The following is a 144179-nucleotide window of genomic DNA, read 5'->3' on the forward strand; positions in this document are numbered from 1 at the left end:
TATATATATTCGGAAAATATCCGATTTTACCCAGTCAAAATCTCTCGCCCCGAGTGGCGCAGTGGTATAGATTCTCGTCTTTCACTATGAAGGTTACCATCAAGGTCCATGGGTTCGAATCCGGGCATAGAACATTTCAAGCAAGTTCTTTACCTACCGAGCCTAGAGCGACCACCGATGGATGGAGCCTTCATTTCCCACCCAACTCTACTGGTCGGAAATTGCCGTATGGCGATATGTGACCGGAGTTGGTGTGCGGTGTAGTAGTAGTAAAAATCTATCGTGTACGATTCTTTTTTAATTATATTCTGCATGAGAAATTATTCATATTTGAAAAGGTGATTGGAAATCTTATCAAGTAGCTCTTACCAGCGTCTTCAGGGGTCATCCTCGTTGCCATCGTCGTCACTGAGCACAGGAGACAAAGGACAAGGATTGTCGTCTTCGTGATCATCTTTTATTTTTGAATAATGAAAAAAGAATATGTATTATGCATAGGGGGGGAAATGTGTGGGTTATCATTCAATATGAAATAAGAAGAAATATTTTTGAATGCGTAAGTCGTTCCTCTTGTGTCCACTACAAGCAGTCACGATAACGAAATGACCAACCATTCGGCGGGTAAGCCAAAAGATAACCAGCAAAAACGGAAGGAATCTTCAAAGGCATCATAAGTGCAAAGTAATAATAATCATGTTTAAACATACAAGGAGGGACGTAAGCCTTGTGCGTCTGTATAGAAGTAACAAATTCCCCCTACGCAATTTCTCGTCTAGAAGGTACACAAGCCTACGAGGCATTGCTATAGGGTATGCACGCATTTCTAGGGATGCCCAAGCCTTTTACGTATTTCAATGGGTACGCAAGGCCATCTTAACAGCTCCACAGGCCCCCAGGAAAATTTTCTTGGGTCCCGGTCCGGCTAAGCTCGAAAAGTATCAGTTTATCAATTTCTCTTTATTTATTTCCTCACTGCTTACTCTCGAAAATCATCGAACTAGATCTCATTGTCACGAGGCTTCCAGATGCACTCAACGCCCCTTCCCACTCCCGTAAGCTGCCTGACTGGGCCCCCATGTGCTCATGCCTTTTATCATTTCTAAAGGTTGGTTGGCAAATTTTCTAAACCTCCTCGATGGATATGAGCGCTTTTAAGCCATTTCTGGAGGTACACATTTTTTTTATTGGACAAATAAGTGTCCAATGCATCTCTAGGTGTCAGCAGTTTTTGTAAGCAATATAGGGAAACACAATCTTTCCCAATGCAAATTTAGCATTTTGCAAAAAATCAAACACCCCTTCAAATGACTTTTCTTGAAGCACTGAAATTAAATATTTCTATATCATTATTTTAAAATCTGCGAAGGGATCGGATAAAACCTCTGAACGGGCCGCAGTTTGCCCACACTAGTCTATTTCATGGAATCGATCCATTGCCGATTCAAAGTTACGAAACCTTTGCTATATATGGCTCATAATGGATTTGTCGATTAATTCTCAATCTCTTGATCGTCTTCATGAAAGGTATCACTTCAGTTTCAGAAGCAGTCGCCTTGATTAGTCCATCCTCGGTCGATTTCTGAAGTGCTACTGATTCAATTCTCCAACTTCTTTTAAGCTTTACATCAGTGAACACTTCTCCATTACAAATCCAGGTGTTTTCGTAATCCAAGCTTTTTTTTTTCCATTGGTCATACAAAACCCTGCGAGATGACTTATTCTTTTCATCAATACCTCGTGGATTTGCAGATTCAATAATGACGGCTGTAGTGTGACAGTTATGCAATACACAACTTGCATACCTTTTTTATTGCAACCACAGAAAAACAGCTCTTAGCAGATTAGGGACATGTATGCTATATAGTAGCAGGTGTAGATACAGCAGCGGCTGATCGAATTTTACGATCCTATTTCTATGCAAGGATGACGTCACTCTCCGCTATCATACGAAGGTTTTTAACAACTGGATGTTGCGAAGATATATTTTGGAAAGAGAGAAAATTCGACTGCCTCTGCGGGGAATCGAACCCACGTCCTTTCATTTTCCGGGTGAACGCCCTAGACCCCCTAGACTGCAGAGGCACCGAATCTCTCAATCTTTCCTTGGAGCTCGTGTACACTGAGAGATTCGGTGCCTCTGTAGTCTAGTGGTCTAGGGCGGTCACCCGAGAAAGTGAAAGGGCGTGGGTTCGATTCCCCGCGGGGGACAGTTGAATTTTCTCTCTTTCCGAAATATATCTTCGCAACATCCAGTTGTTAAAAACCTGCCTATTCCTATGCATGCCTACTATATAGACTCCCATTGATGCCGTAACAACGGAAAACCGCAGCTATTTCAAAAAATTGTGAATTTTTCCTCTCAAGTTTTTTCACTTTTAGAAATATTTAAACAATCGTCTTGTACAAATATTTTCCGCACTAGAAAAGCCTTTAGGAGATTTTTTTTTTTAAGCATTTATATTTTTAACACGTGCGCGCGCAACTCGTATTTTGTTCCGATACGAGAATTATAACCTCAACAGTGTTTTCCGAAGAAACAGACCGCGATTACGAAAACAACGAACATATGACATCCACTAATACCGAGTGGATGAGTCAAGTTCTAAATATTTGAAAAGGGAATCGATCTCCTTTATCCACGTGAAGGAAGCCGGAAAAATAATAAGCCTAGTCTAAAGCGGATTTTCAACCTTGGAGAAAGTGCGGGCCAAAAAAAATTTCCACGCAGCCCCATGTCCGATAAGTCATACTCTGTGATATCTATTCATACATTGGCATCTAAATGGGTAGGCACAACGGACGCCCTAGGGTATCGAGTTGAATGGGAAGACTTACATTATTGAAGAATTTTGTTTATTCTGACATCATTTTTTTCCATTAAATATGAATTTTCCTCAATTATGAAAGTATTTTCATTAAGTAAAGATCTAATCATTACTGCCATTAATATATATATATCACTTTATTTCCCAATCAAACATTCTGAAATTTCTTTCATTAAATATGAATTTTGATCAGTTCCTTAAATGTTCATGAATTCTGATCTCTCCCACTGAGAAGTAAAATTCCATCCGTTTGGAAATCATATTGTCTCCCCAGTGGAGCGTGGAACCTACGTTGGGAATCAGGGATCTAGTAGATTCAGTTCCATCTTAAAATTCTACTGCAGGTTAACTTACTAAATCAGCCTCGTGAAAATATTTTTAAATTTAGCCCGCAGTATCTGAAAGGTTAAATACTCTTTTATTTCGTGGAATTCATTTTAATCCACTGCAATTTGCAGTAACACTTCGTTTCCCCGCCATTGGGATTTTTCCGTAATTTCAGCCATATTTGGCAACTCTGTACACTTTTGGCGTTGTTCTTGACGATATTTGGCAATGTCCCGTATTTTCCCGTATTTGGAAATTCCAATGTCCCGTATTTCTCTCAAGGAAATATGGTCAGCCTAGAATAAACTCTTTTCGTATAATCCTTTGCGCGGTAAATTGAAACGGGCGACCCACATGACGTCTGATGACATCTGAAAAGTGGGGTTAAAGTAGCGGTCCATGTAAACGGTTTTTTATGAAAATCCTTATTAAACCTGCTTTTCCCATTTCCCATGTAAACGCGGCTTTTTACTAAGGCAGCCTCATGTATATATTTTTTAAATTTCGCCCGCAATATCCGATTCTATAACAAACCCCTAACCGCAATTTAATAATATAAAAATATTCGCAGAGAATTCACATATATATTACGGGTATATATTTACCTTTCCGAATGGTCTTCAGTTCCAAATTTGTCCCCTGAATTGCACTGAACTGTGGGAAAAGTATCGTATTTATAGTCTGATTCCGTCTGTGGTATTCAATTTTCTCGAACGCAGATGTGCCGCAATCATCGGTGTGACATTACAGTCAGCCGATATCTCGGAATCGAACGCATCTCACCAACAGCAGGAGAGATAAATTGAATATTTAGTAACTTGTCAGATGTTAAAATAATTGTCGACTTCAAATTGTCATATAATGTCAAAAACTCTGGCAATCATCGATGTGCAGGTGCTCAAGAGATGTCAAAATGACAAAATACGGTCACCCAAAGGAATGGTTCAAGTTTTTTTTCATTCATATTTACTCTTATAGTTTACTTCGTGAAAACATGTTGTCGCACCTTTGATATATCAAGTGAGTCAATGTAAATTAAATTGAACACTGAGGTGCTCAACCTCATCGAAAGTGGGAGATCACTATATCAGTATGAAAATAAGTCGCAGAACATTCGGAATAGTGCCACAGCAGGTCACTTAAGTGATCTGTAAATGTGCCACGGGCCACTTGAGTGATCTGAAAATGTGTCTCGGGTTACTCGAGTGATCTGGAAATGTTCCGCGGGCTTTTTGAGGGATCTTGAACAGGGCCACGAGCCACTTTACTGATCAAGGAATGTTCCGCTGGGTGCTTGAGTGCTCTGGAACTGAGCCACTACTCAAGTGATGTGTAAATGTGTCACACGGGCCAATTGAGTGATCTGAAAATTTGTCTTGGGTAACTCTATTGATCTGGAAATGTGCCGTGAGCTACTCGAGTTATCTGGAAATGTTTCGGGAGCCACTACAGTGATCAGAAAATGCGCCGAAGTTCTTTTGAGGGATCTGGAAATGGGGAGTCAATTCACTCTGATCTAGGAATGTACCACTGGGAGCTTGAGTGCTCTAGAACTGAGCCACCGTTAACTTAAGTGATCTGTAAATGTATCACGAGCCACTCGAGTGATCGAGAAATGAGTCTTGTGTTATTCTAGTGATCCGTTAATGTGTCGCTGACTGCACGAGTGATCTGGAACTGGGCCATAGGTCACTTACGTGATCTGCAACGGGTCGAAGTGCCGTCCTCCCCCGTGAAATATATTTTAATCCACCGTGATTTTGCAGTAATGTCATAAGCGGAGATTGACTTGGAAGTCTGGGGGGGGGGGGGGGCACGATGATGATGATGTCAATTCATGTATATATGTATATATATATACATATATACATTAGATCAGTCGACTCCACCGTTGACGCTGGGCCCCCCCCCCACCCCCTCCCCCGTATCTCCGCCCACGAGTAACGGTCCATTTTCCACCATCGTCAATATTTCAGCGATCTTGGTGATAACTGGTAACAGCAGATAGAGCGCCAGGATAGAGCGCCCTTGGGCGCTGGGGGATAATCTGCGGATTATCCGCTCTAAAGTGGATTCCCCCGATTGATTCCTGAGAGACGTATGTTTCTTTTTTTCTAGGAAATGGAGTCTCTTACCCAGACTCGAAAAGTCTTATGAGTTAAGAATACCAATACCCAAACCAGGAGTGGATTCAGAGGGACGTAATCGCCTTTCCAAGAAGAGCCGAATAATATGAGAACATTTGTGTCCCGTAAAGTACGTACGGGACGATCCAACGAACCTACGCAACAAGTCACCCCTCCCTAAAAGACATTAAAAAAATTATTAAAGAAATAGCGTATAATTTGCACACAAAAAACCCTCATAATTGTTCAGAATTTTTTTCAAAAAATATCGAAACGTCGCTAACTCGTTGTTAGTGACAATTAGCGACATCCCCATATTTTCCTCGAAGAAATATGGTCACGATGATTGATTTTTTTGTGAGAATTTATCTCGTAAGTCTAGGGTGAACATATTTCCTCGAGAGAAATACGGGAAATTGGGATTCTAAATACGGGAAAATACGGGACATCGCCAATTATTGATAAAAATGACGCCAAAATCGAACAAAGTCGCCAAATATTGTTGAAACAACGGAAAAAATCACAATGGCGGTTAATGCAGCATTACCTCTAATTGCAGTGGATTAAAATGAATTCCACGGGAAAAAAAACGTTCACTAAGACAAATGTGGGAGATTAATATACTCATTTATAGTTGTAATTATCACAATATAATTTATGAGTTGAAAAATAATTTCAATCTTTGACTTCAATAAAGAATAAAAATTCGAGTAGGCTTCGTGCAAAATACGGGAAAAACCGGGACACTTTTCCCAAAAAGTCGGGACAGCCAAAAAAAACAGAAAATACCGGGACTGTCCCAGGAAATACGTGACGTATGGTCACCCTACGTACGTCGAGCTAAACACTGTTTTATTATATACCACTGCGATAAAGACATTACAATAAAGAACTTTATTCCCCCGTGTCTATTCATTTCAAAAGCCCGATGGGATATTTTATCAGCTGTCTTATATTATGATCGTCTCAGCTCTTTGACAGCAGTAGAAAGCTTAACGGTAATAAAAAAACGTCAGTAATAACTGTGGTTCCGTGGTGTAATGGTTAGCATACTGGACTTTGAATCCAGCGATCTGAGTTCAAATCTCGGCGGAACCTTAACTTTTTTTTTTCTTTATTTCACCGTACTACTCACGATTCACTTAAAAGAGTGCCATCTCTCGAATATTTCGTCTTTTAGCGCTAAAAATTTACAATTAATTTCTTACTAATTTCTATATATTTTTGCAAATGATTTCCCCTTTTTTGAACTTCAATATCAATTTCATTTAATTTAGTATAAAGAATTTCGTACTTATTTTCTTATAATTGTATCGCTCGATTTTATAAGTACTTTAAATTTGCATAATATAGAATTCACGATTATGGTGCTTCTCAGTTGCCCCTAAGGGTTTCACCGCTCTTTAAGCCGACGATAGTGCCCTTTGTTGCACAGATAAGGACCCTGGCAAGGCCCTTTCAAACTTGCAAGAAATGGTAAGATTGGTCGAGCGCTGGTGTGTGCGAACCCGTGTTGAACTGAATGCAGATAAAACCAAATTCATGTGGTTCACTAACAAGTCCTCATTACCACAACAAGCACACATAGAGGTAGAAGGAGTTATAATCAACCCAGTCATTCACAATAAATATTTGGGGGTGATAATGGACAAGAGATTCAGTTTCTCCCGGCAGTGTGTTGATGTCATCCGTAGGGCGACCGTGGCCTCGGTCATGCTCAACAGACTAAGCCACAGGCACTCAAGTCTTTCAATTCGAAATAAAATTATTCTGTATAAGATGACAGTTAGACCGATTCTTCTGTATGCTGCGCCTGTCTGGTTGTTCTCGAAGAAAATGAATATCATCGCTCTGGAGAGATTTCAGAACAAGACTCTGAGGAGATACACCGGACTAGCTTGGTACGTTAGAAACGTTAATATCAGACGTGATTCCGGAGTGGCTGATGTAACGTCATATGCAAAGAAACTGGCAAAGAACTTATTTGATAAATTGAACGATTCTGAATTTCCACACCTTGCGGAGATTTCATCATACGACAGTAGACACAAAGCACGATTAAAGAGACCAAAAAATTTTCTACACATGACTCGACCTGTGGTGCCAGGTCTATGAACATTTGAAAACTACGAAATTATAGCTCGGCTCTACACCTACGTCTTCACCCACCTTATTAGAATCTAACTATCATTGCAAAGCGCACTACTGCACAGGAATTGGCAGAGTCGTGATGAAGGGGGTTTGATGGATTATAACTATCCATTGTAACCCCGTTTCACCAATTACGGTTTTCGGTTATCTTTGGTGCTGTTTTCAGGTTAACTTAAGTTTTCACCCACCTCACTAGAAATTAAAATTTTCATTTGCAAAGCTCACTAATGCACCAGGAATTGGCAGAGTCATGACGAAGGGGCTTTGATGGGTTATGAGTACCCATTGGAACCCTGTTTCACCAATTATGGTTCACGGTATCTTTGGTGCGACAAAGTAACCTGTCTCTACTTAGGACGTAGACTCCAATGTCACCCTTACTTATTTTTCATTATTTTAGCTCTTTCAAAGGGCTCCGAGATGGCACGCTACTGTCCTGGCCTCCATCCTACTAGTGTAGCTATCTATCACAGTGGTTGCCCACCCTGTGGTGATAAGCTGAAAAAATAAGTGAAGTTATAGAAGGTGCTAAATATATATATTTATATTTGTAATGCTTCAATATTCAAGATGTGTTATTCCAACGCATCTTGTCCAACGCATTTGCGGCGTACGGAAGAATTCACACGTTTCAAGGGGTACGCTTAGTCTAGTACATGTTCTATTAGGAGCAGGGCCGCAATTAGAAATGAAAATTCACTTCATCGTCCGAGGCCAGTATACCTTTTAGTGCACCCCCCCCCCCATGGTTTTGAACGAAAAAATACTAAACTGTACCATACCCCAGTTTCGTCTTAAGTTTCGTCTTATTTTTGTTCAAACAAAAATGAATTATCGTTCAATAAACTATAATTCGAATTTCAGTGAATGATAACTATAATTCGAATTTCAGCGAATGATAACTATAATTCGAATTTCAGCGAATGATAACTATAATTCGAATTTCAGTGAATGATAACTATAATTCGAATTTCAGTGAATGATAACTATAATTCGAATTTCAGCGAATGATAACTATAATTCAAATTTCAGCGAATGATAACTATAATTCGAATTTCAGTGAATGATGACTATAATTCGAATTTCAGTGAATGATGACTATAATTCGAATTTCAGTGAATGATAACCAATAAAAACGTTTCAGAGAAATAAATTTATTTCCTTAATCATAATTTTCCAAATAGTTACCATTATCATGGAGTCTGGCAACCGTAGAATTCATTCACCATATCGATGGCTCCTTGGCTCAGGTCTTTACATTCTGGAGAAATAAACGTTTGAGACCGGCTATACATAGCACAGATTCCATAGCCTTCACGCCAGGTCCGTTGGCCAAAATTGTAAGAACCGCGTACAGCACAATTTAATAACAGTAATATAGAATAACATTTTAGGGCACAATCTACAGCATGAGAGTAATCGTTGCAACCGCCATGGGGACCAAGATATCGGATAGGTGAGTCCGTTATTTCAATGAGCTCTCGTCTTTGCCATGGGGCAGGGGTTCATATCCAGAGGCTCTTAGAGAGATTTCGCTTGGGGGGGAAAGGTCCACGAGGCTTGGAGGAGAAAACAATTAGCTTTTGTTTTTACATTGTTGTGTGCTGAATAGTATTCCGCGGTCCGTGGGCTCATGCGTGGATCCAGGGGTGCGGTACTCCCCCCCCCCTCCCTCCCCGACTCCAACAGCCGAAATAAGGTCTGGGCACACATATCCGCACAGTGCCCGACACGTGTGTCGGCCGAGGGTAGGTCATCACACGGTCAAAGAATAATTCTTTGCTAAGCAATGCAGCCGTTCACACATCTCCGAGCACCGTCCGAGCACCGCGTCCACACCGTCACCGAGTTAGTTCATTTTATATTTCTACGGTGACGGTGCGGTCTCGGGAGAGAGAGAGAGAAGATATATTTTTTATATAAAAGAGCTCATTTATTTTATTTCGCTTCTCAATATTCATCAATTCTGGAATTGTTATTTTCATTAATTCTGAATTTTCAATAATTCCGAAATTATTTCTTTTGTTAATTCTAAAATTTTTCATTGGTACTGAAATAATTTCTTTCAATTATTTTTAATCCATCGATTCTAAAGTTTTCATTAATTTTGGAAACGGTTTCTCACATCAGTTTAAAATTACCTCCATTAATTTTTGTGTTAATTCACATTTGTGTAGTTGGTTTTTTTTTTGTATGGGGGTATTTCTTAGCGTTCGTGTATATTCATGACGCCGATTCCCCCTTCTCCACAAAATATATGAAATCTTGTTAAAGGGAGGGGGTGTGTCCTAAACATTTTCCGTGCCCCGAAATTGTTCAGGCGCACCTAGCCCCCGGTTCTGTGGCACTAGCGTAATATGTAGAAAACATATGGATAAACATTTTCACAACTTTGATGGGAAAACAAAGTTTAAAATTATGTTTCACATAGCATATAACGAAATTTTGCCGGGGAGATTTTTGTTAAAATAATAATGTAAACTTGGAAAACTAACTGGGTTTAATTTCCGATGCTCTAATTAATAAATTAACCATTGTTTTGGTTTGAACATAAATTGAATAGAAAACGGTTTGAAAAGTTTTGGGTTTTTTCTTATGTGAAAATATGAGACATTTTAAATTTTGTACTCACATCAGATGCAACATGTTAAGCCATAAATGCTCAACCCATATCCTGTTCTCCAAATGTGGCCCTCGGAAGCATTTGATGTGGCCCGTGACAACAAAAAACAAAACAAACCTCTCAAGTTGTCTCAAGCACATTTCAAAATCACTTGAGCGACTAGCGGCACACCTCCAGTTCACTTAAGTGGATCGTGATACATTTGCAGATTATCCTATTGAGTGGTTAGTGGCACATTTCCAGATCTCTCTAGTGGCCCGCGGCACGCTTGCAGATCACTTAAGCGGCACGTGACACTTCATTTTAGATAATTTTGGAGGATCGAGGCTCATTTCTGGATAACTCAAGAAGCCCACGAAAATATTTCAAAACAATGACGTGGCCCACACCTTCCAAAAAATTCAGCACCTTTGTGCTAAATATCTGACAAAGGTGTTTCAGCGACTGGGACTTTGGCAATTAGTGCTTTAAATTATTATCGAATACCGATGAGGCATTATCATTGTGAATCAAGCCCGGCAGACTAAACACCCCGATTGTTGTTGATTTTGATATCCATTTGCCACCTGCAGAGGAGCCAATTTTTAGTTTAGAAGATTCCACGTATACACACACACAGAGTACAAGATATGCCGCGATCTATCGTACAATATGCTCCAACTGAGCTGAGATACACTTCTCCGAGGTGTTATCGGAATTTGACACCATCTGCGCCCCTACAGATGATTATATTCATGATGGCCGTTGACTCTGAATAAAAACGAGTGTGTACGTGAGGAAGAGAGTACCGTTCTCTCCCCCACAGATTGTTTCATAATTTCTGTATAATGGCTTTTTTTTCTTCTTTCCTCTTCTCTCTTTTATTACTCCGTAAATAATCTTCTCTCTCCAAACTATAAGGGGTCGTTCAAGTATTACTTAAGCAAAGTCTTAGCCATTTTTGGCCCCCTTCTTCCCCCCCCCCCACCTTGTCAGCAAAATTTCGTCATCAGCTCTGCACCTCTGAATTCTAACGCATATTGGTGGAATCAGAGATGTACACGGGGTGGGAGGGGGGCCATGGGGGGGGGGGCTCGTGCCCCTTCCCACGATCAAAAATTTATATGCAAAAATAATATATATTATTTGTAAATTTGAAATTTTTGAAGAAAATACTTTTATATGTTGTAATCGATTTCTGTTAATTTCAACTATGAACTCAAAATTTATATCGTTAAATTTATATCCTCATTGTGACCCCACCCTCTAAGCCATATAATGATAAATCGCATAAAGGCCCTTGGCCCGTGAACCAAATATGGCCCTGGGGGTTGTCTGATGCGGCCTGCCCTCGTCAAACCTAATTTTGTAAAAATGAACTGAGCGGCACATTTACAGATCACTTAAGTGTCCCGTGGTACAATTCCAGAGCATTTAAGCGACCCGTACCACAATTCCACAGCATTTAAGCGGCCCGTGGCACGTTTTCAGATCACTTAAATAACCCGGGACACAGTTCCAGAACACTTAAGCGATCCATGACGCATTCAGAGATCCCTTGAGTGACATGTGACGTAGTTTTAGAGCACTTAAGTGGCGCCCAGTGTGGTTCTACATCACTCAAGTTACCCGCGGCACATTCTCAGATTATTTAAGTGATCCGCGGCATAATGGGGGAGAATGTTACTTCAAGTGCCCGCAAACTATCGAAAGGTTTTTCTCGTTTTTGGCGCACCGAGTAAGATGCCATTAAAATTATTTAACATTTTCATGAACGGTGGTTGATCACGTAAGCATCTTTCAACCCCCCCCTCCCCCCTTGTCATCAAAAGTAAGCAAATTGGAAACCCCCTCCCCCCCCCCCCATCGATGATGCGTAATACTTGAACGGCCCCTAAACAAGAATTTATATAGTCAAACTAAGCAAATGGCCGTCTTTTTATTTTCACAGCTGCATTTAAAGATCCTATCCTTTTCTGCGGGTTTATACAAATACAAATACAAAAACAACGCCACAGCAGGCAAAATACCCAACGTTTTGATTACACCGAACCGGCTGCGTTAAAGCCTTGAAGCAATCGGCACAGCTTCGTTTTAAGCTACTAGTCAACATACGGCAGCGACACGGACAACACACGGAAAGATGTGGTCTGAAGAGGAACGACCCGAGCCACGGCCAAATGACGCCGAAGCTACGGTCCTGGCACGGTGCGGATATGTGTGTCCAGACCTTATATGGGGAAAATTTGTCTGTCCGCAAAAATTGAGGTGATGCGCTACACAAAAGGCTAGGTACACACTGGACCGATATCTATTCGCAGCTAAAGATGGTGTGGATCCGGGGGGGGGGGGGGGAATGGGAACGAGAGATCCATCCCTTCTCATGTCCCTTTTCTTGTCCACAAGTCTTCTCCACACTTCTTTCGAAATCCCAGACTGCGGTCTCCGGGCCTTATGTGCCACTGGGCGCACTTGCAGTTTTTCTCCGTAGTCATTGGATTCAGTCACCCATTTTTGTCAAATGGCTTGTACGTTGCACCGAGTTGATGGCTGTGTTCATGGGGAGAACAGACGCGAGTGATTCGATACTGGCGAGCACGGGGCAAGGGTAGCCACCACTTTGAATCTTTGCCAACTTTTCCGACACAACTCTGCCTCTTTTGAGGTAACGGAAGTAAGGGGCTTTGCATCAGTCCGGTGTTGTGAGTGGTTCTATCTTTCTATCTATCATGTCCCTTCCCAAGAACTAAATAAAATGGAGAATTTTGTCTATCCCGTAAATATACCGGACGATCAAACGAGCTTGTACATTTCGCCCCTCCCGTCACATCGTCCTTCACCCGCGACTGCGTGGTGTTGATCTTATGGGTGCAGGGGCTCCATCTTATTGCCACACGATCACCGTAGGCTTCATTTATTGGCAAACGGGCTCTCAGGGGGTTCATCTTATTGGCACTGGATCTATGTGGCTTTCGCCTTATTGAATCCAGAAGTCCTTGGAACACAAAACGTTCACAAAGGTTGGTTAAGAAATTTTTGTGTTACCTTAAACCTTACTATATCCACGGGTAAGTAGTCACCCCGTTCGTAATAATTATTATTGCAATAATCATTGCATAATTATTACTTTATCACCTAAAGTAATAATTTTGCTCTTATTGGCGCCTGCAGGCATTTAGTTCCACATCTCGACATGGCAGTCTGAGAGCAGCATCATGGGCAAATTGATTTTTTTAGCCCTCTCCACCTGACTTCCGATTCACATGATAAATCTTGAAAATTTTAAGCAGATCTCATTATTCTGAGGCCACTGTAACAGTGTGAACAGTATATAAGATAGTATCGCACCAAACGGGACAAATTCAGTTCACATTTTTCTCAATGAGGGGCAGCACCACTAACAGTACTTGATTGTAACTAATTTATTTTTTTTCACTTCGAAATTGTGAATTGGATTTCAGTAAAAATAACTATAATTCGAATTTCAATAAATGATAACCAACAAAAATGCTTCAGAAAAAAACTCCTGTTTATTTAATTGGTTATTTCCCAATAGTTATCATTATCAGTCATCCATCACGGAGTCTGGCAACCGTAGAAATCATTCACCATATCAATGTCTCCTTGGCTCAGGCCTTTATATTCCGGAGAAATGAATGTTTTACCAGCGATAGCAGTTTCCATTGCCTTCACGCCGGGCCTGTTAGCGCCATTGTACGGACCGTACAGCATAATCGAGTCATAATCGAATGGGTTGAGTAAAATGTTTTGGGATGGATCGAGTTTCTTGAAATTTTTATTGTTTCTTCCTATACGGAAAAATTTATAAAAATTAGCAAGATGTAGACTCTGTGAATACTTATTATGAATAATAGGGGTTTGTTTTTTTTTCAGCCTCACCTTTATCGATATTTTGGTAATTGACTTTTATGTAGAAGTCTCTATCGGACCGCATGTGTTCGTGGAGGAAGCCTGCTGCGTGTAGGATTTCGTGTATTACTGGTCCTGTCCTGTTGCACCAATCAGCGAGACGCAGAGGCTGGACGACACCGGTGTAGCCAACGTAAGAATCGCAACTTCAAAAACCATGTCAGTGATTATTACACGATATGCATCATACCATGAAAGCAGCTTCAAGATTGTTCAACATGTAAACACAGTATATGAAGAGGAAATTCGAATGTACAGGGTGTTCCAAAAATTCGTAAATGGTTCAAAAATCTACGAAAAAGTTATTCTCACGGAAAGTGATTTTTGTCAACATGGGTGCATGAAAGTCCGGCAGGAGTGATTAGACCCGAACCTTTCTTCAATCTCTTCATTAATTTTCAGTAATGTTTTTCTCAGTAATTTTCAGTTATTTTTTTGTCTCATTAATTTTCAGTTATTTTTTGTCTCATTAATTTTCAGTTATTTTTTGTCTCATTAATTTTTAATTATTTTTTGTCTCATTAATTTTTAATTATTTCTTTTTATCAATTATTCTAAGTTATTTCTTTCTCTCATTAATTTTGAGTCGTCAATTCTCATTCTCTCTCTTATTAATTTTGAGTCATCAATTCTCATTCTCTCTTATTAATTTTGAGTCGTCAATGCTCATTCTCTCTCTTATTAATTTTGGGTCATCAATTGTCCTTCTTTCTCTTATTAATCTTGAGTCATCAATTCTCATTCTTTCTCTTATTAATTTTGAGTCATCAATTCTCATTCTTCCTCTTATTAGTTTTGAGTCATCAATCCTCATTCTTCCTCTTATTAGTTTTGGGTCATCAATCCTCGATCTTCCTCTTATTAATTTTGGGTCATCAATTCTCATTCTTTCTCTTATTAATTTTGAGTCATCAATTCTCATTCTTTCTCTTATTAATTTTGAGTCATCAATTCTCACTCTTCCTCTAATTAATTTATGAGTCATCAATTCTCATTCTTCCTCTTATTAATTTTGGGTCATCAATTCTCATTCTTTCTCTTATTAATTTTGAGTCATCAATTCTCAGTCTTTCTCTTATTAATTTTTGGTCACCAATTCTCATTCTTCCTCTTATTAATTTGTGAGTCATCAATTCTCATTCTTCCTCTTATTAGTTTTGAGTCATCAATTCTCATTCTTTCTCTTATTAGTTTTGAGCCATCAATTCTCATTCTTTCTCTTATTAATTTTGGGTCATCAATTCTCATTCTTTCTCTTATTAATTTTGGGTCATCAATTCTCATTCTTTCTCTTATTAATTTTGAGTCATCAATTCTCATTCTTCCTCTTATTAGTTTTGAGTCATCAATCCTCATTCTTCCTCTTATTAGTTTTGGGTCATCAATCCTCGATCTTCCTCTTATTAATTTTGGGTCATCAATTCTCATTCTTTCTCTTATTAATTTTGAGTCATCAATTCTCATTCTTTCTCTTATTAATTTTGAGTCATCAATTCTCACTCTTCCTCTAATTAATTTATGAGTCATCAATTCTCATTCTTCCTCTTATTAGTTTTGAGTCATCAATTCTCATTCTTCCTCTTATTAATTTTGGGTCATCAATTCTCATTCTTTCTCTTATTAATTTTGAGTCATCAATTCTCATTCTTTCTCTTATTAATTTTTGGTCATCAATTCTCATTCTTTCTCTTATTAATTTTGAGTCATCAATTCTCATTCTTCCTCTTATTAATTTATGAGTCACCAATTCTCATTCTTCCTCTTATTAATTTGTGAGTCATCAATTCTCATTCTTCCTCTTATTAGTTTTGAGTCATCAATTCTCATTCTTTCTCTTATTAGTTTTGAGCCATCAATTCTCATTCTTTCTCTTATTAATTTTGGGTCATCAATTCTCATTCTTTCTCTTATTAATTTTGAGTCATCAATTCTCATTCTTTCTCTTATTAATTTTGGGTCATCAATTCTCATTCTTTCTCTTATTAATTTTGAGTCATCAATTCTCATTCTTCCTCTAATTAATTTATGAGTCATCAATTCCCATTCTTCCTCTTATTAGTTTTGAGTCATCAATTCTCATTCTTCCTCTTATTAATTTTGGGTCATCAATTCTCATTCTTTCTCTTATTAATTTTGAGTCATCAATTCTCATTCTTTCTCTTATTAATTTTGGGTCATCAATTCTCATTCTTTCTCTTATTAATTTTGAGTCCTCAATTCTCATTCTTCCTCTAATTAATTTATGAGTCATCAATTCTCATTCTTCCTCTTATTAGTTTTGGGTCATCAATCCTCATTCTTCCTCTTATTAATTTTGGGTCATCAATTCTCATTCTTTCTCTTATTAATTTTGAGTCATCAATTCTCATTCTTTCTCTTATAAATTTTGAGTCATCAATTCTCATTCTTCCTCTAATTAATTTATGAGTCATCAATTCTCATTCTTCCTCTTATTAGTTTTGGGTCATCAATTCTAATTCTTCCTCTAATTAATTTATGAGTCATCAATTCTCATTCTTCCTCTTATTAATTTTGAGTCATCAATTCTCATTCTCTCTTATTAATTTTGGGTCATCAATTCTCATTCTTTCTCTTATTAATTTTGGGTCATCAATTCTCATTCTTTCTCTTATTAATTTTGAGTCATCAATTCTCATTCTTCCTCTTATTAATTTATGAGTCATCAATTCTCATTCTTCCTCTTATTAGTTTTGAGTCATCAATTCTCATTCTTTCTCTTATTAGTTTTGAGTCATCAATTCTCATTCTTTCTCTTATTAATTTTGGGTCATCAATTCTCATTCTTTCTCTTATTAGTTTTGAGCCATCAATTCTCATTCTTTCTCTTATTAATTTTGGGTCATCAATTCTCATTCTTTCTCTTATTAATTTTGGGTCATCAATTCTCATTCTTTCTCTTATTAATTTTGAGTCATCAATTCTCATTCTTTCTCTTATTAATTTTGAGTCATCAATTCTCATTCTTCCTCTAATTAATTTATGAGTCATCAATTCCCATTCTTCCTCTTATTAGTTTTGAGTCATCAATTCTCATTCTTCCTCTTATTAGTTTTGAGTCATCAATTCTCATTCTTTCTCTTATTAGTTTTGAGCCATCAATTCTCATTCTTTCTCTTATTAATTTTGGGTCATCAATTCTCATTCTTTCTCTTATTAATTTTGGGTCATCAATTCTCATTCTTTCTCTTATTAATTTTGAGTCATCAATTCTCATTCTTTCTCTTATTAATTTTGAGTCATCAATTCTCATTCTTCCTCTAATTAATTTATGAGTCATCAATTCCCATTCTTCCTCTTATTAGTTTTGAGTCATCAATTCTCATTCTTCCTCTTATTAATTTTGGGTCATCAATTCTCATTCTTTCTCTTATTAATTTTGAGTCATCAATTCTCATTCTTTCTCTTATTAATTTTGGGTCATCAATTCTCATTCTTTCTCTTATTAATTTTGAGTCCTCAATTCTCATTCTTCCTCTAATTAATTTATGAGTCATCAATTCTCATTCTTCCTCTTATTAGTTTTGGGTCATCAATCCTCATTCTTCCTCTTATTAATTTTGGGTCATCAATTCTCATTCTTTCTCTTATTAATTTTGAGTCATCAATTCTCATTCTTTCTCTTATAAATTTTGAGTCATCAATTCTCATTCTTCCTCTAATTAATTTATGAGTCATCAATTCTCATTCTTCCTCTTATTAGTTTTGGGTCATCAATTCTAATTCTTCCTCTAATTAATTTATGAGTCATCAATTCTCATTCTTCCTCTTATTAATTTTGAGTCATCAATTCTCATTCTCTCTTATTAATTTTGGGTCATCAATTCTCATTCTTTCTCTTATTAATTTTGGGTCATCAATTCTCATTCTTTCTCTTATTAATTTTGAGTCATCAATTCTCATTCTTCCTCTTATTAATTTATGAGTCATCAATTCTCATTCTTCCTCTTATTAGTTTTGAGTCATCAATTCTCATTCTTTCTCTTATTAGTTTTGAGTCATCAATTCTCATTCTTTCTCTTATTAATTTTGGGTCATCAATTCTCATTCTTTCTCTTATTAATTTTGGGTCATCAATTCTCATTCTTTCTCTTATTAATTTTGAGTCATCAATTCTCATTCTTTCTCTTATTAATTTTGAGTCATCAATTCTCATTCTTTCTCTTATTAATTTTGGGTCATCAATTCTCATTCTTTCTCTTATTAATTTTGAGTCATCAATTCTCATTCTTCCTCTTATTAGTTTTGGGTCATCAATTCTAATTCTTCCTCTAATTAATTTATGAGTCATCAATTCTCATTCTTCCTCTTATTAATTTTGAGTCATCAATTCTCATTCTTCCTCTTATTAGTTTTGGGTCATCAATCCTCATTCTTCCTCTTATTAATTTTGGGTCATCAATTCTCATTCTTTCTCTTATTAATTTTGAGTCATCAATTCTCATTCTTTCTCTTATAAATTTTGAGTCATCAATTCTCATTCTTCCTCTAATTAATTTATGAGTCATCAATTCTCATTCTTCCTCTTATTAGTTTTGGGTCATCAATTCTAATTCTTCCTCTAATTAATTTATGAGTCATCAATTCTCATTCTTCCTCTTATTAATTTTGAGTCATCAATTCTCATTCTCTCTTATTAATTTTGGGTCATCAATTCTCATTCTTTCTCTTATTAATTTTGGGTCATCAATTCTCATTCTTTCTCTTATTAATTTTGAGTCATCAATTCTCATTCTTCCTCTTATTAATTTATGAGTCATCAATTCTCATTCTTCCTCTTATTAGTTTTGAGTCATCAATTCTCATTCTTTCTCTTATTAGTTTTGAGTCATCAATTCTCATTCTTTCTCTTATTAATTTTGGGTCATCAATTCTCATTCTTTCTCTTATTAGTTTTGAGCCATCAATTCTCATTCTTTCTCTTATTAATTTTGGGTCATCAATTCTCATTCTTTCTCTTATTAATTTTGGGTCATCAATTCTCATTCTTTCTCTTATTAATTTTGAGTCATCAATTCTCATTCTTTCTCTTATTAATTTTGAGTCATCAATTCTCATTCTTCCTCTAATTAATTTATGAGTCATCAATTCCCATTCTTCCTCTTATTAGTTTTGAGTCATCAATTCTCATTCTTCCTCTTATTAGTTTTGAGTCATCAATTCTCATTCTTTCTCTTATTAGTTTTGAGCCATCAATTCTCATTCTTTCTCTTATTAATTTTGGGTCATCAATTCTCATTCTTTCTCTTATTAATTTTGGGTCATCAATTCTCATTCTTTCTCTTATTAATTTTGAGTCATCAATTCTCATTCTTTCTCTTATTAATTTTGAGTCATCAATTCTCATTCTTCCTCTAATTAATTTATGAGTCATCAATTCCCATTCTTCCTCTTATTAGTTTTGAGTCATCAATTCTCATTCTTCCTCTTATTAATTTTGGGTCATCAATTCTCATTCTTTCTCTTATTAATTTTGAGTCATCAATTCTCATTCTTTCTCTTATTAATTTTGGGTCATCAATTCTCATTCTTTCTCTTATTAATTTTGAGTCCTCAATTCTCATTCTTCCTCTAATTAATTTATGAGTCATCAATTCTCATTCTTCCTCTTATTAGTTTTGGGTCATCAATCCTCATTCTTCCTCTTATTAATTTTGGGTCATCAATTCTCATTCTTTCTCTTATTAATTTTGAGTCATCAATTCTCATTCTTTCTCTTATAAATTTTGAGTCATCAATTCTCATTCTTCCTCTAATTAATTTATGAGTCATCAATTCTCATTCTTCCTCTTATTAGTTTTGGGTCATCAATTCTAATTCTTCCTCTAATTAATTTATGAGTCATCAATTCTCATTCTTCCTCTTATTAATTTTGAGTCATCAATTCTCATTCTCTCTTATTAATTTTGGGTCATCAATTCTCATTCTTTCTCTTATTAATTTTGGGTCATCAATTCTCATTCTTTCTCTTATTAATTTTGAGTCATCAATTCTCATTCTTCCTCTTATTAATTTATGAGTCATCAATTCTCATTCTTCCTCTTATTAGTTTTGAGTCATCAATTCTCATTCTTTCTCTTATTAGTTTTGAGTCATCAATTCTCATTCTTTCTCTTATTAATTTTGGGTCATCAATTCTCATTCTTTCTCTTATTAATTTTGGGTCATCAATTCTCATTCTTTCTCTTATTAATTTTGAGTCATCAATTCTCATTCTTTCTCTTATTAATTTTGAGTCATCAATTCTCATTCTTTCTCTTATTAATTTTGGGTCATCAATTCTCATTCTTTCTCTTATTAATTTTGAGTCATCAATTCTCATTCTTCCTCTTATTAGTTTTGGGTCATCAATTCTAATTCTTCCTCTAATTAATTTATGAGTCATCAATTCTCATTCTTCCTCTTATTAATTTTGAGTCATCAATTCTCATTCTTCCTCTTATTAATTTTGAGTCATCAATTCTCATTCTCTCTTATTAATTTTGGGTCATCAATTCTCATTCTTTCTCTTATTAATTTTGAGTCATCAATTCTCATTCTTTCTCTTATTAATTTTGGGTCATCAATTCTCATTCTTTCTCTTATTAATTTTGAGTCATCAATTCTCATTCTTCCTCTTATTAATTTATGAGTCATCAATTCTCATTCTTCCTCTTATTAGTTTTGAGTCATCAATTCTCATTCTTTCTCTTATTAGTTTTGGGTCATCAATTCTCATTCTTTCTCTTATTAATTTTGAGTCATCAATTCTCATTCTTTCTCTTATTAATTTTGAGTCATCAATTCTCATTCTTTCTCATTAGTTTTAGCTCTTTTGTTTTTCTTTCATTAATTTTCAGTTATTTCTTTAATTAATTTCAAATTTTCATAAAACATATGGATGATTTGCTCTTAAAAAATACGTCAAAAATTACAGTAGCGAAAATTCGACGCCAAGACAGTTAATATTAAAAGAAATCCGTTTAATGAAAGAAATAATTTTAGAAGTATTACCAAAATATTTCTGATATAATTTCTGTTCAGAATCATTGAAAGAAATAGTTTTATTATTACTTTCACAGAAATTATCTCAGAATTATAGAGGAAAAAAAATTGCTTCATGATTGCTTTTATAATTGTTGATTTTAAAATTATTTCAGAATTGTTGGAAGAAATAATCGCACTATTACGGTAAGAAACAATTCCAGAATTGTTGAAAAAAATTATTATATTATTGATGAAAATATGTTATTAAAATGAAATAATTAATTTCATAATTACTTTTAGCAATAATTTCATACTTGATTATGAAGTTATTTCTTTCACTAATTACTGGCATTATTTATTTTGATAATTCTTGAGATTATTCCTATTTCTTTCCTAGCTCTGAAATTATTTATCTCTTCCTCTCTTTTCCAGTAATTCTTGAAAAATTTTTATGGAAATTATTTTCCTTAGTTTCATTATTCTTGAAATTACTATTTTCTCCAATTCTTGAAATTACTGTTTTCTCTAATTCTTGAAATTACTATTTTCTCTAATTCTTGAAATTACTATTTTCTCTAATTCTTGAAATTACTATTTTCTCTAATTCTTGAAATTACTATTTTCTCTAATTCTCGAAATTACTATTTTCTCTTATTCTCGAAATTACTATTTTCTCTTATTCTTGAAATTACTGTTTTCTCTAATTCTCGAAATTACTATTTTCTCTTATTCTCGAAATTACTATTTTCTCTTATTCTTGAAATTACTGTTTTCTCTAATTCTTGAAGAAATTACTATTTTCTCTAATTCTTGAAATTACTATTTTCTCTAATTCTTGAAATTACTATTTTCTCTAATTCTTGAAATTACTGTTTTCTCTTATTCTCGAAATTACTATTTTCTCTTATTCTTGAAATTACTATTTTCTCTAATTCTCGAAATTACTATTTTCTCTTATTCTTGAAATTACTGTTTTCTCTAATTCTTGAAATTACTATTTTCTCTAATTCTTGAAATTACTATTTTCTCTAATTCTCGAAATTACTATTTTCTCTTATTCTCGAAATTACTATTTTCTCTTATTCTTGAAATTACTATTTTCTCTAATTCTCGAAATTACTATTTTCTCTTATTCTTGAAATTACTGTTTTCTCTAATTCTTGAAATTACTATTTTCTCTAATTCTTGAAATTACTATTTTCTCTAATTCTCGAAATTACTATTTTCTCTTATTCTCGAAATTACTATTTTCTCTTATTCTTGAAATTACTATTTTCTCTAATTCTCGAAATTACTATTTTCTCTTATTCTCGAAATTACTATTTTCTCTTATTCTTGAAATTACTGTTTTCTCTAATTCTTGAAGAAATTACTATTTTCTCTAATTCTTGAAATTACTATTTTCTCTAATTCTTGAAATTACTATTTTCTCTAATTCTTGAAATTACTGTTTTCTCTAATTCTCGAAATTACTATTTTCTCTTATTCTTGATATTACTGTTTTCTCTAATTCTTGAAATTACTTTTTTCTCTAATTCTTGAAATTACTATTTTCTCTAATTCTTGAAATTACTATTTTCTCTAATTCTCGAAATTACTATTTTCTCTTATTCTCGAAATTACTATTTTCTCTTATTCTTGAAATTACTGTTTTCTCTAATTCTTGAAGAAATTACTATTTTCTCTAATTCTTGAAATTACTATTTTCTCTAATTCTTGAAATTACTATTTTCTCTAATTCTTGAAATTACTATTTTCTCTAATTCTTGAAATTACTATTTTCTCTAATTCTTGAAATTACTATTTTCTCTTATTCTTGATATTACTGTTTTCTCTAATTCTTGAAATTACTATTTTCTCTTATTCTTGAAATTACTATTTTCTCTAATTCTTGAAATTACTGTTTTCTCTAATTCTCGAAATTACTTTTTTCTCTAATTCTTGAAATTACTATTTTCTCTTATTCTTGAAATTACTATTTTCTCTAATTCTTGAAATTACTGTTTCCTCTAATTCTCGAAATTACTATTTTCTCTTATTCTTGATATTACTGTTTTCTCTAATTCTTGAAATTACTTTTTTCTCTAATTCTTGAAATTACAATTTTCTCTTATTCTTGAAATACTATTTTCTCTAATTCTCGAAATTACTATTTTCTCTTATTCTTGAAATTACTATTTTCTCTAATTCTTGAAATTACTGTTTTCTCTAATTCTCGAAATTACTTTTTTCTCTAATTCTTGAAATTACTATTTTCTCTTATTCTTGAAATTACTATTTTCTCTAATTCTTGAAATTACTGTTTCCTCTAATTCTCGAAATTACTATTTTCTCTTATTCTTGATATTACTGTTTTCTCTAATTCTTGAAATTACTTTTTTCTCTAATTCTTGAAATTACAATTTTCTCTTATTCTTGAAATACTATTTTCTCTAATTCTCGAAATTACTATTTTCTCTTATTCTTGATATTACTATTTTCTCTAATTCTTGAAATTACTGTTTTCTCTAATTCTTGAAATTACTATTTTCTCTAATTCTTGACCAATTCTGAAATTATTTCCTTCTTTGACCAATTCTGAAATTATTTTCTTCACTTATTCTAAAATATTTTTTTTTTCATTTCTTACACTAATATAATATTGAAATTATTTTCCTTTCTTTCATTATTCGTAAAATTACGTGTTTCACTGATTCTTAAAATCCTTTCTATCCCTAATTCTGAAATTATTTTTTTTGCTCTTATTCTTAAAATCGAAATGTTTCAAGGAGAAAAGGTTGGTCAAGTCTTACTAGTCAGAATGGTGAATCATTTTAACTCGTTGCGGCCTCGTTTGACTCTCCACGAACTGGAGGCAGGTTTTATTCTGCAATGTCCAAATCGATTGCTCAATGGTGCTTCTCAAGCCATCTGCAAGAAACATTTTCCACACATCACTTATAAGCACACTTTCATGATACCAATGAGCATTAGATGTACAAAAAAGAAGTTGAGGTTCCAACCACAAAAATAATAAACACATGCTGGGTGTTTCGAGACACTGGCTCAACTTTAACCCTTAGATTCATAGCTATTCCATTATGTGCAAAGGCTTCTTTAACCGTTCATTACTGCGGCCAGTTTCGAAGAGAAAAACTCAGAATCGCCTTTTCACGTAAGGTGAGGTGCTATTCTTTCCATTTTATATTTTGAACGTGTCGGTAGATGTCCGAAGACATTAAAGACAACAACTCTTTGTTTGTTGCAGCGCATGCGTGGCTGTGATTTCGCCGATTTGTTGATATTGTTTGTTTGTATTTTTTCTTTTTACCTTGAAGTTTGCGACCTGAATTTCTTTCTTACTAAAATTTACGAATTTCTATCTCACTTTTGTTCGCATCGCAGAAAAGATAGTTATAAAGGGTGGTTATACACTCAATTACCCTTGCCGCATTTTACTGGTGAACCGTTGATCCTAGAGACCTACTTCCAATTTGAATAAGTATCCAAATAACGTGTTGACCTCATACGCCAGGGGTTGCACAGTTATTAAAATAAAATAAAGAACTCCCTTTTTTATACCGTATATAAATACCGTTTATATTTGGGAAGTAATATTACTTGAATACATTTATTTTGCATATGATTTTTGAGGCTCGGCACGTACTCTTTGAGGCCCTTGTAGAAACAGTTATGATTTGATATAGATGTATTTCAATGGTTTTTCCAGATTTCTGCACGTGTCAGTTAGTAACTGTGGAAAAAATTATCAGCTGCAAAAAGAAAAATCAGGCATTCATGGGTAAAGATATGTAGAACACGTCACGAAAAATTTTCCGTCATTTGTTGTGGGGTCGGAATCGAAAGGTGAAGGCGCTAGGTGGCGCAGCAAGCGGTGAATTTTTTTTTTTTTTTTCTCGTTAGCGAAACGTATACTTGATGCTCCCTCTAGCACTTTGGGTCAGACAAACAAATTATTGTCTTCACATGTATTTGACTACGTTTTTACGTATGGCTCATCATTTTTGAGATGCCCTGTAGAAAAATGAACGCATGTTAATTTTCATACCTAAGGAACTATCGATGTTGTAGTAGATCATATTATTTCTCCACTTGGCGAATCTTCTCGTCGTCGCAGCCAATCGTTCCTGTCGAGGTTGTACAATGAAATATATATTAATACAACGTTTTGGTTCTTTTTAGCATCGAAAAAAATTGTATGAAATAACTAACCGAAGTCGGCAAAACTCTGATATCTCCCTCGACGACATTTTCATTCTCCCAGAGTAATTTCTGCAGCTCTGAAAAAAAATGGCATGTAATAGAATACACTTGGTTTAAAGCAGGAGCTCCTAATCTTTTGTGTTCCACGGATCCTTCGTGTCAATAGAAGAGTCCACAGACCCAGAGGTGAATTTATGCAATGGTTTTGCCTCCCTTCACCCATTCTTGTCCAATTATCTTGGCCACGCATTCCTCAAATCGGCCACCCTGGGCTATATCCAGTCAGCTCCCTCCCCCTTCGTAATTGCCCCTGTCTCGAAGTCACTCTTTTGGTCGCTCACATGCTTTCTCCTTCTATAGCAGCGGTTCTCAACCGGCGCTCCGTATGCACTTCCCAGGGGCTCCGCGGCGAATCGAGGAAAACAAAATAAATCAGTAAATTTGATAGATAAATAAAAAAAAAAAAAGAGGCCTACGGTGTTCAGCCATAAAAATTTTATACAAAAAAGAGCTCCTCAATTCAAACAGTGCTCCGCCATAGAAATTACGTACTTAAAAGGGCTCCGCGGGTCAAAAAAGGTTGAGCACCGCTGTTCTACGGCATTCTTTTGTTTAACGCTGTCTGGGTCCTCGTTTAGCCACTGTGGGGGGTCCAGTGATCATGGTGACGAACTCTCATCATGAAGTCCCAGGTTCGAACCCTCACTGGCTCCACAGTCGGCTGAAGTTGGTTTTCTGTGGTTCAAAACTTCGAACCGCGAATGCGAGCCGATCTCTCCGCTAAAAAGTCTCGCCGCAGAGAGCAACAGGCCTACAAACGGTACAAATATTCAATCATTATACTTCACTTCTGAAATATAGATGGTAGCACTGAAAAATCCAGCATAACACTTGGATACACACTCTCAGACTGTTAGGTACACACACTTACACTTCTGGCACAACTCACTAGATATTAAATTATCCAAGGCGCGACAGACCTGAGTTGTGCTCGATTTGAAAGAAAGAAAGAAAGGTCATTTGTTTGGTCACTCCCATGATTACACACTCCCGAAATCACTCTTTCGGACATGTAAATAAGGCTATGCAATCAATCATGGCTGTGCAAATAAGTAAAGGGGAAATAGGGGTCCTAGAAAATTTTCCTTGTGGGCAGGGGGGAGGGGGTCTCTGGCGCTTTTAGGGTGGCCATGCGTACCCAATGAAATACGCTAGAAATTGGTGCGTAACCCTCGAAAATGCTACAGCGGCTTGTGTACCTCTGGTGGGTATAGCCTAGGGTCGCCGACAATAATGGGTGAAGGGCGGCAAAACCATGAACCCACCTCTGGGTCTGTGGACTGTCTTACTGTTTTCCTATGCAAGCTTACAAACTTCAAATCTCCTCAAGGACCCCATGAAATCGCTGCTTTATTTCCGCACGAACAATTATTAACATTGAAAAAAGTGCTGAATTCTTAATGAGAATCGCTCTTACCAGTGTCTTCAGGGGTCATCCTCGTGGCCATCGTCACTGAGCACAGAAAACAAAAGAAAACGGCAGTCGTCTTCATCATCCTTTTCTATATTTCAATGATGAGAAAACCATATATTACATACACACAGACATGGAAAATGTATCGATATAATTCATTATTGAACGTGGAAAAAATATTTTTGAGTTCATATTCCTTTGGCTTGTGCCCTCTACAAAACAAAATGGCCACTCTGGTAAGGGAAGGGGGGGGGGGGTAAGTGAAAAGTAACCAGCAATGCCGGAAGGAATCGAAAAACGCAAGAAAACTTCCACTGGGAGTTCAGTGGTTAGGAGAGCTAGATATCCTCTGACTACGAAGATATGGGTTCAAATCCCGGTTCGGGCATGAATGTCTGCTAACACTAACCAATCCCCGTGGACAGAGCATACTGATTACGTGAGAATCACGTTTACGTTTTTTAATTTATTGAAGCACAATATACGAGCGAACGCAAGTCCCGTACGTCTGAATAGAAGTAAAAATGGCCTTTCTATACGCATTTCCAGGGGTGGCATGTTCAACACACATATATACGCTCCAAGGTTGAAATATTCTATCTGCTTCCATAGCTTAGATGGTAGAGCACTCGTCCGGGAAGCGAGAGACCGAGGTTCGAGTTCCCGTGGGGGCAGTGATGAATTTTCTTCCTTGTAATCCTCATCTCCACAAATAACCAGTCTTTCGATGAATCTTGTAAATTTCAGTATTGATGAAATAAAATTGTTATTCAATAAAACAACTGATTCCACAGCTAATGAAGACGTTACTTTAATTCCAAAAATAATTTCAGAATAAATGTCATTTTTCAGTAATTTAATGAGCTGCGATGTTCTTGGGGACGTGAACACGGGTCCCAAGTCTCCCCCGTCCCTTTCCCATATGGAAATTTACATACTACGCGAATTCCTTGAGGTTCTCAATGTAGCTCTATCTTGAATTCTACGTGTACTTCAGAATAATTCAAGTCCCGTTTACAAGTGTAACATTGCGGTAGCTTTGGGAGTTCCAGAACCCCCCTCATAGGGAGAAATATGGGGAGCAGGAATTGCCTTTTCTTTGTTGGGGGAATACTTTGGCGAGTATAAACTAGGGTGACCATACGTCCCGTATTTCCTGGGACAGTCCCGGTTTCTTTTGTCTTTCTGGCCGTCCCGACTTTTTTGCAAAAGTGTCCCGGTTTTTCCCGTTTTTTACATGACGCCTACTTAGATTTTTATTCTTTATTGAAGTCAAAGATTGAAATTGTTTTTCATCTCATAAATCATATTATGATAATTACAACTATAAATAAGAACATTGATCTCCCACATTTGTCTTGTTGAACGTTTTATTTCGTGGAATTCATTTTAATCCACTGCAATTTGCAGTAACGCTTCGTTTCCCCGCCATTGGGATTTTTCCGTAATTTCAGCCATATTTGGCAACTTTGTACACTTTTGGCGTTGTTCTTGGCGATAATTGGCAATGTCCCGTATTTTCCCGTATTTGGAAATTCCAATGTCCCGTATTTCTCTCAAGGAAATATGGTCAGCCTCGTATAAACTCTTTTCGTATAATCCTTTGCGCGGTAAATTGAAACGGGCGACCCACATGACGTCTGATGACATCTGAAAAGTGGGGTTAAAGTAGCGGTCCATGTAAACGGTTTTTTATGAAAATCCTTATTAAACCTGCTTTTCCCATTTCCCATGTAAACGCGGCTTTTTACTAAGGCAGCCTCATGTATATATTTTTTAAATTTCGCCCGCAATATCCGATTCTATAACAAACCCCTAACCGCAATTTAATAATATAAAAATATTCGCAGAGAATTCACATATATATTACGGGTATATATTTACCTTTCCGAATGGTCTTCAGTTCCAAATTTGTCCCCTGAATTGCACTGAACTGTGGGAAAAGTATCGTATTTATAGTCTGATTCCGTCTGTGGTATTCAATTTTCTCAAACGCAGATGTTCCGTAATAATATCAGTACGACATTACGAATCAGCAGACATTTTGGAATTGAACACAACAGCAGGAGAGATAATTTAATATTGAGTAACTTGTCTCAGATGTTAAAATAATTCTCAAGTGTCATATGATGTCTGGGGGGAAATAATCAAAGATCTGACAATCATCGATGCGCAGGTGCTGAAGAGGTGTCAAAATGACACCTCTGTGGTTCAATCAAACGAATGGTTCAAGTTTTTCTCTTATCCCTTTACGCGTATAGTTCACTTCATGAAAACATGTTTTGTCGCACCTTTGATATATGACCCGATTCTTTATTTTCCTGTTCTTGAAATCGTTCTCGGTGCAATGTTGAATGTTGTTTTGCGGCAGGCACCTTTCCTGATTTCACTGTAATGAAATCAATTGAATCACTGTAAATTAAATTGAACAATGAGTTGCTCAATCTTTTAGAAAGATCGGCAGCTTTATTGGTATGAAAATGTATCGAGGGCCACTCAAGTGATATGGAACAGTGCCGTCGCAGTGCGTCACTTCAGTGATCTGTAAAATTTCCACGGGCCACTTGAGTGATCTGGAAATGCGCTGCAGGCCACTTGAGTGATCCGGAAATGTGCTGTGGGCCTCTATAATGATCTCTGAATTGTGCCGAGGGAATTTTGGGGGATCTTCAACATGAGTCACTTCACTGATCTAGGAATGTTCCCGCTGGATGCTTGAGTGCTCTGGAACCGTTGGTCACTTAAGTAATTTGGAAATGAGTCACGAGTCACTTAAGTTATCTGTAGATGTGGCGCTGGTTCTTTTAAGTTATCTGGGACTGTTCTGCGGATAACCTAAATGAGATGTGGATATTCACCACGGGGTCACTTAATGGATCTGGTGATGGCTGCGTTCATTTTTGCGAAATTAGGTTTGAGGTTACGGGCCACTTCAGATAATTCGGAGTGCCACATTTAGCTCACGGGTTTATTCTGTAAATGATCCTTCTAACTTCCTCCGATTCAGAGCCATCTTAAGTGCATCCTGCGCCTCCGGGCAAAGTGATTTTCGCAGGCCTTCTACGTCGTGAGACATGCACACTTTCAAAAATTTTAACATGCCATTTTACCGATCTGCACTTGAGGGCCAAGGGCCGTTCCCTGGCAGACTTATGCAATAACTCTGATACTGCTTCCGTTAATAAAGCAGTTATACTTTCGTGCTGCTGGTTGTAAAGTATGTGCATCCCTACGAGTTTCCTCTGAACGGGAACGGACGGCGATTATTATATTGCAGCTGAACGTTAATACGAGGAAAAAATATCATTGTCTACTGGCATACAAAATATGCTCTTCAAAAACGCCAGTAAAGTTTGCATCTTTTGGATAATGAAAAAATTTTAAATGCATGTTTAAAAAAAAAGGGATCCTCGCGCATTTTCAGAATTCTAGGCATTCAGAATTTTGGCATTTTTAGGTAAATATATTGACACTTTTAGATGCATTATATTGACACTTTTAGATGCATTATATTGACACTTTAGGTGATATTTGCATGATTCTAATGCATATTTGGCACTTTTTAATTGCATATTTATTGTGACACTTTTTAATTGCATATTTATTGTGACACTTTTTATTGCATATTTATTGTGACACTTTTTGGTGCATATTTATTCTGACAACATTTTTAGTTCATATTTTGACAATATTTTTAGTTATATTTTGACAATATTTTTAGTTCATATTTTGTCTTTTTGGTAGTACGTATTTCGACACTTTTTGGTGCGTATTTTGATACATTTTTTTAGTGTATTTTGACACGTTATTCTGCGTATTTTGATACTTTATTGTGCATATTTAACACTTTTTGTGCATATTCAACACTTTTTAGTGCATATTCAACTCTTTTTAGTGCATATTTCAACACTTTTTGTGCATATTCAAATCTTTTTAGTGCATATTTCAACACTTTTTGTGCATATTCAAATCTTTTTAGTGCATATTTCAACATTTTTAATGCATATTTTTACCTCTTTTCAGATCATATTTTGGCACTTTTTTAGTATATATTTTGGCTCTTGTCATGCAAATATTTGGGCTCCTTTCAAATGCAAAAGTTTTTGGCATCTATATAAGTACGTATTGTTCGATCTCTGTGATTATTAATCGTACATATTTGTTTCGTAGGTAGATCGAAGATGTATTCAGTTTTGTTTTATCACCTGTTCCTTATCTGATCGTAAATTCCCTTGGCTCTCCTCCTTTCAAATAAAATTGACGGTATTACAGGTGGAAAACTCGTTACCGTGGTTCTGTGGTGTAATGGTTAGCATTCTGGACTTTGAATCCAGCGATCCGAGTTCAAATCTCGGCGGAACCTTGATGCTTTTTATATTATTTTATTTTGATAAGTAGTTTTTCACGATTTCTCAGTCAGTTTTGTGATTAATATCAATTTTTCGGCAATTGCTTAAATTACATTTTCTTTTGATTTTCATTTTTTTAATTAATTGGATGAATAAACAATTTTCTTATTATCTAAGTCAGAGGTCCCCGAACGTTTTGTTCCATCACCTCCTTCTTCAGAAATTTTTTCTCATCATCGCCCCCTAACTTGAAGCAACCTAAATATTACAAATATAAAAAAATGGAGAATCCCTTCTTTTTGAGGGGAGTCAGCCATGATTATAATGACGGTCATATACTTTACGGCAGTACCATAGTCTTGCTCATCGAAAATCGCCAATTATTCAAAATCTATAAAAACAACTGTCAACGAGATGGAATATAAAGGAGCTATAACATATCGACAAATCACTGTGAAGTAAAATTTGTCACACTAGCCAATCACGACAAAATTTTATTAGTCACGCAAATTTCCTTTCTGCAAAAGAGATTCAAGTACGGAAACTCAGTTGAAGAAACGGGGCATTTTTGTTGCAAAACAATTGTAATGGCCTATAAATCACGGAAGAATGTTAAAATACCAAGCTCAAAAAAATGTCAGTTCCTTGATATTTTCGTCAAGCCCGCGATGAAACGGTCGAATCCGAATTGGTGACAGAAAGGCTCACAAAATAATTGCAATGCCCTTATAGACTGGAGCCGCCATTATGGGGTGCGCGCGCCAGGCTCTGAGCTATAAGTTATGGAGGCACCAGGCTCCGCACTCACGGTAAGGGGCCGTTCAAGTATTACGTAAGGCAATTTATAGAAATTTTTGACCACCTCCCCCCCCCCCCCCCCGTCAGCAAAATTTCGTCATCAGCTCTGCCCCTCTGACACCTAACGCATATTGGTGGGATCAGAGACGTACACGGGGGGGGGGGTTCTCTCGTGCCCCCTCTTTCCACGATCAAAAATTTATTTTTTTAATGCAAAAAAAATATTTATTTTTAAATTGAAATTTCGGAAGAAAATACCTTTACATGTTATTACAATCAATTTCTGTTAATTTCAATGTTGTTTTAAGGCTATGAACTAAAAATTTATCTTTAATAAATTCATCGCGACCCACCCTCTAAGCAATACAATGATAAATCACATAAGTTCCTTGGCCCGCGGACCAAATATGGCCCTGGGGTTTACTTGATGTGGCCTGCCTTCTTCAAACCTAATTTTGTAAAAATGAACTAAACGGCACATTTACAGATCGCTTAAGTGTCCCGTGGTACAATTCCAGACCACTTAAGTGCTCTGAAACTACGTCACATGTCCCTCAAGGGATCTCCAAATGTGTCACGGATCGCTTAAGTGTTCTGGAACTGTGTCCCGGCTCATTTAAATGATCTGAAAATATGACACGGGCCGCTTAAATGTTCTGGAATTGTACCACGGGACACTTAAGCGATCTGTAAATGTGCCGTTTAGTTCATTTTTACAAAATTAGGTTTTAAGAAGGCAGGCCACATCAAGTAAACCCCAGGGCCATATTTGGTCCGCGGGCCAAGGAACTTATGTGATTTATCATTGTATTGCTTAGAGGGTGGGTCGCGATGAATTTATTAAAGATAAATTTTTAGTTCATAGCCTTAAAACAACATTGAAATTAACAGAAATTGATTGTAATAACATGTAAAGGTATTTTCTTCCGAAATTTCAATTTAAAAATAAATATTTTTTTTGCATTAAAAAAATAAATTTTTGATCGTGGAAAGAGGGGGCACGAGAGAACCCCCCCCCCCCCCGTGTACGTCTCTGATCCCCCCAATATGCGTTAGGTGTCAGAGGGGCAGAGCTGATGACGAAATTTTGCTGACGTGGGGGGGGAGGTGGTCAAAAATGGCTATAAATTGCCTTACGTAATACTTGAACGGCCCCTTACCGTGAGTGCGTAGCCTAGTGCCTCTATAACTGGGGCCACTGAGCTATTAAGGAAAGCTTTCCTTATAGCTCAGGGCCTAGCGCGCGCACCCCAAGGGCGGCTCTAGTCTATAAGGACATTGCAATTGTTTTTCTCCGTTTTTGGCGCACCGAGTAAGATGCCATTAAAACATTTCATATTTTCATAAAAGGTGGTTGATGACGTAAGCATTATACAAACCCCCCTCCCCCCCCCCGGTCATCAAAAATCAGCAAATCGGAACCCTCCCCCACCCATAGATCATGACGTAATACTTGAACGGCCCCCTTAGTTATTGGAAGCTTTTACCAGTTCCGAAATTACTTTTTGCATTTGTGGCGCTGCTTGTCTTGTGCAATTTTTATATATTTTTATTATGTTTTTTATGCCACCCACGAGCTAGGCATTATCTAGTGCAGCGGTTCTCAACCTTTTTTGACTCGCGGAGACCTTTTCAGTGCATAATTTCTATGGCGGAGCCCTTTTTAGTACAGTCGAATCCCGTTTTAACAAATACCGTTATAGCGCGAAAATCTATTTTTAACGAACACTTTTCTAATCCTTCAAATACGTTTATATAGGAGCAATGCTAAGGTAACCCGGAATTCCTTTATAACGAAATTTCATTATAACGAAGTGATTCCTCCGGTCTCTTGGCGTTCGTTATAACGGGATTCGGCTGTATATTATTTATATGGCGGTACCCTTTAGGCCTCTTTTTTTTTTTTTTGTTTTTTTTTTTGTTTATCAAATTTATTGATTTATTTTATTATCCTCGAGTGGCCGCGGAGCCCCTTGGTAAGTGCACACGGAGCACCGGTTGAGAACCGCTGATCTAGTGTCTTCTTGTGTTGGAGTTCAGTCTGGCTGAATATTCATCGATTCCGGATACATCACTACTATCAATTCTGAATTTTCATGAAATCTGCTACTGTTTCTGAAATTTTTTTGTTCACTTACTGACTTGGTCGCTCACCCTGTCACGCACTCAATCACCAGGTCACGCACTTACTCACTGGGTCACTCATTTCTACTTCACCAAACACCAACTCTGGCCGTATCGCTATACTGCAATTTACTGCCATTAGTGAGATGGGTTGGAAGTGAAGGCGCTGTCTATCGGTGGTCGCCTCGAGTTCGTTACGGAAAAAATCTTATCGATATCCTCCCTTGGGTTCGAACCCGGGACCCTGACAACAACCTTCACGATGGTAGACGAGCACCATGCCACTCGGGCACAGGGTCACTCATTCTGTCACTTGCTCACTCACTAGATCCCCTCAGCCTACCACTTGGGTCGCTAATCATGATACTCATTCACTAGGTCACCCACTCACTCACTAGGTCGCTTACTTAATCTCTGGGTCACTCATTCACTAGTTTGCTCACTAACCGACACACTCACCCTGTCGCTCACTCACTAACAACTGTATCATTTACTGATTCACTCTCTCGGTCATCCCTCTCTCTCTCACTTACTGGCTCATGTCGAACTGTTGTCGGTGGATTGTTAGACGGTGAATTTCCCGTCGATAAGTTGTTGCTCGGCCAATTTTCTTAGCGGTGAATTTTCCGAGCCGTGAATTTTCCTAGCGGTGAATTGTGTGAACCAGAGAAAAGTGTGATTTATTACATGAAATTTAGCAATGTAATTCTGGGAAAAACTGTATATGAAGATGGAGATACCTTGCATCAAATTGGTTTAAAAAAATGTGTACGAAGTAAATTATTTCTTCACAAAAAAAAAAAAAAAAAAATTAGTTAAAAAACAAAGTTTCGCGCTTTGACATTTATGTTTTTAATGCATTTTTTGAATATCAAAAATGCAAAAAGAAATTTGAAAATTCCAAAAAAATCAATGCTCTGGTCTGAAAGCGATAAAGGAGAGTGAATTCGTCATCTATCTTTGAAAAATAGGTTTGCTGCATTAAACGGAGGGCTTGAAAATCGTTTAAAACAATCAGGATAGAGGAAGAACAGCTATAGCGATAACACTGACGTCATACTTTTGCAAGGCGGATGATTCATGGTTTTCGATCACCTGTCTTATATCTGTTCGTTAAATCACTTTTTTCCCCCTTTAATAGCATTGGTAAGCTCAGCGGTACAAAACAAGTTAGATCGCGTTAACGTGGTTCTGTGGTGTAATGGTTAGCATTCTGGACTTTGAATCCAGCGATCCGAGTTCAAATCTCGGCGGAACCTTCGCTTTTCCATGATTGTTTCAAATTAGGGATTTTTAATGAACAATTCAGTGCAAAAATTTTCTAGATTTTCTGAATAATTCCCATTTTTCTGTAATTATTTGAATTCAATTTTGGTTTGAAATTTCCGTTTTTTTTTTGTTTTTTTTTATTTAGCTAAATAAAAAAAGTCATCCAGGATCCTATGTATACCCGTAGCTTCTACCGCCCCCCTGGGGGGGGGGCGTTGGAATTTTCCAGGGGGACGTACGACGACGTAATGTTCCAATAGACGTTGGGAATCACTGACGTAGTTGATTGAATGAAGCTTCGCTTGATGCAGATACCCACTGGGAAAAACGTTTTATGTACCCCGATTTTGCATCCCTGAAATATTCGTTTAAGCCGGGTTTTCCTAGGAATAAGTTTGTTGCGCAGCGTGAACTGAATTAGACAATTTCGCGCCGGCAGAAACGTGTTACATAATTGTACTACGCGTTTGTATTTTCCTAGCGTGGCCCATCAGATCAGGCATCCTATATTATAGTATACTAGCTATAATACCCGGCGTTGCCCGGGTTATGATCCACCGTGATTTGTAGTAGCGGTTAATTTTTACACCTTTGGCAATTTTTCTACCATACTTAGCAACTTCGCTTCTGTATACGTACGTTATATATATTTTTGATTAATATATACAAATTTGATTTTTACCACTTATTCGCGAAATATTGATAATTTATACTTCTTTTTTTTTTTTTTAAGAGAAGATGGGTAGTGATTTTACTGACAATCCGTGAGAGCAACTTCTCTACGGTTGTTCGGGTTAACGGGTTAAAGCTTATGCGGTAATGCCGTGTTTCCCAAAGTGGGCAAATATCGCCCCCTGGTAGGCGATGGAATAGTCCGATAGAAGCCACTAGTATAAAAATAGTATCCCATGGGTGCGCTTGATCCGGTGGGCGATAAGAGAAAAAAAATTCTGAAGAAGGGGGCGATGGACTAAGAATTTGGGAAATTAAGCGATTACATTACAATAAGTCTGCCGTGCAAGAAAGGGCCAGAGTTTGGTGTTTCTCGGCTTGAAAAAGATTAAGAACCAAAACGCTATAGATCACCCTTTTTTTGGTCACTCTCCCGCTCTCACGATCTCTACTTACGTTCAATATTATGTAAATTCATCCCATCGCAAAATCAAAATCATCCCATTCAAAAACATCGCAATATTGCGTGTTTCCTGGAAGTGTCAATGCGTTTTTGTTTTATCATCTGGTCGTAAAATCAATAGAATTGTAAAGCTCAGCGGCAGAAACTAGTGCGTCGCGTTAACGTGGTTCCGTGGTGTAATGGTTAGCATACTGGACTTTGAATCCAGCGATCTGAGTTCAAATCTCGGCGGAACCTTATTTAACTATTTTTTTAAATATTTGATTTCAACATGTAATTTTTATTTTTGGACAATTTTATTCAATTTCTCATAATTTTATTAAAATTTCACTTCTTTTTGTTAGTTATTTAAATTTATTTCACTTTTGTATCAGAGTTTATTGAATAAACAAAAATAGTTTTCTAATTAAAACTTAAACACATAGATAGGGTGGCTCATAAACTCGTAAATAGTTTCAAAATTCATAAAAAATGAAAGAATTAGTGCATTTGCATGTGGTTTTTGTGACAAAAATTTTTCTCACAAATCGGGACTTTTTTTGGTACGGGAAAAAATTTAGGTTTAAATTTTGTCGATAGAGAGAGAGAGAGAGCATTGTACAGAAGTAAATCACATTGTCAATACGCAAACCAGAGTCCTAGAACATGCAGGGTGTACGATTGGTGCTCATTTCTGAATTGTTTTTTGTTTCTGGCGCTTACATGAGGTTGCCATTGTGTTGTTGACATTGGTGAAAAAGCATTATTGGCGAAGTCGTTCTACATCAGCCACGAATCACCGGCTGAAGCTTCACGAACATTTCAAACATAAAAGGGATTGAAGAAAGGTTTCGGATCCTATCTCTCCTACTGGAAAGATATCCAGCGCCCTCTGTTGCAGAGAAGTTTGACTAATTGTTTTCCGCTCGAGGAAAAGAGTAACATTTTCGGAAACCGTGTTTAAATTTCCCGATTCCTTCAATTTTTAGGAATTTGAAACTATTTACGAATTTATGGAAATATTATGGAATTTGTATATTTCGATGCGGTTTTCGAAAACATTACTTTTGTTGTACAGAAAAAAAAATAGTTTCGATTTTTGTCGATAGAAGACGCTGTAAGAAAGGGGAAAAAATCGCTGAAAATATTCGAATCAGAGTTCTTTACAATCCAGAGCCTACGATTAACAACTCATTTCTGAAGTTCCTGGTTCCTTGCTCTTAAATTACGTTTTCGTTCTGATGCTGACATTGGTGGATGAAGCACCAACACAGAAGAGGTTGAAGAGAATTTCAGGTCCAACCACTACTATCGGACTGGTTTGCAGCGCCTACTCTCGATGAAAATTCAAACTATTTTTTTTTCTCAACAGAAAAAATTCCCCTCCGTATTGTGTGGTCTGCAAAATAATTTTTTCTGCAGACCACATTCAAACATACCGATTACAATATTAAGGAATTTCAGACTGTTTACGAATTTAAGGGACACGATGTGTCTTGAACCAATGAAAATTTAAAAAATTATTTTGAATGTGTGAAATTATCCCTGAAAAAAATTTTTTTCGTTTCAAATACATTGAACAAATTATTTCGATGGTAATTGTTCCCCTTACCTGGAGCAGAGGTGGCCAACTTCTGTTCGCGGGCCAACACTAAAGCGTCGCGGGCCGCATCAGTGGTGCAACTTCGATATATAAGCCGCTCCATTATTAATTGACTTAATTAGTTAGTTATTAAATTAATTTCGTCACTAGAAATAAGAAGTTTGTGAGCAGTTTGTTAATCAAGAAATCTGCTGTTGGAACCCCCCGATAGTTCAAATAATGATGACAAATTTAATTTTTTCACGGTACTTTTACCTTGTCGCGGGCAGCACAAAATCACTTCATGGGCCACACAAGGTCCGCGGGGCCAGCTGTTGGCAACCCTGACCTAGACCATTGACACATGCAATTTTTGTTGTTTTTTTCAACACATGGACAAATATATATGTTTTTAAATGATGTTTATTTCAGTGATTGGCCGTCGATCAATTTCATGGCTCGTTGCATTTGTACAGCTGGTTGATCTTTTGGATATCCAGAGCCGAAAGTCCCTTCTTCTGTCTGAGTGGAGTCAGTTGGACACCAGGCGTGTTTGAAGTGATGGTCCTAAGTCCTGGTTCAGTGGCATAGTCGTGCTCACCGAACATCATGATGGATTGGTAATCGAATCTGCTCAGCAGCCTGTTCTTGTTTGGTGCCAGTTGCACGAAAAGATGTTGTTTACCTGGAACATTGCAACACCGAAATTTAAATGTACGCTATATACATCCAGAGCAAAAAATTCTCAAAAGGAGTGCTATACAATCCTACACATTCGTGGAGATAAGTTCAAATTTTATTTTTACCTGGGATTATGTTCTCCCAAATGATGTTCACGAATGAGTCCCTGTCGGACCTCGTGTGCTCGTGCAGCAATCCGATGGCGTGTCCGAGTTGGTGAAGGATGATGCCGAAAGCACGGCAACCACGGCCAAGGTTCAATGTCTGTTGACCGCCGGTCATTCCCACAGGAGATGTGCAGCTGGGGAAAAAAAAAACCCATTAAAATATGTTTAAAAACAAGGGTCTTCACTGCATGGCCCGCTGGCAGTAAGTATTTTTAAAGTAATCTTTCATGTTTGAAAATATTTCATTTTCAATTACCTTCTATAAATTCTGTAAAAGCTCATGTGCTAGCTCCATATTTATTATGTATTTCATTAACGTGGTCTTTCTAAATATATTATGGTTTTTATTATATTATTTATTTTTCGCGTTCTATTTTTATCTTTATTTATCTCTATTTTAACTTCTGACGCTTTTATTTGAAACTGAATAGCTTGTGAAATAACTTTGGAATTAATAAGAAATAATTCAATAATTGAAGAGAAATAATTCAATAATTGAAGAGAAATAATTCAATAATTGCAGAGAAATAATTCAATAATTGAAATACAAATACAAATACAACACCACAACAGGCAAAATGCCCAACTAGGTGGCTGAGAAAAAGATGCTCTTAAAAATATGGATGCCATATATTTCAAAAATACACCAACCCAATTGAAAATGCAATTAAATAGTATAGTTGCCGCCTGGCAGTCGAGTGGTTAGGGAACTAGATTCTCACTGTGTAGGTCTGGGTTCGAATCCCGGTTCGGGCATGGATGTTTACTAATACTAACGAATTCCCGGGACGGATCATGTGCTGATCCCTTGGGAATACGTGAAGATCACGTTATTATTATTAGTAGAGAGAGACAAGAGAAATAATTCAATAATTGAAAAGAAATAATTCCATAATTGATGAGAAATAATTTCAGAATAATTGGAAAAAAATAATTTTAGAATAAGTGGAAAAAAGTGTTCTCAATTTTGAAAATTTATAATTAATGAAAAATATTTTAAGGACTATTAAAAGAAATACAGAATTATTCAAAGCAATATTTCCAGAATTAATGGACATATAGTGTAATTATGAGAGCGTCGGTTGTATTATTAGACGGTTGCGTGTGTAGTTTCAAGACAGAGACATGCATTTTTGTCTTACACGAAAGGACGGACTTTATTTAGACAACATACTAATGTACAGGACGAGAAACGAACTGCGTGATAACTCGAATAATCACATGATGGCGCTTTGAGCGCGTACATCAATCACCGCTCTGAGGAAGTGGCTTTCTTTTCCCACTCGTAGCGGCGGCGACGCCACAGACATTCGTATTTGATGAAAAAATAATTTCAGAATCAATGGAACTTTCTTTCTTTCAAACCGAGCACAACTCAGGTCTCTCATCATCTATGGGCGATTTACTACCTATCTACTACCGGAAGTGTAACAGTGCGTGTACCCATTAGTCTGAGTGCGTATGCAGCGTTGTGTTTGATTTTTCAGAGCGGCCATCCATATTTGAGAAGTGAAGTGAGTGATGTGTTATGATTGAATTACATTTGTACCGATGTAGGTCTGCTGCTATCTGTGGCGAGACTTTTTGAAAGGGAAAACGGCTCGCATTCGTGCCTTGAAAGTGGGAACCACGAAAATTTGTACTGAATGAAACGATAATTTCTCAGAATGAATAAAATTATCAAATAACGAAGGCCCCGTTGTGCCCAGACATTAGAATGTGACTATGAATCCTGACACTGCCGTATGACTTGTTGGCGCTCGGGAGTCGTGGAATTTTTTTGGTCTAGCAATGTATGAAAGTTTAAAGACTCCTGCTTTAAAACATGAATAGACATTGTTTGATAACTCTACCACATGTAGGCTATTTCACAGCTATTGAAAAAAAAAACGGAAGAGTAGATGACTTTGCCTAATAATACTCAAAAAGTCGCCAACGAATAAGGCAAATACCAGGTCCTGGTATTTGCCTTATTCGTTGAGCACTGAAAATTATTTGAACGTCTCCAAAAAAACGGTAGGCTGGCACTTTCAGCCGGATAGAGAGCCCCCAGACCATCGCTTTGCCCACGGGCCCATGAAGCTTTTCAGTCGACCCTGACAAGGGACAAGACAGCTATATCCCAGAGTGGAAAATTTTAGTCATGGGTGGGTCCAGAAAATTAGACCAGAATAGTAAGAGGGCGACAAATCCATGAATGTGCCTTCAAGAATATCCAATGCACATGCAAAATTTTGAGAGCCATACTGGATCGGTTAATTACTGTTAATCAACTAATACGTGATACGACTTACATCTCAGAAAATAAAAATGGAAGAAAGACGATACATATATGTAAATGTTACTAGATCTCATACTATCAAATTGATCAAATTCGCCAACTACTCTTGGGTATTTCGCATAATCTCAGGTATGCATAGATATGAGATAAACTAGACTGCACGTCCTATTGTCCGGTCTCCTCTTTTTTTGAAGCACGCATCCCCCCCCCCCCTCCGCCCCGTGACGAGCTGAATAACAAGACCATGGTACACTACCTTCGTACTTGGCGAAACATTGCTTGTAATGAGTGAAGAAAATTTAGATCCGTGTTATTCGTAACTTTACTTAAAAGCAGCAATAAATAGCATTTTAATAAACAAAAGTAATAAGTATACGGCGCCTAACTTTCACAAGTGAAATTCCTAATTAGTGCGGTAACTCTATTATTGTAATGTAAATTTCCCTCTTGTTTTTCATTTTTCATTTTCGTGGTTCATAATACAGAGCGACGAACCAAATACACTGCTGGCCACCGTAAATGCAACACCCTGAAGGAAGCATGCAAATAATATGAAATTTACAATATGCATTAGCGGAGGTGAGATATGCAAATGATTAGAATTTCAGCGCAGACGCACATCACGCGCGCCTGTGGCGCCACTTCAAAGCGCTATTTAAGGCTTGGAGATTTCGACGATTTGAAGTACGGCAATTGTGTTTTTCTTGTGATCTTTTCAAAAAAAACGATCAATTATGCCTCGTAGAAAACAGCGATCATCTTTTGATCAAGTATCCGAGTTCGACAGAGGAAGGATAGTGGCCTACCGAGATTGTGGATTATCTTTCAGGGAAATCGGTAGTCGTGTTCGACGAAACCAAACAATTGTAATGCGGATATGTGATCGTTGGATGCAGGAGGGTACGACGGACAGACGTGTGCGATCGCATCCACCTCAGTGCACCACTTCACGTGATGACAGGCGTATTGTGCGTATGGCAGTGACGGATCGCTCAGCCACATCACGAGCCATAGCACAGCACATTCAGTCTGTACCGCATCATCCAGTGTCTGCGCGTACCATTTGACGCCGTTTACAGCAGAGTGGTCTGTCCGCAAGACGTCCATTGCTTCGTCTACCCTTGACGCAGAACCACAGACGTCTCCGCCGCCAATGGTGCGATGAAAGAAGGATGTGGACGGCACAATGGAATGAAATTGTCTTTACTGACGAGTCACGCTTCTGTCTGCAACACCACGATGGTCAGATTCGAGTCTGGAGACACCGTGGAGAGAGGATGCTGAACAACTGCGTTATGCACCGCCACATTGGTCCTGCACCGGGTATTATGGTATGAGGCGGTATTGGATATCACTCTCGCACTCCTCTAGTACGCATTGCCGGTACTTTAAAAAGCCAGCGCTACATCTCCGAGGTGTTGGAGCCAGTTGTCCTTCCTTACCTTCAGGGCTTGCCCACAGCCATATTTCAACAGGATAATGCGCGACCACACGCGGCACGCATTGTCCAAAGGTTCTTCGTCAATCACCAGATTGAATTGCTTCCCTGGCCAGCTCGCTCTCCGGATCTTTCGCCGATAGAAAACATGTGGTCCACGGTTGCTCAACGATTGACCCAGATTACATCCCCAGCTGCCACACCAGATCAACTTTGGCAACGCGTGGAAGCTGCTTGGTCTGCTGTACCCCAAGAACACATCCAAAGTCTCTTTGAATCAATGCCGAGGCGTGTGGCAGCGGTGATCTCCAACAATTGCGGCTACTCTGGCTACTGATTTTGGCAGGAACCACACTTCACAGAAGTCTATAAATTTAATCATTTGATGCTTGGTCAACATGTTATCTACAAAATAAATATTGTTGCGATATCTCTTGTCTTTCTTGGTGTTGCAATTTGGGTGGCCAGCAGTGTATTCAATTACTAAATATTAATACAAAAAGGAAATCTAACTCGCCTGTGGAAGGTAATCTTGGCAACTTTAATAAATGATACATTGCAACCAAAAGCACGGCAGGATTTCGGCATATCGAGGGGTTTCTTAAACACTCACGGTGTCTACCCAAGGAGTGGCCATTGGAATAACAAGGAATTCCTTCTTACCACTCGTCACATGGTTAGGTGTAGAAAACAAAAAAGCAACGGTCTATGGTTATATTATTTATATCTGGGGTAAAAGTGACTAGGCTTTTTCTCAGCCACCTCGTTGGGCATTTTGCCTGTTGTGGCCTTGTATTTGTATTTAGGGAAATTTATCAAAGTTACCAAAATTCGCGATGATTATGAATAGTAACATAAGCAAATATATATATATATAATAATTTTTTTTGTATTTTGAAATTTCAGTTAACCGCTTCGCTTACAAGCGATTGGCAAGAAATTCGGATAATCTCTATTTGAATAATCGGCGATAAATGTGATAACCTTGTCCTAACCAAACCGCATGTTAGAAAAAAGAAGGAAAGAAAAAGTAGAAAAGTAAGAAAAATAAACAAATAAAAGGAAAACAGTATAATACATAAGTATACAGGATATACTCATCTATTATACTCTTAGCTCTTTCCCTCCGTCTTATCTGCAATTATTACAGATAATAGAGTAGATATGAAGTGGATTTCTCGTTTCACCCTCGCCTATCTGTTCTCTTCCGCTCTTAGATGTATATAGTAGAAGGATACATCACGGAGGCCAAAATAACTACTTTTATTTCGTGGGGTTGCAAAAAAAAAAAAACTTCGCGGTGATGAGGAGAGAGGAAAGAAAACTGAGAGAACATTTTTTTTTTGTATTTATTCCACTGGCTGGCCTTTCGACGCAATATTACGTCCTTGATCGCAAAGTGGTTAAGATGGTGTTGATGAATTAATGAAATCAATGTCTCACCCAGCAGTTGCGTCGGCAGTGAAGTAAATGCGGTTCTTGCCGTAGTTTTCCCTGAATCGGATGCATGTGTTTTTCTCGATGTGCGACATGGCTGCTTTGACATCACCTCGGAGGAAGTCTGTGTGGGAAGTGATTGATGAAATACAAATTATTAATTTAATTAAATACATAATACAGAGGTGGCAATAAAAAAATGTCCCCCAACTTTGAGACCCTCTCAAAAGGGGGTGCTATACAATCTCACATTCAATTTCAACTACCAATTTAAACAATGCGCTTGGTGCAGCGTTTCTCAGCCTATGGTCCGCGGACCAGAGGTGGCGTGCGACGAAGGTATAAGTGATCCGCAGGAAGACTTATACCATCGTCTTTATCTGGTCATGCATGCGGTTGACCAGAACACTGATTTAGTGACTTGTAAGTAATGGGACTTCTTTTATAACCACTCTCCCCCCAAGTCGTATAACGAAAGCTAATAATTATTTTTCATTCTATATACACATTTTTTTCCGTGTCACTTACCTGCTCTATGGTCAAATGCATAATATATGATGCCATTCGTCCACAAGCTCTTGTCGCTGGCAACCGCCGCGGCTCTTTCCTATACATAAAAATTCATGTCGATCAATGAAAAAGCTCACCACGTAGTATCATAAAGTCAAATAAATTTCGGTATTAAATGTTCAATTTTTTATGTATTTATTTTCTCGAATAATAAATTATAACGTTATTAAAAAACTTTCAGTGAGTCTATTTGGGTTTGCTTCATGATGAGTTCCAGCGTCATAACGGGCGGTCCAGCTGGGATGTGGCCCGAGTGAAACGGTGAAGGAGCTTAAATAATTCAAGGCCATTCCGATAATTTTCAATAATTCTTTACCTTGAATACTCAAAACATTCAAATGAATTCTGGAGTTTAAATGAGATTCAAATATTTCTTTCATTAATTTTGAATTTTTTTTCTTTCATTAATTTTGAATTTTTTTTCTATCATTAATTTATAAGTTTTTTCTTTCATTAATTTAGAAGGTTTTTTTTCATTAATTTTGAATTTTTTCTTTCATTAATTTTTACTTTTTTTTCTTTCATTAATTTTGAATTTTTTTCTTTCATTAATTTTGAATTTTTTTCTTTCATTAATTCTGAATTTTTTTCTTTCATTAATTCTGAATTTTTTTCTTTCATTAATTTAGAATTTTTTCTTTCATTAATTTAGAATTTTTTCTTTCATTAATTTAAAATTTTTTTCTTTCATTAATTTAAAATTTTTTTCTTTCATTAATTTAAATTTTTTTCTATCATTAATTTTGAATTTTTTTCTTTCATTAATTTGGAATTTTTTCTTTCATTAATTTAGAATTTTTTTTCTTTCATTAATTCTGAATTTTGATTACTTCGGTATATTTCGGATGATTCTTAAATTATTTTTTAAATTCATATTCCCTAAATTTCCATTAATTCTAAAATTATTTCTTTCTGCATTTATTTCTTTCATAAATTTGGAATTTATTTCCTTGATTCTCTGTTTATATCACAGCGGCTCAAGTGCGCTAACCTACACACACACCAGAGCCACGCTTTTTTTGGTGATTATTGGTTACCGCACTTGCCCGATATACAAGGGGGGACCTAGGTTCGATTCCCGGAAGAGACACAAAACCACTTTTCCTTCCAAATAATAGTTTCGGCATAACATCCAGGAAAATACAATTTCTCAGTACATTTCTGTGAATTTCTTTCTGTTCGATTCCCAGACGCTCGAATTCATTAAGATGACGCTCGTTATGGAGAATATCCAAGTAGATGTAATCATAATCATCAATAAACGATACTCACCACTACGGCATGTCCCTCGTCGATTGATACATCGTCTTGAATTGTGATCGTTGACAGAGAAAAAGAATAATATTGATAAATTACATTTCTATATCCATTGAGATTGGAATCGAAATTTTCTACTTCGAAAATCTCATAATAATACAACACATACTGAAGAACTGCCTTTTTTTTAGATTAGAAATAACTAAGAAAAACATATGATACGCATCGGGGAATCCTTATCAGGGTTCCTTGTTGAAATTTCGGGGTGTCAGTAAACTTGGATGAGAGAACAATTCTATTTTTGTGTGTTTACAACAATATATAATGAATATTATTCAGCTATTAATAATACCAAATATCATTGTTTTTATTTATACATATGCTGACCATATTTCCTCGAGAGAAATACGGGACATTGGGATTCCAAATACGGGAAAATACGGGACACCGCCAATTATCGCCAAAAATAACGCCAAAACCAAACAAAGTTGCCAAATATTGTTGAAATTACGAAAAAATTACAATGGAGAGAAATGATGCATTACTGCAAATTGCATTGGATTAAAATGCATTCCACGAGAAAAAAGAAAAACCGATCACCAAGGCAAATGTGGGAGATTAATATTCTCATATATAGTTGTAATTATCATAAAATAATTTGTGAGTTGAAAAATTATGTCAATCTTTGACTTCAATAAAGAATAGAAATTCAAGTAGGCTTTTCGTGTAAAACACGGAAAAAACCGGGACACTTTTGTCAAAAAGTCGGGACGACCAAAAAAAAAACCAGAAAATACCGGGACTGATCCGGGAAATACGGGACGTATGGTCACCCTATTTATACACTTATTTTTGGTATAAATATTTTTTTCCTTTCAAGTCAACAGAAAAGTAGACAAAGAAAAGGTTATGAACTCCCCTGATAAGTATAATGGTTGCCACAGCATCATCATCACGAAAGAAAATTTATATCGTGTATAAGTTCAAAATTTGAATTCATCATAAACTAAAACATTAATTAATATGAAAATATTTAGACGACATCAAAATTCAATGTAAAAATTCAATGTGTCAATGGTAAAATAAGCAGCCTTTTAAGGAGGCGAGTTACGTCGTCAATGCCGTTCAGAGGGTTTATGCTATGGACAGTTCAGAACTATGCCGGACTTTATTATTATAGACACTCCTATATATCAGATACGGATATTACCGTGTGGGAAAGCCACAGCTACAGACAAGAGTGATATCGCCAAAACGAGCTTCATGTTCAACATTGTGCCTGAAATTATGATATAATTTGGTTCGTAATTCGAATTAATATTTCTACGTGTACATTCAAATTGGAAAAAAATAGCATAGCTTATATGAAAATAAATACTAAATGAAAAACTGCAATCAAAATAATATAATAACCACCAAGAGAGAGAGAGAGAGAGATTCTCGAAATAATTGTCTACCTGGACAGTTCAGCTTTGGACCATCAATTCAGCATCGTCCTCAATGAAACTTCACTCATATTTATTCATTATCTCATCGTTTCTTGTCCAAACATATGCGCCAATGTCTATGAGAAAAATCGGATCATGCCACAGCTGACCGACAGAGATTATTTCCCGGATTGTGTAAATTCCATCAATAAACGTAATACTTTCGTGGAATCGAAGAGTTTTCGCATCGGATGCATTTGTTTTCATATAACCCTAATTGAAACAGTTTTCTCTCAATGGAATTTAACCTTAAAATTAATTCTTATGATGTTTTGAAGAATTAATTTCTCTTGAAATAGACGTCAGTCATTTCTAGGTAGAAGTGATTGGTATTTTTATAATGGACTATTCTATTCTTATCTATGAACGATAAGAATATTATCTGCCAGCGAATGTTCTGGTAAGTATTATAATCAGAATTTTCTCGTCCTTCCCCGGTAGCGGATTGAATATACAGGGTGATTAAAATTAAAGTTCCCGTGTGTACTCTGGATAGTTTTTCTCTAAAACCACTCATCGGAATACAAAAAATTTTTCAGGATATCTTAATGAGGCCATCTTTTTTTTCCCCATGGTCCATATAGCATATAAACCAAGTTTTTGATGGAATACCTCCATCAGAACGGGCGCTTCATAGGTCTCAGCAGTGACCAGTGTCAGTATACTACTTCACCAAACACCGACTCTGGTCATATCGCTATATTGCAATTTACTGCCATTAGTTAGATGGGTTGGAAGTGAAGGCGCTGTCTATCGATGGTCGCCTCGAGTTCGTTAGGGGAAATATATTATCTATATCTTCCCTTGGGTTCGAACCCGGGACCCTGACAACAACCTTCACGGTGGTAGACGAGCAGTGTGTCAGTATACTGGAACTACTCAGACCTATGTAGCGCACGTTCGGATGGACGTATTCCTTTGAAACTTGGTATATACGGTATATGGACCATGGAAAAAAGGAAAATACAATATAAAGAAAATGTCACTTATTCCCCGTGTTTCGAAACTTGAACTATGTTTTTTATTGCAAAAGTCTCTCTCCCATGGTCCTATTAGAATATCTTTAAAATTTGACTGTATTCGGATGAGTGGTCCTTGAGAAAAACTCCTCAGAGAGTACAAGAACTTCAATTATAATCACACTGTATTTTAAATTCGTGCATTGCAGACAGGCAGGGGTGGCTCTAGGGCAGTGTTTCATAAAGTGGGCAATATCACCCCCTGGTGGGAGATGGAATGGTCCAGGGGAGCGATAGAAAAAAAGCACCGGATTTTATACAGGATCCTATGGGTTCGCTTGAGTTAGGGGGCGATGAGAGAAAAAATTTATGAAGAAAGTTGGGGGGCGGAATCAAAAAGTTTGGGAAACTATGCTCTTGGGTCATGTGACTTGAGAGGCAGCACGGCACACCGCACCAATGAGAGCAACAGGGTAAAAAAGTATATTAAAAATTTGGGAACAAAAAAATTCGACAAACTTCAAACTATGAATGCACGAGATGACGTAATGTACAGAGAAAACAAGCTTTACTAAGAGAAAACACGTAGTTTACAGAGACAAACTAATTTTTATTGCATGTGTACATGGCGTATATAAATTCGCGAGTTTTGCGAGTTGTTTTACGAGTGCGGCTTCAACGCCGAAGACGCATAAAATCGCTGTATAAAGCTGAAATCACACCAGCAGCTTCGCAGACAATCCGTTAAGCCGGGTTTTCCTAGGAATAGGTGTTTTGCGCCGCGTGAACTGAACAGTATAATTTCGCGTCGGCAGCAACGTGTTACATAATCACGCGACGCGTTTGTGTTTTCCAATAGCGGGGCGAATCAGATCAGGGCGGCTATATTATAGCATATGGCCTTGGCATCAGCTACTCTGTGTCGTCTGCATGCTCCGGTTTGAAGGGAAGGGAAAGAAAACACACACGAGTGAAGAGGACATCGGCAAAACGCGCGCCGCACGACTCATTTGACTCCTCCAGAAGCAGTCGGCCAATCACGCCCGACGTAAAGCGCTGTCGTCAGACGTATTGCGCTCTGAAGGAAAACAGGCGTGCTTTCTTTCTTTCAAACCGAGCACAACTCGGGTCTATCACCATCTATGGGCGATTTATTACCCAGTGAGTTGTGCCGGAAGTGTAACTGTGTGTGTGTGTGTGTGTGTGTACCTAAGTCTGAGTGCGTATGTAGCGTTGCGTTTGATTTTATCAGTGCTGTCATCTATATTCCAGAAGTGAAGTGAGTGATGTGTTATGATTCAACTACATTCGTACTTTTTGTAGGTCTGTTGCTCTCTGTGGCGAGACTTTTTAAAGGGGAGATCGGCTCGCATTCGCGCCTTGAAGTTTGGAGCCACAGAAAACCAACTTCAGCCGACCACCAATGTGGTGACGGTGGGGTTCGAACAGCACCTCCTAGAGATAGGTCTCCGAAGTTTGTTTCGGTTTTAATCCGAAACGGTTTTTTCGGTTTTTTTGCGGTTTTTAATCCAAACTAAATTTATAATGAAAAATTTTATTATAGATAAGATCAATCAAAGTGGAGGGGAAGAAAAGATTGCCACCTTTCTTCAAGGACAAATTATATGGAAATAATAGGTATATGCGAAATGCTGGACCATCCAACGAACCTACACAATAAATCGCCCCTACCGGCACATCATTATGGGTCTACACCTTACCGTGGGCTGGAGCTCTATCCACGGTAAGATGCAGACCCATAATGATGTGTCGCGTAGGGGCTTTTCTTCTGAACTTCCTTCTTTTCGGAGTTCTATGCATTTCCGTCTCACTATCATAGTTCTCCGGGCAAAATTCTGGGGTGCCCCTTTACGTAATCGAAACAGCTTATACATATTTACACTCAAAAATCATAGCACCATAGGTGACCATGAAGGGCCTCCATGCGCACCCCAAGCCATGCCCACATAGGTTTAGATGGCTCCTGCTTAATGGTCAGCTCTGCTGGACCATTAATAATATATTAATGGAGGAGATACGCAAGTGGAGGAGAAGGTGGTCTCCCTTCTTGGAGATTTTGTTATATATGGAAACACAGAGGTTGCTGAGACTGTCACGTAGGAAATTCAGAAATGAGTTGTTAATCGTAGGCTCTGAGTGTTAAAGGATTCGCATATTTTCAGCGATTTTTTTTCTTCCTTACAGCGTTATCTATCGACAAAAATCTGAACTATTTTTTCCTATACAATAAAAATAATGTTACTGAAAACTGCATCGAAATATACAAATTCCATAATATTCCCATAAATTCGTAAATAGTTTGAAATTCTTAAAAATTTAAGTAATCGGGAAATTTAAACAGTTTGTGAAAAAGTTATTTTTTTTTTCCTCGAGTAGAAAATAATTAAATAACCTTTTCTTCGACAGAGGGCGCATGTATACAGGGAAGAGATAGGATCCGAAACGTTTCAATCACAATCTCTTTTACGTTTTAAATGTTCGTGAAGCTTCAGCCGGTGATTCGTGGCTGAGGTAAAATGACTTCACCCATAATGCTTTTTTCATCAATGTCAACAACACAATGAAAACCTCATGTAAGCGCCAGGAACAAAAAAAAAAAAAATTTAGAAATGAGCTGTTAATCGTACACCCTGCATGTTATAGGACTCTGGTTTGCATATTTGCAGTGATTTGTTTCTGTACAATGCCCTCTATCGACAAAGTTTAAACCTAAATTTTTTTCTGTATCAAAAAAAAAAAGTCCCGATCTGTGTTTAAAAAAAATTCCATTTTGAAATCAAATATTTAAAAAATAGTTAAATGAGGTTCCGCCGAGATTTGAACTCAGATCGCTGGATTCAAAGTCCAGTATGCTAACCATTACACCACGGAACCACGATATCGGGATTCACTAGTATCTGCCGCTGAGCTTTCTAATGCTATTGATTGATTTTACGACCAGATGAGACCTGTGATAAAACAAAAACGCATCGACCTTCCAACAAACACGCAACATTGCGATCGTTTTCGGGATGAATACAATATCAAGCGTAGCTAGAGAGCGTTTTGTGTTGAGAGCATGAGAGTGACCAAAAGGGCGCCTCTATAGCGCTTTGATTCCTAATCTTTTTCAATCCGAGAAACACTAAACTTTGGCATTTTCTTGCGCGGCACACTTATCGTAATGTAAGTGCATGATTTCCAAAAAAAATTTTTTGTTCCACACACATCGCCCCTCTTCTTCAGAAAAATTTTTCTCTCATTGCTCCTTCCCCGGATCAAGCGCACCCATGGGATACTATTTTTATACTCGTAGCTTCTATCGGACTATTCCGTCGCCCACCAGGGGGGTGATATTGCCCAAGGTTTCTAGAATATATATTGCCCACTTTGGGAAACGCGGCATTACAACATAAGCTTTAACCCGAATAGCCGTAGAAAAGTTGCTTTCGGTGAGGCGGGTTGTCAGTAAAATCACTACCCATCATCGCTTCAGAAAAAGTATAAATTATCAATATTTCGCGGATATAAGGAGCCGTTCAAGTATTACGTAAGCAAATTTTTAGCCATTGTTGACCCCCCCTTGTCAGCAAAAGTCAGCAAAACGCTGACCCCCCCCCCTGTCAGCAAAATTTCGTCATCAGCTCCGCCCCTCTAAATCCTAATGCATACTTTCATAAAAGGTGGTTGATGACGTAAGCATTATCCAAAACCCCCTCCCCCCTTGTCATCAAAAGTCAGCAAATCAGAACCCCCCCCCCCCAATCGATGATTACGTAATACTTAAACGGCCCCAAGTGGTAAAAATCAAATTTTTCCATTTTTATTCATCAAAAATATATGTATAATATACGTATACAGAAGCGAAGTTGTGCTAAGTGCGGTAGCAAAATTGCCATTAGCGAAAAATTAAGCGCTAATATAAAACACGGTGGATCAAAATGTATTCCACGGAAATAAATGTTCAATATATATATATAATAAATATCCGAGATTAATTTATATATATATTCAGTCATAATTATTATATTATAACCAATTCATAAGTTATTAAAGCGTCATCCGACTACCTTTCTCGTCACTTTTCCATAAAATAGTGCTGGGGAGTGAACTTCAATAATATTTATTTTATTGAAGAAAGTGTTATTTTATTATACAGAAAGTACCCCAAAGTGGTGAAAAAAAAAAATTTGGACCACCTATGACATTTTCTATGGTAAAGTCGTTTTTATGTCAAATTTCAAGCAAACACTTGTAACACTTGGGCTTGCCTACAGATGAAGCGACCCTCTCTCTCTTGGTCAACCTAAGAAGCCCATGGCGTGTTTGAAGCGTGTGCGCGTGCCTTCACACATCTATTACTCCTAACAGATCGGTCTAATTGAGCCAAAAAATAATAGCAGTCGGAAGTTATTTTCAACAATGGATCATTATGCAAACACAATGCCCGTCTAAACTAACAATCAGAGCAACAGTGTCCAATGCGAGAAACATCGATAACAATGGCGTCGACAGTTAAAGTTTGATTCCACCTTACAACATAGGCGGAGATAGACTTGGAAGTCTGGGGGAGGGGCACGATGATGATGTCAATTCATATATGCATATATACGTTAGATCAGTCGTATCTTCACCCATGCCTGTAAAAGGAACAAACTATCAACGCTGGATCGGAAAGTGTGTGTGTGTTTGTTCCATCCTTTATCATTCTTCCTTAACAGAGGTTTTGTAATGTAACAGACCATGTGCCACGAAAAAAAATGGCGGATTCGTATTGGTCATTGCATGCTGATGTACACATTTCTCTCGTAGAAATAATAGATAAGATTATAATAAACGGTAACGAGCGTGAGTTGGGGAAAAATTACGCATCGTGGCACTCGCATATATATATAATGCGGCACCGATCAGTTATCTGCGGTGAGTCAAGATGTGTGTTTCAAGAAAGTATACTTCGAGGGCTGAGGAAAAGTATGTAACGAAATGAACGGTTGAAATGGTGAGGCTTATATTTACTCTCAGACACGTATCATCGCTGACTGAATCGATGCCCTCATATATGTATAACAGTGATTGGGAATTAATATTAGTAAGTGTAATCGAGAATTAGTAATGAATGCCGCTCTTACTCGAACGACGCCGGGTCCATCCTACCCACCCCGTTTGAAATTTGGAAAACTTTGGAACCAGGGAACAGAAAATAATCACTAGAACCCTCGGAACGAAGTTTCAAAACGCAGAATAATCAGAAACGACCTGTTTAGCCACGACCACCTAGATATGTGTAATTTAGAAGGTTCAGGCACCATAGAATCGCCAATGACGTCAGTACTGTTCCAAGGTTTTAGTTCAGAAATCCCACTTGTGATGTCACTTGTGGAGTGTCTGCAATAAGGGATTATTCAAGTATTACGTCCAGTGCCATCTTAACGCATGGGCCTACCCGGGCCTCAAGAGAAGAAGAGCCTCACAAAAATGAGATTTGGTTGAAATTTTCTATAATTTACCTGGTAGGGCCTCAGAAAAACCACTTGGCCCGGGGACCCATGGTGATCTTAAGACGGCTCTGATTACGTCAGCATCGATAGTAAGGGAAGAGTTTCCTATTTGCTGACTTTTGATGATAAGTGGAGGGGGGGGGGGTGGTGTTTTAAATGGTGCTTTTACGTCATCAACCAGCCTTTATAAAAATATGAAATATTCTGAAAGGCTTCTTTACTGAGTGTACCGAAAACGAAGAAAAAACTTTCCCTTGTTTGTTTGTGGCCACCTGAACTAATATTCCCCCTATTGATGTGTCCTCTGTTGAACCACTTTAGTGACCTCTAAAAATGTTCCGCGGATCCTTTAAGTGATCTGAAAATTCGTCCAAGCCGCTTAAGTGTTCTGCACCTGTGCCGCACGTCGTTCAAATGATCCATAAATATGCCATGGATCAATTAAGTGATCTAGGAATGTCTCGCGGGTAACTTGAATGACGTAGAACTGCACTGCGGACCGCTTAAGTGCCCTAAAACTGTTCCACGTGTCACTTCATGGGATCTACAAATGTATGACGGACCGCTTGAGTGTTCTGGAATTGTGGCACTGGTCACGGGTGATCTGTGAATGTGACACGGGCCCACTTGAGTGATCTGAAAATGTGCTATGCGCCGCTTAAATGCTCTGGAATTGTGCCACGGGTCACTTGAGCAATCTGTAAATGTGTCGCTTAGAGTTCATTTTTACAAAATTAGGTTTGACGTGGCTGGCTATATCAGATAACCTCGAGGGTCACATATTGCCCGCAGGCCATGGGTTGATGGCTTAGAGGGCGAGTCGCAATGAATTTCTTAAAGAGAAAGTTTGAAAATCAGCTTTCAAATGACATTGAAATTAACAGAAATTTATTATTATAATAAAAAGGTATTTTTTTCTTCCGATATTTTAATTATTTTTTAATATTTTTGCATAAAAATAAATTTCAGATCGTCTGCGGGGGGGCCATGGGGGAGACAAGACCCTCCCCCCTCCCCATGTACGTCTCTGATCACTCGTTAAGAGGTGGGGAGCAGAACTGACAAAGGAGAGGGGGGGGGTCTGAGATTCGCTGATGGGGGAAGGAGGAGTAAAAAAAATGGCAAAAAATCTGACGTAATACTTGAATGGCCCCTAAATGAATATTTCAGGGACGCAGAATCGGGGTACAAAAAGCGTTTTTTCAGTGGGTTTCTGAATGAAGCGAAGAAGCGCCAATGACTCACCTACATGAAACAACTATTAACTCAATTTCGAATTGTTTTTTGTTAGTTATGTTGTATCTGAAATAGGCGCTTGGTTGTGATTTCACTCCGACAGAAGAAAGGAATCTCCGCTTTTTGGAAATCAAAAAAAAAAAAAAAAATGAAATACGCGCACTAACGCTGCTTGCGGGAAAACACAATTAGCAAGTGAAGACTCATCGTTTTGGTCAAATACTGGAATAAACATACTTATAAAATATTTCCTTGTTACATTTTCTATTTCACATGAGAAAATTCTATATAAAACTTTCAAAGATATTCCGATAATTGTTGAAAATCTTTTTTTAAAGTGTATTTTTAAACGAAAAAAATTGAGGGAAAAAATTTTAAAAATAATTTAAAGAGTTTCCATTTTTTTGAGATAATATTAAAATTAATTTAACATACTAAATTAAAAAAAACGAAAATTTCAAGCAAAAAATTGAATTCAAATAATTACAGAAAAAAATGGGAATTATTCAGAAAATCTAGAAAATTTTTGCACTGAATTGTTCATCGAAAATTTCCAACTTGAAACATTCATGTAAAAGCAAAGGTTCCGCCGAGATTTGAACTCGGATCGCTGGATTCAAAGTCCAGAATGCTAACCATTACACCACAGAACCACGGTAACGCGATCTAACTTGTTTTCCACCTGTAATACCGCCAATTGTATTTGAAAGGAGGCGAGCTTACGTGAATTTACGATCAGATATATATATAAGGAACAGGTGATAAAACAAAACTAAATATATTTTCGATCCACCTACGAAACAAATGTGTAACATTACGATGCTTTCACGATGTGAATAATCATAGAGATTAAACAATACGTACTTAGATGCCAAAAAAAATTGCACTTAAAAGGCCAAAATATGCGTGTGACAAGAACCAAAATATACAGGGTGATTATAAAAAAACTATCCCGACATATGGGCCTCTAACTATCATACCATTCACAGAAACTGAATGAAATTTTGGCATAAGGTATTTTGAGGTATGCGCTCAAGAATGATATGGAAAACAACAGTGTCACTTTAACAGTTACGGTTACAGTGAGAAAATTTCGAAAATACCAAATGGCAACACCAAGTTTTTTGTATTGGAATGCGATCTCCATTGTGAAAAACCCTAAATAGCGTTCGAACGGCAACTGTAGCATGAAAATCACCGGCGGTAGATAGAGTGAGGACAACCAATAAGGACAGAGAAGCAGCATAAAATAAAGCATTTTATTGTGTTTTCCAGATGACCTTGTGGAGGACTAATCAGGCTGGGATCTCAGCCGAAGAAACGGTGTGACCAATGAAACGAACATTAATGCTCTGGTGCACGGCAAAGTCCTTTTTCCTTGCCTAGCTCCGGGGATTTTCGTGCTACAGGTGCCAATGCTATTTAGTGTTTTTCAGTATGGAGATCGCATTCCAATACAAAAAACTTGGTGTTGCCATTTGATATTTTCGAAATTTTCTCACTGTAACCGTAACCGTTGGAGTGACACTGTTGTTTTCCATATCATTCTTGAGCGCATACATCAAAATACCTTGTGCCAAAATTTCATTCAGTTTCTGTGAATGGTATGATAGTTGGGGGCCCATATGTCGGGATAGTTATTTTTATAATCACCCCGTATATACTAAAAAGCGCCAAAATACGATCGGAAATATGCACACATTAAAAATGTTGAAATACGCACTAAAAAGAGTTAAATATGCACAAAAAGTGTTAAATATGCGCAATTAAGTATCAAAATACACACAAAAAAAGTATCAAAATACGCACCACCAAAAAGTCGAATTATGAACTAAAGTTGTCAAAATAAATATGCGCCAAAAAGTGTCACAATAAATATAGTCAAATAATCGCAAAATATTCATTAGAATTATGCAAATATGCATCTAAAAGTGTCACTATAATGCATCTAAAAGTGTCACTATAATGCATCTAAAAGTGTCACTATAATGCATCTAAAAGTGTCACTATAATGCATCTAAAAGTGTCACTATAATGCATCTAAAAGTGTCAATATAATGCATCTAAATGTGTCAATATAATGCATCTAAATGTGTCAATATAATGCATCTAAATGTGTCAATATAATGCATCTAAATGTGTCAATATAATGCATCTAAACGTATCTATGTATTTGCCTGAAAATGTCAAAATTTGCACTAGAATTATGAAAATATGCTCTAAAATTCTGAAAATACGTGAAGATTATATATTTTTTTTAATATGCGTTTAAAATTTTTCATTATCCAAAAGATGCAAACTAACTGGCGTTTTTGAAGAGCATATTTTGTAAGCAAGTAGACAATGCTATTTTTTTCCCGTATTAACACACGTTCAGCCAAATTATAATAATTGCCGTCCGTTCCCATTTAAACGAAACTCGAAGGGATGCACATATTTTTCAACCAGCAGCATGAAAGTATAACTGCTTCATTAATGGAAGCAGTATCAGCGTTAATGCATAAGTCTACCAGGGAACGGCCCGGGGGCCTCAAATGCAGATGGGGGGGGGGCTCGTTAAAATTTTCCAAAGTATACATGTCTCACGACATAGAAGGCCTGCGAAAATTACTTTGACCGCATTCCCAGGCCAGGATGCACTCAAGAGGGCTCTGGATCGGGGGAAATTAGAAGAATCATTTACAGAGTAAACCGCGAGCCAAATTCGGCCCTCCGAATTATCTGAAGTGGTCCGTAACCTCAAACCTAAATTCGCAAAAATGTACGGAGCCATCACCAGATCACTTAAGTGACCCGCGGCACAGTTCCAGATCCCTCAAGCGGCACGCCGCACATTTTCAGATCCCTTTAAGTGACCCGTGGTGTAGATCCACATCACTTATGTTGCTCAAGTGACTCGTGACACATTTCCAGACCAATCAAGTGACCCGTGGCATTTTTACAGATCACTTAAGTGACCCGAGACGGCACTGTTTCATATCACTTGAGTGGCCCACGACATGTTTTCGTACCAAGAAAGCGGCGGCCGCACTTTCTAAGAGGCTGAGCACCTCATTGTTTAGTTTAATTTACAGTGACTCACTTGATTTCATTACAGTGAAATCAAGCAGAGGGTGTCGCGAAACAACATTCAACATTGCACAGAGAATAATTTTAAGAATAGGAAAATAAAGAATCACGTCACATGTCAAAGGTGTGACAACATATTTCCACGAAGTAATCTATACGCATAAATGGATAAAGACCTTTGATTGAACTACATTTTTGTCATTTTGACATTTTTTGGGCACATGCATATCGATGATTGTCAGACATTTGATTATTTCCCCCCCCCCCCCAGACATCATATGACACTTGGAGTCTACAATTATTTTGACGTCTGAGACAAGTTACTCAATATTAAAATATCTCTCCTGCTGTTGGTAAGACGCGTTCAATTCCAAAATGTCTGCTGATTCGTAATGTCATACCGATATTGCGGCACATCTGTGTTTGAGAAAATTGAATACCACAGACGGAATCAGACTATAAATACGATACTTTTCCCACAGTTTAGTGCAATTCGGGAGACAAATTTGAAACTGAAGACCATTCGGAAAGGTGAATATGCCCATAATATATGCGAATTCTCTGCGAATATGTTTATATTATTAAATTGAGATTAAGGGTTCGTATAGAATCGGAGTCTTTAACCTTTCAGACATTGCGGGCTAAATTTTTTAAAAAAAAATCATGAGGCTGCCTAAGTAAAGCCCCGTTTACACATGGGAAATAGGGAAAGCAGGTTTAAAACCCGATTCAAGGATTTTTACCAAAACCCGTTTACATGGACAGGCACTTTAACCCAATTTTTCAGATGTCACCAGAGGTCACATGGGTCGCCTGTTTTAATTTACCGCTCAAAGGATTATATGAAAAAGAGGTAACACACTCCCCAAAGTATCCCCAACGAAGAGAAAAGGCAATTCCTGCTCCCCCATTTCTTTCCCTATGAGGGGGAAAAAAAGTCGTCAAGCAGGTTCTAGAACTCCCAATGGTACCGCAATATTGCACTTGTGAACGGGGCTTATCACGATTATTCTGAGGTACACATCACAGTGCCGTCTTAAGGCATGGTCCTACCCGGAGACACGGCCCGGAGCCTCAAGCGAAGAAGGGGAGTCTCACAAAAATGAGATCTGGTTGAAGTTTTCAAGAATTTGGCCTCGCAGGCACTCAGAAAAATCACTTGGTCCGGGGGCCCATGATGCTCTTAAGACGACCCTGTTACACATAGAATCCAAGATAGAACTAAATCGAGAACCACAAGGAATTCGCGTGGTATGTAAATTGCCATATGGGAAAGGGAAGGGGACTTGGGGCCCCGTATTCACGTCCCCGAGAACATCAGGGCTCATTAAATTTTGCTGAAGAATTTCATTTATACTGAGAAATTATTTTTGGAATTAAACACTAATGGTTATAGTGCCGGACTCGTGATGCGAGGATCCGGGTTCGAACCCCACAGTGGTGGTCGGCTGAAGTTGGTTTTCTGTGGTTCCCAACTTCAAGGCGCAAATGCGAGCCGATCTCCCCGTTAAAAAGTCTCGCCACAGAGAGCAACAGTCCTACAACGGTAAATCATTCAACCATAACACTTCACTCATAGTTAGTAAAACTGGGGGCAGATGACAGCACTACACATAACAAGCATTACACAGAAACAAACTTTACGCCAGGTTGCACTACACGTACACGCACATTCCCGCATATACCGATTCGCTGGGGGGTTCCGCGGGGGGGAGGGGGGTGCATGTGTGGTGTAGCAGTAGTAGGTAGGGGCTCGGGGATCCATGATGTTCTTAAGTCAGCCGCCTCGTTGGGCAATTTGCCTGTTGTGGCGTTGTATTTGTATTTGTATTTGTATTTGTCTTCATTAACTGTCGGGAATCAGTTGTTTTATTGAATAACAATTTAATTTCATCAATATTGAAATTATTTATTTCAGTATAATTCTGGAAGTTTTTCCCCCTTTGATAATGAGTTTTCATCGATTCTGTAATTATTTCTCTCATTAGATCTGAAATTACTTTGAAAACTAATTATGGAATTATTTCTTTCATCAATTATGAATTAATGTTGTGAATTTTTTCTTTCTCTCTCTTTCAATAGCTCTGAGATTATACCTTGATAATATTACAAATTAAAATATTATAATTATACCTTCAATAATGAAATTATATCTTTTATATAATTCTGAGGAAATACGTTTTTGATCAATTATGAGTTTTCATTGATTGTGTGTGTGTGTGTGGAATTTTTCCAAAATCAGTTGTGAAATTATTTTTTCCATAAGTTTTCATCATTTATAAAATTATTTCTTCCACTTATGCCGGTATTACACTATAAAAGTTTGGTAAAAGTCCTTTTATAAAACTTGAAAAATGCAGCCAATAAGGTCACCGATTGCATTTTCTAGAATGTAACCAATAACCTTATTGGTTAGATTTTTCAAGTTTTATAAAAGGGGTTTTATCAAACTTTTACAGTGTAATACCGGCCTAATTCTCTTGGAGTTATTTCATGTTTTCCAATAATTCTGAAAAACTGTTTCTTTCACTAATTCGGAAATTATTTCTTTTCTTTAAAAAATAATTCTTTTTTAAAATTATCATTTTTAATATTTCCAATAATTCTAAAATTGTTTTTTTTTTTCATTAAGGAATTTTCTTCAGCACATTTCATGCATTATGCATTCGTATGACTTTTTCGTTGGCCGTCCACGGCAGAAAGCTGAAATCGTACGCGGCAATTGAAATATGCAAGAAGGATTGCGTATCCATATAATGCTTAGGAAAAGCGCTGATGCCTAGAGATGCGTCGGATGCTTATCTCATGAAAATGCGTACCTTCCGAAATGCGTAAAAGCCGCCCATATTCGTCAGAATGCTTAGAAAATTTGAAAACCCTTAAAGCTGAAACAGACTACACTGACGTGACGTGATAATCATATAATGTCAGAGATGGTGGGAATTCTCATTCGTGGAAAACGCGTGTAAAAATTGATACGTGTAATTCCCACGTCAGAGAATTCAAACGAATCAGAATTCACAATGTCTCTGACATTACGTAAAATCACGTCACATCAGTATAGTGTGTTTCGGCCTTTAGAAATGCCAGAAAAACCTGGAGCAGCATCATGAATCTCCAGGCAAAATTATTTTTGGGGGGCCCTATCTGGTTAAGAATTCTTGCCTGCCTACTAATTTATATGCTTACTTTCAAAAATTTTAACCAGATCTCATTATTAGGAAGGCTCCCTTCAGTCTCCGAGGCCCCAGGGTCATGCCCGGGTGAGCCCATATGTTATGACCGCACTGGATAAATGAGCTCAACCTAGGCTTGGTAGGGCGTCGAGTGCATAGGGAAGACAATTAGACAAGAATGGGTGAAGGGCGGCAAACCCATAATACTTATATGGATAGGAAATCAGTGAAACGGTCCATAGAGGTGGATTTATGGGTTTGCCGCCCTTCACCCATTCTTGTCTAATTGTCTTGACCACTCATTCCTCAAGTCAGCCACCCTAAGCTATATCCACTAGAGCAGTGATTCCCAACGTGGGTGTTAACGTCCCCTGGGGTGGCGATGGAATGTTCCGGGGGCGATAGAAGTTACGGGTATAACATTGGATCGTATGGGTTGGATTGCGTTGGGGGGCGATGGGAGAGAAAAATTTCTGAAGAAGGGGGCGATGGGACAACAAAGGTTAGGAAACTATGCACTAGAGGTACACAAGCCTTTTCGAGGGTTACGTACCAATTTATAGCGATGCGCAAGGCTTTTGCGTATTTCATTGAGTACGCATGGCCACCTTAAAAGCGCCAGAGACCCTCTCCCTCACAAGGAAAATATTCTAGGACCCCTCCCCCCCCTATTTCCCCCTTACTTATTTGCACAGCCATGATTGCATATCCTTATTTACATGACCGAAAGAGTTATTCAGAGTGTGTGTAATCATGGGAGTGACCAAACGTGTGACCTTTCTGCACAACTCAGGTCTATCGCGCCATGGACAATTTACTACCTAGTGAGTTGTGCCAGAAGTGTAAGCGTGCGCACCTAACAGTCTGGAATCTAGTGTTGTGCCTGATTTTTCAGTGCTTCCATCTATATTTCAGAAGTGAAGTGTAATGATTGAATATTTGTACCGTTTGTAGGCCTGTTGCTCCCTGTGACGAGACTTTTTAATGAGGAGATCGGCTCGAATTCGCGCCTCGAAGTTTTGAACCACAGAAAACCAATTTCAGCCGACTGTAGCGACAGTGGAGTTCGACCCCGGGACTCAACGATGAGAGTCCGCCACCATGATCACTTAACCACCACAGTGGCTATAAACGAGTGACCTAGATAGCGAGAGACAAAAAAAGAATGCTATAGAGGGTGAAAGCACGTGAGCGACCAAAAGAGTGACTTGGAGACAGGGGCAATTACGAAAATTAGACGAGAAAGGGTGAAGGGAGGCAAAACCATTGCATAAATCCACCTCGTGCCTGTGGACTGTTTTATTGGCACAGAGTATCTGTGGGACACAAAAGATTAGTAACTCCTGCCAGGGCCGTCCTACGAACATCATGGGCACTCGGGCCAAGTGATGTTTTTTTAGGCCCTACCTTGAAAATTCTTGAAAATTTCAATCATTTCTCATTTTTGTGAGGTCCCCTCTCCTCTTGAGTTAAGACGGCACTGACTCCTGCTTATTAAGCCAAGTGTATTTATTCTATTACATGCCATTTTTTTCAGAGCTGCAGAAATTACTCTGGGAGAATGAAAATGTCGTCGAGGGAGATATCAGAGTTTTGCCGACTTCGGTTAGTGTTTTCATACAATTTTTTTCAATGCTAAAAAAAACCAAAACGTTGTATTAATTTATATTTCATTGTACAACCTCGACAGGAACGATTGGCTGCGACGACGAGAAGATTCGCCAAGTGGAGAAATAATAAGATCTACTACAACATCGATAGTTCCTTAGGTATGAAAATTAACATGCGTTAATTTTTCTACAGGGTGTCACAAAAATGATGAGCTTAACGTAAAGAGGTAGTCAAATACATGAAGACAATAATTTGTATGTCTGACCCAAGGTGCTAGAGGGAGCATCAAGCATACGTTCCGATAAGGGGCCATTCAAGTATTACGTAAACATATTTTCAGCCATTTTTGACCCCCCCCCCCATTGTCGGCAATAGTCAGCAAAACACTGACCTTCCCCGCCCCCCCCCCCCGTCAGCAAAATTTCGTCAGCAGCTTAGAATATTTCATATCTTCAAGAAGGGGTGGTTGATGACGTAAGCAACCTTCAACCCCCCCCCCCCCCTTGTCATCAAAAGTCAGCAAATCCGAAACCACCCTCGATGCTGACGTAATACTTGAATGACTCCTAACGAGAAAAAAAAAGTTCACCCTCTTGCTGCGCCACCTAGCGCCTTCACCTTCTCGATTCCGATCCCATGACGGAAAAATTTTCTTGACGTGTTCTTATACACGTCTCTACTCAAAAACGTCTAATTTTTCTTTTTGGAGCTGGTAGTTTTTTCCATAGTTACTGACGCGTGCAGAAATCTGGAAAAAACCATTAAAATACATCTGTATTAAATCACTATATACAAGGCCTCAAAGAGTACGTGCAGAGCCTCAAAAATTACATATAATATAAGCGTATTGAAGTAAATATTACTTCATGCAGAGTGATTACTTAATTCCCCTTGCCGCATTTTACTGTGTGTGTGTGGGGTGAACAGTTTTTTTTCAATTCAAATATCTCAATGAATATTGCACTTAGAAACGTGGGATTTTTTTTTTCCTTTGGTCTCAGGGGAGACAGGGCAATGAATTTCTAATTGGGTTTTTGAGGACGGGGCGTCGGTATGAAAAGGCAAATTTTTATTTTATTTAATAACTTTGCAATCCCTGGCAACATGAATTGCGTATCTGAGGTCAACACGTTATTTGGATGCTTATTCTAATTGGAAGTATGTAGGTCTCTAGGATCAACGCTTCATCAGTGAAATGCGGCAAAGGTAATTAAGTAACCACTTAATTACCCTTCATAACTATATTTTCTGCGATTCAAACTATATTAAGAAAGAAATTAGGTTTGCAAACTCTTCAAGGTAAAAAGGAAATTCAAACAAAACATTTCAAAAAATTAGCGACGCATGGCTCTGCAACAAACAAAGAGTTGTTGTCTTTAATGTCTCTTTGGACATCTACCAACAAATTCTGAATATAAAATGGAAAGAATATGACCTCACCGCACGTGAAAAGGCGATTCTGAATTTTTCTCTTCTAACTGGCCGCAGTAATGAACGATTAAAGAAGCCTTTGCACACATGATGGAAAGTTATGCATGTAAAGAATTAAAGTTTACCCTTAGTCTCGAAACACCCTCTACACATAAATACAAATAAAACGCCGCAACAGGCAAAATGCCCAAGCTCTGAGGTGGCTGAGAAAAAGATGCCCATAAAAATATGGATGTCATATATTTCAAAAATACAGCAACCCAATTAAAAATGCAATTAACAAAAATTGTAAACAATATATATATGCATGATAAAATACTATACAATGCCGATAAAGAATACTTATGGTTGTCTGATTCTAAGTATGGATAGCTTCTCGATTTACCCCCCAACATGTTTACCGTATTTCTTTTTTGAACGTGTCAATTGTGTTACAATTTACTACCTCCGGGGGTAAGCTATTCCATGTTATATTGTGTTTAGTTTTTTTTTTGTTTTGTTTTCTTTTTACTTTCTGTTCACTCATGTTCTGTCAATTATTTTTTATTTATTTATTTTTATGTTTATAAGTTTCATATGAAATTGTAAATTGTGATTGCCAGTAAGGGGGGCCATTTGGCTCCTTGGTAATTCTTTTCTCTCCTTTTTTCAGTATTCCTCATTTCTGACTAATAAAGTATTGTATTGTATTTCTTCACAACTTCCTATCTAAGAAATTAAGCTCCTTTGCCGCAACATAATGAGAGGAATGACAATCTAAATATTTTGTGTATTGTATAACTTTTCAAGGAACGCTGTATATGCAAACGGAGAACAGTATCTAAACTCCTAAATTTTTTTTTTTTGTATTGAATGTATCTTTTATATGTTACTCAAAATCCCCATGTAACTGAATGAATGAACGCCAGGGTCTCTGCCACCGGACTTATCCCGTTGCCGAGATCTCTTCCAGCCCAGTTTCGTGGCAGAGTCTGGAACAAAGTGAGTGCACCTAACAGTCTGAGTGTGTAGCTAGTGTTGTGCTTGATATTTCAGTGCTGCCATCTATACTTCAAATTGTGAGTGAAGTGTAATGATTGAATATTTGTAACGTTGTAGGCCTGTTGCTGCTCTCTGTGGCGAGACTTTTTAACGGGGAGATCGGCTCGCATTCGCGCCTTGAAGTTGGGAACCACAGAAAACCAACTGGTGGTCAGCCGACCACCACTGTGGGGTTCGAACCCGGATCCTCGCATCGCGAGTCCGTCACTATAACCACTCGACCACCACAGCGGCTCCCCATGTAACTGTGAACCCCCTACGTAACGTTTAATTTTGGCACCAGTCTCGCTGTACACGATTCCATTGTATTTTATTGCCACGATCCACTGCTGTGATTGCCTGGTGCAGGTCTTAAAAGAGGACAAAAGGCACACTAAAAGAGGTTCAGCTCACTACAATAAAAGAGGCAAGTCTTTCGCAGCCCACAGAGAAGCCGAACCCACAATTCGTCACGTGACCTGCACTTGCACACACAGGAAGAATATCCTTGTATCAAGTTTTGTATATAATTTATAATATCCATGTATTTTTGGAAGTGGAAATGAATATATACAATCATTGGATTTTTGTTGAAAATTTGTGCATTTAATTGCAATTGGAATATCAATCGATTTTGTCGAAGCCCATGTTCCCCTATCTCTCCGATCTGCTCGTGTAAAAGTCAATAAGAGCTTCCACTTCTTTTGTATATATACTTGCAACTCATGCATAATCCACAGGTACCTTTCAATCATGACCACATTTCCTTTGTTTGCTTTTCTGGGTTTTAGGTTTTGCTCACCAGGATCAGGTATCTACTTTGGAGACCAACATGTCGCCTTGGTCAAGGGAGAACAATCATTGTTCCCAACTCCTCTGGAGACCACTGGTGTCGGGGGGGGGGGGGCACATCAGGAGGAAACACAGTTCCGGAGGAGACCCCTGTTGTCTGGATGGGCCCACCAGGAGGAACCATCGCTCCCCAAACCTGCAGGAGACCCTTTGCGTCAGGCTGGGACCCACCAAGAGGAATTATACTCAACAACAAATTCCTCCCCACAGTCAACACTGATATTCTTTGTAAATGTCTTCATATAATCTGGAATTTGCGTAGGGCCTGGGATGGGCTGTTTCCACAGCTCCCGCAGCTGGTGCCCATTTTTCTATGTACCGATTTTGAATTCACTAAACAGTCCTGAGAGACCGTGGTCCAGCCGAGAGTTGAGCAGAGGGATACCCACTGGGTTACCCTGATGGAATGGTCTGGGGGAATGAGATGCCTGGAGGGGCGTTGCCCATGCAGGCGTCTAAGGCTCCGGAGTGTGATGAAAGCCTTTTTACGCTTCTACCCACCGCCTCGAAGATAGCAGGCAGTAAGTCATCCTTTGACAGGCCTGTGTTGGATGTACCATGTTATCCTTAATAAACCTCGATTTTTCCGGCATACCGTTAACGAACCTGACCTCAACATTCAATAATCTGATGTCCCTCGAGTTTTATGGCATGCCGACTGATGCGGGGGAATACTCTAGTTTTCTCAAATGGTTTGCGTCATCTTCGAAAAAATCATATTCCTTTCTCGAATTTTAAATTTGACACTTCTTACAAATACAATAAGAAACACACATAAATCCCATAAGAAACAATTCTATTGTAAAATGTTTAGTGTTTATTGTTTGTGAATACGTAAATTTTAGAAAAATGGGGGAAAATAAAATTTTGTTTACTTCGCTTCAATTAGCATACAATTGAGAATTCTGGAACTAAAATTTAAGAGGGAAAATGGAGAGACACATTTATCCGTTGAATGTACAAAGAGTCGTTTTGTTCTCAATTGTATTGCGCGTTGACGCAGCTGTGACGTCACAGGGGATATAGCACAGATACACTTGTGTATAAATATCTGTATGGATATTCAGTCCTGGTACCTCTCAGTCCAGTATTGCGCAGAACTGCATAGCTCGCTTAAGACGATGGATTACCGATTTCCCTTCGTGTTCCTGTTGGTTTTGTCATCATTCAGCGATTTTGTGAGTACATATTTCTTATTTATAAAATTATAAACTGTTTACATCGAATATTCTCAACCTACGGCCAGCGGGGCCGAATGTAGTCCTTGGAGTCATCTGTTTGTGGCCCCGTGACCGCATACGTAATTATTCAAAATGAACTATAAAGTCGCACATAAACAGATCTCAGAAGTGACTCACTGTGCAGTTCAGTTTCACATCACTTGACCAGCACGCTCCTCATTCCCAGATCTTTGAAATGCTCCGTGGCACGTTTACATACCACTTGAGTAATGTGCGGCACAATTCCAAAGGAGTTTATTGATCTGAGGCCCATTTATGGATCACTTTAATGACCTTCGACACATTTGCAGATCATTCAAACTGACCGCGGCACACTTATAGATCACTTAATAGACCTTCGGCGTTCATCCAGATACCACCTACCCTCCGCGACAAGTTTTCAAACCAATGAAATGGCCTGCACTCTCCTAAAGGTTGAACGCCTTTGGCTTACGGGTTGTGTATGAGCCTCTGTATGCAGGGTGTCCACTCTTATCTTTGTCTAATGGCTGATTCCTATGAGACCAATGTTCGTAGAGCAGGGCTCTTCAACATTTCAAACATTGTGGGCCATACAAATATTTCCATGAAGCCCGAGGGCCAGCATATCTAATGCGGTATCTGGATTCGCAAAGTGGTATCTTAATGGGTGGGCGCGACGGGGCCCAGGTATCTCAGTCAAACAGGCGTCCCTATATTATTAGAGAATTTTATTTATTCTCATAATATTCTTTCATCAAAAATGAGAACTTCTGAAATTATTTTTATCAAATAATTAAATTATATCAATTCTGAAATTATTTTTTCATGAAACATAAAATTCCATCAATTCCGAAGATAATTTTTTCATCAAGCGTGAATCTTCTTCAATTGTGAGAAATGATTGTTTCATCAATGATGAATCTTCACTAATTCTGATAATAATTCTTTCAATAATTCTTTCAATAATTCTTTCAATAATTCTTTCAATAATTCTTTCAATAATTCTTTCAATAATTCTTTCAATAATTCTTTCAATAATTCTGAAAATAATTCTTTCAATAATTCTGAAAATAATTCTTTCAATAATTCTGAAAATAATTCTTTCAATAATTCTGAAAATAATTCTTTCAATAATTCTTTCAATAATTCTGAAAATAATTCTGAAAATAATTCTGAAAATAATTCTTTCAATAATTCTTTCAATAATTCTTTCAATAATTCTGAAAATGATTCTGAAAATAATTCTTTCAATAATTCTTTCAATAATTCTTTCAATAATTCTGAAAATAATTCTGAAAATAATTCTTTCAATAATTCTTTCAATAATTCTTTCAATAATTCTTTCAATAATTCTTTCAATAATTCTTTCAATAATTCTTTCAATAATTCTTTCAATAATTCTTTCAATAATTCCGAAAATAATTCTGAAAATAATTCTTAAAATAATTCTTTCAATAATTCTTAAAATAATTCTTTCAATAATTCTTAAAATAATTCTTTCAATAATTCTTAAAATAATTCTTTCAATAATTCTTTCAATAATTCTGAAAATAATTCTGAAAATAATTCTGAAAATAATTCTGAAAATAATTCTGAAAATAATTCTGAAAATAATTCTGAAAATAATTCTGAAAATAACTCTTTCAATAATTCTGAAAATAACTCTTTCAATAATTCTGAAAATAACTCTTTCAATAATTCTGAAAATAACTCTTTCAATAATTCTGAAAATAACTCTTTCAATAATTCTGAAAATAATTCTGAAAATAATTCTGAAAATAATTCTCATTAATTTCGAATTTTTCACGAATTCCGCGAAACAGTTTTTTCCACCTATTCTGAAATAAATTCTGAATTTTTATTGATTGGGAAATAATTATTTTTCTAATAATTGTAAAATTATTTCTTCCATTAATCGTGAAAATCATTTCTCTGATTAATTCTAACAGTATTTCATAAAACATAGAAAAAAATTCATTTCTCTTACCTAATACCGAAGTTTTATAACTCTCTGCCCATTGAAATTAGGAATGCTTCCTCTCTCTACACTTACAAGAAGTACCTCAAAAGATATTTATTGTATATTGATGATATTTCATCAATAAATGATATATTAATTGATTTTCTCCCATCATATTTATCAACATTTTAAATATTTAGCCTTTCTGACAGTAGCTCAATTATTCAAATCATATTTATTATCTCTAAATTTGATATTTAAAATGCACCCGCCATGCGTTGCCACAATGATGTTACTATTAATTTTTTGTTTTTCCCCCCTTCACCCATCTATTTGATATTCAACTATTAATTTAACCTCCCATTTATATTTGCGTTTATGTAGAAGTGTTTATATATAGGTATTTCCCCCCTCACACATTGTACTTTTTTTTTAATAACCCATCATCCAGTATGTGACAGTCATGTTCACCTTGGATGAAAAGTTGTCTCTATTTGTATATGTATGTTTGTACATTTCTTTAATAAATAAAATTTTAAAAAAATAAAACTCTCAATTGTTCTGAAATATTTCCTAAAAGCTGTGACTAATTTCCTTTCAAATTACAAAAATTCTGAAACACATATTTTTAACTGAGGCTCTTATATTCCATTATTTCTATATTTCTCTCGAGCTCATGATTGTAACAGTTGTAAAAACCATGCTCCCTCCGTTCCTTGCCCCGCCCATGCAATAGGATGATAGGGATGAAGCCCACGTGGGCACACTTTTTGAAATACTGGAATAAGGAGTTAAAAATGAAGAAAACTATACGTCGAAGTAATCAAACAAGATTTAACGAGTCTATGAAATGAAAAGTAGAATTTTCATCGCATGTTTCTTGTAGTTGAAGATGCGGTGGTGCTGTGTCACAGTCTATTTGCAAGGATCACAAATGCAATATTCCTAATCTGCCCCAGAACCGTCAACGTGGGCCCACAGAGAACAAGACGCACATTATTTCCACACCTTTCTTCTTTGGGGCCATTCCAGTATTACGTAGAGATTTTCAGCCATTTTTGACCCCCCCCCCCCTGTCAGCAAAAGTCAGCAAAACACTGACACCCCCCCTCCCCTGAGAGCAAAATTTCGTCAGCAGCTTAGAATATTTCATATCTTCAAAAAGGGGTGGTTGATGACGTATAAGCAACCTTCAAACCCCCCTCCCCCCCTTGCCATCAAAACTCAGCAAATCCGAAACCCCCCTCCCCCCCGATGCTGACGTAATACTTGAATGACCCCTTTTATCTTACTAAACTTTCTATTTTGAAGAGATATTCCAGCTCACACAAATCATATATTACTTATAATGTTCCACATTTCCCGACAAACCAACTGTGAAAAAATACCGTTCCATCTAACCCAGAGAGAATCGCTAGCTAAAAATTAGCACAGCACAATAAAATAAAACATTTGTGATGTACATTGTGCTTAGTTTCAAATTAATGGGCACATTTACAATAATTAGTAAACCCCTGTGTAAACTTGCCTGAGTAAATTCCAGGTAATAAAAAAACAAATGTTATATCCTATAGCAGCCGTGCTGATGGTGACGACCGAGAGGCACTGTTTCTATAACATCATGTAGAATAATTTTCTATCGGTATCAGTGATCCATTTGGCCTATACCTGAAAGCGGAGAAAACCCGGTATTTCACACTAACCGACTATTCCACATTTTTCTCAAATGTAGACGGTGTTTTAAAAATAATCTCCAGATTTGAATTACGTATATTACGAAAAACATTCAACATAGACACTTAAGATTAATTTTATATTACATGGCTAATCATGAAGTTTTTTTTACATCCCAAATTAAAGGAGCTCAATATGTCCACCTTGGGATGCACAGCATATGTCCATACGGTACTCGAATTCGTCCAAAACTTTTGCGAGCATGTTTGCATCCACTACGAGTGGATTTCTGTGGACTACGTGCGAAACTCTGTCGGATGCGCTCCACGTTTTCGTCTGGCATGCGGGGAAGGCCAGGGGATTTCCCATGGCCCCCACAAGGGGGGGGGGCTGACAGGGCTCTAGCCCTGGGGCCCGGGACAGTTCTCATCATTTTTTGCTTTTTCACGCTATAAATTAACTACAGAAGGAGCCCGTGAAAAGTCTGACCATGGGACCCGCAAAATATCCCAGCCTAGGGGCCCCGCTCCAGGATGTGGGAGCCATGGGACTTCCCTTTACACACACAACCCGTGTCTCGGAATTGTTTATACCGTCGCATAATGCTCTGATCGGTAGGAAGCTCAACACCGGGGTATTGTCGACAAAAAAGCACGATGAACAGTTGTTACGGACTCACACTTCACCAAGCATAGAACCCAAAACGATTTCTGTTGTGCAGTCGCCATCTTGATGAACACTGTGAAATGGCGGCCGAAGAAAGAGCGTTAGCGCTACCTGTTGGTAACTACGTGAAACTCGAGATTTCCCCGCTTTCTACCTATACATTATTCGATCAAAACGGATTAAAAGCTGAATAGTTATGATTATTTTTTTGATCGGATGATTCTTTTTCAGACACCCTGTACTATAAATACATTTTTTTAGAATTCATCTCACATCTAAAAACGTCAAGTTAAGGAAAAAGTTCAACAAAATAAAATATATTGAAGGTTCTAGAGCGGAGAAAAACCTTCGAGACTGAGTTGTCGAAATTCGATTTATATAGAATTGCTTATACGTATGTCTATTAGTTACTATCTGCCTTTTTAAAAAAAAACTGCACATCAATGCTTATGTTGAGAATATTCCGTTGTTAAACGGAACATTAATGCTTATGTTGAGAATATGGAATTGCTGAATTACTCTCAGAAATTAATTTTAATAATCAATTGAGAGTTTATTTATTTTTCAGGCTTCCGCGATGTGTGAAACATCAGAGGACTGCGGCCCTGTGGAATGCTGCGTCAAAGGCGAAAATGGAAACAAATGCAAGCTTTTAGGACTTATAGGTGAGAGACAATTTTCACTGTACTACCATGTAGCTTGCTCACCCAATGATTTTGGGGAAAGAATACCAACCGATTCCCCCACCGCTTACACCCCGTCAATTCGTCTTGCCACAGAGAGCGACAGGCCTACAGCGAGACAAACACATTCAAGTATTACACTTCACTTCTAAAATATAGATTGCAAAAAAAAAAGCCGCTGCTCGGTCGTGTGGGCATCGTGCTGAACCTCTCTCCGCAGAAAAAGACAAATGGCAGTATGAACACGAAGCAAGCGCAACTCGACAACATAAATACATTAGGGCCAAACTTACTCTACAAGCGATTTTCATCACAAGGAAGCCATGTCAGCGAATTTAAAGTAGAGAAACTTTACATTTTAATAATTGCAAATATTTTTATTATTTTCTCATACCGTAAATAAAAGTACATCAAGTCTAAAAATTTAATATAAGGGCGGGCTCTTTCATTTCAAATTGAATATTTTAAAAGCCGTTAATGTTAAAAGGAAATTTTGTATGTTTGCCAGAGAGAGAGACACAGCTTACAAATTTTAATCACCAGAATTTAAGAAATCGTGTAGTTACATAATTTCAACAATAGATGGCAACAGATTCCGATAACATTCTTTGTTTTTCAGATACATTTTGATGTAACTGCTGCAACACTGTGCAGGAACACTCATGAAATGCAATCACAATGTCGGTTTCTCCATAAAATTTTCAACGTGCAGAGTTCTCAGAATGCTTTCAGTACTCAGAATTTTAAAGGACCCTCAATTTGAATCGATTGAGACCATATGTTCCTTATTTTAGAGGATATTCGCGTATTTTTATGAATTTTTGGAATGTTCTGAGACTTTCTTTATCATTTAAGCACATTTGAATTCATAATCTTTACTAAAATCATGAATAAAGATTGTTTTGATAACTTATAAATTATATTATGATAAATATACAGGGTGCAAGGGAAATCAATGGCAATCCGTTGATCATACACAGGCATATTTATAATTATTCAAATAACGTGTGGACCTCAGATACGTCATTTATATCGCGAGGGGTTGTATAGTTATTAAAATGAAAAAAAAAAAAAAACTTTTCGAACGGACTTGTCTTCAAAACCCCAGTCGGAAAATTGTTGCCCTGTCTCTACTGAGGCCAACAAAAAAAATCCTACGTTTCAAAATGCAATATTCGCTGAAATATCTGAATTCAAAAATCGGAGAAAAGTTAGGGAAAAACAACGTAAATCAGGGAAAAATATGTTTCAGATAGTTTATACTGTCTTTTCCCCACTCCTCTCCATCGCTTTTGAATTCAAATATTTCAACGAATATTGCAGTTAGAACCGAGGAATTTCTTTTGTTGGTCTCAAGCATAGGCGAGATTGACTTGGAAGTCTGGGGGGGGGGGGGGGGCAAGGTCATTATTGCTGGGGGGGGGGCACGATGATGATGATGTCAGCTCATATATACATTAGATCAGTCGACTCCACCTTTGACGCTGGGGGGGGGGGGGGGGGGGACAAATGTTATTTGGATAATTTTTCTAATTGGAAGTATGCCTCTAGGATCAACGGTTCGGCAGTACTAAATTGCGGTGCAAGCTAATAGCTATACACCCCGTATAGTTACAATTTACAATTATAAATTCCTATCTCATATATTTCTGATTTAAAATTTTTTTCCTTGAACTATATTTCAATTCATTACAATCAAATCCTCAAGTCTGACTGCAGACCACCTCGGATCATAGGTTGAGAAACACTGCACTATACGCTCACATGACCTGCATGAGCGCATCGTCATCTATCAGTGAAGTTTTCAACTAAGACAATGAAAGAATTAGATAAAAAATTTCATAAACGCTGGTTTTTTTTTTCTGAGTCTGACGCAACAAAATATGAATTTTCTGCCGCTAAATCGTTTTTTGAAATACAGTGAAACCTCGCTATAACGATGCTCGATATAACGATAAATCCCTCTGCAATGATATTTTTCCAAAGTCTTGCTAAGATATGCCTGTCTGACGGCTATTTGTAAGTCAACAGACAGCCTCATTGGGCTGGGAAACGACGAAATAAATTAAATTCTTTTCTGTTATGTTCTGTGTTGGATATGCCTATAGTGTAATGTTGAATTGCTGCCTCTCGATACAACGATAACCCCTCTATAACGACATTTTTCTTTGGTCCGCAGAGCATCGTAAAATCGAGATTTCACTATTCAATTTTCAAGTTATGGGTGCTCTTTTCCAGGCACCCGGTATAGCTTTTCCAGCATAGCTCGGCCTTCTTTAAAGGCAACTATCACTAAATTGCCAGAAAAATCACCACCGGTGGGAAATAGAGGACTATTGCTAGAGTCGTAATGGGTAGTAAAAATGTAATTCAAATAACCGGGGGGCGTTTAAACAAACGCGAGCAAATATAGCGGCAGAAATACCGCATATTTGGCTCGCGGACTGAATGAATATTTTTCGTTTATAGTGCAGATAATAATTTAAACACACAATTTGAACACTTTCCCCCCCCCCCTCTTGATTTTCCAGGTGCTAAATGCTCGAAAGGGGAGAAGGAAAAGAAGAAGGTGTATCCGAAAAATTGCCCTTGTGGTCCTCTCTTGACCTGCGAAAACGTAAGAAGCTTCTTCTTTGTTTTTAAATAAAATTCATTAATACACAGTCAAACTTGGTTATAACGAGGTCGAAGATTCTGTGAAATTTTTCCGTTGTCACCGAATCGTCGTTACGACCGAGGTTGACGCGTTTAAGACGTTTTTGACAAAAAATTGTATCAGAGGCGATCAAATACTGTGCAGGAAGTTTTTATTTCTGTGTGATTAGCGGTTGATTATGATGACAATAAGAAGGGTCCCGTTCAAGTATTACGTAAGCAAATTTTTAGCAATTTTTGACCCCACCCCTCCCTCCCTTGTCAGCAAAAGTAAGCAAAACTCTGACCCCCCCCCCCCCTGTCAGCAAAATTTCGTCAGCACTGCCCCCTACTTCCTAACACATATTGGTGGGATCAGAAACGTACGCGGGAGAGGGACATGGGGGGGGGTGCCTCGTGTGCCTTCCCCCAGACGAAAAAAAAAATTCTTTTAAATGTAAAAACATTTTTTAAAAAAATTAAAATTTCGAAGGAAAATACCTTTTATATGTTATTATAATCGATTTCTGTTAATTTCAATGATATTTGAAAGGTAAGAACTCAAAATTTCTCTTTAAGAAATTCATTGCGACCCGCACTTTAAGCCATATGTGGTAAACTCTTGACCCGCGGACCAAATGTGGCCCTTAAGGTTATGTGATGTGACTTGCCCATAAACCCGATTTCGTAAAAATGAACTAAGCGGCACATTTACAGATCGCTTAAAGGACCCGTGGCACAATTCCAGAGCATTTTAGTGGCCCGTGGCACATTTTCAGATCACTGGACTAGGCCCGTGGTGCATTGAAAGATCATTTAAGTAACTCGCGACATAGTTCCAGAACACTTAAACGATCCGTGGCGCATTTAGAGATCCCTTGAATGATACGTGGCACAATTTTAGAGCACTCAAGCGGCCCCCGGTGCGGTTCTACATCACTCAAGTTACCCGCGGAACATTCCCAGATTACTTAAGTGATTCGTGGCATAATTACGGATTACTTGAGTGATGCGTAGCGCAGTTCCATAGCACTTAAGCAGCCCGGACACATTTCCTGAGCACTTGAAGAATCCGTGAAACATTTAGACACCGCTGAAGTGGCTCTGTAAGGGATTTATCATTAGAGAAAATGTTAGTTCAGGTGCCCAAATCGGAAACCCCCCCCCCCCCCATCGATGCTGACGTAATACTTGAATGCCCTCTAACTAGAATTTTTCAATGGGTTTGATTTTGGTTCAATGTTACTCTATATCAGTGATTTCCAACGTGGGCGTTAATGCCCCCTTGGGGGAGATGGAAAGTTCCAGGGGGCGGTAAAAGCTACGGGTATAATATAGGATCCTATAGGTTAGATTGCGTTCGGGGAGATGAGAGAAAAAAATTTCTGACGAAGAGGGCGATGGGACAAAAAAGGGTGGGAAACTATGCTCTATATATATATATGGTTGATAAAATTCAATTGAACTAAAACACTTTTAAAACAAATTTGGCCGTTATTTATGGTACAGTCCTCAGTACCATCGAGGGAAACGTTGGAAATCTCGATAATTAATAGGTGACATCACCGATTTTTTCACCAAATATGCTGCCAAATGCCGATGAAATTGCCAAATGTTGCTAACAAGAATAATATTTAGCGCGAGAAATGTAGTAATACATCAAATCTGTTAAAATGTATTTCACGGGGAAGAATGAACTTGGCAAATGCGTGCAATATATATTTATAGTGTGCGCATTTGCGTGTAATAATGATTAGTGTGTGTTGATTATTGTGTAATTAATATATTATTTACACAATTTATAAATTGCGAAAATCCCCTTCCTTCCTGATTCTAATTAAAATTAGGAATTGAATGAAGCTTCGTAGAAAAAACGGGACATTTTTATAAAAGAAAATTGGGGAAGAGCAAAATACGGAATATTTTTTATATAATGGTCAATGTAATTGATCTTAGGAATTTCTTGTGAATGCGTCATTGAAACGGAAACAAAAGTGATTGAAAAGTTGTTATATCCGAGGTGCTTGTTTTTTTCCATCGACGTTATAAGCAACGTTCATTTACATTATTCTCTAAGGGAATCGTGTGTGTAAATGGCTCACAACAGGCAGAAGCCCGAAAAGGGTGCCGCGGAAAGCCCGCAATACTTTCGATTCACTGATACTTCTGTGAACGACGTCTCCAACATGAATCCATTTCTGCAGATCATGGATGTTGATAGTCCCATAAGCTGAAGCCTCATGCACCCTCCCCCCCCCCCAATCTTAGAATATTTCAAGATGGGGAGCTAAGTACGGGGGGGGGGGTGTCCTTCATTTTGAGACGTCACTGCAGAGAACATGCATGCTCAGTCCGTAGTCCAAATACCACATTTCCGGACCATTCTAGTGGTCCATGACACGCTCTCGTGTTACTTGAGAATCTCGCAGCACACTTACAGACAAGTTAAGTATCCCATGGCATTTTCAAAAATCAACTTAGTGGGGCTGAGCACATTTCTAGGTAATTTAAGTGACTCGAAACGCATTTCCAGATCACTTGAATTGCCAGCGGCAGATTTTCAGATAAATCGAGTGGCCGCACCACGTTGCAGAAATGCAAATCGGACTCCTATAAAGCCGCTATGGTGGTCGAGTGATCATAGTGACGGACGTGGGTTCGAACCCCACCGTCGCCATAGTGGTAGTCGGCTGAATTTGGCTCTCTGTGGTTCCCAACTTCAAGGCGCGAATGCGAGCCGGTCTCGCCACAGAGAGCAACAGACCTGCAAACAGTGCAAATGTAATTCAATCATAACACATCACTCACTTCCCTTCTGAAATGTAGATGGCAGCAATGAAAAAATCAAGCACAACACTACATATGCACTCAGACTTGTCGGGTTAGGTACTCACACACAGTTACACTTCCGGCACAGCTCACTAGGTAGTAAATCGCCCATAGATGGTGATAGACCTGAGTTGTGCTCGGTTTGAAAGAAAGAAAAGAAAGATTCCTATATATAACATGCATGTTGTACGATTAACAGATCATTTCTGAATATTCCTGCTCCTGGTAGAGATTTTCAATGTGATGTTGACAATGTGTGTGTGGTGAATAAAACCACACTATATTGTCCAAGCTGTTTTACCTCAGCCACGGATCGCCGGCTGGAGCTTTGCGAACGTTTCGACCAGGGTGGATATTGGAGAAAGATTCTATCCACTTCCGCTTACGTCTAGAGTGCAGTTCCCTCTATCGACAAAGATTCTAATTAATTTTTTTTTCCTCCACCAAAGGAAAAACAATCCTCTTTCGTGAGAGTAACTTTTTCTTATACCGAATTCCAATATACAAACTACTTCAATTTTTATGAATTTTTTTACTATTTACACGTTTATGGGACACCCTGTACATCACAAAATCATCATTATTTTGAATCCTTTCGGTTTATGATATTAAGTTTGTGAAATTTTTCTATATATATTTCATATTGTAAATGAATTAACATATTATTATTCATTTATCGCAGTGTTACAACAAGATTTTTATGGAAAAATTTCTCTTTTATTTCCTAGAAAAAATGTGAGCTTGAAGATATCTTATGAACGGTTGAATTTCCTCAACCTTTATGAGAAGATTGAACAAATTGTTTTCAACCTTATTTATTCCCCCCCCCCCCACAAAAAAAACCTGATATTCAGATCAAAATTAAAAGTTTTTCGAGCATGAAAATGAATTTTGTTGTTATTGTGTGTGTTCTACGTCATTGGTTATCATTCGGGGATCATATTATGCTAAGAGAGACACGATTCAAAATCAAGTGCGACCGGAGCCATGTCAGTTGGTGAAGAAGGGCCTACAACGGTCCAATTATTCAGTCATTGCACAGTCATTCATAATTTCGCTGCAGATGAGAGCAACAGGCCTACAACGATAAAATCTTCAAACATCACACTTCGCTCATAGTTCGAAAAATGCGTGGTAGACGGCAGCACTATAACAAGTATTACACAGAAACAAGCTTAAGGTATCCGACTACGTTGAAAACGTCATTTTGGAAGAAAAAATATGGATTTTCATTTTTTATAAAAGCCCTATTTGTTGTGATTCCAAAACGGGCCTTGTTTTGTTTATATGATGCTTAGAATCAAAGTTACGTTCACTTTAGTGTTGCGTTTTTACATACAAGTAATACGCGAATAAAGACTTTAAACGTGTTTTACGAAGAATGCTATTTTTGACATTTTACTTGACTTTGTGACATGACTTGTAAAAATTGATGCATTGCATCCTGACGAAATTTTTAATGCGATATTTTGCTATATATTGTTGAGGTTATGAACCAAAATCAAAGGTCAATCACATATATTTTTTGAATTACGGTGTTTTATAGGCAAAATGTAGGAAGAATTTCAAAAAATTCACACATTCTAAAACATATTTTGGTGTAACTTATGAGCATATCATGCAATAATTTAAATTTCGGTTCATTACCTGCAACATTAGTAGCTAAATGCACTGTGAAAATCACAAAGCATTTCATTAATAAAATTTTTTGCAATAGTGTTTCGAATATCACATGAATTTTGCCTAAAATTTGACATAAAAACGACTTTTTCATGGAAAATATAATAGATAGACCAAAATTTGTCACTGTTTTCACCATTTCAAGACACTTTCTATCAAAAAATGTAACTAAAGTTCAGTCCAGAACCATTTCAAAGAAAAGTGACGAGAAAGGTAGTCGGATACCTTAACGTTAGATTCACAACACGAGCATGCATATCCCAACATGTACCAATTCGTTAGAAATTCCGCAAAGGAATATGGACGAGGTACATGTGTGGTTTAGTAGTAGTAGGTAATGAGTTCTACAAACCATTTGTGATAAATATATGGTGTTATTTTTTATAAGGAGAGCCTTATGTTTTCAAGTTTTGAATCTTCTTTATTCTTGTTTATGTTTCAGCAAATTAAAATGTCCCAAAAAATAAGTGTTTTCTTTCCTTAAAAATGTCTATAAAACGTTTTTTTTAGGTTTCAGAGAACTTCATTCTATTTTAAAAATTCAAAAATGGCCTAATTTTGGGCGGAAATAAATTTTTCAAACGGATCCTAGTAAAGTTAACAACAAGAACTCAATAAAACTAGGTAGGAAAATGTTCCACAACTTGTTTCCGGGGAGGTATAGGCGAGAAAAAGTGATGGCACATAGTCGCCACCTCCCAAGGGACGACTATGTGCCACGCAAAAAAAAAATTCCTTGTCATCATAACGCGTTTTCAAACCAGAAATCGAAAGCTGAGATGCGAGGCTACCTTTAGTAAAATCCCCAGCAGCCTAGGCAAAGTATAGGGGAAAATATCAATTAAAACCCTCAAAAAGTAGAACAAAGTCATCCCAGTTTACGGTAATTGTTTGGTATTCTAAAAATTTTTTTTTTCTTTTGTTGAAAACCAATTTGGTTTAGTAAAAGGTCCAGGTGCTGTAAATGCCCTTTTAGCTTTCTCGAAATTTATTTATAATGGCAAAACGAAGAGCAAATTTACCGTTTCAATATTTTTAGATATTACGAAGGCTTTTGACAACCCAAAAAAAAAATGGTTTTCAAAATTTTGAGTCGGGGGTCAGTCCTTACTCTTTTTAGAAATCTTAATCTACTTCCTTTGCGATATAATGTTCTTTTCCGTATTATTCTTTTCTTTAATAGTAATAAAGGCTTATGAAGTTGAAGAGATAATGTATCCGAGCGAAGACCTCATATGATTTAAGCCGGGGTTTCCTAGGACTAGAATTTCTGCACCGTGTGCAGCGTGAAAACGCAGCCGTGTTTGCAGCGTATTCACGCTACAAACAACGCAAAAGTTTTACTCATACGAAAACCCGGCTTTACGGTATTTCTTCTTTTAGGAAAAGAAATCTTTCGTAAATATTTTCATTATTTAGCTCCGAAATTATATAATTCATTGCCACTAAAAATTAAGAATTTACGCACATATCAGACATTTAAAAAATCATTAATTTCAATAGATGATGTCGACGATATTCACCGACATGGTATTTAAGCTATAGTCACAATTTTTTGATAACAGATCGACACGGATTGGTTAAATCCAGGTTTTTAACCAATCTATGTTGATCTCTTATCCAAAAATTGTGAGTACAGTTTAAACCATGTCGATGAATACGGCCCTGTGTATGTGCGTTTCATTTCCCCCCATATATTTTTTCATTTATTCATTTGTTTGTTTTACATTTCTCGTAATGCATTAACAATTTTGTCTTTTTTGTATTGTAAGTATTTTCGTTGTTTATTTTCCATTACGTTTTTTTATATTTGACATTGATAATTCTGTGGTGTTTGGTCAGAACATGATACCTCCAAAAAATGGCTTTTTGATCTAAAAGTAAGTCTTGCCAATTATAACTAATTAGAAGCGAGATAAACTCATTAATATGTGCGTGCGGCTAAACAACATGCTGATGTATGATATTATCATTTATATTTGTGTGTATGCATAATTTTTGATTTTTAAATGACAATGAAAATGCTTATATCTTAAAAATGTGATTTTGGAGTTATGTTCTGATCAAACACCACAGAATTTTGCCTTGTTTATGTTGTATATGTGCTTTTTTAATGTTTCTGTTCATATGTCGTACTTTTTATTTAATTCCTTAATTATCGTGTAAGTTTTCAATCATACGTACAGGCATCATAGCCTCTGAATGATAAATATGTTTTGCAAAAATTAATGTTAAATCTTTCTGTACGTGTGAAAATGGATAAATTTGATTTTATTTGAACGTCTGCCAAATACACGGTGATCAGCGAATAAGCCCTTATTTCAAAATTAAATATCTCTACAACAAAGATCAACAGAATTATGCGGTAAACGGTACGTTTATTAGCAAAACTGTAAGAATGTTGTACAGAAATTTCGAAAATTTAGTTTTGTTTTTAATTTTTTGAAATTAAAAAAAAAAACAACAAAACTCTGGAGATTTTGGGGTTCCGAAAATCCTCATTTGTGTGAAGAGAAACCACTGCATTCGCGATGGGATGGCATTCCCATCGCCCTTCCTCTGTATACACATATCATGATCCTATCCGGGTATGGTACGGAGGGGGGGGGGGCTTCTTGGCAATAAGGAGGCTTCATGGCCATTGGAGGACCTACAAGATGAGATCTAGTACAGTAATTCCCGAAAGTAAATGTGTAAGTTTTCCCGAAATTAACTATGTAAATGTAAGCTGTTACTTCCAGCTGACTGTGAGGGACCTTTTGATTTAGAGGCAGCGGTGCATAGAACTGCCCTCCCTAGAGGGAAACTCGCTGAACAGTTCCGGAGATCAGGGAAAGGGCGGTCTCAATCCTGGGTGAGGGCCCCTAAATAAGACCGCGGTATTTTTCTTAGAAATTTCTATATTATATTAGATAACAATTGAGAAATTACAAATTATTATTTACCAATTATACAAAAAAATGATGATATTAATGGAATATTTTTTTAATAGGGCTCGTGTAAGCTGCTGTAAGTTCTATGAGCGGATGAATTGCTCCAATTTCATTTATTTTCCCCAAACTTGATACTGAAATCAAAATAAAAAAAATTTTTTTGAGCCTGAACATGAAAGTTGCCATAACTTTGTGTTACACGGTTGAGTCACATTATTATGACCAACTCGTATTTTAACAATAACCTTTTTGTCAAAATAGGAACTACAACAACCTATAACAGTTCAACAACACGCTACTGCTCTATACTTGTAGAAATCAGAAAAATCAACCAGAAACACAAAGCCGTTCCTTCAGAGAATTCTTTTCTTCTCCCTAACCAGCGCTTCCAGTCAAACCTCTCTATCTCGAAACTGATTGGACCGAAGACAGAGTGTTTTCGAGAAATAGAGTTTTTCTTGCTTAAGAATGGGAAAAATACGCCGAAAATTTCGATTGGGAAAAAACTAAAATATTGTTCAAAAGTTTACTACATACCGATGAAATTATTAATTCGGTTTGGCAATCTATGTTCAATTACACTATATGCAAATACACTAAAATACGTTCGAGTTATTTTTGTTCATTTCAAATTTTATCTGCATATATACCTAAGATATCTTATATAAATATATTCTATTAGGTTTTAGATTGATGCATATATTTTGCACTTTAAGACTATAAAAATGACATCTATAAAAATACTAGAGCTGGAAAAATTTGGGCCCTATCTTCTCAGTTTGCTCTAAAACAGCGTTTCTCAACCAATGGTCCGCGACGATGGCATGGAGGGGGGGGGGGGTCTGCAGGCAGATTTGATGTTTCGGTTCTAACGGAATGAAAAATTATTCAGTTATTGTAATTGATATTACTAATTTCCATATAGGTTCAAATAAAAATTGTATCTTCATACTTAAGAGTTCACCATACATCAGCAAGAAAAAGGTGGGAAATTGCGGTCTTAAATACAGGATATCACTGATTGTAGCCAAAAATGTAATTTATGATAAGTTTGCTAATTGCTGTAAAAATGGATGGAGGGCGGGAAACAAACGACTGCTACACAAGTCGTAGTAAACAAAAATATATTTGACGAAAAAACATGACCATAATGAGAATAATAAGGGGAACCGGGATCTTAAATGAAGTAAAATACGGGAACCCCTTAAACCTATGACCCGCGGGCCAAATTTGGCCCTACGGGATGTGGCTCGCCACCTCAAACCTAATTTTGTAAAAATAAACTAAGCGACACATTTACAGATCGATCAAGTGACCCGTGGCACAATTCCGGGGAGGGAGGCCCCTGCGTACGCCAATGGTACCACTATATGATACTTTCATGCCCTCGTCACCAAGCTGCGGAACCTCCTAGTTAATGCAACAACGAGCTCATATTCAAGTAATGTGTCTGATTTTTCCCGTACTGACATCTATATTTCAAATGTAGGTGGCAGCACTGAAAAATACTCACACTTGCGGCACAACTCACTTGGAAGAAAATTGCCCATGGCGATAGTACCGGAGTTGTGCTCGGTTTGAAAGAAAGAAAAAAAGTCGATATTCGGGGGGGGGGGGGGTGCACAGGATCGACCTTCGGACGGAGCACAAAAACTTTCTTAAGGAGCAATTTAGGGCTACCAACCTTCAAAAAGCATTTAAATCAACAGGAATTCAAACCTTGAAAGAAAATACCTTTTGTATGATATTTTAGTCAATTTTTTTTCACGAAAACATTATTATTTTTTAAATTTTTGGTTGGGTTTAGGGGGTAGGGGCATGAGTCCACATGGTCTTCTATGTGTGCTCCTCTGCCCATATTTATATCGTAACCCACATTTGGACCTTCTCTCTAATAAGGGACCATTCAAGTATTAAGTAAGCAGATTTTCAGCCATTTTTGACCCCCCCCTTTCCCCCTTGGCAGCAAAAGTCAGCAAAACGCTGACCACCCCCCCCCCCCCCCCCCCACTGTCAGCAAAATTTCGTCAGCAGCTTAGAATATTTCATATCTTCAAAAAGGGGTGGTTGATGATGACGTAAGCAACCTTCAACCCCCCCCCCTGTCATCAAAAGTCAGCAAATCCGAAACCCCCTCCCACCCCCCGATGCTGACGTAATACTTGAATGACCCCTAAGCAGAATTATTGCAAATTTGAAATCAATGACAGCAATTACTCCAGAATTAATGAAAGAGGTAATTCTGAACGCCAAGAGAGATAGAGATGGTTTGTTGCCAACTCTTGAAACAAAAACTTGCTCAAGAAAACTAAATGACCATATTTTCTGTATTTTACGGTATAACATTTTTTTTCATTTCATTTCAATCAAAATACGGGATTACACTATAAAAGTTTGATAAAAGTCCTTTTACAAAACTTGAAAAATGCTACCAATGAGATCATCGGTTGCATTTTCTAGAATGTAACCAATAATCTTATTATTGGCATTTTTCAAGTTATATAAAAGTATTTTTATTAGAATTTTGTAGTGTAAGGCCGGTATTACACTATAAAAGTTTGATAAAAGTACTATTATAAAACTTGATAAATGCAGCCAATAAGGTCAACGGTTGTATTTTCTAGAATGTAACCAATAACCTTATTGGTTAGATTTATCAAGTTTTATAAAAGGGATTTATCAAACTTTTATAGTGTAATACCGGTCTAATCCCGGAATTAGGTGGAATTTGTTTAAGGCCGGTATTACACTATAAAAGTTTTATAAAAGGGATTTTATCAAAGTTTGTAATACCGGCCTTAGAGAAATGTGTTAAAATATTTTTTTAATTAGAAATGTTTCACCTCAACAAAAATCATTCACTGCCGCGTTTTGGGAAATATGGTTGCATTACATCAGTACAGATCCGTAGCGTGCCTTATCGGGGGGCCCCCATGCAGACTTTTCTTACGACCCCCTTAAAAAGAGCTATTGTTATGCTAAATATGTGTACATTTTCTGAGATTTGGCCCATTTGGCTTGGGCCCTTAGGGCAGTTCCCCGGTTGCTTACAACGGTCTTCTTACAAGCCTGAATCAGCGCCGAACTTACAAAAGTCAGCGGTCGCACATATATTCATGGCCCCCACAAGGGGTGGGCTGGCAAGGCTCCAGCCCTGGGGCCCGGGACGATTTTCATTATTTTTTATTTTTTCACGCTGTAAATACATCATACGAGGGCCCGCAAAAGATCCCAGCCTAGGGCGCTACTTCAGGATGTGGGGGGCTATGCATATATTACTAGGCCGCAAAATATAAGGGGTCGTAAAACGGGCGATTAAATGAAATTAAGATCTGATAAATGAAAAAAAATTGTTCCATTATGAGTTCAAACGCTTGGCAAAGATTTTTACATCATAATTTTATCGATTTATAGAAATGCCGTATGGAAAATATGTCGTTATAACCAGAAGCGGATTGAGGTCGTTTGAAATCTCGAGCGCAGAAGGAGGGGCCCCTTTAATCAGAAAAAGTGTGGGTATTTTGCAGTTCTCTTAAGTGGGGCCCCGGGCGTGCCACTGCCGTTAAATCGGCCTCTGCTCACAGCATACTCAAATACAGTAAAACCTCGATAAGTCGTCACCTCAAGTTAAAGAAAAATTATGACGACTTAAGCGGAGTTCCGTCAGATTTAATGTGCATAACGTTATGAAAATCGTATAAATTTAAAGTAATATGACATTTATTAAAGTATGAATCAAAATAACAATATGAATAAAATTTATAGATTGCGAAAGAAAAAATAATAGCAATTTTTTACCTTTTTTATCTCTTATTACTTGTGTAGTGAAATGTACTGTACATTTAGATTTAAACTAGTACTTTTTAATTTATAGACTAACAGAGCAACTGTTTGAATAAGTAGCTCTTATTCATAACAGAACTCTCAATTGCACATTAATTTTACATATACATCTGATTTAATTTTAGTGTTTGAACTCTTCATCAGTAGTTCATGATGCAACTACAAAGTGATCTCGAACACTTTTGACTTTGTGGAGAGGCCCCTGGGCACGGAAAATTAGACTGAAGACCTCAACTTGGGAAAGAATGTCTAATTTTTTTCAGCAAAGATATTTTGTTTAAATTTCAAGCCCTAAATTAGTTGAGTCCATGCTTTCTATGATTATTTATTATCCGTGCCCGTTGCACTTTGATTTGATTAATTTGATTCTTCGATTTACATAATTTTTGATTTCCTTGCACTATATGTAATCTTTGACGTATCAATAAATTTTGGTTTTGCCGAAGATGCCCCCCCCCCCCCCCCCGAAGTGCTTACGTTGCTTCTTGCGACAGAGCTTGGGTGTCTCGCGGTTTGTCCAGTTTCTCTAATGGAGCCCAGGCAGAAATGAGATCTAGCCTGAACAGTCCCCAACGTTCCAAAAACCTTATTCAGCAAATGAACTTCCCCAGCGTAACTTTTGTTACTTAAACTGTTCCGTTTGGATATATAGGATTTTATGGTGACTTTTAAGCATATGGCAATGCTGTTAACAAGCTCTTTTTTTAATGGGAGCCATAAAAATATTCTGTTTCTCTTTCTCATAACTTTTTCATAGTGACAACTTAACCGAAATCAGAGACGAGTAAACGAGGGTTTGATAACATTGTGGTCTATGAGAGCTGGAAGGGTCTGAAGAAAAATGACGATTTAACCGGAGTGACGACTTAACAAGGTTTTATTGTATATTCGGAATATCATAGTGGAAGCTCCCATCACAACCAAGTGAACACGAATAGTATTAATTGTGGTAACTTTTCATGTAAAATGTGTATATTTTAAGCACAGTTTTTAACAAGCTCATTTCCCTTAGCAACAATAACCGAAAAATAGTATATGTTAAAAGAGTTTGCTTTTTTAGTGCAAAAACATATTCAAAGGTTGTTAACCAAGATCTTATATAATTTAGCAAATTTAAATTTATTTTAAGTTAGTTATTTTTTTTAGAACTATCCCCATGAAAGTAAAAGTAAACATTCAAATTTTGAATTCAAGTCAAATCCCATTACACTGAAAAAATCAGGACAGCGATCATTTTACTGGTAGTTGCATTATCTCACAGATATTTTCATTTTCTTTCCCATAAGAAGTAACGTTATCTGGTTCTGTATATCACCCACTCTTAATATTCAATAATTTTTTTTTCATACTTTCACCATTAAGCCCAGTTAATCAAGGTTCTCCTGTATAGTAGTAACAGATTTATACAGGTTCATTATAATTTAAAGTTTTGATTCTAAAACTATACAATAAGAACTACTGGTCAGAATAACTTGAAAATTTACATGGATACTTCTGAAGCAATGAGAATTTTTTCGGCAAAAGGGAAAAAGTGCAAAATGTGCAAGTCAAAGCCACTTGAAAGGTAAGCGTATTCACTCAATGTTAAAGAATGGCAGCGCCATCTGCGAAGCGGAAGGGAAAACTTTCAGATTAATGGTCGTGGCTCCCCCTTTCCTGTACTGCTGATTACATCACTCTTCCACAGATTTTCGCTGCTAAATCAGCCGTCAATGATGTGAGAATTAACTCATCACCAAAGAAAACTTTTCAAGCGGCGTTACTATCGAATTACAAAGGAAACCGATTCATCATTCAAGCATCGTGATTTAAAAATTGGTCATTATTATTTAATATAGCTGAATTGTATTTCATGGCATATATCTTGGATTGCAAATGGTGAAATCACCATAAAAAATAAAAAAATGCAGATAGACTATTTATACTTTAACTTTCCGTCCATAACCTTGGAATTATGTTATAAACAGTGGTTGAATTGCAAGCACATCCACATCATGACATACACTGATCTGTTGTTGAACAAGCATGTTTGCGCTTTCACCTCATTGCCAGAACACAGTGGGTAATATATTTAACATTTCTTAAGCAAGTTCAGTTTTATTTGTTCAATTACTTCATTTTTGTAATGTTTCCATGAATTATATGAAATTGTGCAATGCTAATTAAATTATTTTGCTCTGACTGGCTATCATTTGCATTCTGCTAGGAAACTTCCCACATGTTGGATGAGTACAGTGTCGTTAATTTTATATTTTTCCCATGTAAATTCGAGTCATTCTGATGATGGCTTTTCTAAAAAGTGTTTTGAAACCAGAACTTTAGTTATAATCCCTAAAGCAGAATGTGCCAAAATCTGCGATGTACGTCGCAGAACAATTAGGAAGAATTTTAAGAAAAAGTGCAAAAATTCACTCTTTCATGTATGGGGATTTTTACCGCAGAACATTTCGTCAGCTGATATCTCGCCACAGAACAGTACCAAACATTCTGCTTTGGGGGTTATAATCACCATGTATATCATAAATCACCGCTAATTAATCTGCATTATTTCAGCTTCATTAAATACAATATATTCACCAAATTTTTATAGCAGTTTTTGCAAAATAACTTCTTAATTAAGCATACTGAAAGTAACTGGAGGAAAAACATTTGTATTATATGGTTAATACAAGATATACAGAAGACTGGATGTTGTGAAGATATTTATTATTTGAGATGTTAATTTTTTAAGGAAGGAAAAAACTCATCTCTGCCTCTACCGGGAGTCGAACCCGGGTCCCTCGATTGCCGGACGAGTGCTCTGACCACTAAGCTACAGAGGAGATAGAGATTTTCCTTCGCTAGAGCGTATATATGCCGAACGGAACCGTGCAATGGACGGTGAAACCGATCAGCTAATAGCTCATGGACGACGAGCCACCAGAGGGCTATATATATGACATGAATGTCGCTCTCCACTTGTTAATACAAGATATACAGAAGACTGGATGTTGTGAAGATATTTATTATTTGAGATGTTAATTTTTTAAGGAAGGAAAAAAAAATAAATAATAATAATAATATCAAATAATAAATATCTTCACAACATCCAGTCTTCTGCAGGCGCGGATCCAGGGTGATGTGTTGGGGGGGGGCGATCTTTTACAATGAAGATGTCGATCGGTGAGACCCAACCTAGTGTCCGCAGGTGCCAAACGTACTTAAAATTAAAAAACTAATAAAAAATTAAGAATTAAAATTATTTAAAACTTTCAATTAATTTTCATTTAAAAAATTAATTGAACATTAAAATTAATTACGATTACATTTAATTGAAAATAAAAATTAATTTAAATGAAAATTAATTAAAAATTGAAGGCAGTTAAAAATTAAATCTAAATTAAAATTTATATTTATAAAAATTATATTTTTTCAATATGCAACATACTTATTTAAAAAATTGCTTGCAGCAACTGGTGTTACAATTAATGAATAAGCTGTTTTTGATAATAAATTTGAACGTTTGTGCCGGCTACCCTCGCAAAAAATACCGTACGAAAAAAAAGTTTGAGGTGCAGACTGAATAATGTGTGTTATATTTATAAACATTGTAAGGAATTCTGATGCGCATTACCAGTTAAAAATATTTTTTATTAACAGTATCCTGAGCAATTGTACAAATAAGTAAAAACTTTGCAGATGAAAAAAGAGCAGAATATGAAAAGCGTATGAAGAATTGGTATTTTAAAATGTTCCAAGAATACTACTTCTTCCTCCTTCGCTTGATAAAAATTAAGGCTCACAGTTAGCCGGACAAAACAATGTGCACAAATAAAAATTCATCCGAATGTATTCGATAAATGCTTTTTCCAAGCTTTTCAAGTCAAAGTAGAGAGATACTTTCCGTTTAAATTTAATTTTTTTGATCCCTGTGAAAGTATTAAACGTTTCTCTTTGTGACGTTATGATAACAATTAGGCAAAATAATATGAATAAAATAAGGATCTCGGTCAACCAGAGGAAATGAATTCTAAGCTAACTCGGATACAAGAAACCTCGTTTAAGAGAGACGATCCTTGAACATTTGAAGGAAAAAACAATTATCTAAAGCCCTGACCATGGCCTCCACATCCTAGAGCGGGGCCCCTAGGCTAAAGCCTCTAGTGGGCCCCCAGACCAGACTTTTCACGGGCCCCTTTATAGTTAATTTATAGCTTAAAAAAAAGCGGTAAATTAATCTCATTCGCGGACGATACAGTACTGTATGTTGAAGACACTGAAATTACAAATTTAATAAAAAAAGTTGAAGAGGACCTATTTAAAATCAGTAACTGGCTCAAGAAAAATAAACTAAAACTAAACATACAGAAAACTAAATACATATGCTTAAAAACAAGAAACATAAATAGTTTGGCAAATTTAAGTATAAAAATTCATGATCATTGTCCGTGTCAACATATATTACAATGTAACTGTCAAGAAATTGAAAGAGTACATGAATACAACTACCTAGGAATAATAATACAAGATGATTTAAAATGGAAATCACAGTGTGAAAAAATAATAAAAAAATTAAGAATATATGCAGCAATTCTTTATAGACTAAGAGACACAATAGACAATAACTTTCTAAAAGATTTATTTTATGCTTGGATATATTCAACAGTAACATATGGAATCACTGCTTGGGGAGGTGCATATCAAACAGATATACAAAAACTAGATAATATATATAACAAGATAAGATCCCAAATAACAAGCACCACAATAAACACCAACAAAACAGAATGCCATAAGCTAACTATAAGACAAAACTATGTTTATAGACTAATAAAATTTTCATTCTTAAACAATAATTGGTTAGAAATGAAACAAAATAGAACGTCATCTAGATTAAATAACATATATAAAGTGCCAAAAACAAATAAAACGTTATTTCAAAAGAGTTATAGATACACCGCTCCAAAAATAATGAATCTATACCATACAATCAATCATACAAATAATTACATAAGATCTAATAACAATATATTCACGTTTTCTATGAATACCAGTCTAGAATCTATATTACAACAATAATACAACCACATGATACAATCCATCTGTATGTAAAATTTCTTTGCAACATAAATACAAAAAAAAAACAAAAAAAAACTGTATATTGAACAATTATAAACCGACCTAAACCATAATAGGCTGTTGCTAAGAAAAATAATCTACGGAGAAACCCTGTAGACCTACTGGAAGGACAGGCATGTCCCTTGAGGTCAAAAGTGTATGTTTAATGTGTTTCTGTATATGCTTGTATATATGTTTGTATGTTATTAAAAAAAAAAAAAAAAAAAAAAGATGAGAATCGTCCCCGGCCCTGTCAGCTCCACCCTTGGGAGCATGAACTTTACGCACAACAACAAAGTAGTTATCAAATAAATAGGTAGGCTACTACGCGCACACCGACAGCCCCCTTACCCGTAACGGGTCGCACTGAGCTAGCGAAAAATTCCAGTGACCGCTCAAACTTTAAATGACTTCATGGCTTCAGATAAAAAGCGGAACCTATGCGGCGCAGCTTTTGTCCTCTCATATGTAGGGTCCGTGATAAGGCAGTTTCGGTTTCAGTACAGCACAGGGTAGATGTTTTCCCTGTTCAGATTTTGAATGCCGGTGATGGGATCGGCCAAATGAGCTTTGTTTACATCAGTGATTCCAGGTGAGCCCTCTGTGGTCTGTCTCGTTCGGTAGAGAATTTTATCTATTTGCCGGCAGATCCATGTGGGGCCCTCAACTGGATCTGCTTGTCTCGTACTAATTCATATCAGCTCAGTACTCCCCACTCGGCGCTGGACCCGACCAAAGGGACTTTGTTTCCATCCATGGGGTCCCTAAGGTGGTCCCTCTTGTTTCGCTCAATACCTTGTTTAGTATTTACTCATGGTCTGCTTGTCGTATGCACTGAAAAGGTTCGGAACCGCTGCTGGAAACTCAAGCATCCAAAGCCGAGCTCCACTCACTCCAGCAACTTTTCGTGTTCACATATACGCTTCGAGGACTTGGCGATTGGTGTAGAGAACATTAAGCAGTCTTCTTTCAGTTACTCACGTTCTATACAGTTAATTTTTCTTCCTGTGAACAATTTTATAGCACACCAAACTTGTATCCTTTCTTAAAATGAAAATAAGTACTATACACAGTAAAACACCCATTTATGACATGTCTGTATTTACAAATAATACCTTTAACTTCCTCATTTATCACTTATAATTTTCAAACGAGACGACAAAATTAAAAAAAATTACAAATTTCCAGCTTTGTATACCCGATTTATGAAAATATTTTGCGTCTGAAACCAATTTTTGTCTTCAAATAAAGTTTCCCATCCTACTACGTATAGAGTCACTTTCAATAATCTCTACATTAATCCGGTGTTTTTAGGCCGGTTTTCTCCGAGCATAGAAGAGGAAAACATAGTGCGCACATGTTTATGAACAGAAGTTTGTTATTTAAATGGACTTTCTCAATCAATTTGCAGTAATTCGGCGATTTCGTTAACCCAGTACACCCTGGTGTGATATGTGCCAGATTAGCGAGAGTCTACTGTACTAATAATTCATGTCTCTTAGTTCTAGAAAAATTGAATTCCATCAGCCTTTTTTTTTTGCTGGTAATTTTTCAGTTTTTCCCCTCAATTTTTTTTTTTTTTTTGCAACACTGATTTTAACCATCCTCATGCCCCGTTACTAAAGACAATGTCTTATTTACAGAACTAAATGGGCTATAGCCCAGGGTGGCAAGTTCAGAAGTTCGGCAAATTTGAGGATTGAGTGGCCAAGAAAATTAGCAAAATGGGAGAAGGGCGGTGAAATTTGTATAACCCTCAAATAAACCCACCTCTGCCCAGACAGCAAGTGACCGTGTCAGTGAGTGACCTAGAGAGTTTGCAAGCACGTGAATGAGCAAAAGCGTGACTTAGAGCGGGAGTAAGAATGTGAATGATCAAATGAGTGGCATAAAGAATGAGGGACCAGTTCAGTGAGTGGCCTAGAGTCAGCCGTCAGAAGCATATACTGGGCCCTCGGAAAAAGTAATTTTTCTGAGCCCCCTACCTGGTGAGACATGTTTACTTTTAAAATTTTAAACCAGAGGCCCCTCTGCATTTGAGGCCCCCGCCCGCGGGGAATGCGTTAAGACCATAGAGTAAGAATAATATTTTTTATATATTTATATCTTTATGATAATATATTTATATCTTTAGTCTATGGTTAAGACGGTATTGTCTAGAGTGCGTGTAAGTAACGAAACAATTACCAAAACCAGCGTCAAACACGTGTGACCAAAACAGGGTGCAAACATGTAAATGACTAAAAGGTCCGTCCCACGAGAGTTTGCTAGGGGACGCTGGGTAAGATAATTAAAGTTAATAAAAGTCTTTGTCGGACATAAACCGCAAAAATAACAGCGGGCGTGAAGTAAACCGTAATTGTTCGGTCATTCACAAAGGAAGACGCTCGTCCCTCTGCCTTTGTATTGAAAGCCATAAAAATTATTGCTTCCCCGAGGCGACCGCGGATCCTGACAAAGACTTTTATTATCTTTAACTTTAATTATCTTACCCAGCGTCCCCTAGCAAACTCTCGTGGGACGGACCTTTAAAAGAGTGACTTTAACACAGGTGTACTTGCAGGAGTGGGGCAATAACATGGGATGGAAAATTCGTGGATAGAGTAGTCAAGAAAATTAGACTAGAGTGGAAGAAGGGCGGTGAAATTTGTGTAGCCTACAGGCGGCAAAACCGTAAATGCGCTTCTGACTGAACATCAAAATTACTCTCAATCTCCTAACCTGAATCTCTGGTTCGGTTTCAAATAAACAACTCATAAAGGATGAAAACTTTAATTTGGAACCACCTTAGCACGAGTTTCAGAGAATTACTAATCAGAGAAACACAAATACACGAAATACTAAATGGCAAATCTTGGTTATTCGAATAGGACGTCAAGATAAAATATGAAAATGTTTTTAAATATGAAAATATAGCATTGAAAAGTTATTGAAACAAGTATAGACTGTTTTCGATAACAAGAAATAATTGACGCATATTTCAATAAAATATGTGGGTACTAATTTTTCTGCATAATTAAGAAAAATTTAAGAGTAAAAAACTTCCTAATGAAATTCTAATATTGCGCGATTTAAAATAATAAATTTCTTATTCAATTTTGTGCAGACTATATGGTTGTCAAAAACCTATTCAAAAACAGTTTTTCGCCACAGATACGTTAAATAGCAAAAACTTACTTTCATGCAAATCGGAATGATTTTTATTAATATTTAATTATGATTATCAAGTGCACAATATTAATTTTCCAATCCGTTAAATAGCAAGTGCACAATATTAATGAACATCCGACACCACACAATCAATTTTATATAGTGGATTCCACTTATAACGTTCCTCAAGGCCGAACTCTTAGAACCTTTTCCCGCTTAGTGCGATTCATTTTCGTGGTCCCATCTTCAACTAATGCTCAGACTATAGAGACGTTGCAAGCGGAAAAACGCTTTATGGCGGTTTTTGGAAAAGCGTTATACGCGCGATCCACTTATAATGTTTAATCCAGGTACTTATTTCAAATTACAAAGACTTTAATTATTAGATGGGGCCGAGGCCTATATTTTCATAGATATTATAGAGAAGCTATGTGTGTTCAAATGCTCACCTTCTGCAGCAGGGCTTTTGAGCTACGTTTTCGAGGGGGGGGGGCCTTTGCTGAGATTTTTCATACTTTTAGGCCCCACTATAGTGAATTTCTTGACTGAAAATCAAAAAATTATAAGAATCGTCCTGAGCCCTGTTAGCCTCACCCTGTGGGGGAACCCCCCGTTAATGTCATTATCAGTGAATCCGTAAGCGAATGCAGCTTCATTCTCTGGGAAAACCCCAGATGTGCTACAAAAAGTAATAGAATTAATTTTCTTAACACCCATTTATTTTAAAATTTTTGCTTACTGAAAACAGTTTTTTTCGAAGACATGGCCATTTTTTGATCCCCGTCAAGCTTGCGGGTTTCAGGACTGAATTTTAAAAAAAAGAAACAAAAGCTAGAAAACGATGATTCATCTTATTGGATGGCTTGTGCTTTATTGCGCGTTACCAAGAAAACTGAAGGGTGTACATTTTTTTGCCTCTCTACACGAGCCCTTAGGCGCTAGGGGGTAAGCGAAAAGGCAGCGTGACAGCCGAATCGTATGGAATCCCTGTAGAACCTTGGTGGGAATGCAATTGACCCTCCTCCGGCTATGACTTCTTTATTTTTTCGACCTTACCAGCAGAAGAAATCTCAAGGTGGAACTTGGGGAACAAATTTTAGGGAAAGGAACTTTGAGAAAAAAAGGAAATTAATTAAAAAAATTAAGGATTAATAAAGAAAAAAAGTGAGGTAACTGGAGTTATGTTTGCTTGAAGGCTCTTGGGGGGGGGGCGATCGCCCCCATCGCCCCCCCTGGATCCGCCACTGGTCTTCTGTATATCTTGTATTAACAAGTGGAGAGCGACATTCATGTCATATATGGTTAATAACATTAAGAATTGTCAAACAAAGTAATTTATTTAGTTAAGCAAAAAAATAACTAAATTTCAGAAGTGGATTTTTGTTACAATGTAAGAAATATTTGCAGATTAATATGGGAATAGTGTTAGTTACATTAATAAACATTTTAATTAATTATTAGAAGTTTGGAAAACTTGGTTTAAACCAAAAAAAAAAAGAAGTTTTTTTTACCAACCCTGTTCTCCAGTCTCATGGAGTTTGCTAAAACAGGATTTGACTGCATTTCAATTTCGCCACTAGAAAAACTATTTTTGCTGAGTTTTTCTTTCTCCCCCATGATTTTTACAGCTACGGCGAACATTTGTCAACCCCACTGGCTATTGATGAACAGGTTGGGAGGAGACAAAACTATCACCCGTTTAGACTTTTCAATCCTTTTCTAGCACATACATGAGGGTGGGATGAAAAAAATTGTTTAGAATACCGAATTCTATTAAGGTTCAAAACTTACATATCTGCATGTTGATTCAAAGGAAAAATATCATACATAAAATCATCGATTCGCATGAAAGGTACAAATTAAGGGTATTATTGACATACATTCTAATCTTGACTTACTTCTTCGGCTTAGTTGTGTTAATATATTCTCTATCCGTGGATTGGGTCTTCGCAGCTGCTTCATCCTGGTGGGTCTTCTTTCATCTTTTTCCTCCTGGTTCTTTACACGTGCTGCCAGGATGTGTATTGCCTTCTCATTAAGATAGTGTCTCAAGATGACCCTGTGAAAGAAAAATTCATGTCGATAAGAATCTGAATATGGTGCATAAATTACAATAGCTGCATTGTGTTTACTGGCGTGAAATTTAATGTTGTATCTAATGTTGTATTTGTTTGTGCCGTGTAGAATCAATAAAAATTACCTCTTCGCCATATATTTTATGTCTCCTCTTGAGCTTCATTCATGTAGCCTAGGATGAAATCACCTTTAAAGTCTGGATAGTCTGAATTGAACTCCTGTGGCAATTTATAAACAACATAATTCGTTATTTCTGAGCCGGTGAACAAGAATCGTAAGTGGATGGCCCTGAAAAGGACTGCATCTTTTCTTCGAAGGTTGACATGAAGAAAAAAACTGAAAACTACGAAAAATATGAAAAAAATTGAAGTATTAAAAAATTAAAAGTATAATCAGCGGTACAACCACCGGATTACAGAAAATAAAAACGTGGATGAAAATATAATCAGTGCTGTTGCCAACTTCAATAACGAAAAAAGGCAATAATAAATAATAAGTTGATCGCCAATAGTGCCAATCAACAATCGCGCCAAAGACTATATCGTGTGCTTATCTGTGATTGGTCACCTACTTCTGCGGCATCGAGGGACCAAGGGCTACTAAGCACTGGAATAAAATCAAATTTTACAATGGTGGGGGACAGCAAAATCATGTTTGCTTCCTTCCTCACGCAAGTGTCCCAGTTATGGCCCGGTAAATAATAATCTTCTCAAGTTATTTAAATAATAGTCATCCTCCAGAGAGTATTCTCCAGTATTATCCCCAATGAAAATATTCTAGAGTGATTTATAAAAAAAACTAGCCAAAGCTTGAACATCTATATCAGTGACAATTTGATTTTGACAAAATTTTTGTAGTCCAAAATTTCATGATTCAACAAAATATTAGCTGTGCAAGCAATGAAAGTGTTTATAATGTTCTGGTCGAATTGACTGGCCACGGTTCCTTTGAATAGAACTAAGAATATCTTGATTTTATCTTTTAAACTCCATAAAGATGAACACCATAATGTTTCAGTATTTTTATGGAAAATATGAAACACACACATAACATTCTGACATGTACAGATTTGTTAGAAATTCTGAGGAATATGTATGATGTGCATGTAGGTCAAGTAGTAGTTTTAGAAAAAGTTGTATAATTCAACATTCTAAACAATCTGGTTCATAATGAAAATGAAACGAGATCAAAATGATTGGCTTGGTCCTTTGATTGTTCAAATGTTATACTTTCCTTCATAGGCGGATACAAGGAGGGGGCAAATGAAATAAAAATACATGAAAGAAAAAATGAATATGAACTCACTTGCAACTTCTTGCCTCTCTGCTTTAGTAAGATTTGGATCTTCTAAATCATTAGTATGTCCAAAGTGACTTTTCCAATGGTGTACTTGAACCTTTTCAGAGCCCACTAGAAGTATTATTTCTGCAGGATACCAGGCATCAATCTTTCTGCTACCTTGACTTTTACAACATCTCTGGCCAGTGGATTTGCTAACGAAATTTCCCGACCTATGACAGACAAAGGTCTTCCGCATTCCTCCTTTTATGCTATACTGATGGTGCCTTCGATAGAAACATTTCGACTGCTTCTTCATATTTCCACTTTCCAAAGATCAAAATCTGCAACAAAACAAAAAAAACCCATCAGTTTCAAAATTATAAATAACTTCATACCTGTCACTTTTAAATACTAGATTGATAACCTTGACAAAAATTACCAATGAAAAAACAATTTTGAGTTGGAGTATTTGGATTAAGGGCTTTAAACCTTCCTGAGCAGTGAGCACTATTTATGCCCACTATCAAATGAAGAGCACCTTCAAGGTAATTTTGACAAACATGCCTGAAATTAACATAATTATAATCCTTGGACATAATTTTCAATGATGTTTAATTTAAATACTTATCAAGTGCCTGCAAACAGTGAAATCGGACATAAGCATTGACATTTAGGTGTTTCGGGGAGCAACAGGGTGGAGATAGCTGGTTGTTTAGATGATTGAAATGAGCTGAGCGGTTCCAGAGAAAAATCAACCTGTGTGGGACTAATATTTTTGGCACTTCTTCTCACCAAAAAACGTTGAACTCCTTCAACTGGACTGGGATTTGACACCCCCTCGTAGACCGAACACATGAACACATACTGCAGCAAAACGGTAAGAGCTAGAGAAGAGCATCAAAAACAATTTTGTTGTACATCCCACATACTCGAGCAGAGAGACAAAGAGAAAGAGCCCACTCAACAAGGATTAGAAGTAAAAAAAATACTTGTTTTTAACGCGAGGTAAGGTTTTTCTCTATCTACTGTTTGATTTGTTTCTCCCTCCCTCTTCTGCAGAGGTATCATCACCTCCTTACATTTCAGAACACTCCGGTAATTTTTGCTCTTCCCCACAGTGTTTACTATGTGTGGACACCTCTTCCTCTGCCCTAATGCATTTTCTCCTTCCAAATCACCCGCTTATCTCTTCGCTCTACTACAACTCCAGCCTTAGGGCTATGCATTGTGCAGCTACACAGTCCAAGAGTTGCCTTTGGAAATGAGGATGGCATTTAAATCAGACACGGCAGAGTAAATAGCTGTTTACATAAATTCAATATTTCTCTAGTTATCAAGATGGATGCAAATAATGAAGGGAATGGGGGCCCTTGGGACAATTACAAGTTTTAACCTCTTTTGGGAGTGTAAACAGAGAAATCACCTAGTCGATAATCATAATATCCAAAATGTTCAAATGGTTTAGTGTCAGTAATTGTAATTAAATTTCTAAACTAAGAGCAGAGGCACACCTCCCTGCCTACGCCTCTATATATAAGGAACACCACCGACAAATAAACTCACCTTGGATGGATGGATGAAAATACGTGCTCCTTATACTCTATCACCAGACCATGATTTTCATGCAGATGATTGCGGAGAACATGGTGCCGACCAAAGCCGCTTGAAAGGAACTCTTAAGGCAGCTTTGGTGCCGACCGAACATAGCTTCACATTCGGGGCACTTCAATTTTTCCACGGCTGTATCCGAAATTGAATGGATTGTTCGCATATGCCTTTTCAAGGTATTCGCCAACCACCGAGTCACGTGATCTCCCGACGAAAGATGTTGGGTTCATCAGTGGTGATGACAAAGCTCAGGTATAAAAATACTTAAATTCTTCATTCAGCTTTGCTCCTTACAAACAAAGCTTATACATTGACCGGAAAGATCAATGTTCCAGTTCAGTTATTTTTCAACATCCAAGGAGACATCCAAAACAAAGGACCTCCACAAAACCAGACGACTGGTAAGATCGTAAGGGAATTTCAACACTGCACTTTATAGTAATGTGCTGCCATCTAACGTCAAATTTAAAAATTACTCATGAGGTGATGATGAAGTTCAAATGAAAAAAACTATATTCTTTATTCCGCTCAGTTCCTTATAAACAAAGCTCGTAAACTGAACTGGGAATTCAAACTGCAAGTTTGGTTATTTTATTCGAGAATAAGGAGACGTCCAAAACAAAGTAGCTCTCAATGAGCAGACGACAGAAACGAAGTAGTTTTGTTCGGTTCCCTGCAATCTAAGCTCACAAACGGAACTGGCAGTTCGAACTTCCAGTTCAGGAATTTCTTCAGGACACAAGGAGACGTCCAAAACAAGGAACCTGGAGAGAAGCAGACGACAGAGCTTCTGAGGCTTGATTTATATACTGTTGGTGCTGCCATCTAATCTCGAAATTTCAGACAACTCATGCGATGATGAAAAAAAAGAGAGAGGGAGAAAGAGTTCTTTGTTATTTTTCAGCATAAAATTTTTTTAAGAGACGAAAATTTCGGTAACAAAATCCGTACATTTTCGCAATAACCGATACATTTTATGTAGTAAAAATAATTATTTCTTTCCACACAAAAAATTCCGACAATATGGAGGATTGGGATGACCATACGTCCCGTATTTCCCAGGACAGTCCACGACCACCTAGATAACCTGTGTAATTTAGGTGGTCGTGGACAGTCCCGGTTTTCTTTGTTTTTCTGGCCGTCCCGACTTTTTTTGCAAAAGCGTCCCGTTTTTTTCATGACGCCTACTTGGATTTTTATTCTTGTCAAAGATTGATTATATTCTTGTCAAAGATTGAAATTATTTTTCATCTCATAAATTGTATTATGATAATTACAACTATAAATAAGAATATTAATCTCCCTCATTTGTCTTGTTGAACGTTTTATTTCGTGGAATTCATTTTAATCCACTACAATTTGCAGTAACGCTTCGTTTTCCGCCATTGCGATTTGTCCGTAATTTCAGCAATGTTTGGCAACTTTGTACACTTTTGGCGTTGTTCTTGGCGATAATTGGCGATGTCACGTATTTTCCCGTATTTGGAATTCCAATTTCCCGTATTTCTCTCACGGAAATACGGTCAGCCTATGGATGATCGAACAAATAAGTGAAAATACGGATTATATGGTCTTCAGATATGGTTACCAGATTCAAAACTGAAAAAGAAGGACGTCTGGTGCGAACCTTAGGCAGTGCCGTTTTAACGCATGCCCCCATGTTCCTGATTTGCTGACTTTTGATGACAAGGGGGAAGGGGGTTTGGATGATGCTTACGTCATCAACCAGCCTTTATAAAAATTATAAAAAATATGCAATATTCTTAATGGCATCCTGAACTGTGGTTTATGGGCACCTGAGCTAACAATCTCCCTATTGATAAGTCTCCTAGAGAGCCACTTTAGTGATCTGTAAATGTTTCGTTTCAAGTGATCTAGAAATGTGTTTGGGTCGCTTAAGTGCTCTGGAACTGTGTGTGCCATGCAACATTCAAGTGAACCGTAATTATGCCGCGGATCACACTCAAGTAATCTTGGAATGTGCCGGGGGTAACTTGAATGATGTAGAGCCGCACTGGGAGTCGCTTAAGTGCTCTAAAACTGTGCCAACTGTCACTTAAGCGATTTCTAAATGTGCCGCGGATTGCTTAATTGTTCTGGAACTGTGTCGCGGGTCACTTCAGTGATCTGAAAAATGTGCCATGGGCCTACTTGTGTGATCTGAAAAATGTGCCACGGGCCTACTTGTGTGATTTGAAAAATGTGCAACGGGTCTACTTGAGTGATCTGAAAATGTGCCACGGGCCACCTAAATACTCTGGAATTGTGCCATGGGTCACTTAAGCTATCTGTAAAACTGTGCAAACTGTCACTTAAGTGATTTCTAAATGTGCCACGGATTGCTTAATTGTTCTGGAACTGTGTCGCGGGTCACTTGAGTGATCTGAAAAATGTGCCACGGGCCACCTAAATACTCTGGAATTGTGTCATGGGTCACTTAAGCTATCTGTAATAGTGCCTCTTACTTCATTTTCACAAAATTAGGTTTGAGGTGGCGGACTCTACATCAGACAACCCCGAGGGCCACATTTGGCCTGTGGGCCATAAATTTAACATTTGTGGCCTAGAAGGTGGGTCATAATGAATTTTTTAAAGAAAAATTTAATGTTCTTAGTCTTCAAATAGCATTGAAGTTAACATAAATTGATTTTTATAACATACTAGCTGATACCCGGCGACGTTGCCCGCCCTGTAAAAAATTTACATATACATAGCTTATTAATTATTTCTTAATCAAATATTTCTGCATTAAGTAAAAAAAAATTACTTTAATTTTTAAACATTTTAATTAAAAACTTCAGGCAATCGCTTGTGGATACACAATATTTTTTCTTTTTCCATCTGGTGTGTCGATGTACAAATTTTTAGGATAACCAACACGCGAACAGGCGACGTAAAGCTGTCCGTGTGAAAAACAGGGCTCATGTAGGTTGATACCTGCCACTACTAACAACTGGCCTTGCGCTTTGTTCAATGATGTAATAGTGCAATTTCTTCACGCAGAGTCTGTTGCCATTGCAGAGTATCGGTATCTCCAAATTTCTTAAAATCATTTTAGGTGCTCCGATTTTGAGGGTCAAGTTGTGTGGTGGCACACCCGGAATATCCAAAGAGTTCAGAAATTCTGCAGGATACAGAACTGTCTGCGCTGTGTCTGTGACAGTGTCAACCGATTTGTAAGATGTGGAGTCTCCCGGAATAATTTTTAGCATTTTTCCGTTGATCTTGTTCACACTGTCATTTTTCGGTGCCAGAATCACTCTCTCACAAAGCCACTCATGGTTTCGATGATTTTGTTGAATGTTTGGGAAGACGTAGTCTGCAAGTTCTTGAACTGAGTTTATATATATAATTACTGGCAAAATCCATTTGGGAACGTTATCAGTCCAGTGCTTGGATCTACGGGAATTCTCCCATTGCCAAGTTTGATCAAATGATGTGAAAATGATAGCAGTGCTGAGTCATTTTGCAGTTGAACTCGCATGTTGGTGGATAATGATAATTTTTTAGCTTCGTGCCAGAGTGTGGATGTCCTAACAAACTCGAGGCGACCACCGATAGACAGCACCTTCACTTCCAACCCATCTCACTAATGGCAGTAAATTGCAATGTAGCGATATGGCCAGAGTTGGTGTTTGGTGAAGTAGAGTGCTGATGATTTGAGGCAAGCATTGAGTTCATCAGCTGGCGTTGAACATTTTTATTCCCTGTTTTATCGCCGTAGTTGTTGTTCTCTGTTGTTAATGACGCCATATGTCCAGCTTCTGCAGCGAATATTATTCAAACTCCTTTTAAGCACTTTTTAAATTGAAACTGTACCTCAACGATGGGTGGTTGATGAGATAAAGGCCACATTAGCACTTGCAGGACTCCCTGTATACATGCAAGCAAAAATATCTGGTGCTTCCCGGGTTTTTCTTCAATTACTTGGAGGATTGGAAAAGTGACAAACCATTATAAAGGAATAAACTGTTATGATGGCAGCGTTAAAGGTGTGACAAACCATTGTAAAGGCATATACACGTCTCAAAACCCATTGTTGGGAACCACGGTAACCGAAGTAAACGTTCCGAAAGTGATTGTTGAGGCCCCCAAAACCATTGTTGCCCGACAGTTTTTTGCCCATTTCGGGCATTTGCCCAGCTCTGACGAACTTTTAAAGTAGCCTACGGCTCAATCCCGGACCTGTTTGGTATATATGCAAAATCTGGCGACGATCGGTCTAAAACTGTAGATTTGTATAAAGAGCATACATACATACATACATACATACATACTTTCACATTTATATATAAGACTAGCTGATACCCGGCGACGTTGCCCGCGCCGTAAAAAATTTATATACGAATAGCTTATTAATTATTTCTTAATCAAAAAAATTTCTGCATCAAGTAAGAAAAAATTACTTTTATTTTTAAATATTTTAATTAAAATCTTCAGGCAATCGCTTGTGAATACACAATATTTTTTCTTTTCCCATCTGGTGTGTAGATGTACAAATTTTTGTGATTACCAACACGCGAACAGGTGACGAAAAGGTGTCCGTGTGAAAACAGGACTCAAGTAGGTTGATACCTGCCACTGGTAACGACTGGAATCGCGCTTTGTTGATTGTCATGGCAAAAGCTAAACGAATCGGGAACTGTCATCGTTTGAAAGTGAATGGCATTTCTTCGGTGATAATTGGGATACGTGGAATGAAGACTTCTTTTTTCACATCCAGTTAGAATCGTTGCTTCAATGATGCAATTGTGCAATTTCTTCCCGCAGAGTCTGTTGGCATTGCAGAGTCTCGGTGTCTCCAAATTTCTTAAAAGCATTATAGGTGCTCCGACTTTGAGGGTCAAATTGTGTGGTGGCACACCCGGAATATGCAAAGGAGTTCAGAAATTCTGCAGGATACATAACTAAATGTCTGTGACAGTGTCAACCGATTTCTAAGATGTGGAGTCTCCTGGAATAATTTTTAGTATTTTTTCGTTGATCTTGTTCACACTGTCTCATGGTTTTGGTCATTTTGTTGAATGTTTGGGAAGACTTTGTCTGCAAGTTCTTGAACTGAGTTTAACAACTGGCAAAATCCATTTGGGAACGTAATCGGTCCAGTGCTTGGGTCTACTGGTTGGCCAACTGATGTGGAAATTATAGCAGTGCTGAGTCATTTTGCAGTTGAACTCGCATGTTGGTGGATAATGGTAATTTTTTAACTTCGTGCCAGAGTGTTGATGATTTGAAGCAAGCATTGAGTTCATCAGTTGGCGTTGAACATTTTTATTCCCAGTTTTGTCAGCGACGTCATACGTCCAACTTGTGCAGCAAATATTATTCAAACCCCTTTTTTTTTAAATTGAAACTATACCTGTACGATGGGCGGTTGATGAGATAAAGACCGCATTAGCACTTACAGGATACCCTGTATATAGGCTAGCAGAAATACCCGGCGCTTCCCGGGTTTTCTGCAATTAATGGGAGGATTGGAAAAGTGACAAACCGTTGTAAAGGAATAAACGGTTATAATGACAGAATTAAAGGTGTGACAAACCATGGTAAAGGCATATACACACGTCTGAAACGCATTGTTGGAAACCACGGTAACCAAAGTAAACGTTCCGAAAGTGATTGTTGAGGCCCCAAAACCATTGTTGCCCGACAGTTTTTTGCCCATTTCGGGCATTTGCCCAGCTCTGACGAACTTTTAAAGTAGCCTACGGTTCAATCCCGGACCTGTTTGGTATATATGCAAAATCTGGCGACGATCCGCCTAAAACTGTAGATTTGTATAAAGAGCATACATACATACTTTCACATTTATATATCTAGCTGATACCCGGCGACGTTGCCCGCCCTGTAAAAAGTTTACATATATATACCTGATTAATTATTTCTTAATCAAAAAAATTTCTGCATGAAGTAAGAAAAAACTACTTTTATTTTTAAATATTTTAATTAAAACTTCAGGCAATTGCTTGTGGATACACAATGTTTTTGTTTGTCCATCTGGTGTGTAGATGTAAAAATTTTTGAGTATACCAACACGCGAACAGGCGACGAAAAGGTGTCCGTGTGAAAAACAGGGCTCGAGTAGGTTGATACCTGCCACTGCTAACGACTGGCCGTGCGCTTTGTTGATTGTCATGGCAAAAGCTAAACGAATCGGGAACTGTAATCGCTTGAAAGTGAATGGCATTTCTTCGGTGATAATTGGGATACGTGGAATGAAGACTTCTTTTTTCACATCCAGTTAGAATCGTTGCTTCAATGATGCAATTGTGCAATTTCTTCACGCAGAGCCTGTTGTCATTGCAGAGTATCGGTGTCGACAAATTTCTCAAAAGCATTATAGGTGCTCCGACTTTGAGGGTCAAATTGTGTGGTGGCACACCCGGAATATCCAGAGAGTTCAGAAATTCTGCAGAATACAGAACTGTCTGCGCTGTGTCTGTGATAGTGTCAACCGGTTTGTAAAATGTGGAGTCTCCCGGAATAATTTTTAGGATTTTTCCGTTGATCCTGTTCACACTGTCATTTTTCGATGCCAGAATTGCTTTCTCACAAAGCCACTCATGGTTTCGGTGATTTTGTTCAATGTTTGGGAAGACTTTGTCTGCAAGTTCTTGAACTGAATTTAACAACTGGCAAAATCCATTTGGGAAAGTAATCAGTCCGGTGCTTGGGTCTACGGGAATACGTCCATTGCCAAGTTGGATCAACTGATGTGAAAATGATAGCAGTGCTGAGTCATTTTGCCGTTGAACTCGCATGTGGGTGGATAATGATAATTTTTTAGCTTCGTGGCAGGGTGTTGATGATTTGAGGCAAGCATTGAATTCATCAGTTGACGTTGAACATTTTTATTCCCAGTTTTGTCGTTGTAGTTGTTGTTCTCTGTTGTTAGCGACGTCATACGTCCATCTTCTGCAGCGAATATTATTCAAACTCCTTTTAAGCACTTTTTAAATTGAAACTATACCTCAACGATGGGTGGTTGATGCGATAAAGACCACATTAGCACTTACAGGACACCCTGTATACATGCAAGCAAAAATATCTGGCGCTTCCAGGGTTTTTTTTTTAATTACTGGGAGTATTGGAAAAGAGCCAAACCATTATAAAGGAATAAACTGTAATGATGGCAGTGTTAAAGATGTGACAAACCATTGTAAAGACATATACACGTCTGAAACGCATTGTTGGGAACCACGGTAACCAAAGTAAACGTTCCGAAAGTGATTGTTGAGGCCCCCAAAACCATTGTTGCCCGACAGTTTTTCGCCCATTTCGGGCATTTGCCCAGCTCTGACGAACTTTTAAAGTAGCCTACGGCTCAATCCCGGTCCTGTTTGGTATATATGCAAAATCTGGCGACGATCGGTCTAAAACTGTAGATTTGTATAAAGAGCATACATACATACATACATACATACATACTTTCACATTTATATATAAGACTAGCTGATACCCGGCGACGTTGCCCGCCCATTAAAAAATTTATATATGTATAGCTTATTAATTATTTCTTACTCAAAAATCTAATTAAAATCTTCAGGCAATCGCTTGTGGATACACAATATTTTTGGTGTGTAGATGTACAAATTTTTAATTTTTGCTATTACCAACACGTGAACAGGTGACGAAAAGGTGTCCGTGTGAAAAAGAGGGCTAAAGTAAGTTGATACCTGCCACTGCTAACGACTGGCCTTGCGCTTTGTTGATTGTCATGGCAAAAGCTAAATGAATCGGGAACTGTGATCGCTTGAAAGTGAATGGCATTTCTTCAGTGATAATTGGGATACGTGGAACGAAGACGTCTTCTCTCCTTTGGCACATCCAGTTAGAATTGTCGCTTCAATGATGCAATTGTGCAATTTCTTCAAGCAGAGTCTGGTGCCATTGCAGAGTCTCGGTGTGTCCAAATTTCTTAAAAGCATTATAGGTGCTCCGACTTTGAGGGTCAAATTGTGTGGTGGCACACCCGGAATATCCAAAGGAGTTCAGAAATTCTGCAGGATACAGAACTAAATGTCTGCGCTATGTCTGTGATAGTGTCAACCGATTTGTAAGATGTGGAGTCTCCTGGAATAATTTTTAGGATGTTTTCGTTGATCTTGTTCACACTGTCATTTTTCGGTGCCGGAATCGCTCTCAAAAAGCCACTCATGGTTTTGGTCATTTTGTTGAATTTTCGGGAAGACTTTGTCTGCAAGTTCTTGAACTGAGTTTAACAACTGGCAAAATCCATTTGGGAACGTAATCGGTCCAGTGCTTGGGTCTACTGGTTGGTCAACTGATGTGAAAATGATAGCAGTGCTGAGTCATTTTGCAGTTGAACTCGCATGTTGGTGGATAATGATAATTTTTTAACTTCGTGCCAGAGTGTTGATGATTTGAGGCAAGCATTGAGTTCATCAGTTGGCGTTGAACATTTTTATTCTGAGTTTTGTCGTCGTAGTTGTTGTTCTCTGTTGTTAGCGACGTCATACGTCCAGCTTGTGCAGCGAATATCATTCAAACGCCTTTTACGCATTTTTTAAATTGAAACTATACCTATACGATGGGCGGTTGATGAGATAAAGGCCGCATTATCACTTACAGGATTACAGGACAACCTGTATATAGGCTAGCAGAAATACCCGGCGCTTCCCGGGTTTTCTGCAATTAAATTGGAAAAGTGACAGAATAACTAATAATAAATATAACTAATAACTAATAAATAATATAAAAGAATAAACTGTTATAATAACAGAATTAAAGGTGTGACAAACCATTGTAAAGGCATATATTCCCGTCTGAAACGCATTGTTGGAAACCACGGTAACCGAAGTAAACGTTCCGAAAGTGATTGTTGAGGCCCCCAAAACCATTGTTGCCCGACAGTTTTTTGCCCATTTCGGGCATTTGCCCAGCTCTGACGAAGCTGATACCCGGCGACGTTGCCCGCCCCGTAAAAAATTTATATATGTATAGCTTAATAATTATATCTTAATGAAAAATATTTCTGCATCAAGTAAAAAAAAATTACTTTTATTTTTAAATATTTTAATTAAAATCTTCAGGCAATCGCTTGTGGATACACAATATTTTTGTTTGTCCATCTGGTGTGTAGATGTACAAATTTTTGCTATTACCAACACGTGAACAGGTGACGAAAAGGTGTCCGTGTGAAAAACAGGGCTCAAGTAAGTTGATACCTGCCACTGCTAACGACTGGCCTTGCGCTTTGTTGATTGTCACGGCAAAAGCTAAACGAATCGGGAACTGTAATCACTTGAAAGTGAATGGCATTTCTTCGATGATAATTGGGATACGTGGAATGAAGACTTCTTCTTCTTTTTTCACATCCAGTTAGAATCGTTGCTTCAATGATGCAATTGTGAAATTTCTTCACGCAGAGTCTGGTGCCATTGCAGAGTCTCGGTGTGTCCAGATTTCTTAAAAGCATTATTGGTGCTCCGACTTTGAGGGTCAAATTGTGTGGTGGCACACCCGGAATATCCAAAGGAGTTCAGAAATTCTGCAGGATACAGAACTAAATGTCTGTGCCGTGTCTGTGACAGTGTCAACCGATTTGTAAGATGTGGAGTCTCCTGGAATAATTTTTAGGATTTTATCGTTGATCTTATTCCCACTGTCATTTTCCGGTGCCAGAATCGCTCTCAGAAAGCCACTCATGGTTTTGGTCATTTTGTTGAATGTTTGGGAAGACTTTGTCTGCAAGTTCTTGAACTGAGTTTATATATATAATAACTGGCAAAATCCATTTGGGAACGTTATCAGTCCTGTGCTTGGGTCTACGGGAATTCTTCCATTGCCAAGTTTGATCAACTGATGTGAAAATGATAGCAGTGCCGAGTCATTTTGCAGTTGAACTCGCATGTTGGTGGATAATGATAATTTTTTAGCTTCGTGCCAGAGTGTTGAGGCGACCACCGATAGACAGAACCTTCACTTCCAACCCATCTCACTAATGGCAGTAAATTGCAATGTAGCGATATGGCCAGAGTTGGTGTTTGGTGAAGTAGAGTGCTGATGATTTGAGGCAAGCATTGAGTTCATCAGCTGGCGTAGAACATTTTTATTCCCTGTTTTATCGTCGTAGTTGTTGTTCTATGTTGTTAGTGACGTCAGATGTCCAGCTTCTGCAGTGAATATTATTCAAACTCCTTTTAAGTACTTTTTAAATTGAAACTATACCTCAACGATGGGTGGTTGATGAGATAAAGGCCACATTAGCACTTACAGGACACCCTGTATACATGCAAGCAAACATATCTGGCGCTTCCAGGGTTTTCTTCAATTACTGGGAGTATTGGAAAAGACCCAAAACATTATGAAGGAATAAACTGTAATGATGGCAGTGTTAAAGATGTGACAAACCATTGTAAAGACATATACACGTCTGAAATGCATTGTTGGGAACCACGGTAACCAAAGTAAACGTTCCGAAAGTAATTGTTGAGGCCCCAAAACCATTGTTGCCCGGTAGTTTTTCGCCCATTTTGGGCATTTGCCCAGCTCTGATGAACTTTTAAAGTAGCCTACGGCTCAATCCCGGGCCTGTTTGGTATATGTGCAAAATCTGGCGACGATCGGTCTAAAACTGTAGATTTGTATAAAGAGCATACATACATACATACATACATACATACTTTCACATTTATATATAAGATAAAGGTATTTTCTTTCGCAATCTTGATTTACAAAAGAATATATTTTCTGCATTTAAAAACATGATTTTTTCGTTTTTGACGATGATTGATGATGACATGATTTTGACGTTCGGGAAGGCAGGAGCCCTCCTACGTCCCCCTCCCCATGTACAGTCTCTGATCCCACCAATATGTGACGGATGTCAAAGTTTTGCCGACTTTTGTTGACAAGGTGGAGGAGGGGGGTCAAAAATGGCTGAAAAATTGCTGACTTAATACTTGAACGGGCCTATGTTCGTAACTCGAAAAGTTTGTAAGTCGGGGAGCAACTGCATAAAAAAAATTTTTTTTTTTGAGATGGGCCGCGAAATTCTCCTACGCCCAGAATTGTCTCCGATTTTGAATTGAAATATCTCAGGGAATAATGCAACTAAAGACATGTGTTTTGTTTGTTGGGCTCAGAAGAGAAAGAGCAACAACTGTCTAATTGAAAGTTAGAGGACAGGGGAGGGAGATCGCATAAAAATTTAAATTTTTTTATTTTGTGTACACTGTATTTTCATCCTCAAAACTCGTACAGGGTGATTTCTGGTCACACTTTGAGAATTTTTAAAATTAGAGCCATACCACTACGACGGACGGTTGATAAGATAAAGGCTGTAACAACATTCCAAAGAGGAACAATTGAATCTTAGAATGGCCATAATATTACCAATAGGCACAGCCGCAACTAGTGGGGGGGGGGTCTGGTGCCCCGTGTGCATCACAAAAGGGGGGGGGGGGCTCAAATTTAACCATTTAACCTATCCTTCAGCATTACGACGGACGTGCCTAAATGAGTAGTTTCCCCTGCTAACCAAGTACCCATTTGCGGCCCTGCCAATAGGTATCTTATTTCTGATGAATCACCGTTATATTGGATAGTTTTCTTTTAGATACACATTCTCAAGTTTGTAATTTACACCTGGTAGCATTTCTTTTACTTCTATAGATCAAACTACACAGTTGATCCACTAATGGCCCACAAAAGTCATGTCCTTATTCTGTAGAACTTGATCTATACTGCATGGGCCCCCTCTGGGCACTTCTCCGGGTTGTCAAGTGACAATTAGTTCTGATTCGGATTTTCAAGAGTAAATATGCAAATAGGTAGGAAGGAATTTTTAGCTAGGCAGTAGTACCTCTCTCAGAAAAATCGCTTTGTGTGTGGGCGTATGATAATGTTAAGACAGCCCTGAGCGTACTTTATGAAAATTGTGAAAAGCTAATCGAAAAACTCTAATAATGTGAAGTCTAGTTTGCAATATTATCAGTTTCTTATTTTTTGTGTCATCCTTGTGTGATAATGATATTCAACTATACAATCAAGTGTTCTTACAATTTTAGGATCTTTTATCGGATGATCGATGGTGAAAAAAATTGTACATAAAAAAAAAATACCATTTGATATCTTTTTGTGGTAACCCCCTTTTGTACTGATGCCCTACGCACGTGCTTATTTTGTTTAATGGTTAATCCGGTCCTGCTTACCAAAAGAGTTGCAGGTTGGAAGAAATTGATCATTTGCTGAGAGATTTATCTGAAAATGTATCTGATGATGGGTAAATTATTCATCTCAGGTATAGATTCTGATAGAAAAGAATTTTTTTCAAACCAAATGAATCTGACGAAAGTGATATCGATATTGATAATGTTCCAAGTAAAGTGACATTTATATGTATCTCGTGATGGAACTGAGTGGAAAGAAGTTGATGTGGATTTTAATTCACGTGGTAGATTTCCCGTAAGAAATATCTTTCAAGGGAAAAAGTTCACTAAGGGACAAAAAAAATTTACTTATATTGAGAACTGCATACAAGTGTTTTTGTCAACAATAATGAAAAAGAAGACCCCACGAAACCGTCCAGTTTTACAGCGAAAGTAAATGTGGTGGTGGACATTGTCGATCAAATACCACGAAAGTACTCAGTCACAGCTGGTTCCAGACGATGGCCAGCACATACTTTCTCTTAATATTTTAGACATTGCCACCATAAATTCTTGGATTATACACATATCTGTATCCTGACAACGAATTTTAATGAAGAAAAAAAACCTGCAGTGAAGTTAAAATTTCACAGCCTAAACTAACTTAGGAGCCTTTCCCAAAATGCAGAAAATGTCAAGTGAAAAAATGCAAAGGAAATATGACCAATAAAGCCTGTAATTCTGGTAAAAATATAGTTTGCGTAAAATTTAGCTGTAAGATTGTCTATTATTGTATGGATTGCTAATAGATATGAATATAATTAACAAAAATTTTTTGTCAATGTCATGCAACCCCAGCGGCTGTTCTAGTGTTAATTGCAAGAAACACAAAATCATATACACCGTACGGCAGTGTTTTTCAACGGACCCCCGTGAGGTTCGTGGGACCATTTCCATTTACTATTATTGCAAGAAGGATACATTTAGCGTTGTAAAATTGTAATTTATCCCTTCAATTTTTTATGATATATGCAAATTACAAGAAACCACACATTTCGAATTTCATGTGGAACCTCGACCTTCTCTAAAGTGGGGGTCCACTGCATCAAAATGGTTGAGAAACACTGCTGTTTGCAGTGCAAATACACACACTTTCAAAATGAACAACACATAAACGTGGGGTAAATCATAAAAATGTAAGCTAAGTTCTTACAAAAATTATTTAAACTTATTTTACTCTGATGTAATAATTAATTGTAATTGCTCATTGATATAATGAATAATTGCAATAAAGGATTACACAAATGTGAAAAGGTAATATTGTAATTCATTAATGTAATTACTATTATTTTAAACTTGGCTGGATAGTCCAAAGTCTACAGTATTTTGTCATAAATTAACTTTCGTTATTCGTATGCGTCATTGAGAATGGAAAGTTTTTTTTAAAAAAAAAAGCCATTTTTCTATTTACATTTTTAAGCGCTCGCATTGTGTTCTTCTTAAACGAGAGACAATAACTGGGGGATTCATCATATTTCCTCTACTTAAAATCATCTTTTTAGTAGCATTTGCAAGAACTTTCGTCAAAGTTGAATCATACCTGGCATCATAATTATCATTGGGCGTGTTTATCCTCGTAAACAACGTGTGTATATGGTAAAGTTTCTTCCGAGGAGAGACATATATACACTCACACAGTCGGTGTGACACTCTCTAAGTCCAAGATGAATTCCACCATCTTACTTGCCGTGCTTCTGATTTCATGCGCCTGCGAAGTGGTAAGTGGAAAAAATCCCATTTATTGACTAATATATAATATAATCTAATGATATTTGCAAAACTTGATATTATCTTCAGCGTTGAAAGTTCAGTCTCTTAGAACGTTCATGATTCATTTCGATATTTCATACTGGATATTGCAGCTTTCGATGTGCGGCACAACCGAAGACTGTGACAAAATGGAGTGTTGTGTCAAAGGCGACAACGGGAACGAATGCCAGACACTGGGAAAAACCGGTAACGCACCTTACCACTCTCATTCATTATGAAAAAAAAGTATCTATTAATAATTAATATGATAAGAAAAACCATATAGTATTCTTTCCATGTACGCGTCTTTTTCAAAAAATTAGAGCACCCTAGGAATTTACGAGTGCAGTTCATGAATTTCTTAAGCTGGAAAGCCAAAATTACGTGTACAGTTGTAGTTTGTATTATAAGAGGTTCTTCTTAAAACATTTGCATAAAGTAGATTGAATGCGTCGTTAAAAGGCCAAATTATTTTTCCTTCCTCTTTGTTCCAAAAAATTAGGACACTCTGAAAATTGACGACTTTTTTTCTCAGCACAATATATCGAGGAAACAGATATTTTCTAGATATTATGCTGAGGTGAACTCGGAAAGAAAAGTCATCTTATCTCTGCCGGGACACGAACCCAGACCCTCTTGCATACTGGGCAAGCATGCTATCATCTACACCACTAGAGACACGACCCTCCCTTCCTTATTTCACTCGCTGTGGCGCGAGGCGCCGAAGTAGAGACATTAGTAGCCTGTCTTAATTTCAGGAAATGGGCCCCAAGTGGGACGGTAGAGAGAAAAAAGCCGTCTATCTAAATTAGGACATGTAACGGATTATTATACAAATACAAATACAACGCCACAACAGGCAAATTGCCCAACGAGGTGGCTGACTTAAAAACATCATGGATCCCCGAGCCCCTACCTACTACTGCTACACCACACATGCACCCCCCCCCCCCGCGGAACCCCCCAACGAATCGGTACATGCGGGAATGTACGTGTAGTGCAACCTGACGTAAAGTTTGTTTCTGTGTAATGCTTGTTATGTGTAGTGCTGTCATCTGCCCCCAGTTTTACTAACTATGAGTGAAGTGTTATGGTTGAATGATTTACCGTTGTAGGACTGTTGCTCTCTGTGGCGAGACTTTGTAACGGGGAGATCGGCTCGCATTTGCGCCTTGAAGTTGGGAACCACAGAAAACCAACTTCAGCCGACCACCACTGTGGGGTTCGAACCCGGATTCTCGCATCACGAGTCCGGCACTATAACCACTCGACCACCACAGCGGCGCACCACATGAATTCTTTCATGCAAATTCACATCAACTTGATTGAATTCGTGTTTTATGTCTTTCCTCGTTAAGTATGCAAAGATTCGTTCAATCTTCGAAATTCGGTTAGAAAAACGGGACATTTCTGCAAACGCGAAATTGCATGTGTATTGTGCTGATAACGTCATCTTTGGCCTTGACTAATGGGTATTATTCATTAAGGCTTGATAAGCCTCAGCTACAGATGTGGATTGGACCTTAACCATGAACCCAATCGTCGCTTTGTAGAGCCGCAATTCGTTTGAAATTGGTCAGCTTTTTATTTTTGATCACGCGACTACACAATCTCTTGGTAGGGATCAATATCAAGTAAAATCATCAAATATCACAAAACCACCAAAGTATCGATGATGTTTGATGGGGATTGATGAGTTCTTGATCTAATCTGCGTCTTCCGTCTTCAAGCGAAGTCTTCAGCTGTTAGTACCAAAAAAATAGAGACCAATGAATCAAAAAGACTTCTCTGGGTGAAGTCGTACATTAGGCTCCCTACCCTTTGATTCCAGAAATTGAAAACTTGTATGGAGATGGACATTTCCTTTGACATATCAACATTTTGACTATATCTAAGAAGCTATATCGATGCCGCAGCAATTTGCATAGGCAAAATCTTGATGGTTAATGAAATTTCGGCATAGATTTCATAGGAAGTTTGTCTTCGAAGTACGAAACGGACATTTTTCAAACATCCATGGCAAATCGATTTTGGTGAATTCTCCCAAAATTATCGATGAACTTTGAGAAAAAATTATTGATACAAGAATGTTGAATTTCAACATTTTTCGAAACCTCAGACTGGTATGGATGTAAGAAGCATTAATATACACTGAAGAGTCAAAAAAACTGGTACACCTGCCTAATATCGTGTAGGGCCCCCGCGAGCACGCACAAGTGCCGCAACACGACGTGGCATGGACTCGACTAATGTCTGAAGTAGTGCTAGAGGTAATTGACACCATGAATCCTGCAGGGATGTCCATAAATCCGTAGGAGTAAGAGGGGGTGGAGATCTCTACTGAACAGCACGTTGCAAATGTCAATAATGCTCATGTCTGGGGATTTTGGTGGCCAGCGGAAGTGTCTAAAATTAGAAGAGTGTTCCTGGAGCCACTTTGTACCAATTCTGGACGTGTGGGGTGTCGCATTGTCCTGCTGAAGTTGTCCAAGTCCGTCGGAATGCACAATGGACATGAATGGGTGCAGGTGATCAGACAGGATGCTTACGTACCTGTCACCTGTCATAGTCGTATCTAGACGTATCAGGGGTCACATATCACGCCAACTGCACACGCCCCATACCATCACAGAGCTTCCACCAGCTTGAACAGTCCCCCTGTTGACATGTAGGGTCCATGGATTCATGAGGTTGTCTCCATACCCGTACACGTCCATCAGCTCGAAGCAGTTAGAACCACAGAGTAAGAATAACATAGAGAGCGCGCGAGGGGTTACAATGTGAAGCAAAGATCCGGAGTCACGTGACTCCGGTCAAAAGGCTGGTCAGGGAATCTAGCTTTCAATGCTTTCCTTATGGCTATTCGTATATGACGATCTACACGCGCTGCCTTATTTTTGATTAGAATGGCCAACACTTGCGCAGCTTTCGGATGTTCTGAATGGTTTAGGAAAGGGAGACCAGTATCCTTTCACAAGGGAATACTTTTTTGCTCATTCCCCTTCTTATAAATTAAAAATTGGAATATTAAATTGACGATTCAATGGATTTCTGACGTAGTCTCAGTTTTTAACGACTCTATTTTGGATTTAATTCAATTAAAGTTCCAAGTTTTGGTAAAATTCAAATGTCATGAGCCATTATTAAATGTTTTAATAGAATTTTTGGTAATAAATGATTGAAGTAATGAGTTTTATTAACTTTTTACTGAAATATACGTCTCCGCAAGATTTGGCGAGATTTGGCGAGCTAATGAGTTTATTCGAGTTTCGCTCAACTTTGAAGATAATATGCTTTTCAGAATGAGGAATTTATGGCAAATATTTTATTTAAATAGAATGTAATGAAAACTCACTCTCTAGACAATGGAAGTTTTGCATAAAAATGTATAACTACCTCTAAAAATTGTACTTTTACCTCTCTTCACGCTTGAGATAAAACTATTACAGAAAAGAAATTTTTTTATTGATTAATTTGTGTTTGCGTTGTATGTGTGAAATTGCCCTCAAACAAGAAAAATCAATTAATTAATTGATTAATTAATATTCAGTCAATATATTTATTAGGACCGTCTGAGTTGAGATCGGAAGTCACTATCTGTACCTCAGATGTTAACTTGAAGAAAGAATCATTCTAAAAACTACTTAATTCCTAAAAAAAATGAAGATTCACATATGTATACTTCTGGAGCGAAGAGGTTACACATATGTCACATGCAACATACATTTACGTACTCTAAATTATTACATATATACGCTACACGAAATTTCATTTCTTATAATTTAGAAAAGTACTAACGATGAGGTTTTGCAATTTTCTTGAAAAATTCATTTTATTCCTGAAATATTATTATAATATAATATTACATTTTTGTGTGATAAGGTTATAAAAAGTTTTTCAAGAATGTTGGAAATGAAACTTTTACTTATTATTTAAATATTTCATGACTGAATATGGTACGAGTGTGAATGTGTTACATTACATAACATAATATGATGCATTAATATTATATACTCAAGATAAATGTATGATTAGAGTAATTTTAATGCTCTTGGAAGATAATTTTTATGTTCTTGGAAGATAATTTTTATGTTTTAATAACCCCTAGTTAAAATAAATTTTCGAAATTAAAAGTGGCAAAGTGAATGAGAAGAGAATATTTGAAAATATAAATGACATAGACTGTATATATAAGAGATAGGTTATATAATAAGATTTAAAAACTCAAAAGTTATTAGGAATTACCCCTTTTGGAAAATAAAAAATATTCGTTTTTCAATATTTGTTTATATTATAGAATTGATTTTTTTTTTCGAATCCCTCATTCCCTAAATATTTTACAAAAGAATGAATGAAATTCATTGAAGAAATGAAGGAAAGTTTTCATCAACTCGATCGAGTCAAATTTCGTTACGGCAACATCCTAGCATTAACACGAAATCACTATGTTCTGCGAAAACGAGCCAAATGTAATAGCGCAGAACCTGTTCTTCCCCCGACAATACTGCTCATCTTTTCTTCACGTTCGACAAGTTTATGAATAGCGTGCGCGGTCTATTTATATCTTTAGTGTACGGTTGGAACCGGGATTCGTCAGACCAGGCAACGTGTTTCCAGTCCTCAACAGTCCAATGTCGGTGTTGTCGGGCCCAGGCGAGGCGTAAAGCTTTATGTCGTGCAGTCATCAAGGATACACGAGTGTTCCTTCGGCTCCGAAAGCCCATATCGATGATGCTTCGCTGAATGGTTCGCGCGCTGACATTTGTTGATGGCCCAGCAATGAAATCTGCAGCAATTTGCGAAAGGGTTGCACGTCTGTCACGTTTAATGATTCTCGTCAGTCGTCGTTGGTCCCGTTCTTGCGTGATCTTTTTCCGGCCGCAGTGATGTCGTAGATTTAATTTTTTACCGGATTCTCGTTATTCACGGTACACTCGTGAAATGGTCGTACGTGAAAATCCAAATTTCATCGCCACCTCGGAGATGCTATGTCCCATCTCTCGTGCGCCGACTATAACACCGCGTTCAAACTCACTAAAATCTCGATAACCTGCCATTGTAGCAGCAGTAACCGATCTAACAATTATGCCAGACACTTGTTGTGTTATATAGGCGTTGCCGACAGCAGCGCCGTACTCTGATTGATATCTAGAGATTCCATATCTCTTTATTTGCATACGCATGCCTGTACCAGTTTTTTTGGCTCTTCAGTTTACATGATACATAGGTAGCAGGGCGCATTTCATTTTACTGGTGAGGCATACTCCTAGAGGCATAATTTCAGTTAGAACAAATATCCAAATAACGCATAATACTCATATGTCATTCATGTTGCAAGAGACTGTATAGTTATTAAAATTAAAAATTAAATTTTTATACGGACACTCTGTGCCTAAAAACCCAATTAGAAAGTTGTTGCTCGTCTCTTTTCTGAGATGCCAACAAAAAAAATTCTGCTTTTCTAAATGCAATATTCACTGAGATATTTGAATTAAAATGGATTAATTTGCATTAAATGCGAATAAACCGTTTTACCCGTGATGCTTTTTCCTAACTTTCCTCCGTTTTTCGAATTCGAATATCTCAGCGAATATTAAACTTGAATTCTTTGTTGCAACAACTTTCTAATTTGGTTTTTGGGCACAGGGTGTCCGTATAAACAATTATATTATTATTATTATTATTTTAATAACTACAACTCCTTGCATCATGAATGGCATATCTGAGTACTACATGTTATTTGGATACTTTTTTCTAATTTGAAGTATGCCTCTAGGATTAACGATTCCTCAGTAAAATACCATGCGCCGTGTTACCTGTGCACCCTGTATAATAAAATCCTCTTCTTTAAACGGCAATCAGACACCACTAAGCGCCCCCCCCCCTCTTCTAAATGCCATATATTTTTTAATGAAGTAGGCTTTATTCCGATTTTCAGCAGGTGAAAACAAAGGTGTAGAGGCAAAAGTTCCCCCATATTGAGAAATAAACTTTACAAAATATCTGGGCTTGTCAAAACCCAAATCAGGGGCTTTCACCGAGGCGAGATATCTCGTCACTGCCGCTTAAAGGGTTTTAAGCATCTCTTTCATTTAAAGTCAGCAAATAAATTTCAATTAAATGAAAAAGACAGCTTCATTTTATTCAGATTAATTTGTTAATTTCATAATGGTAAGTAAACGGAATGAAAAGTGAGTCTAAATACGCTGATAAATTCAAATTTCACTATTGGCATAAGAATTCATTCGATTATTGGAAAACACTGTATTAATTATACTTGATGTTTTTCCCCTTATATTTTATGTCGTAGGTGATAAATGCACCGAAGGTCAAAGAGAGAAAGCCAGGGCGTACTCGAAAGCGTGTCCTTGTGCCCCGATGTTCGAGTGTGAAGTAAATGATTATCACGTCATCCTAATACATATTTGAAAGTGTGCAGGGTGGTCATAAACTAACTTTGCCGATATGCGAAACTCCCTAGCGGCAGCAAAAATCGATACGAATGAAATTTGACATATAGGTGGTTTCAGAGTACATGCTCCGGAATGAGAAAGGAAACGAAAAACCTAGCTCATGTTAGGGGCCGTTCAAGTATTACGTAAGCAAATTTGTAGCCATTTTTGACCCCCCCCCCCCCGTCAGCAAAAATTTCGTCATCAGCTCTGCCACTCTGAATCCTAACTCATATTTTCATAAAGGGTGGTTGATGACATAAGCATTATCGAAACCCCCCCCTCCTCCTCCCTTGTCATCAAAAGTCAGCAAATCGGAACCCCCCCCCCCCCCATCGATGATGACGTATTACTTGAACTGCCCCTTATGGGCCAGATGAAATTGGGTATTGTGGGAGAGTTGAACAAATCCGCCACCACTGTCAACATCACGGTTATGGTTAGGGCAACAAAATTTCGAAAGATTTTACATTAAATTACATAGCAAAAACCCACTTTCGTGCATTGCAAAGTAAATTGTCGCAGTGAAAAACCATGAATGGCGTTAGAACGGTGCGTAAATACCGCCTCAACACGCAAAGAAAGATTTTTAGGTATTGGTGGGATAACCCCTTGGTATAGGGGACATTCTGCGTCAGAAATGTAATCTGTTTTGGGCTGTTTCACAGTCCAAAACAGATGTGTGTGTGTCTAGCATCAGCGTTTCTCATGCTACAGGCACCATTCCAACACTGGTAATGGTTTTTTACTGCGCCGATCACTTCGCAGTGCATTGGGGTGATTCAAGTATTACGTCAGCATCGAGGGGTGGTCGGGGGGGGGGGGGTTCGGATTTGCTGACTTTTGATGACCTTAGGGGAGAAGGGGTTTGAAGGTTGCTTACGTCATGAACCACCCCTTTTTGATAAGACGCCTTCATATGTATTAAGGAGTTCTACTTTTTGAAGATATGAAATATTCTAAGCTGCTGGCGAAATTTTGCTGACAGTGGGGGGGGGGGGGGTGTCAGTGTTTTGCTGAATTTTGAATTTTGCTGCTGACAAGGGGAGGGGGGAATCAAAAATCGCTGAAAATCTGCTTACGTAATACTTGAATGGCCCCATTACAGTGAGTGTCGTCATTTGATGTTTTTGAAATTTTGTTGCTGTAACCGTAACCGCGCGAGAGCTAGGTTTTTGTTTCCCTTCTCGTTCTCCAGTGTATACTTTGAAACGCACATGTATCTCAAATTGTATTTGTATTCCTTGATTTTTTGCAGCCTCCAGGGGCTTGTGTATAGCAAAGTTATTTAATGAATACTCTGTTTAATGTGTGATTGTTCCTTCAATTCTACCGATTTAGACACCGAGTAGTTCTATCGAGCTTTGGCTAGCTTTTAACGTATCAGTTTAGAACTATAAAATGAGATATTTTGAGAAGACATTTACAGTCAAATCCCGTTATAACGAACGCCAAGAGACCGGAAGAATCACTTCGTTAAAACGAGATTTTCGTTATAACGGGATTCGACTGTATTTACCAAATATCCCAAATCTGAATCCAAAACGTTTGTGTTATTCCTCTGTTTCTTTTAAACCTCGTGAATTTTAGAGTCCTTATTCCGTAGAACTTAGGTATTTTTAGCATTGAGAACTTCAAAAGAATTTTTGTGGCTAAAATCTTTAATCCCCCCCCCCCCCCCCCCCAGTACGAAAATTAAGCGACTCGGTCGAAGGCTATCAAAATAGGAAGGGTTTGAATTTGGTTGAAGTTGAATTTTTTTTACCTATGAGGGGTCATTCAAGTATTACGTCAGCATCGAGGGGGGGGGGGGTTTCGGATTTGCTGACTTTTCACGACAAGGGGGGAGGGGGTTTGAAAGTTGCTTACGCCATCAACCACCCTTTTTGAAGATATGAAATACTCTAAGCTGATGACGAAATTTTGCTGAAGGGGGGGGGGGGATCAGTGTTTTGCTGATTTTTGCTGACTGAGGGGGGTCAAAAATGGCTAAAAATCTGCTTACGTAATACACTCATGTCCATAAATTAAGGATAATGCCAGCTCCGGCAAATAAAGGTTCAGAAACAAAACAAACGTTACTTATTCATGAAGCCCATTTATTAAACAAAAGATAAAGAACAAAAACGATGGTGTATGTATGATACCATTCATAAAAACTACGATTTTTGCTCCCTGGAGCAATTGTAAAAAATATCTCCTTTACAAAAACTTACTATTACATGGTTGGTATGATGGTTAATACATTGTATGTCTCCCATGCGATGAAATACAGTCCGTACAACGCCTAGGCATGCTGAGTATCAAATTATCGATCTGATCTTGGGGAAGATCACTCCACCTAGCAAGTAATGCTCTCCGAAGTTCCGGTACACATGTAGGAGGTGGTTGGCGGGCTGCAACTCGTCGGCCAAGCATGTCCCACACGTGCTCTATCGGATTCAAGTCAGGTGAGAATGCTGGCCATTCCATACGGGTTATATCCTCAGATTCAAGGCATTCGTTTACGATGTTTGCTCGGTGAGGACGGGCGTTGTCATCCATAAACACAAATTCTGCGCCCATGGCACCCCTAAACAAACGTACATGTTGTTCCAGAATGATGTCCCGATAAATTTGGGCTTTCATGGTTCCGGTTTGAACATGCAGATCTGTTCTGGAACCCAGTATAATTCCACCCCAAACGAGTAATGCTGCACCACCGTAACGGTGTCGTTCAATGATGTTGTCTTGGTGGTAACGGGTACCTGGCATTCTGCATATGAGAGTCCGACGTGAATCAGACTGCAAGCTAAACCTGGACTCGTCGGAAAACATCGCACAAGCCCACTGTGACGATATCCACATTGCATGTTCTCTACTCCAGGCTAATCGCTGCCGACAGTGAGTTGCCGTGAGCGGAACACATCTGACAGGCCTGCGGGCATATAGACCAATATCTCCCAAACGTCTGTACACGGTTTGCCTTGAAACTGTGGTACCCGTGGCTGCAGATAGCTGATGAGACAGGTCGGATGCTGTGCTCCGTCTGCTTCTTTTGGCAGTTACTGCTAAATACCGGTCTTCATTCGGGGTTGTAACTCGGGGGCGACCTGTACTGTAACGTTTGCTGACATTTCCGTTATCTTGGAATCGTTGCCAAAGCCTAGAGATGACACTTTGGGCAATTCCAAGTTCCTCGGATACTTCCATCTGAGTACGCCCACATTCCAGGCGGCCAATAATTCTACCACGTAAAAAATCATCCACATGCGTTCTCTGTGCCATAACTATTCGCTTATGGCACTGAGCGTCTTGCAGAACTTTTGTGAACAATTTCACTTCTTTGCCACCATTCCTTATATACCCCCCCCCCCTTACACTCTCGTCATTGTGACGTACTATCGGCATCATCTGGTGGCTTCCTGAAATTTGCAGATCATTCTTGCAGATGTGTGTGATAATTCTACAGGTGAAATTTTTGCTTTAGATTTCGATTTCCGTGTGATTCTGAATTATCCTTAATTTATGGACATGAGTGTATTTGAATGGCCCCTGACCACGACCACCTAGATATAGGAGGTCGTGCCCTGACAGATCGATCGCCTTCAGCCTGATTTTCGTCATAGCAGATTATGGAGGGGGGGAGGGAGATATTTGTTTCGTGGACAAATTTTATTCCGTTTAAGGACAATTTACGTTTCAATTTTGAGCGCGTCAAAATAATTTAGTTTCGTTTTCTATGGTGATCTATCTTTGACTTTACGCCACTAAATATTATTTAATTTCGTATGTATAAATGTGAGTGCAGTCAATTTATTGGCAAAGTGTCGGACTTTTAATCGCAGTTTTTGGATACTTTCCCTTTTTTTTCCAGTTGTAAATGCCTTTTATTAGTGCCTATTCAAGGACTTTTTGACGTCTTTTATATCTGCCTATTTTGACCATTTTTAGTGCCTAGACTCCTGGGCTTGACGAATGACACTCATTCCTCGAATTTACCGCCCTGGGCTCAGCCCCCGTAAATATGCCTCTGTATCCAAGTCATTCTTGTCACTCACCCATGCTTGCAAAGTTTCTTGGTCACTTTTTTGATCAATCATCTTTTTGTAGCTCACTGCAAAAAGATGATTGATTGACCCTTGGTCCGTTGTTCTTGGACCATTGAAATGTCGGTAGCAGTTCGATGAACTATTTACAACAGTGATTCTTTAATTTTCTGTCGCCCACGGATCCCCAGAACAAAATAATCACTTGAAAGCACCAAACAGACGCACACCAATATCGGCAACTTGCCTCTTTCGTAGGTTGGTGACGCCACTAAGAGCAGCGACACACATCTTGAGAACAACTATATGAATGTCATTAATGTTTATGACACGCGTGAATAATTTTCATTTCAATTTCAATTAAATTATCAAGTCTACCCGAGGATCACCTCTAGTCCGGAAGTGATTCGATATACAACGAATATTTTAGCTATTACGAAGTTTTTCACGAAGTGCTTCGTTATATCCGAGATCGGCTGTACATCAGAGGTGGATTTATGGCTTTCCTACCCTTCTCTTATTCTGATTTAATAATAATGTAAATATGCCTCTGTATCTAAGTCATTCTTGTCACTCATGTCACTCGCCCATGCTCGCGCAGTTTCTTGCTCACATTTTTAATCATTCATCTTTTTGTAGTTCACTGGCCATTGCTCTCTATGTCACTCTTTCTGTCACTTTCATACTTACACACTCTCTGTGTCTTTCTTTTGGTCACTCCTATGGTTACACACGCTCTGCGCCCCTCCTTTGGTCTTTCCCATCCAGACTCTATATTTTCTACTTTCCTTTATTGGTCGCTCAATGACCTGTACGCTTGCTCTCTTGGTCAACCTTATGGTCAAAGAATTTCGCGCGAACTAGGTCACTCTTTTGATCATTCACATGCTTGCACACTCTATAGGTAACTCCATTTATCGCTCGCTGACCTGGTCGTTCGATCGCCTGACCTGATCGCTCTTTTAGTTGCTCACATATATGCTTGCAAACTGTTTTGGTCACTCACATGTTTGCACATTTTTTTGGTCCGAAACTCTCTAGGTAACTTGTTTGGTCACTCACTGATATATTTCCCCACTTTCTAGCAGAGGTAGATTCATGGTTCAACAACACGTAAGCAAAACCAATTGTGCCGGCCTTTTCCTATTCTACTGATTTTCTTGACCCCTCATTACTCAAATTTTGACGTCCCCTCTGACCTTGCCGTCCAGAGTCATAACCCGCTAAGTCCCCCTCCCCCTGTAAATACGCATCTGTTGTATATACGAATTTTATCATTTCATTCTATGTTCATGTGAGTGACTAAAATATCCATTATTTACGTATTCTTTGTGTTTTTCTAGGATGACAAATGCGAGATGATGGATTTGTGATGGAAATCTTCTTTCCATCAGTTTTCATATCAATGACTCCATTACCACCGTTGATCTTGTCGATCAAAATTATGAATGACATTTTTTTTTGTAAAATTGGAAATAAAAACGATATGAAGTTATAGAGCGAAACGAACATATGGTTCCGTTCTTTTCTGAATGCATCCATTAATTTTAGGAATCCGTTCAAGGTACACTGTGCAGTCCAGAATATTTGTGCTATAAAATATGCATTTATTAATTGATATTATTACAATAATAGAATTATTTTAATGATTTTTTTTTTTTTAAATGGAGTATTCGGAAAGGAAGATTTTCTCAACCAAGGTTACTACATACTACCACACATGCACCACGTCCGCGTTCCTCTGCGGAATTTCTAACGGATTAGTACATGTAGGAATGTACGTGTTGTGAACCCAACGGGAAGTCTGTTACTGTGTAATTTTTTGTTATGTGTGGTGCTGCCATCTGCCGTCAGTTTTCCAACTATGAGTGAAGTGCGATGATTGAATAATTTATCGTTGTAGGCCTGTTGCTCTCTGTGGCGAGACTTTTCAAGGGGGAAGACACGCCGCTGTGGTGGTCAGGTGGTCATAGTGACGGACTCGCATCCTGAGGATCCGGGTTCAAACCCCACCGTCGCTATGCTCGCAAACTCGTAGTTTAAAAAATTGATTGAAGATGGCAGCACTACACATAACAAGCATTGCACAGAAACAAACTTCACACGGAAGGTTCACTATATATACACATACATACACCCACATTCCAACATGTACCAATTCGTTAGAGGTTCCGCAGAGGAATATGGACGAGGTACATGTCTGGTTTGGTAGTAAGGGAGGAGATCGGCTCACATTCGTGCCATGAAGTTGGATACTACAGAAAACCAACTTCAGCCGACTACCACTGTGGTGACGATAAGGTTCGAACCCTGTGGTGGTCGGCTGAAGTTGGTTGAAATAGTTCTCAACCAAGTTTGCTGAACCATTTCTTAGACGATAATCCGTTATAAACACTGTTGAAGACGTCATTTCTGGTTTCGAGAGTTTTGCACTGTTTTTGTTCTGGGAATTTTGCACACAAAAAGGCTTGCAAATATTTTCCATTTAAAATGCATATTTTATAGTATTTAGCTATTTGGTTCAGCTATTTGATGTTTAATTCCGTGATGTAATAACATGGTCAACAGTTAACAAATAATTAACATTTATTTAATTAACTTTTGAGAGCGTGAATCAAGCGACCGACTGATACAACAACAACAAGAAGAAGACTCTACAATATTATACAGTACATCCGAGAACATCGGTCAGAAACGTGTGCGCGTTTTAGCTAGTAGAGCCGAAGTGGGCGCGCGCGACACGACTGCCATCTCGAGGAATATTCGTCGCCACAATACTCCCCCCGTAGATTAAACGCCCGCCTGAAAACGGACTACGGGCTTAATTTTGCGGCCAGATTTCGTTTTACATGCATTAGGTATGGGCACATTAACAACACTGGGAAAGAGAGACGTGTTGGCTTCTTGCTGGATATATGCAGGCTTTACCCGATCAATAGAAACATAAACTTTCTTATTGTTAATTAGTAAGCAAAAATTTTTAGAGTCTCTAGATACGACATGATATGGTCCTTGATATGGAGGAACCAATGGACGTCTCACAGCATCAGTTCGTAGAAAGACGTGAGAACAATCCTTCAAGTCCTTTGACACGAATACTGCTTGTTTGGCATGGTTAGAAGCTGGTGTTGGTCGCAGTTTGGACATGTGTTAGCGAATCCTCTCGACGAATACAGGTGCTGGAACTGGCAGTTGGTCAGAACTTTGGATGAGTTCCCCAGGAAGTCTCAGGACAGTTCCGAAAACTAGTTCAGATGGTGATGATTGTAGATCTTCACGAACTGTTGATCGAAGAGATAGCAACACCAAGGGTAGAGCCTCGCTCCAATGCACTGGGTCTACTGCCATCAGAGCACTTTTCATGGTTCGATGAAATCTCTCTACCATCCCATTGGCTTGAGGATGGTAAGAGGTAGTGCGAATTCGCTGAACACCGAGTAGTCTTGACAGGTGCTGGAAAAGATGAGATTCGAAATTCGTGCCCCGGTCAGTTGTGATGACATCAGGAATGCCATAACGGGACACCCAGCAATTGATGAACGCTGAAGCCGTAGTCTCGGCTGTTTGATCCGGAATAGGAACGGCTTCAGGCCAGCGTGTGTATCTATCGATGCAGGTGAGCAAGTAGGAATTCCCATTAGATGGCAAAAGGGGGCCGACAATGTCAAGATGGACATGGCGAAATCGGTCAGATGGAAGCGGATACTCTGCAAGAGGAGACCGCGTGTGCTTGTGAACCTTCACCTTTTGGCATGAAATGCACTGTCGACACCATGCAGAACAGTCTTTTCTCATGGATTGCCACACGAAACGTTGCTGCAGGAGCTTCAAAGTGGTCTTGGCACCAGGATGTGACAGTTTATGGATCTTGTCGAAGACAACCTTGCACCAGTTACTTGGAACGTAAGGTCTAACACGTCCATTAGAAACATCACAATAGATGGGTGTATTGCCAGTAGGGAAAGTCACAAGACGCAACTGAAGATTAGTGTTTGATGTTAGCAGATTTTGTAAGTCCTGATCATTTTGTTGATCAGCAGCCATGGAATCTAGGTCTAAAGAATCGGATAGTTTTATTTCGTTGATTCTTGATAATGTGTCAGCAATAACGTTTTCTTCACCTGATACGTGCCGAATATCAGTGGTGTACTGACTAATGAGTTCTAGATACCGTGTTTGACGAGCAGATGATTTCTCTAGCTTTTGATTGAACACAAATGTAAGAGGCTTGTGATCGCTGAAAATAACGACCTGTCTGCCTTCTAACATATGTTGGAAGTGTTTGACGGCCAAATAAATTGCCAAAAGTTCACGATCAAATGTGCTGTATTTTGTTTGAGTGGGGGAAAGTTTTTTAGAAAAAAAACCAAGAGGTTCAAGTCCTTTCTCAACCTTCTGTTGCAATACAGCGCCTGCTGCAAAGTCAGATGCATCGACCATCAGAACCAATTGAGCATGGGGCTCTGGGAATGCTAAAGCAGTGGCATCAACAATTAATTGTTTGCATGATTGAAAAGCTTCTTTAGTAGTGTCAGTCCAATCGATAGGGGTTTTGTCATTCTTACGTTTATTGCTTACGAGAGCATATAAACAAGATTGTTTTGTTGCAGCGTCCTTCAAAAATCGGTGGTAGAAATTTAGAACGGCAAGAAAATTTCTGAGTTCTTTAACTGTCTTAGGCAAGGGGTACTCGACTAAGGTACGAACTTTGTCAGGTAAGGGAGAAACTCCCTTTTCTGATACCAAGAATCCTAAAAAAGAAATTTCGGTAACTCCGAAAACGCATTTGTGCAAGTTGATTACCAGTCCAAAGTCCTGGAGTCTCTGGAAGAGCGTCTCTAAATGTTGCTTATGGGAAGATTCATCCTCAGAAAAGATGAAGATATCGTCCAAATAAGCGAAACAAAAATCGAGATCGCGAAGAATGTTGTCAACAAAACGTTGAAATGTGCTTCCAGCATTTCGGAGACCATATGGCATCTTCAGAAATTCGAACAAGCCAATTGGAGTGGTTACAGCGGTTTTTTGAATGTCCTTGGGCTCGATGGGTATCTGCTGATAAGCCCTGACGAGGTCAACTTTTGAAAATATCTTCTTTCCTCGCAATCCCAGTATGAAGTCGTGGATATGGGGGAGCGGGTACTTATCAGCTACGGTAACTTTATTGAGTGCTCTGAAATCCCCACATATGCGCCAAGTACTGTCTTTCTTTTGCACAAAATGAATGGGGCTGGCCCATGGGCTTTTTGATGGCCTCAAAATACCTTGATTCATGAGGATTTGAAATTCGGTTTTCAAAGCAGCGAGTTTTTCGGGATTGAGTCTCCTCGGTTTCGAAAATACGGGAGGTCCGGTTGTTTCTATACAGTGACTCAGCATGTCATAACCTGGCTTGATTTGGGGATTAGAGCCCAATAATTGGGGAAATTTACGTACAATGGTATCGTACTGTGATTTCCCATTGACAATAGATAAACTCGTATGTGGGCATTCAGCAAATGAACATACCGCTGATAAGGATGTTTCGTTATCGCGAATACACTTATTTTTGACGTCGACTAGTAAGTCGAATCGTTCAAGAAAATCGGCGCCCAAAATTGGGGTAGAAATATCGGCAATAACGAAATTCCATGTAAATATTCGCCTCAACCCAAAATCAAGTTCTAGTCTGAGCTTACCGTAAGTCCGGATTTCAGACCCGTTCGCTGCATATAGCTTGAATTCCGTAGGAAGACATTTCGAGGACGTTAGCCGTTTGGGAAAGCAACTAATAACTGCACCGCTGTCCACTAGAAATCGTGTTCGAGTTTTGCGTTCGAAGACGAAAAGTCGGCTTGTTGTACCACAGCCTGCCGCCGACGAAGCAGCTGCGCCGACTAGTTTCCCGTAGACCAGTTGCAAGGAGTGACACACTTGCGAGCCTTCTCGCCGAAATTGTTGTGGTACCAACACAGCCCTTGAGAACGTGGACTGGATCGGGATCGGTTTCTGGAACGGTTGCGAAAGCGAGTGCGGCTGCAACTCGAATGAGATGAATTGTTGCTGCTAAGCTGTTGAAAAGCATTTTTCAGTTCGGCAATTTCTGTACGTAGGGTGCTGACCTCGGAATGAGAATCGACAGTCGCGACTACGGTACTGTTTCTGGATACCTCACAGACTTTATCGGCGATTGCAGCAAGCTTCCGAATATTTGTAGATTCATCACTACAAGCACTGAGAATCTGTTGTACATGCGAGGGTAACCGTTGGGTCCACAACGTGCAGAGTGCGCTTTCGTTCAGTTTTCCACCATTGAGACTTTCCATTTCACAAAGCAATTGTGATGGACGTTGATCACCTAAATGCAAATCGTTGAACAATAATCGAAGTCGTGAACTTTCCGATTGCTCGAAATATGCAAGCACGCGTTTTTTGAGCGTGTTATAGGCATCAGTGGTGGGTGGCTGAACGATAATGTCACGGACACATTTCAAAACGTTTGAATCTAATGACGCGACAACAGAATGGAATTTTGTTAAGTCATTAGAGATGCCAGAAACTAAAAATTGTGACTCCACTTGTGCAAACCACACGGCAGGGTCCGTTTCCCAGAATGGAGGTGCCTTGAAAGCAACACGGCACAAATCGAAAGCACGTGCGTTGACATCAGCTTGAGATGATTGATCCTGCTGTGCATTCGGATTTGCCATGATCGATTAAGAGCAGTTCAGTTCACTAAATTGTTGAACGTGAAATAAAAGTTTCGCCTACCTGAAAAATATTAACGGCAAAAATCCGTGCTAATGAGAAGACCACATGGTGCTGATAAACGAAAGTGAAGCAGGTGCGATAATATCCATATTGAACGGCCGGTTGTCACCAGTTTAGCTATTTGGTTCAGCTATTTGATGTTTAATTCCGTGATGTAATAACATGGTCAACAGTTAACAAATAATTAACATTTATTTAATTAACTTTTGAGAGCGAGAATCAAGCGACCGACTGATACAACAACAACAAGAAGAAGACTCTACAATATTATACAGTACATCCGAGAACATCGGTCAGAAACGTGTGCGCGTTTTAGCTAGTAGAGCCGAAGTGGGCGCGCGCGACACGACTGCCATCTCGAGGAATATTCGTCGCCACAAGTATATCTCCGAGGCTTCTGGTTTTACCGCCTGTGGGATACACAGATTTTGCTGCCCTTGAACTCTCTAGTCTAGTTTTTTTGTTGACTGCTCATTTTTCCAAGTTAGCCTCTTTACACTATAGCCTGCTTAGCACCTCCTACACCGTAAATATGTCTCTGTGTGCAGTGTTTGCCAATATGCATCTAAATGCGTCATTTAAAATGAACTGATCTGTTCTTGGGAATCCGAAGATTTCTGATGTAAAAGTGAGTGAAACCAATGGAAATCATCAGACTAGCACTGAAAAAATATGAAACATATAAAAGAAATGGAATGTTAAAGCTCCAAAATCTCTGAATGCAATGTAATATCTGGCCACAATATCCCCTTATCCGAATTCATGGTGCTATGAATCATTTACTGCCAAGTTTTCTCAATAAGAACTAAGCAATGTAGGATATAGAAATAATGTTACTGAGTCCGGAAGTGAAGTATTTTTCGCTCAGGATTCAGTCCGTTCTCCGTGTTCGAAGAATTTTGTTAGTGGCATGTTCGTATGCCGAGACAAGTTCGTAAAACGAATTGTTCACAACCCGAGCCGTTCGTAAACTGAGAATTAACTGTATGGGATACTCTCTGGGCGGTCAGCGGTCATGTCTGTCAGTCTGTATGGGATACTGTAACTATCATCTGAGGTGGATTCTGTATGTGCTATCTACTATACCATGTAAATACAATCCACGCAGCTTAATGTGATCACATCTGGACTCGGGGTTTCTGATAATAATAACCAAATGATAACCATATCCGAAAAGTTCAGTTTTTATGCACCGGTGACCATACATCCTGCCTGGTCTGAAGGTATGGTAAAAGGGAATCGGTGATAATGTTCAATCGTCTTCCATTTTTTTTATGTGAAAGACATTTGAATCTGATCAACTGAAAGGAACTGATCAAGAACTGAAGAAAAGGGGGTTTTTGACACACATCAGCCTTCACCATCAGGGATGTCTTAAAAGCATCATGGGCCCCGGGCCGAGTGATATTTCTGATGCCCTACCTGGAAAATTCTTGAAAATTTCAATCAAGGCTCATTTTTTTGAGGCCCCTTTTCTCTTGAGGCCCCCAGACCGTGCCCGGGTAGGCCCATGCTTTAAGACGGCATTGTTCACTACAGGAAAGCCATTGAAAAGCAGCACCACACGTACAATCTTGCAGCCTCATAACGATAACTTAACTGGGAAAAAACTACCTTTAGTTGAACCTTAGATTCAGAATGCACAAAAAAAAAACTTTCGACGAAAAAAATGATAAGATTATCCGAATTCTCAATAACTATAAACGAGTTAAACGACTTTTTTCCCCATGATATGGTATTGGTCCGTTCCGTTCTTTACAAAAGTGATAGCAATGCCGGAATGACAACATTGTCCGTGATTCTCTAATAAGCGGCGTCAACTGTATCCCTTCGATATGAGAAGTTTTCGAAAGGTACAAGAGAAGGTAAGTCCCAGAGAATAGCGTGCGACGTATTGCCTGCGGGCCCACCTTGACATTTCTTTCCAAATTCCAGCTCTGTTAATTTTTTCTCTCCCAAAACAACACACAGTTAATAGTATTTTGTCATACCTCACCAAATAACTATCACGATGTAAATCACATTGATGGTAGCATAAGTCGTTGAAAATGCAGTACTTGAATAAGGTATTTACCAATTTCCAGCTTGAGGAGAAAAAAAAATAAGCCGTTGAACAGCCAACTACAATCTCAAATCGATGAATGGTCGGTGGAATTTCGTTTTCGAGAAAATATAAGCAATTACGGGCGTAAACTCAGAAGATTCAGGCGGTTTTCTTCTTAGATTTGACACGTGGTGACTCCTAATGTAGTGTATGTTTATTTCTGATTAAAATGTCCAACGAAGGATGACCGAAGGACAACCGACCCACGAACATGTGACTCGCGAACAACTCCACGACTTCAGGGAAGCTTTCAACTTATTCGACGAAGACGGCGACGGCGAGATATCGACCGAAGAACTAGGCGCCGTCATGAGGACTCTAGGCCTTAACCCGACAGAACGCGATATCCGGGACATGATCAGGGAAGTGGACGTCGAAAACAGCGGTTCCTTAGACTTCCCGCAGTTCTTGACCCTCATGACCAGGAGGATGAGAGAGATGCTGACGGACGAGGACATCAGGCAAGCGTTCTCCGTCTTCGACGCGGACGGCGACGGGTTCATAACGGCCGAGGAGCTGAGGCACGCCATGACCAACCTCGGCGAGAAACTCACTGAAGCCGAGGCGCAGCAAATGATCAGAGAAGGGGACACCGACGGCGACGGCCAAATCGACTATGAAGAATTCACGCGGTTGATGTTGTCGAACTGATTAGTTGTCCTCAGAACCGATGATTACATCAGTTTGCGTTATATTTGAACTTCAGTATCATTTTCGCGTCGGTCTCCGCAGTATGTTCCGGAACACTTTTCAACTTTTCACCAGCTTATCCTTACTTTGACAATTAGATATGGTTTTTGGTAGTGTCTAGAAGACGTGACAACTCGCAAGGTTATTTATTTGCTGAGAAAATTCTAACTTCATTAAACAATGACCATTTATTAATGGGAAATAAATTTCCTGTCGGTGGACGTTCTTTCATTAAAAGTCTGAGTCCACTAAAATTAAACGTGATGTCAAATGGAGTCTGTACATCCATCAAAATCACACCATAAATAAGGACATCTGGCAGACGCGGATCATAGCCCCCCCCCCCCCACATCCTGCAGCGGGGCCCCCTAGGTTTGGATCTTTGGCGGGTCCTTTTGTCAAATTTTTCAAGGGCCCAAAAGTAGTGAATTTATTGCATGAAAAACAAAAAAAGATAAGAATCGTTCCGGGGGGGGGGGGGGTGTCAGCCACATTCTTGTGAGGGGCATAACGCGGATCCAGAACAATGTGCCAGTAAGGGCGAATTTGCGTAATTTCTTTGAATCATCCCGCCCGTATTTTACGGACAGACATAATTTCACATATTATTCGGCTCTTAGAAGGGGCGATTGTTCCTATCCCTCCACACTGGATCCGCGCCTGAGCGAAAGCAGACATCTTCAGATTCGATAGAGCGAAGGCAGACATCTTCAGCTGCAAATGGAGCCGAAGAAAATATGTTCAGCTACAAATGAAGCGGAAACAGATATCTTCATCTGCGAATGGAACGAAGGCAGACATTTTCAGCTGCGAATTGAGGATTGGCAAGCATCTTCAGCTGTGAATGGAACGGAGGCAGATATCTTCGGCTTCGAATGGAACAAAGACAGAGATCTTCAGTTGCGAATGGATCGAAGGTAGACAGATACAGGGCGGTGTATCGGAGAAACGACTTATCGTGTATCATTCTCCCCTATTTTACAGGACAGACAAATTTACCCCATATTTATTCTGCTCTTGGGATCGCCCCATTTGGATCCGCTCTTGTTATCAGGAAATCATAAATTATAAAAACGATGTTTTTTTTTCGAACTGATTATTCTTGAATTTCATAATTCACGTGTACTGTACGGGGCACCTAGGGCCATCTTAATGACCTTGGTTTTAACACATGAATCCCACCTTGGCATGAGTTCCGTAGAACAGCCTCATTATCATCAAGAATTCCGCGGAACAGCCTTATAACCATCAAAGATTCCACGAGAAGTTTCAAGTTGGAAATCCCTGACCTAGAGAGTGTTCAAGCATGTTAGTGACCAAAACAGTGCGCAAGTATGTGTGTGACCAAACGGATGACCCGGTGAGTGAGGGACGAAAACAGTGAAGATGTGAAAGCATGTAAACCACCAAAAGAATGACTTGGCGGGTCATAGTGCAGGGTGGTTAATTTGAAGGAATGAGTACTAGTCAAGTAAACTAGACTAGAATAGAAGGAGGGCAGAAACATTTGTACAGCCTGTGCGGTAAAGTAACCCACAAGCGATAAAACTATAAATCTGTCACCGGAGGATGCTCCTGGCAAAGCCCTGATCAAAAGGCCCTAAAACAGGGATTTCCAAAGTTTCGCTCGGAATCCTTGATAGTTGATGAAGGCTGTTAGATGAAATACGGTTTGGAGACATTCCGCTCATTACTTCTTGTGCAGCGGTTGCTTCCACATGATTATGACTCCCGACTCCGGTTCTCACTGCAGTTTCTAGCTCGCGGTGAGGTCCATTTAGAATGGCCTTGGAATACCCTGTGGACAGGGGAAGCGCATTTTCACTTGGATGGTACAGTCAATACTCACAACTGCCGAATTTGGGAACCAGAAAATCCGCACGTCATCGTAGAGGTTCCGTTGCGTTAAGACTGCCCTTGGGAAATACATTCGTCTTAAATTCAGAAACAAATAAAATAGGTGAAACAACACTCAATGCTTGATATAGCAAATGCCTTTCGTTGAAAAGCTGCGTTATAAAAAAATTTGCACAAATTAAAAGTGATTCTGTTTTGGTTGGGAAACAATTGTTGCCCATCGTTAGTGTTGTGGACCAGCTGTGTAAAATACATGGTCGAAGATGCATGCGCCCTTATAATCAAGTTTAGGAATTTCTGGTATAACAATAATTAATCGTTACGAAAACTCCATTGGATTTAGTATTCCATTAAAACAAATAATTAGTGGGATATATCAGTTTCCAAGTGGCAAAGTATCCGTTTTATAGTTTGAAACATCACAAACTGCCACCTATTTTCAAGAAGAATTGTTGTTGTTTTTCCGATTGCGAGCTGATAACCGTTTTCCCCCACAACAAGAAAATTTACTCCACGTATCGTTTTTGTTTTCCTCACTACGTTACAAAAACGCCTGCTATGGCATGTGTGGCTTTCTAGGAGGAAAAAATTACCTTTTTTGGAAAAAAAAAATCTTTTCGTATTATTGATACTCAGCGTGTTATTCCTTGCTCTATTTTTCCTCGATCTTTCTCTTATCTAAGAGCTGACTCCGCCCACTGGCAGTTGATTGATTGTGGGGGGGGGGGATAACATGTTTCACAGCAAAAGCAACTTCAACGCGTTTTTAGAAAACGAGATATTTCGAGGTGACTGGAAAATAAAGCAGATCAGAGTTGATGCACAAAAAACCGCCGGTGCAACGTTGGTATACTGAAGTAGTGATACTATTAAGATTTGAGAAAAATTGAAATTGTAGTGACATCTCTTGGTAGAGGATATGAAACGTTTTAGTTCTTTTGCAGTCCAGTAGATAGCATTACTATCGCACCACGTTTAATAAGATAAAACATTTGTATCCATCCCATTTATTATATGTGGTGAGCAAAAAGTCCGTAGAAACTTTAAAAATTCATAAAAACCGAAAAAATAACAGAAATAAAAAAAAACGGTTTGCAGGGTTAGCATCGCTAGGTCACGGGAATTTTTTTAAGACAGGAAAAAAACTAAAATTACAGCCGATAGGCGGCGCTAACGTACACAAGTCAAAGAAAAGATACGCAAATAACGAACAGAATGCCTCCAAATCGTTTATTACACCAGTATGTGTTCCGCATGATCAACACCACCACCACATGGGATAACACATTGCAGGCGAGTCACAAATCCAGCAACGGCAGAGTGCAGCCGGTCCACGTACACGGTTTACAACGGTGAACTGCTTGTGGATTAGGAGAGCAAGTTCTTAAAACCGTCTTATTTACATATTTCCACCGAAGTCGCTCATACCAGCGCCACCTATCGGCTGTTTTGAGGGGTGTTTTTCGCCTGTCAAAAAAATTCCCGTGACCTAGCCCTGCAAACTGTTTTTTTTATTTCTTTTTCCTGTTTTTATTCATTTTTAGTGTCTACGGACTATTTGCCCACGTCGTAGTGGTACTATGGGTAAACTGTCCCCCTTTTTTCGACAACATTCTCGCCGATAGATGACTGTAGTTTCCACTGCTATCGATAGGGGTGGGTGTAAGGAGTCTATGGGAGACCCCCCCCCCCCAATGTTCCCGGGGGTCTATGGCAGATACCAACATTTCTGGGGTCCATAGCAGACACAATATTTCCGGAGTACATGGCAGACACCAATAACATGTACGAGGGGTCCATGAAAAACCCAAATATGTATGGGTGTCCATGGCCGAAACAAATATTTACGGAGATCCATGTCAGAGACCAAGATTTCCGGGGTTCCACGACTATATAAGTATTTGGGAAACCGCTAGTCTAGATCAGTGGTTCTCAACCTTTGGAAGCCCGCGGCCCAGTTCATTTTTAATATGTGAGTAGAAGGGTCGATCATACCAACACCTTCTAAAGGAGAAGCCTTGCTCTAGAAGGTGTTGGTCATACGCACTTCTAATGAGGTATAAATGGGTAAAAAATGAATCTATTGACGTCCCCGTTTGACTGATGTCAATGCCTGGCGGTTGAGAAACATTGGTCTAGATCAGTGTTTCTTAACCTTTTTCAGCTCGTGCCCCCCCCCCCCATAGATCATATTTTTTTCTCGTGGTCCCCCTGTCCTACCCAGGGCCCCCTCTACCCTCATCCAAGAGTGAGATACTTTCTATTTTTTTTTATTATGAATGAAATTTTAATAAATCTTATCAATCTGTGGAATCCTGGCTAGGCACGGATTCAAATGGTGGATTATCATCTCTCCCAGCAGTCAAATTATATGGTAAAAACCGGTCTGTGTAAAATACGGGACGATCCAACGAACCTGCATGATAAATCGACCGTTGCTCTGGCGGCCCTCCATACTTATAGCTGGAAATAACAGCTTTCACATGAAAATCATAGTACCAGATCCCATATACTGATGTCTCCCCTCTCTCCATTAGAGACATGAAGACCCGGGCCATGCCCACATAGACCCAAGGATTAAGATGTCCTGGTTCTATGGACGGATCTGATGTATTCTGAAAGCAGTAATACTTTTCAACCATGCTTCACTTTTCAAGCTTTTTTCTCTTCACAGCTCTCTATGACTCCCTTCACCACCTGTGGTGGATCACCTTTCTTCTGATATTCTCACGTGACCCCCTTACAATATCCCAGGACCACAAGGGGAACCATATGGCCCCAGGTTGAGAACCAATGGTCTAGATCAGTGTTTCTTAACCTTTTTTTGCCCGTGGCCCCCTTTGAACCATTTTTTTTTCTCGTGGCCCCCTGTCTTACTCTGAGTCTTCAACTCTCATCTAGAAGCAAGATCCTTTATACGTATTGAAATAATTTTTTCATTGAATTTATACTGAACGAAAATTTTGCAAAGAAAATTGGCATCCAGACCACTGGCCTAGAATTAATTGATGTCCCCACTAGTCCGAGTTCTACCAGAACCGTCTCAATATCACACCCCCTCCCCCAGGCAAAGTGATGCTATGTTAGTCCATTACTTAGCTGGAAATAAACAGCCTACACATTTCACACTTATTTTCAAAATTTATTGTACTATACAAATATCAAAATGTCCCTACCTTACTTATGGACATGAGGGCCCCGGGCATGACCCCTCACAAGAGTGGGACAGTCAGAGCTGCAGCCGGGAGCCTGATATGGTTTTCAGCATTTTTTGTTTTTCAAACTATAAAATTCAATATAGAGAAAGGGGTCTGTGAAAATCTAGCCAGGGATCTACGAAAAACTTCTAGGGAACTTGTTGCAAAATGTAGGTGGTGAGGCCCGGGTAGGTCTATGCCCTAAGACGGCCCTGGTTTTATGGGTGGTTTTGTTGGATTTTGCAAGTATATAGTCACTAATATAAAAGCTTTATTTCTTCACACCTTAATTTTTCTTCTCAGCCCTCTGAAGCCCTCCAAACCACCTGTCATGGTCCCTTTTTTCCATTTTCTTCCGTGTCTCCCTTGAGGTATCCCAATACCACTGGGCCATGGCCCCCGGTTGAGAACCACTGGTCTAGATTACAACTGAACTATAGTTCGTATGATCTTTCCTAGATGGCAGTACAAGTGAAATATTTTGGGGTATTTTTTCGGGTATGTTTGAAAATTATTTCCTCGGGATGTTTTTAGAGAATCTGGCAACTTTGTTACTCCGTGAGACAGAACTTGAGATGGTCGTTGATTTGTTTACATAAAAGGGGGAACTGCTTTGGAACTTTGATCCAAATTTTGAGTTTTACATCAACAAAAAAAATGACGTTATTTCATTTCGGAAACTGCGTAGCCTTGTCCTACGTCCCGTACTTCATGACCTACAAATTTTCCGGGCTGTAAGATTTCAATTCAATCTATTTCTAATATGATTTTCAACTTGAATCAACGAGTTCAATATCATCGACTGTACTTTAAGCTGTGGTCTATGTGCGTTATGTAAAGGGCTTTAAAATTATTTATAAAATCTTTTAATTTAATTTTTTTTTGTCCAGTGCCGAGTATGGAGTGTTTTGGAAATGTGTTCAGGCCGGCGCCATCTACATGTTCACGCAGCTGTGCAAGATGCTGACTCTGGCCACTTTCTTTCCAGCTTACGAAATCACCAACTTCAACAGGTTGGAAGTAATAAGTGTGAGTATATGAATACCATAACTCATTGGGAGGTTCTTAACCAGGGGTCCACGGACTGCTTGGGATCCTCCTTGGACCAGGTTCACAGCAGGACTGGATGGACAAATCTCTAACATGTGTTATTTTATACACTCCTGAATTAAAATAATACATGCGTAAATCAGTACTGGGTCTACAACCTTTCTAGAGTTGCGCCCACTAGGTGCACCCATTGTCAAACGAAGAGCACCCCTTAACCTTGATAGACTTATGCCCGAAATCTGCATAATTGTAATCTTTTGAACACCCTTTTTTTTAGAGGGTGTTTAATTGAAGCACTGATCAAGTGCCTGCAAGCACAAAATTGCACATGAGCACTCTTAGTGCTCGTGAAGCAACAGATTGAAAATATTTTGCGCTTGTATTGAAAGTGCAAAGTATCCGTTTCACAGTGGATATCATCCGAACTAAAGTAAAGTTCATTCCATCCCTTCCAAAATCTGTGTTTAATTACAACTTAATTGGGAGTCTTTAGTTATGATTATGTAACAGTTATAAATTAATAATTAACGAATGATAATTAACCTCTATAATTGATCTATTCAAACAGTAAAAGCCCATTTTTAATGAGTCAGTTAACCAACATGAACTTCATTATTCCTGACACTTATTAATTAATAATCATAATTCATTAACAATAAACTGATTGCATATTATGTTGTAATACCAGTTATTTTGCACCATTCACTCTACCAAACTACTAGTCAGAGAGGTTTAGAGGGTCGTCCCGCAACCATGAACGCAGTGAGACAGGGGAGTAAGGGGGGGGGGGCTTTGTCCCATAAAGGCTGTGACCATAGAGAGCGGCACACACAGCTCTCACTATAGTGATTATCTTCATAATGATTCACACAGGATCCCGTGCGACATAATTAATTAATCGTAAATAATTAATTTTGCTTTTATTATGTTGTAAGTAATGATTGGAAAAACAATAATTGTTACAAAAGCTCTGCTGTTGTTTGTTTTTGTTTTTCTTTCTTGTTTTAGTATAATCATTAATTACCATTAATTGAGAATTTATGATTTTGCTTTTATTGTTTTAACTAATTAATGATTACTAACACTAATTAATTGTCATAAAACCAGTTGGATTCAGTATAATCACTAATTGTTGATTAATGATTGATTAACAATTTCACTTTTGTTATGCCAGAATTAATTATTAGTAATAACAATAACTTATAAATATTCCGTTGGATTTACTATTCCACTATGTATAACCAATACTTAGGGGAAGTACCCATTCTAAAGTGCAAATCGCACATTGAAACTAAAACTAAAGTGCAGTTAATTCCATCCATAAAAACACTAATTTTTGTGGATGGAATTAACTGCACTTTAGTTAGTTATTTATTTAGTACAGCAGTTCTCAACTGGTGCTCTTGGAGCTCCGTGTGCACTTCCTAAAGGCTCCGCAGCGACTTGAGGAAAATAAAATAAGTGAATTTGATAGATAAATTTAAAAAGAATAGGCCTACAGTGTTCCGTCATAAAAACTATATACAAAAAGGGCTCCTCGAGTCAAACAGGGCTCCAGTATAAAAATTATGTACTGAAAAGGGCTCTGTGCGAGTCAAAAAGGGTTGAGAACCGCTGATTTAGTATATTTTGTGTTGCTTGAAAAAAATATTTTCTCAATTGAAGGAATTTTTCCAATTTCAGGAATTCATGAAAAACACAGTGGATATAGCAGATCTTATCGGCCTCCATATTGTCATGACGAAATTCGCTGGTAAAGGCGAGACAAAATTCCTCGTCGCAGGATTGGGCTGGGCGTCTGCGGAACTGATCATGACGCGATTCATACCTCTTTGGGTTGGAGCAAGGGGCATAGAATTCGATTGGAAGTACCTGCAAATGAGCTTCGATTCAAATATCAGTCTTGTAAGTAGAAATGTTTGTATACCTTTCCAAATGCTGTTGGCGCTAAATACATGATTCACATGTGAAAGCTATAACTTTGATGCTTATCATATTGTAGTTGTGCATCCTATTGTTATTTGCGTGATTTCATACTTTTCAAAAGAAAATGCTGAACTAACTTATTCTTGAAAGTCATCTTGATAATTTCATTCTTACCTGTGATGCCACTTATAACTGACCTGGGTCAGGGTTTAAGCTACGGTCACATTTTTCGCAAAATGCGAAAGAAGTGATGGCCACTTTTGCAAAAATGTGTGCAGGAGGTTTGGAACTGGTAGACATTGAACCATCAATAGTTACATTAACATTGTATCATTTTGCTAAAGCTTTTCTCCCCTTTTTTGCGAAAAGAATTTTTTTATCTAGCTTAAACTCTGGCCTGGGTTCTTATGGAGTTAAAGCAAAAATTTATTTCCTGCATCCCACAGTATGCTCTGTTTTTTTAAAATTTTGTATTTGATGCACTGTTGCAGGGGTGCACAACCTCCAGCTTGCGTACCAAATGCAGCCCGTCAAAGGGGTTCAATCTAGCCTGCGAAAGGTGTTCGAAAAGTATTAATATGCACAACTGGATAAATGCATAGGCTGACCGTACCTCCTTCATAAAAAAAAAAATATGGAAAATCAGGATACGTACAGGACAATGTAAATTACAGCCATTAAAAATTGTCGCAGCAAGTAATGTTGCAATGACAGCCAAAAACAAAATTATGAGATGCGAATAAAGTTTCAAATTTCTGCCAAAAAAACTGTCAAAGGCAAGTAATGTTGCCAATAACAGACAAACAATTGTCAAAGATTGAAAGGTCACCAACAGTTGTTTGAAATTGCTGAAAAATCACCAATGATGGGGACTGGAGGGCTACTGCCGTAAGTCGTAATGGGTAAAAATGTAATTCAAGAAAAAACGTAGATGTTTGACAAATATTTTGATGTGACTGTAATTGTTTATGATAATCAAAATTATTGTAATATAATCTGTAAGTCATATGAAAGTAACCTTAATTCTCGATTTGAGAAGTTTGAGTATAAGGGAAAAAGCAGGACATTGTATGAAAAATTTGGGATTGATAAAATTACAGGAATGTCTCGTAAAATACAAGTCATATGGTCACCATTTTCCAGCCTGCGAGAGGGCTGCTGTGGTGGTCAAGTGGTCATAATGATGGACCTCACCATCGCTGCAGTGGTGGTCAGCTGAAGTTATTTTTCTAGAGTTCTCAACTTCGAGGCGCAAATGCTAGCTGATCTCCCCATTTAAAAAGTTCTCGCCACAGAGCAACAGGCCTACAACGATAAATGATTCAATCATTACACTTCACTCATAGCTAGAAAAACTGGTGGCAGATGGCAGCATAGACATAATTAGCATTACACAGAAACAAACTTCACGTCGGGTTTCACTACACGTACACGCACATTCCCACATGTACCAATTCATTAGAGGTTCCGCAGAGGAATATGGATGAGGTACATGTGTGGTGTAGTAGTAGCCTGCAAGAGGCAGAAATAGGCCTATAGCATGTCTGGCCCAAGGTATAAGGTTTTGCATCTGTGCACTTTAGCATATCTCCTGCTTATAATGGTTTACTTCTCATCAATGTGTTCCGACCTTATTGTTCATAGACATACAACAGACCTAAGAGAAAGTCATCAAATTTTTGAGACCAGACTTTGTGTTCTAATGAAGCAAAGACTATCAAACTTTCAGTTTTCATTGCACCCTCGGGGCATGAGATAATCTTACCACTCTACTTTTTCTTCCTTTCAAACTGAGCACAACTCTGATCTATTGCCATGGGCAATTTACTACCAATTGAGTTGTGGTGTGAGTGTGTATGTGTACCTAACGATCTGACTGTCTGTGTAGTGTTGTGTGAGAATTTTTGGTGCTGCCATCTCTGTTTCAAATTTTGAATGAAGTGTGAAGATTGAATATTTGTGCCGTTATAGGCTCATTGCTCTCTCTGGCGAGACTTTTCGAAGTTGAGATCAGCTTGCATTTTCATCTTTAAGTGGGGAATCACAAAAAACCAACTTCAGCAGTGGGGTTCGAACCCAGGTGTTCGGTGTTCGCTGCGCGAGTTCATCAATGACCACTCGACCAACACAGTGACCTAAACAGATGTCACAAGCTGAAATCAAACCAGTAACCTTCGAATTACCATTCCGACGATCTATCAACAGCACCAGAACCGGTTTGCTGCCCTACCTGTTACACCCGCTAACAAACTTGATTCCACAGACAGGCCACATCCCCAGATCAATTTATTCCGTCGCCTTTCCCAATGTATATATTGGGGGCCCTTCTTGCTGATTAAAGATGTGCCATGGAATAAGTAGGGAAATACTGTTTGGAAACAAGTGTAACAAATATTCAGTTGAATCCTTTTCCAAAAAATTTGGGATAGGACTGGCAGTTTTATTTGCAGCATTCAACGAAATTGTTGAATCAGGAATGAAGAACACCATGTAGTCGAACCCTTGATATAGCATTCCTACTTTCTAATTTATCGCCAGAAAATTTCAGTGAACAGATCTTCAATATAGGGATTATACAAATGAGAGGCTTGTGGAAACATAGAAAGTGTCCAAATGACCATGTGTAAATAACAATAAATGCCATGGTTGATTACCAATTAATTAAAGATTTTGCTTTTATTTTGCTATGACGGCTTGCTTCACTTGCTGATCCAGCAGCAAGTTCATCATGACCCTGCACCCCCCCCCCCTTAATGTCAGGATGGTTAATATCAACTTTGAGTACAAGGAAACCTAAACTTAGTTACATGCCAGCATGATGAATGAACCATATTTAACTTGTTCAACAATTCTTTTTTT

At 38.1% G+C, this 144179-nt stretch overlaps 7 protein-coding genes, 6 non-coding genes and 1 pseudogene across 14 annotated transcripts in view; 7 read left to right on the top strand and 7 right to left on the bottom strand.

Moving 5' to 3' along the window:
- Positions 1 to 3834, bottom strand: part of LOC149083992 (astacin-like metalloprotease toxin 5) — a 14975-nt gene extending 11141 nt beyond the window's left edge. Inside the window, exons 1-2 of the mRNA XM_089234347.1 lie at positions 3758 to 3834; positions 370 to 454 (exon numbers count right to left, since the gene is read on the bottom strand). Of these exons, the coding sequence (XP_089090473.1) occupies positions 370 to 454 (85 nt within the window). The 5' untranslated portion in view covers positions 3758 to 3834. The remainder of the gene's footprint in view (positions 1 to 369; positions 455 to 3757) is intronic.
- A 2470-nt stretch (positions 3835 to 6304) lies between these two features.
- TRNAQ-UUG (transfer RNA glutamine (anticodon UUG)) lies at positions 6305 to 6376 on the top strand. Its single transcript has one exon. It is a non-coding gene; the product is annotated as a tRNA-Gln (tRNA).
- A 7166-nt stretch (positions 6377 to 13542) lies between these two features.
- LOC149083994 (astacin-like metalloprotease toxin 5) lies at positions 13543 to 28591 on the bottom strand. Its single transcript, XM_089234348.1, has 7 exons — positions 28507 to 28591; positions 26626 to 26710; positions 25158 to 25225; positions 24994 to 25072; positions 23738 to 23855; positions 13932 to 14107; positions 13543 to 13840 (listed from the first exon to the last, which is right to left on the bottom strand). The coding sequence occupies exons 2-7, from the start codon at positions 26702 to 26704 to the stop codon at positions 13608 to 13610; spliced, it is 753 nt and encodes a 250-aa protein (XP_089090474.1). The 5' UTR covers positions 26705 to 26710; positions 28507 to 28591; the 3' UTR covers positions 13543 to 13607.
- Positions 28592 to 30913: 2322 nt separating this feature from the next.
- TRNAQ-UUG (transfer RNA glutamine (anticodon UUG)) lies at positions 30914 to 30985 on the top strand. Its single transcript has one exon. It is a non-coding gene; the product is annotated as a tRNA-Gln (tRNA).
- Positions 30986 to 35080: 4095 nt separating this feature from the next.
- TRNAQ-UUG (transfer RNA glutamine (anticodon UUG)) lies at positions 35081 to 35152 on the top strand. Its single transcript has one exon. It is a non-coding gene; the product is annotated as a tRNA-Gln (tRNA).
- A 1310-nt stretch (positions 35153 to 36462) lies between these two features.
- Positions 36463 to 36534, top strand: TRNAQ-UUG (transfer RNA glutamine (anticodon UUG)). Its single transcript has one exon. It is a non-coding gene; the product is annotated as a tRNA-Gln (tRNA).
- Positions 36535 to 38263: 1729 nt separating this feature from the next.
- On the bottom strand, positions 38264 to 47500 carry LOC149083998 (astacin-like metalloprotease toxin 2). The gene is made up of 7 exons (XM_089234349.1): positions 47147 to 47500; positions 46900 to 46968; positions 45705 to 45739; positions 44391 to 44469; positions 43869 to 43986; positions 38665 to 38840; positions 38264 to 38543 (listed from the first exon to the last, which is right to left on the bottom strand). Exons 2-7 carry the CDS (start codon positions 46961 to 46963, stop codon positions 38311 to 38313), a joined length of 705 nt encoding a protein of 234 aa, XP_089090475.1. The 5' UTR covers positions 46964 to 46968; positions 47147 to 47500; the 3' UTR covers positions 38264 to 38310.
- A 3458-nt stretch (positions 47501 to 50958) lies between these two features.
- Positions 50959 to 51030, bottom strand: TRNAQ-UUG (transfer RNA glutamine (anticodon UUG)). The gene has a single exon. It is a non-coding gene; the product is annotated as a tRNA-Gln (tRNA).
- Positions 51031 to 55450: 4420 nt separating this feature from the next.
- TRNAQ-UUG (transfer RNA glutamine (anticodon UUG)) lies at positions 55451 to 55522 on the bottom strand. Its single transcript has one exon. It is a non-coding gene; the product is annotated as a tRNA-Gln (tRNA).
- Positions 55523 to 62604: 7082 nt separating this feature from the next.
- Positions 62605 to 74830, top strand: LOC149084001 (uncharacterized). The gene is made up of 4 exons (XM_089235436.1): positions 62605 to 62719; positions 62805 to 62883; positions 72099 to 72195; positions 74745 to 74830. The coding sequence occupies exons 1-3, from the start codon at positions 62636 to 62638 to the stop codon at positions 72113 to 72115; spliced, it is 180 nt and encodes a 59-aa protein (XP_089091562.1). The 5' UTR covers positions 62605 to 62635; the 3' UTR covers positions 72116 to 72195; positions 74745 to 74830.
- Positions 74831 to 90733: 15903 nt separating this feature from the next.
- On the bottom strand, positions 90734 to 99673 carry LOC149084002 (uncharacterized). Of its 2 annotated transcripts, none has more exons than XM_089234350.1 (4): positions 99300 to 99673; positions 96580 to 98077; positions 96278 to 96438; positions 90734 to 92234 (listed from the first exon to the last, which is right to left on the bottom strand). In XM_089234350.1, exons 2-4 carry the CDS (start codon positions 96588 to 96590, stop codon positions 92203 to 92205), a joined length of 204 nt encoding a protein of 67 aa, XP_089090476.1. In that variant the 5' UTR covers positions 96591 to 98077; positions 99300 to 99673; the 3' UTR covers positions 90734 to 92202. The 2 variants fall into 2 exon arrangements, 1 of the variants encoding a protein (XP_089090476.1); XR_016192937.1 differs by lacking the exon at positions 90734 to 92234 and having other exon boundaries at positions 96277 to 96438; positions 96580 to 96673; positions 97761 to 98077.
- A 29949-nt stretch (positions 99674 to 129622) lies between these two features.
- LOC149084003 (uncharacterized) lies at positions 129623 to 130435 on the bottom strand. The gene has a single exon (XM_089235247.1). It carries the CDS (start codon positions 130433 to 130435, stop codon positions 129623 to 129625), a length of 813 nt encoding a protein of 270 aa, XP_089091373.1.
- Positions 130436 to 132783: 2348 nt separating this feature from the next.
- LOC149084004 (neo-calmodulin pseudogene) lies at positions 132784 to 133251 on the top strand (annotated as a pseudogene).
- A 5654-nt stretch (positions 133252 to 138905) lies between these two features.
- Positions 138906 to 144179, top strand: part of LOC149084005 (BOS complex subunit TMEM147) — an 8916-nt gene continuing 3642 nt past the window's right edge. The window contains exons 1-3 of the mRNA XM_089234352.1: positions 138906 to 139078; positions 139235 to 139373; positions 141078 to 141299. Coding sequence (XP_089090478.1) covers positions 139002 to 139078; positions 139235 to 139373; positions 141078 to 141299 — 438 coding nt within the window. The 5' untranslated portion in view covers positions 138906 to 139001. The remainder of the gene's footprint in view (positions 139079 to 139234; positions 139374 to 141077; positions 141300 to 144179) is intronic.

Source organism: Pholcus phalangioides, unplaced genomic scaffold, assembly GCF_987345545.1.
Source record: "Pholcus phalangioides strain wild (caught in Gottingen) unplaced genomic scaffold, Ppha-v1.0 ptg000008l_1, whole genome shotgun sequence".
NCBI classification, from domain to species: Eukaryota; Metazoa; Arthropoda; class Arachnida; order Araneae; family Pholcidae; genus Pholcus; species Pholcus phalangioides.

Excerpts from the sequence above, each read along its gene's own strand:
- LOC149083998 (XM_089234349.1), bottom strand. The coding sequence starts at position 46,963 with ATGTTGAACATGAAGCTCGTTTTGGCGATATCACTCTTGTCTGTAGCT. Across the intron at positions 44,470-45,704 it reads ACGAGGGACATGCCGTAGTG|GAAAGAGCCGCGGCGGTTGC; the intron begins GTGAGTATCGTT and ends TTTTATGTATAG. Across the intron at positions 38,841-43,868 it reads ACTGCCGACGCAACTGCTGG|CTGCACATCTCCTGTGGGAA; the intron begins GTGAGACATTGA and ends TTTTTTCCCCAG.
- LOC149084003 (XM_089235247.1), bottom strand. The coding sequence starts at position 130,435 with ATGGCAAATCCGAATGCACAGCAGGATCAATCATCTCAAGCTGATGTC.
- LOC149083994 (XM_089234348.1), bottom strand. The coding sequence starts at position 26,704 with ATGATGAAGACGACTGCCGTTTTCTTTTGTTTTCTGTGCTCAGTGACG. Across the intron at positions 25,073-25,157 it reads TCAGAGTTTTGCCGACTTCG|GAACGATTGGCTGCGACGAC; the intron begins GTTAGTTATTTC and ends CAACCTCGACAG. Across the intron at positions 13,841-13,931 it reads TTACCAAAATATCGATAAAG|GAAGAAACAATAAAAATTTC; the intron begins GTGAGGCTGAAA and ends TTTTCCGTATAG.
- LOC149084001 (XM_089235436.1), top strand. The coding sequence starts at position 62,636 with ATGCCATTTTTTTCAGAGCTGCAGAAATTACTCTGGGAGAATGAAAAT. Across the intron at positions 62,720-62,804 it reads TCAGAGTTTTGCCGACTTCG|GAACGATTGGCTGCGACGAC; the intron begins GTTAGTGTTTTC and ends CAACCTCGACAG.
- LOC149084002 (XM_089234350.1), bottom strand. Across the intron at positions 92,235-96,277 it reads AACACAACTAAGCCGAAGAA|GAAGAAAAATTAACTGTATA; the intron begins GTAAGTCAAGAT and ends AATTGTTCACAG.